General features: G+C 32.9%; 7 protein-coding genes across 21 annotated transcripts; 3 read left to right on the top strand and 4 right to left on the bottom strand.

Annotated features, from left to right (window-relative positions):
• The first annotated feature begins 44918 nt into the window (after positions 1–44918).
• Pex2 (peroxin 2) lies at positions 44919–81655 on the top strand. 5 transcript variants are annotated; one of them, XM_070315545.1, is made up of 3 exons: positions 44919–45223; positions 46033–46964; positions 73266–73375. In XM_070315545.1, exon 2 carries the CDS (start codon positions 46050–46052, stop codon positions 46953–46955), a length of 906 nt encoding a protein of 301 aa, XP_070171646.1. In that variant the 5' UTR covers positions 44919–45223; positions 46033–46049; the 3' UTR covers positions 46956–46964; positions 73266–73375. The 5 variants fall into 5 exon arrangements, with proteins under 5 accessions (XP_070171646.1, XP_070171647.1, XP_070171645.1 ...); XM_070315546.1 differs by lacking the exon at positions 73266–73375 and adding an exon at positions 65438–65455; XM_070315544.1 differs by lacking the exon at positions 73266–73375 and adding an exon at positions 80555–81655 and having other exon boundaries at positions 44920–45223.
• On the bottom strand, positions 50530–82577 carry Bicc (protein bicaudal C). Of its 4 annotated transcripts, XM_070315523.1 has the most exons (15): positions 82364–82577; positions 80536–80823; positions 78731–78765; positions 67220–67289; positions 61521–61600; positions 58096–58311; positions 57039–57278; positions 56522–56740; positions 55850–56153; positions 55152–55529; positions 54757–54855; positions 54414–54664; positions 53942–54173; positions 53705–53824; positions 50530–53488 (listed from the first exon to the last, which is right to left on the bottom strand). In XM_070315523.1, exons 2-15 carry the CDS (start codon positions 80759–80761, stop codon positions 53376–53378), a joined length of 2583 nt encoding a protein of 860 aa, XP_070171624.1. In that variant the 5' UTR covers positions 80762–80823; positions 82364–82577; the 3' UTR covers positions 50530–53375. The 4 variants fall into 4 exon arrangements, with proteins under 4 accessions (XP_070171624.1, XP_070171625.1, XP_070171627.1 ...); XM_070315524.1 differs by lacking the exon at positions 53705–53824 and having other exon boundaries at positions 82364–82576; XM_070315526.1 differs by lacking the exons at positions 78731–78765; positions 80536–80823; positions 82364–82577 and adding exons at positions 68961–69143; positions 69245–69757.
• A 2975-nt stretch (positions 82578–85552) lies between these two features.
• Positions 85553–93607, top strand: Mettl14 (methyltransferase like 14). 2 transcript variants are annotated; one of them, XM_070315535.1, is made up of 7 exons: positions 85553–85809; positions 85919–86053; positions 86171–86347; positions 86431–86748; positions 87072–87454; positions 87657–87880; positions 91410–93607. In XM_070315535.1, the coding sequence occupies exons 2-7, from the start codon at positions 85997–85999 to the stop codon at positions 91547–91549; spliced, it is 1299 nt and encodes a 432-aa protein (XP_070171636.1). In that variant the 5' UTR covers positions 85553–85809; positions 85919–85996; the 3' UTR covers positions 91550–93607. The 2 variants fall into 2 exon arrangements, with proteins under 2 accessions (XP_070171636.1, XP_070171637.1); XM_070315536.1 differs by lacking the exon at positions 91410–93607 and adding an exon at positions 88441–88460 and having other exon boundaries at positions 85555–86053.
• On the bottom strand, positions 88374–107606 carry Pten (phosphatase and tensin-like protein). Of its 6 annotated transcripts, XM_070315533.1 has the most exons (10): positions 105785–107605; positions 105408–105615; positions 105108–105237; positions 104743–105021; positions 104512–104657; positions 104130–104290; positions 103768–104049; positions 103346–103523; positions 92210–92228; positions 88374–91674 (listed from the first exon to the last, which is right to left on the bottom strand). In XM_070315533.1, exons 1-10 carry the CDS (start codon positions 105959–105961, stop codon positions 91641–91643), a joined length of 1614 nt encoding a protein of 537 aa, XP_070171634.1. In that variant the 5' UTR covers positions 105962–107605; the 3' UTR covers positions 88374–91640. The 6 variants fall into 6 exon arrangements, with proteins under 6 accessions (XP_070171634.1, XP_070171635.1, XP_070171633.1 ...); XM_070315534.1 differs by lacking the exon at positions 92210–92228 and having other exon boundaries at positions 105785–107604; XM_070315532.1 differs by lacking the exons at positions 88374–91674; positions 92210–92228 and adding an exon at positions 95256–97345 and having other exon boundaries at positions 105785–107604.
• A 2522-nt stretch (positions 107607–110128) lies between these two features.
• Positions 110129–112416, bottom strand: LOC138944678 (outer mitochondrial transmembrane helix translocase). Of its 2 annotated transcripts, none has more exons than XM_070315549.1 (7): positions 112281–112416; positions 111816–111991; positions 111456–111698; positions 111186–111387; positions 110735–110931; positions 110422–110594; positions 110129–110295 (listed from the first exon to the last, which is right to left on the bottom strand). In XM_070315549.1, exons 2-7 carry the CDS (start codon positions 111969–111971, stop codon positions 110130–110132), a joined length of 1137 nt encoding a protein of 378 aa, XP_070171650.1. In that variant the 5' UTR covers positions 111972–111991; positions 112281–112416; the 3' UTR covers position 110129. The 2 variants fall into 2 exon arrangements, with proteins under 2 accessions (XP_070171650.1, XP_070171648.1); XM_070315547.1 differs by having other exon boundaries at positions 112277–112416.
• Positions 112417–122501: 10085 nt separating this feature from the next.
• On the bottom strand, positions 122502–125435 carry LOC138944680 (UPAR/Ly6 domain-containing protein crok). Its single transcript, XM_070315552.1, is given in 4 exon segments — positions 122502–124029; positions 124466–124651; positions 125275–125377; positions 125379–125435. Coding segments are annotated over 4 exon segments (564 nt in total). The 3' UTR covers positions 122502–123811.
• A 5567-nt stretch (positions 125436–131002) lies between these two features.
• LOC138941413 (uncharacterized) lies at positions 131003–137425 on the top strand. Its single transcript, XM_070311068.1, has 9 exons — positions 131003–131132; positions 134987–135015; positions 135093–135245; positions 135430–135637; positions 135751–136256; positions 136368–136545; positions 136633–136860; positions 136969–137198; positions 137273–137425. Exons 1-9 carry the CDS (start codon positions 131003–131005, stop codon positions 137423–137425), a joined length of 1815 nt encoding a protein of 604 aa, XP_070167169.1.
• Positions 137426–144179: the final 6754 nt, after the last annotated feature.

Consider the following 144179-nt stretch of genomic DNA (forward strand, 5'->3'; position numbering starts at 1 on the left):
GAAAAAAGGGCGAGCAGCAGCTTCTCGAAATTCGGCAGAGGAGAGCGACGACGAGGAACTTCCGTCATAAATCAAACGACCCTCCTGCGAATTTCGCGGGGTTGGCCCTTTTCTCTCGGCTCTCGGAGAGCGAGAGGAAAAAGACGAGAAAAAGAGAGAAAGAACGTTTCTTGCTTTTTCCCAGGCGCCCAAATCGGAGCACTACGAGCTTGCGAGGATGGATCGATAAAGGACCACACTCGACATTGCCCGAATTCCGTAAATATCGCGTTTTCAGGCGCGAAATTCAGAGTCAATTAAACGGAACACCCGGTACGTAACACGACCGTGTCGAGCGGCGCGAAGATGAATGTTCGCCCAGATAAAAGAATTCCATCATAAATTTTTGCGCGATCAAAATTTGCGCGCGAATACGATATATGATATATATCGCGTAAAGGCGAAAATATTTCACAATTAGAAGTTATAGCTCTCGAGAATCGTGCATTAATGAAAAAAACTGACTTCTCACCTATACCTTTAAAAAACAATTCAAAATTCTAAAATCAATCAAATCGTAATATAAACATACATCGCAGGATGTAGATTACGGTTGTGACGTGTAAACAAATGTGTTTAAATTACGGATGCAAAATGAAATTTCGCGAGAGCATCCACGATAACGTCATGATCATGAAAATTTATGTATCCCGCGTGGAAGAAATGTTCGTGAAGCGCGTTGTGTGCGAGCTATTGCTGAAACCATAATTTAATTGAGACGTAAGGCAAACCAAAAACGATAGGGAAAATATATTGATCATGGTAGCAACAATAGCGTCAAGCCGTAAAACTCGATTCTACCAGCGATCCGGCACGCATCTAACTATCGTCCGTATTAATAGCCATACAACACACTCACGTACACGCAACAAACACACATTTCGAGGGCAACGTTCAACCATGAAAATATCTTAATACCGATCTGCCGAGTGTTCGCAGAGAATGAGGAAAATTAATGTAATAATATAGGGCAACGGTGCGAGAGATCGACCCTAGGTCGTTTATGTCCCCATCGCACGTGATCCTGCGCCGAGAACCGGGCTATTCAACCGTGCCTTTATGGCTTCAGGGAGCCCTGACCATTCGAATTGTGTTCCGGGGCGCCCTGCTATATTAACTAATTTGGAGATATATTACGCTTGCTTTTACGCGTATGCGAAAAATATATAGATATAATATATGTATCTATTTATAGCAATATTCTTTGTTAAAGAAAAATTAAAAAAGAACAAATCATGTTTTTTTTTTCTTTCTTTCTTTCTTTATAAAATGGGCGATAATTTTATAAATGCTATAATGATACTATATGAAAATAATGATATCAGATATTATTGATATCACAGATATAGACCAAGCTTAAAAACTCTTTATAAAGGCTTTTCTTTTAATTGTAAAAAATTTATAGTTCATTATTTATCGATTGTTCGTATCGCATAAACAAAAAAAAAAATTATTACAATTATAATCTGATAATTCTGGATTATTTTACATACACACAATACCGTTATATAAATCTAATTAAATATTTATCGTAAAAAATTCGCTATTTATCGCTTTTCTTCTATTATTTAGACAAATAAAAAAGATCACGCGATTTCTGTGACATCTGTAAATTTGAAATATTTATCTCCGTTTTATCGAAGTCTCGCCAATGAATAAATCATCCACTTATCTCGCAATTTTCGCGCGAACAGCGCCGTTAGGCATCATTAAATTACCTCGTTAACCTCTGTCACTATGAAAACGCTCTCTGTATAAAGCGCGTTACGCGATCTCAAGAATTAATCTCAGATTAAACGTAACCTCGGAACCTCGCCCGCGTCTGCCTGACAAGAGATACGCTACTCGGACGTTGGCTGTTGGCGAAAGTGAGAGAGAAAGAGAGAGAGAGAGAGAGAGAGAGAGAGAGAGAGAGAGAGAGAGAGAGAGAGCTCTTATAACCCGCTTTCGTTGTGGAACTAACGTCGCGCAAGGGTAGTTTCCACATTGATATTATTAACTCCCTTGCGCGATGGATAAGTCGAAACGATTCTCCCTTCGCGCGTATAATTTTCTCGTCACGTGTACCGACTTTAGAGATTGTTGACTGAATGTTGGAGAGGCTCAGATTACTGCGGATTTGTCAAATTACATTAGACGAGCGACGTACGATTTAGTTATCTTTCTGAGCTACATAGAAAAAGTAGATATGTGAAACGTAATTTAAAATTAATCTAGATTATAGACTGTGTGTTTGTTAGAGATAATTACATGTTAGCTTATTATTCTTGATTACTCTATGTAATAATTCTTTTTGTATTAAACAAAAATGAAATAATACATTAATAGTTTAATTTGAATGACGCGCGCGATAAATTAATTGACAAAGTCCCTAAAATTTTTTTAATTTAGAAAGAGGATTGTACAACCATCTCGATATTTTCATTAAAAAGAAATCGATTGCAGTTCCGTTAAAAAAGAGAATTTTCCATAATAGATACATCTATATTTAGAGAGAAAGGATATATTATAAAAATTATTTTTATCTTCTATATATTACTATATATTTTATGTAATATAAATTAATAAGAAATTATATACATATATGTATATATATAGAAAAGATTAGAAAGATGAAAATCTCAGCGTGAAAAAACGCATTACAAAGAACCAACAATGGTGTTTACATTGAAAAACTCGGAGGCGCGAGAGATAAAATGCTCGCTGTAGCCAAAACAATTATATTTTTGCGCTCGATGGGCGTCATTTAATTAAGCAAATGGGCCGATATACTTCTGCGACGGTGTTACTCAAAGTGTTATCTCTAGAAATTAATTAACCGTTGTTTCTCGGTCTTCTAATCGGCGCAGCGCGAACGAATACGCGACGTTGTTTCAAGTGAACAAATTTTCTTTATGAGAAGAAAAAGCCATGCGGCGAATCGGCGTTTTAATCGGTTATTCCAACAAGAGACTAAAATTTTCATCTCGCGGCTCTCGAAACTAAATTAATGGCTGGATCGATACGTCTCGATTAGTGCGCTTATAATACCGACCACAAAATTCCCAGCCGCTAATGCAAATTTATCTCATCGGTTATGATGTGTTTTATTCATCAGCCATCTTGAAAATTATTGAATATTGATTAATGTCTCTTTTCGCGATAACTTTTACTTTTTTAAATTATCTATATTTTCCTGGAGAAAGAAGATTCCAAACTATCAATTGCAAATAATCAATAATAGCAAATATTAAAGATATCAAGAATAAAAATTGTTGATTTGCAAAATCGTATACTGCACTAAAAATATTCAAATATCTATAAAATATTTCAATATCTGATAATTGTAATTTTTCTGGCAATATTAATTTTTCTTGAAGAAAACGATACAGAATTTTTTTTACGATACATTTTAAGATAATTTAAAACCATATGATTTTCTCATTTTTTCAATATCTTCTTTTATACTTATTAAGAGGAAGAAATAATTTGTATACATATATTATCAATTTAGATAATCTTAAATATATTTAACATTTATATATTTAAATATATAATTTAAATAATATATTTAAATAATATATTTATATATTTAAATATATCAATAATTTAAATATATCATATCATATTTAAATATATCATATATTTAAATAATATATTTATGTATTTAAATATATCAAGGAGTTCATTAAAGATTAATTGATTAGCCTTAATCAATGTCGAGACATAACCGAAGCTTCGAAATCTCCCGTGAAACCGAAAGTGACGCGGAATAATATACTTGAAAGCAAACGTGTCATCTGGATGTGCGCGCATAATTCTCGATCGTGTTACGTAGCTAATCCTTAACTACGCATATCCACGCTCGTAGCAGCGAAAATTACGCCTAATTAGGCGCGAGTTATTGCAGGACGCTATATGTGCGTGATTTAATATTACTGTACAAACGCGCCGTGATATTAATCAACGTACGGTGGAATGCGATACGCCCTCGATATAAATTGCAAATACCCTTCTCATCTTTCGCGCCTTCCGTTCTATTGCATGTGTGTTGCTTAATATCGATAAATTTTTAGAAAATCAATCCTAGATTACATTCTTTTATCGTACTTTTTTATACAATATTATACGCGATTTATTAATTAAATTTGTTTCGACGTAACAAGATTCTACGAATATCCTATGACTCTCACGTAAATATGTGTGATTGTGTCCATTTAAATCTGTGTGATATAATATATATGTGATAAGTTTATTTTTGAAAAATTAACTCTAAACGCTATACAGGGCTTATTCGTTAGTAAGCGCATTTTTTTCTCGCGAGATGACGATATCTTTGTTAATATTATATATCTCTGTGTAATCTGTGTATTTTTGATCTCTTTTTTTCAACGCATTTAATTGAAATTATATTCCCTTATTAAAAATTTGAACACGGCAAATGTGGCTCTGCACGCATTCACATCATTTAAATTAATATACAAAGAGCATATATAATATACAGATTCTCTTACAGACATCTCTTTAAAAAGGATTCGCGTATAATCTCTTAAGCTTCTTCAGATTTTGCTTTTTGATTGTCGCTCGAGATACGAGGGGAGAATTTCAATCGCTCGCCATGAAATATTCTCGCTTACTCGGAATATCGCGCGGTCTACCTAACCGATTACCAGAGCGCGAACTAGGAAGCGGTTAGGATTGGTCAGAGCGCGGTCGGCGGATTATTAAATTTAATATGGCCAATTACTCGAAAAGAGCGACGAGAGCTAATAGCTGCGGACGATGGAGCCGCGGTCCTTAAGGCCCGCCGAAGAAATGGCGGCTCGGCGACACAGAGGGTGGCGTGGTCCCTAATGACGCCGTTAAATCAAACGGTCGTGCCATTATTAACTGCGGACAGATCTAACGGCGGACGAGCGCGAGAAATGCCAGCTCGAGTGGTAGCCGAGAATAAGCGCTCTCGCGTCGGTTAGGCTGGCAGTTGCGAAATTATTCGGATGCCACGAGAAGGTGGCCGGCTTTTGCTCAGACACTGTGCAAAGATATGCGAAATTTCGCGAAGGCATTCGTAATTGCTGCAGACGATGGACATAGCAATTGAAACATAGTGCAAGAAACTGGCGACTTCTTTATATGTCAGTGTATACATCTCACAATCAATATATTATTTCTGTGTAAAATTAACAAATAGTCGTAATAAAGTTGAGATATTAATTTCTTTGATAATATTAGAGATAATATTATATTTGAGAATATTTTACTTACAGACCCATATTCGCGTTTTTTTTTTTTTTTTTTTTTACGTTTATTTAGTAAATAAAATAAATTCAAGATTGAGCTATATTTCAGGAGCGATTATCGTAAGAAATATTTTAATATTAAAATAATTTTTCTATATGAATAATTTTTCTTTGTTTTACTACTTCAGTCCGTATCACCGTGCATTCGTAATCACTCAAAGCAATTAAATAGTACAATTAGTTAATATGTCTTTTAATGTTTTGAATCGTTTATCGTGTTTTTTGAAAGTGTATTAGTGTAATAACAAATAAACAATCGCAACTTTAATATTAATTTTCTGCCAATAACTCCGAGACTAGAGCAGAAAATTAACAATTAATTAGCATTCAATAGTGTCATTAATCTCAAATTAATTTTCCTAGTATCGAGATATAAACAAATTAATAAAGTGTCAAATCAATGACATATTATATCGAAATTATAAAGCGTGTTCATCCCTTCCGACCGTGAACTCCGGACAAGCGAGATCCGACCGTTCCCAGACATCCCTTCCTCCCGCCAGGCACCCTCAATGGCGCCAAGAGCGCCGCTGACATTTCGTTCATGTGACATTTCGTCGAAAGGAAGGGCTGGAGCGTTGACAAACTTTTGAGATGTACACAATCGAAGGAAAAAATCGCAATGCAACCGAGGGAGGGAAAATAAGAAAAAAATATATAATATTTTAGTTTTAGATATCATTAGATAAATGAAAAAATTACAAAGATCTTGATATAATATATGAATTTGATTGGTGTAAAAATATCTCGAGAAACCCCTATTAAAAATTCTGTCTGTATTAGCGTTTCTTTCATAATTAGTCGATATTGGTACTAAATATTGCCTTTCCTTGTGTTTAAAATTTATCTTGTTATTTTAAACAATCCTTCGAAGTTTTTAGACAAACTTTAGTGATTCGACATAAAAATATCCAATTACATAAGAGAAGTTCGAAGGATGTTGGAAAATCGCCGCTTTAGAAGTAGTTTTCATTTCTATACATTTCAACTCAAGGAGGCTTCCTATAATGTTACGCAAGTAGGAGAAAGAAAAAGATAGAGAAAAAGCGTGGGTTTAGACTTGCTTTCAAAGTAAACACATTAACGATCGCTTTTTTTCGCGTACACGTGGGGTGTCCGGAAAGTCGCACATTTTCTTTCAAAACGCGCCTAATTAAAAAGAATAGCTATACTATTACTTTCACGTAAAAGCATCGACGATTGCGAGGTTGGAGTCGTATTTATAGACAGCTTTCTCAGGAAACAAGGATTCCTTATTTCAAGTCTTTTGTATATAACAGAGATAAGAAATTCTCTCACTGTTCAAACAACTATAAATATGAACTTCATTTAACGCTACAAGTGCATATTTGTCTGAGAACTTTGAGAAGGAAAATATGGTGGATTTTAAATAAGATTTCGAGAGAAACGTCGGCGAGCTAAATCTCGGATCGAAATGGATCAGTCGGCGTTTCTCGTACGACAAGGCGTATACGTTATATTACCGCGTGTGCACACGTTACATACTGATGTCGGAATGCCGGGAATGCGACTAACAACCCAAGCTGGTGCACTCCCTGGTCAAGTAATTACCTGCATTACGCCTCGTGAAATGGCAGAAACTGCTCGTTACCGAGAATCGCTAATAACTCACGTTGATTAGATTCCAAATATGTGCGGAGAGTATATTAAGTATATTACCCGATATACTTGAGATTAAAGCTTATCTTTGCTCGATGATCTTTCTTCCGAGCCGCTTCGAATTAGCAGATATTGCAGATATTAAGCCGTTACATCCCGTTACACATTAATAAATTAATTAATCAAATTAATTAATCAAAGATCAGAAACTTCCATTTTAGTTTTCAAAAGTTATGAATTTAAAAAGATTCTTGCAAAGATACACATTTATATGGAAATGCATCGCAAAAACTATTTTAAAAATTATTAATTGAAAAATTTCACAATAATTTAAGCTGTTTTCCTTCTTCCTAAAAATCGGACAAATATACATAGTGTAAAAGTAATATTCTCAAACTTTCCAGTTCATCTACAAATATACAAGTTCGATTTTTTCAACCTCAAACATTAATTTTCTCTCTTAAAAAGGCAAATTTTAAATCGTTATAGTATTGAATGTATCAATGACGTATTACAACATAATGTTATTAGAGATTACTAATACTTCAGTGTTACCCGTGTACAGATATTCGTTGTCCAGTATTAATCGCCTTCTCATCAATAAAACGAGTAATCTCATCTCTCGATTCGCACGGCTTTCATTGCCGAGATATTGGATTCATCGGCTCGGCACGCGAATCTTTTACTCGCGCGGCCGGCGGTTAGATTCTGGTTAGATTCTAGAATTGTTTATACGCCTTTACGATCAAATACGTAAACTCCGCGTAAACCGCTGCCAAAAGAGCGTGGTTACTACGCGCGTGCGTTCTTTCGCATCGATACGCTTTTGCATTAGTAGGTATATTTACCGCACGGACGTATTCCCGAGAGAGCCGACTTCGTTCGAGAACACGATGAAATTACACTCTTTATTTACGTATCTGCATTTTCAGGCAGTTCCATCTCTTTGTAACCGAACGTGAGTTTTCACGCGTGCCACTGTTCATTCAACGTGACAAGAATCGTACAAATTTAAAACTCAAAACAAAAAAAAAATATATAAACAATATGTAAAGAATAAAAGTAAAAAAATGAGGATAGTCTTTAATATGTTAGTAATGGATTCTTTAATTGATAATATTACTGCTTTTTAGATTAAAATGTATTTCGTGTTTGTATATCTGTCGATTATTAAGTCTAGTTTGGCGCATGCACAATTATTTTATTTAATTCTGTATATTAATTATTTACATTAATTTAAAATGTCTGTTAATTATTATATTTAAATTCATCATTATAACATTTATTATTATTAAATTTGAAAAGTAATCAATTATTGCGTACATAATTTACAAATAAATGCAGAATAATAGCGCAATAAATTTCTAATTATAAATATATTTTTATCTTTTACGATCGTTTAATATCATTGGCAAAAAACGATCTTCCTTGAACTTTCTCAATATATTGGTAATCGAAAAAATTTGACATTCTAAAACTAAAAGTGATTGGAATAAATCGACAAATTTCGGTCGCGTCAATCAATTATTGTAAATATCTATTATTAGAAAAAATAAACGGAGGATTCCTCGAATTTCGAAGTGCTTGTTTACGTAGATTTATTCTCACTGCATATTTAAGTCTTTACATACATACATACAGAGAAATAGAATTAAATAAAATTGTAAGATATATATTTTTCTATTATTACTATAAAAAGAGATATACTAAAAGAGATATAATAAAAGATATAATAAAATATTCAGAAAGGGATAAAACAAATACTATATATCTAAAAACATACATGGAAAGTTGTCAAAGAGTTTGAACGCTTCACGTCATTTTGTTTGCAACGTGTCATATATATTCTTCGCGAATAATAAAAAAAAAATAATAATAATAATAAAAATAAAAATCCTCTCTCCACAATTTTTACATTCGAATTCAGCGCAAGATATGCGATTCGATTCAATATTGTCCACGTGAAAACTCCAATTTGCGCGAAATTCCCTTATACAATTCATCGACACAATCGCAAATAATTGTAGTTTAATATAAAACAATTAAATTAAAACTCTCCATAAAACATCGTTTAAAAAAAATCCAAACACTAAAGAAATATGAATCAGAATTCTCACAATGCAGCGACCGAAAATCGCATATAGTAGAGAGAGACGACGAGCCATCTTACCTCGTAAATATCGATCCCGCGTCGACTTCTCGCGGGGGGGGGCGGATAGGACGGGGTGGCGGCACGAGTTGGCAGGGGTTGCAGGACGGTCGGAGCACGGGCGGGCAAGGCAGGTACAAAGTTCGCCGTTCGCGGCGAACTTGGTCCACGGCGCAGTAGTAGAGGACTTGCACTCGTCGGGCCGCGCGCGAGGAAGAAACGGACGGACGCGGACTCTGGCAGCTGACGCGAAAAAGAGAACGAGATAGCGCGCGATATAATAAAAGAGAGAAATATCTTTAGAGGAATATCAGCGCGAGTGTCTCTCCTTGAATATATACTCGCTATGTCTCTCACTCATTTGAATACACACACACACATATATATATATATATATATGTATAATTTATCATCCGCAGCGTTACGCGAGTCTTACCGCATCGGATATCAATCACTGCGCCGCCACTTTAATCTATACACACTATGCACATTCCGTACGTGAGCGAATTTAGCCGTATCGAGGGATTGAGATTACGATGTAATCTTTAACGCTGATTTTTGACCGTACGAAATAATCTCACAGTGTCATAGAATTACGTATATCTTTTTGTGCTAATTCACATCCGGTGATCTCTACCGTCGTGTAAAATATTCCGCGAGAACTCGAGGACTAGTTCCGAATGAAATTCGCGTCGAGTGTTTCGTGACGAAGGTCGCCGTGTCGAAGTAGCGCGCGAAAAATCTGGTCGTTCCGGCGAGATACATACCACGTGGTCCGAGAACTCGCTCGCTTTACGTTTGTTCTCTACCGTACAATACGCGAAATACTCCCTCCGTTCTCCCGGAATCGCGATTAGAGGACGGATATATATATCTGCGATCGCCAGCCAAAGGCGCGCAGTAAGGGTAAGAAAGGACGAGTATGAACTTGTCGAGAGTCGATTCTTTACACGACGGAGAGAACGGCACGACGTTCGCGTAGACTCGTGCAAGACTGAACGGATCAGGGGAATCAGAGCGTCAGAGTCAGAGGTAAGATTGGCGCGTGCGCTTACGCTGCCGGCTTCTTCCCCCTCTCTTTGCCACTCCTACGCGGGCGACGGCTCGACGCAACTCCGATCGCCACCCCACCACTGCTACCACCACTACTAGCTTTACCACCACTATTACCACCACCACCACCACCACTACCACCATCACCATCATCACTAGCAGCAGCATCCGTCCAACTGTCTCTTCCACGAGAAAACTAACCTCGGAAACAAGCCGCGATATCTTTCGGAGCGCGTTAACTCCGTTTTCCGCGATTTCCACTTCCGCATTGAGACATTTAAACCTGGATTTCGTCTCGCATTTCTATCACACGATCATGCTTTCTCTGGACAATTGCTGTAATCTATCTCTTATCGTTTACACATACATATAACTGAAAACTCTCTGGAGTATAAATCATATATAATATATATATACACACACATAATACGCGCGCGCACATAAAAAAATCACTATTAAAAAAACATTGTTTTTATTTATATCGATATATGGCTAATACATTTCATTAGCCAAATTATCCTCAATATTTCTTTCGTTTCATGAAAAATAAAATTCATAAATTTCTTCTTTTTATTTTTGACAAAAACTTGCATTTCGTTGTTTTTACTACGTGAATTATTTCCCAATGCGTTTGTTTTCCTTTGTATTTCTCTATTTTTTTGTGGCAAACAAGATATATGTTATCCTAGATACTGTATACATTTGATAACGAATGAGTACTCGATATTCCTGTTATTCGTCGTCGTCGATGGCGCACGAATGGAAAATGACAATAGAATGCGGTCGCGTCAGATCGCTAAAAATAAACACGCGTCGCGTTATCACACACTGCGTCGCATCGTCCGATACAGTTCCCGATAGTCGCATTCCTGCCGAATTATAGCTTGATCAAAATATCACGGAGACATCGATACGTATGTAACGCGACACAAAACGACAACACGCGTCGGCGCTTTTATTTGTTTATCTCATCGACGCACGCTACACATATCGACCGATCCCTCGTTAATATTTACGTATCCATTAGCGAAGAATAAAAATCAATTTTCGGATCTTTCAATACGGCCTTATCGAATTTGCCGAAAAATTTTGCGGAGAAATTACGTGCACATGCGTTTTTCCGTGCATCACGGCGAAGCACGTGTTTTGCGTCGTAATACAGGATGATCGAGGAGTGCCGGAAAATTTCTATGATAGATTCTCCTCGGCAAACTTAGTCAATTTGTAGAAAAATATTTAATTAATTAATTACATTAATATTATTAAGACGTACGGAATTTTCATAATTAATCATTCGTCATTAATTCAATAAGAAATTTATTCGGGTTGAATCGGTGTAAATCGGTTTGAATTGGTTGAATGTGCTACTCATTCTTGAGAAACTGAACCATGTGAAAAGTTTGATTGGTAAATTTTAAATATTTATATGCTTAAAACAGAAGAGAGTCCCTAATATGTGCAAGAGAGTATTTCTTGTCAAATACTTATGTAAAGCGATTTCTCTTTTTTGTATACAGACAGTACATACACATACACAATGTACATACACATACACAAAGAAACAGAAACGTTTTATTTTTTCTAGAACTTTGTAATAAATTCTCAAAGCAAAATAAATTTTATTTGTAATAAATTTTCAAACTTAAACCCCGTAATCTCCTTTCAAAAACCATTTTCAAAAAAATGTATATATATATATATATATTTTCGAAATCATAAAATAATAGAATAAAATCAGATATATTAAAGAATATATAAATAAAGTTTTCTCAATCTTTCTGAATCCTTGAAGAAGGAAAATGAGAAAAGCTCAATTTTTTTTTCAAAAATTTGTACTTGCATTATATATATATATATATATATATATATATATATCCATCTCTGTTTCTCTCTAATATTTAAAATATATAAAATTAAAAGTTCCATTATTAATAGTTCCAATTTTTTTTTTTAAGTAGCAAAGCAAAACTCGATTTTAAATTTATATCTTAAAATCTGTTAAATATTTTCCAATATTATTGGAACAACGTATATATTCGATGTAACACAGATGCCCTACGTATTACAATTTTCGCACGATCACTAGATACGACATATGCGAGACTCCGATTGCAACATGATAAAAATAACGATTTGAATATGTTTCCCCTTTCTCTCGTTTCTTTCGACAGGTCGTTCCCTTTGTCGGCGCGTTGCAAGTCCGGCGTTTGATTTTTCCATCCCTTTCACGCTCGGCAGTTCTCGCACATGCAAATAAAACAAATATATAATATTTGCAGCCTGCCGTGCCGCCACGAGCCATGTGTTTCGCTTGATTTATATCGGCATCCGGAAAATATTTTTCTATAGTAATCTTTGTTTTGGTTCTACTAAAAAGGATATTATATAGAGAATTCGTCACTATATATTTAATAATTATATATTCAGCAGTTTCTTGAAAAACTTTAGAAAACTCTCGTGAAAATATAATCAAGATGATGAAATGTAAGCAAATCATGATGCAGTTCTATTTTAAAATCTTATTTTCTTCAATGTACGATATATGAATTTTTTTCTTTTTCATATTTAAAGCAAAAATTAATTATAAAATTAAGAATGTCTCTATAAAGAACATTTAATGAGAAAAGTATCAACAAAGGTGTCTTTTATTTTGACAACCCGTAAGTTGCCAGAAGGCCACCAGGCTTACACGTGCAATTCTCGTGTGTAAATTGGAGCGTGTTCTACATCTGCACAATCGATTGCCGCAACTCGTTGCACGTGCGATTTGCACTTTACATCAACTATACACGACGGCAATATACCTCGCGGCTTACAAATGCATGGCTGCCAGCATGCCTTTCCGCTTAGACGAAAATTTTATTCGAGAATGACACGAATCAAAATTCAACTCCAAACTACTCTTTTGCGAACATACGTTCTTGATATACCAATCTTTTCTCCAGTTACTCTCCAATTGTATATACATATATTTCAGACTTGAATTACATCATAAGAATATTTACACATAATTTAGACTATAATTAAATATTTTAAGAGGTCAAAAAACATTATACAATATATATATTTGCGGAGTTCAAATATATACTCTAGTTTAAAATTAAATATTCTGTTTATGTAACTAAATATTTTTAAAAGCATTGAGAAAAGGACTTCGATCGCGTCATAATTTTGGATCACGGTGAGATTAAACGCTCGCTGAATCTATCGATCGTCTGCTAACGCTTGTTAATAATTTCCGCGCGACCGTATTTTCAGAAGCGGATTTTCAACGAAGCGGCAAATGAAGAACCAAGATCGACACGGGCGACGAGCTTGTAAGACGACCGGTTTAGCCGAGAGGAAAAAGTATCGACCCAGAAAATCGACTCGAGGTTTAACGGTGTAGCCTCGTAATCGGTTTACTCGAGATCTGTCGCAATGTTACGATATATGCTTTACTATACACACGTGTTCGCATCGTGCGCAAACGCACGTAATACGAAATACGTGATATGAAATCGCGAATTCGACGATGATTCAGTTATTTTACTAACTACGCTTTGATTAGATAGAGTTTATGATTAAAAATATAAATTAAAAAAAAATTATATATCTTTAAAAAAAAAGGGGCTTCTTTTAAATGATATAGTAAAAAGTATAAGAAAAGTATATGCAGAAATAAGAGTCACGCTGAATTATAAATTAAATTAGTTAAATTTATTTAAAAAATGGCTTTATTTACATTTAGAATTATGTAATTAATTCTTATCCTTTTAATCACAACTTTTATTTAAATTGCACGAATTCTGACAATACGAGTAAGCAATATTCCCGATATACGTCAATCGAATTTTATAATACTTCGTTGATATTATCAATTTTTTTTGCGGCCTGTCTAAAAACCTTTTCAAAAAGCAGTTCTTTAAGCATAAGTTTCATGCACACACACACACACACACACACACACACATTTGCTCGCGAGACGTAAACGCAGGATTGCCGAGTCGCCGGTATGTTAATCTCGCTGCTCTTAATCTTAGCGAGATGCGAAATCCCCGGGTGGCGTAAATTAATTGAAGTTAATTAAGCGCAGGGAGCAGAGAACTGCGATGCGTTTCGCAGAGATCATCTTAGAAAAGCCGTTGTCACTTTTGAACTCGCCGACGACAAGAGCACGGGCTTTTCCAACGAGAAAATGTCGATTTTCCGCGACGGACAAAAAAGAGAGGAGAAAAAGAAAAAGAAAATTAATCTCTAAGACCTAAGATATTTCGTCCCACTCTTTGTCCGTGTAGTTAATCCGTGCGCGTACTGACAGGCGAAACTTCCCTGCAACGACGTCGTGGAGATATCTCCGACGAATCAGAAACGCAATTTCGGTTATCGTCCTTCACGGAAATTCCTTCGCGTTCACGAACGGATGCGAACTTTATGAAATTTCCTCGTTGGAAAAGCGATGATGCTTATACAGAATTATAGCTTCCAGCTCGCTCAAGCAAGTATAAAAGTAAATAACCGATCGATACCTCTTTACTTGAAATTCGAACAAAAGAAAATATTGTACATATTGCATATATTATCTTGTTATTAAATAAAGATTTAATAAATATCCTCCTTGCATTCATCCTTTAATTCTTATGAATTTCTTGGAGCATGTAATACAATAAAAACAGTTATTGAGCAAATTTCAGTGCATAATTTATATTTACTTTGTAATTATTTATCTATTACAGACGTATATATTATTATATATATATACATACATATATATGTATATACGCTAAAAATACATTCTACTTGAAAGTCAATTTACTAAGATCATTTAATCATCTCGACACAATTAAAAACAGTTTAAAATAATCATACTTACTAAATGTCGAGAGTATGACAAGAGTTCATAATTTAAGTTGTTATTAGCTACCGTATTTTTTTACTTAGCTTTTATGCTTTCTCTTTTCTCTTCTATATTATTTTTTTTACATTGTGTATATATTTTCAGGTTTTATTTTTACATATATTGTTAGTTTTTTATTATATATTGTTCTTTTGTTCTATTATTATTTTTTTTGTCTACTCTCTCTTTCTTTCTCTCTATCTATCTATCGATTTCAATATCTATATAATTGGTAATAATAAAAAAGTAGAAGCTATTATAAGAATAGAGAAATGTGGGCATACGCAACAAAGATTCTCTATAATTGTCAAAACACAGAAAAAGTAAATAGATTTGCGAGAACGGCGCGATCACGTATACAATAATATATAATACGTGCATGTATACGTGCTTACATTAACTACCTCTAAGCTATATCACTGGCACAAGTTTATGGGAACTCGTTTATAACACCATAGCGAATCATCAGACATGAAGCATCATGGCTGATCGCGCTTGAGCACTGAGAATTCTTACGAGCTTCGTAAAATATATAAACATAAAACAACAAGATTCGCTTAAGCGTATCTCGCTCTGTTTCTTTCTTTCCAAATTTTACGATCTACAAAAATATATTCCCGAGAAATTTAACATTCCGATTCTTCAGTATTTTATAGCTGTATATTGTTCATCTCTGCGTGCAGTAAAAAAGCTCAATTATTCACACTAAATAATATTTGTATAATTTATTTTTTAATGTATTTTAGAAAGAAAGATTTGTTAAGTGACATCTCATTAAAATAGTTTAAGTAATATGCATTTTATCACATTTTCATAAATCACACTAAAGCCTAATTTGTTTATCAAGCAAATTGCATTTTAAATCTCTGAAATTAATTGTTAAATTGTAAATTACAGCTTGATAAAGTGTGAATGAAATGTTGTTTTATCAAACTAGTAACATTCACGATACAACGGCGGAAATATCAACGCGAGGAATGAAAACGAGACGTCAGGAGAGAGGACATTCCATCGCATGGCCACCTTCCTGCTCCTAAAATAACTCCTTTGAACCTCGCTTCCACCCTTTCCAACCCAAGTAGCTATACCGCGTGCCCGGAGATGGTAATGGTGGTGCCGATGATAGTGGCAGTGGAGCGACCCGTGCACAATTATAATTGAGTTAGATATTATAAAAGCCCTCGAACGAGGTCGAGAATCCCAGCTGCGCGAGGAACCAATTACACGTTCTACGACCAGGGCTCGTAGAATTTACGGGATTAACGCCGATTGGAAACTCTACCGTGCGCGATACATCACCACGTTTCGCATACTTTGATTCGCGAATTTTTAATGTCCTCGATTCAAAAGCGATACCAATATCGAAAAATATCTAAATTTAAAAAAAGATAGTATTATCGTCAAATATGTAATTTTTAGCACTACTTTATATTCTCTTTTATATTCTCACACACAATACATGTTGCTTTTACTTTATAATTAGTAATTAATTGATTGAGTAAATTTAATTGATTTAATTCATTGAGAACAGTTTCAATAATTTATGTACTATTTAAATTTATATCTATAAAAAATATTTATTATAAATATAAAACTTTATGCGATAAATTTTTTCCAAACTTTATTAAAACTTATATAATTTAAATATATATATATATATAATTTATAATATATATAAATATAACTTTAAATTTTATAGATATAAAAAATATATATATATATATAATTAAAAGTAGTTTAAATATAATTCATAAAGTATCAATAATAATATTTAATAACATTTATAAAATTCATAATAATGTAACAAAAAAATGATACAAAATGTTATCCCTATTGTAAAATATAATTCTCTAAACGCTCGTTGATGTAAAGGGATTTTTTGAAGGCGATAGCGATCATTGCCGACGTTCCGCGCTGTTAAAAGATTATGTCTAATCGGAGGTTCCGTGTCGTTGGACAAGCGAATTAACGAGACACGCGTACACTCGGGCCCATGAGAAACGCCTACAAACCGTTCTCACGATCATGTTAGACCGCACGAGATTTCCTACTTTAACGAAAGAAAACGCTTCTCTGCTCCACCCACCTTGTTATATTCCATACTCAGCCGTGTGTCTCACGGGTAAATACGGAATGGGATATGCGGTGAGAGATTAGAATTCAGATTCTTGAAATCCTACATCGAGAAAAGAAGATATCAACTTTAAAAAACTGCTAAAGGGATCTAAGATCTTTTCTTAGAAAAATTATTAGAAAAATATGTTAATAATGTTAAATAATATTAAATAATAATATATAATATATCCCTAAAAAAAGATATAAAAAAATAGCCATTACTTTACTCTCTACTAAAAAAAATTTCGTTTTCATATCTTTTTACATAATAATATTAATTTTTAATTTTATATATGTACTAATTTTAGATTTTATAAATAAAAAAGCACTAAAATTATACAAGGATAATCACTCTTTCGTTTTTCCTGTTTTTGTTATTTTTCTAGAAATGTGTCAAATCATAAAGTCATAATATGACTAGGAATATCTTCATCGATTGTCTATCGCGTGCAACATCTGCTTTAATTCTTTAAACGTAGCGCCGGCAACGACTTCGCGCTTCGCTGAGCGTGCGTCAGGGATGTGACGTCAAATCGCGCGCGCGTGTGCGTGCGCGCGCGTGTGTGTGTATGTGTATTCAACGTAAAGTGAGTCTAAAGAGAGAGAGAGAGAGAGATAGAGAATCAAAACTGATCGGCGAGAAATGCCGTTGGCAGAACAGCGACATGATTCGTACAACTGACAAGTGTGAGCATACAAACGAGATTACGAGGACAATAGACTTTTCGGGCAGCTAAAGAAATTCTTTTCGAATGCATGGTTGTTTTTATCAAAGTTCCTTTACAGTACAAGTGGCCATTTTGATGCCCATCCAGTAAAAATTGTAAAGGACGATACGAAATATCTTTTATACGAAATCCATTTGTATGAATAACTCAATGTATATTCTCCAGTCATATATATATACATATATATAACACAACAATTTTTTAGAAAAATCTTTTACCGAGATTTGATTACGAAATCGTTTAATAAAGTTTAATGGATTTTTTTAGGCTGAGAATAAGATTTGTGTAAGAATTTCGATTTTCTGAAATTTAATGCATATATATACATCAAAATCCCTTTAAATTAGTATCTTTAGCAAATTGTCCCTCATCTGCCAAATTAACAGATTAGACGTTCGTTACGGCGGGAATTACATTTGACAGTCATGACGTATAGCTTACCTTTCTAAGCTTGCGATTGGCGTGAATGAAATATTCAAAATCCGTCATAGCAATCTGTACTACAATATCAGAAATAAAGTTATTATTGTTACATTTTATGTAACATCGGAGTCACAATGCGTAATTAGAAAAATTTGAATAATTGCATTGGTAAAACATTCAGATAGAAAAAAACAAAAGATAGTTTCAAAATAATTTTTTATATAGAGTATATCACATCAGAGTAACAGATAAATAATTGCAAATAACTACGTTTGAACAAATATAATGGCTGTAATATGTTTATGTTGAATTTTAAATATTTATTGATACATTAAAATAAATCATAGATAATTGTTTTCTATTTTTTAAATTTAATAAACACATCTTTCTAATAGCATTTCTCTTGAAAACAAACCAATATTTCTTGTTAAAGACAAATTTGTCAAGAGAATCCTATGCATTTGTTACGGCCGACAGGTAGTTTCGCAAGTAATCCGATCAGCAGCAAAGCTGCGGCCGGATGGACATAAAGTGTCCCAAATTAGTGAAATTTCAATTATACCAGAAGCGACTATTACGTTAATCGGTTCCCAATCGTTTTCCCAATCAAATACTCGCAGGAAACATTGGGAAACTCAGATCAAACGAATTAGACATTAGACTATCATAGATTTTCGTACACGTGCGTAGAGACTTATGAAAATTCCATATACGTATTTTCCTATATATTGCGAAGTGTACAAATCATTTATAAATTATACTTATCCAACTTAACGACTACATTAAATCATAATTTATATAAATAAAATTTGTATATCATTTTTGCCAATTTTTTTCTAATTTTTAAAGATTAAATTAAATTTTTATTTAAATTTTACTTTCCATTATTAAATTCGATGACAGGTATAGTTATATCGTTAAACGATGTTCCTAGAATTAAAATAAAAGCAGCGATCAATGTCGACTCATTTTGGAAAATTGTCTCGAACCACTGAAGATTAATACACACGCAATTATTTCAATTGCTCGTAAATATGAAATTGAATTTCACACTGTTGTTATTACCAATTGTGTCGCGACTCTCGCTCGTTTTTCGGTATAGAGAACGAGTATCGCGATTACACGGACCACCTGTCGGTTAATGTCGGCGACATTGACACACTCGGGTATGACGGTGGCAAGCTACTGTTTATTATTGTCTGGTATATTGCGGCTAACGATCCCTATCGCGTCGACATGCGTCAACCGTGAGATGTGGCGGGTGCCACGGGAGATTCCTTACGCAGGGTTCTCTTCTCTCCTCCACCTTCCTCCCTCCCTCCTACCCCGCCTTCCCTGTCTGTCGGACTACGCTTTGGCATTCTCCCTCTTGATAGTCCTTGGGGAACTACCAATTTGACCGGTCTACATCACGGTAAGCGAGTTCTCGCTCGCAGAGGGCGCATATCCCCGAAATTTAACGGTAGATCTACGCGTCTGGCGAAAACGATCCTGTCGGACATCGCTATCATGGATGATCCTTGGCCCGTATTAAACCCTTCAAGCTACGTGATATCAATCGAGGAGATTGGATGTCGCATGATCCCCGTATAAAAGCGTGGCATTCGAAGAAATAATGTAACGACATTTTGTTTTGCGTTAATTATAATCCATTTATAATACATTATTATTATAATAAGATTTTATTATTACAATATTATCATTATAATTTTAATATAATAAAATAATTTAAAATATTTTCCTACAGAATGTACGGCATGTAAAACTGATCTATCAAAAAAATATAGCTTTTTGAGCTTACTATTTTCATGTAGCAAAATTTAAGAAGCGAATTGAATAAAAATAATAAATTCAAAATAATATTTAAAGAATAAAATATCTTATTAAATTTGAAATATCGCAGTAGACTTATTAAGATATTATTTTAAAGCACAAAATATTTAGCATATTCAGCATTTGATTCTCGATGTTAATTAACAGCTGTGAAAACTATTTTTAAAAACATAATATACGGATATCATGAAAGCATGTTTATGGGCCCGGGCCCGAATATCTTGTAATACAGAGAATCCAGACTAGAAATTCAAGCATAGAGTCGAATCATTGAATGTTGACGATCAGAAGCTTACCAAGTTATACGGAGCGCGGCAAAACTCGGTCCTCTCGATCGAGCTTTCGATTACGTATCTTTTCATGTGTTCTTTCCCGATTTTGCCGGGGATTTAAATATTTTCTCATCTTCAAGACTAGATTCCAAGCCGATATATTTGGCTCGTCTTTTCATCAAGAGAGAAACTCACATAGTACTATCGATCAAAAAAAAGATCAATTCTCCTATGCGATTTATAAAAAATTATACATATTACGAAAGATATGTAAAGAGTAATAATAATTTTATATATTATTCTAATTACATATATATATATAATAAAATAATAATTTAAAAAATTTAGTATGTTGTGTTTTCAAGAAATCAAATGCGCTATTAGCGTAAGCTGATCTCTCTGCCGAATGATAATTCGCGAGACTCACGTGTGTGAAGTTTGCATCTCAAGTGTTAGCATCTCACAAATAAATTTCATATTAATTAGCATCCAGCATAGTTCCATAGTTCTTGATAGGTTTTAACAATAGTTCCGTCTAATTTACTATTAAAATCGTATTTTTAAGAAATGAGATGCTAACTTCCGGTAACATCTGATAGCATCTCATCGTATTTCGAATATTTGATCATGGGGGAGTAGGATTCCGTGGAGTTTTACAGCCTAGACACATTCTGTCAATAGTTCTGACGATTAAATTCTGTAGAAAGTAATTTATCGTCACAAAACCCATCTAATCCGCGCTACTGGCACCTTACTTTCAAAAATCGGAAGTTTTATTAACAGTTCTATTTGCATCCCGAAGAGTTCTATCGATAAGTATTAAGGCCCGAAGCTGTAAAACCAAAAATGAAAAAGTTCTGGCCACTTTTAGTCGTACGCTCTTAAAAAATATCTAAGTCCCGAGGGGGATGATATTTTTTTCTAATTTTCGAAGTTCCAATGGTAGTTCTATTTGCATCCCGAAGAGTTCTATCGATAAGTATTAAGGCCCGAAGCTGTAAAACCAAAAATGAACAAGTTCTGGCCACTTGGGCCCGGTGCTAAATTTTTTAAGAGCGTATAACTAAAAGTGGCCAGAACTTTTTTATTTTTGGTTTTACAGCTTCGGGCCTTAATACTTATCGATAGAACTCTTCGGGATGCAAATAGAACTATCATTGGAACTTCGAAAATTAGAAAAAAATATCAACCCCTCGGGTCTTAGATATTTTTTAAGAGCGTATAACTAAAAGTGGCCAGAACTTTTTCATTTTTGGTTTTACAGCTTCGGGCCTTAATACTTATCGATAGAACTCTTCGGGATGCAAATAGAACTACCATTGGAACTTCGAAAATTAGAAAAAAATATCATCCCCCTCGGGACTTAGATATTTTTTAAGAGCGTACGACTAAAAGTGGCCAGAACTTTTTCATTTTTGGTTTTACAGCTTCGGGCCTTAATACTTATCGATAGAACTCTTCGGGATGCAAATAGAACTACCATTGGAACTTCGAAAATTAGAAAAAAATATCAACCCCTCGGGTCTTAGATATTTTTTAAGAGCGTATAACTAAAAGTGGCCAGAACTTGTTCATTTTTGGTTTTACAGCTTCGGGCCTTAATACTTATCGATAGAACTCTTCGGGATGCAAATAGAACTACCATTGGAACTTCGAAAATTAGAAAAAAATATTATCCCCCTCGGGACTTAGATATTTTTTAAGAGCGTACGACTAAAAGTGGCCAGAACTTTTTCATTTTTGGTTTTACAGCTTCGGGCCTTAATACTTATCGATAGAACTCTTCGGGATGCAAATAGAACTGTTAATAAAACTTCCGATTTTTGAAAGTAAGGTGCCAGTAGCGCGGATTAGATGGGTTTTGTGACGATAAATTACTTTCTACAGAATTTAATCGTCAGAACTATTGACAGAATGTGTCTAGGCTGTAAAACTCCACGGAATCCTACTCCCCCATGATCAAATATTCGAAATACGATGAGATGCTATCAGATGTTACCGGAAGTTAGCATCTCATTTCTTAAAAATACGATTTTAATAGTAAATTAGACGGAACTATTGTTAAAACCTATCAAGAACTATGGAACTATGCTGGATGCTAGTTAATATGAAGTTTATTTGTGAGATGCTAACACTTGAGATGCAAACTTCACACACGTGCGAGACTCATGATGTATTTGATGTTTCCTTTATATATCGGCCAGATTTACCAATTAGGTATTGTCCATCGCTCACGATTACGAAAACTGCGTAGGATTTGCCCTAGGCAATTTGTATCGAGTTTCACGCCCGTAAATGCTCACGTAATTGCGCGTCCATTTCCAACGCATGGAAGTCGTTATCTTGTTAATAATAGTCACTAGTTATCGTTAATACATTTATCCGCGATCACGCGAGTGGCCCTCAATGGTTCTGCTACCTCCTAAAATCCTTTTCATCCATTTCCATCCCTGAAGGAAATTCATCCATGACAGAAAACATTTACTTTGCAATTATTATCATTATAATAAAAGTAAATCATGAAATATTATTTATATAGTAGTAGATTCTTTCATTTTATTAAGAATATTTATTCCAATATTTTCTATGTCAAAATTAAAATCAATAAAAAAATATAGCTAAATAGAATAATTAAATATTTCATCCATTAATTTTAAATTTTCAAATCACATTCAAATTATTAAGTTATTATAATCTCATTCCTTTTATATATCTTGAAACAGACTTTATTTATCTTTGCGCAGTGATAAGTGTAACGAATTTGCCTGATTAGCGGTTTGTTCCGGCCGCGTTTTCTCAACAAGAATTATGATCCATCATCGCGAGATTTTATTATTAATTCACGTTCATCTTGCGGTATACCGCGGCGACAATTAATTGCAAACGAGTGCACGCGAGAGGGTATCGTCGGCCGAGTGGCTCTTCCGGACTGCGTTCTTCGTTGACGAGGGGATGTTTATTAATTAATGAAGCACGCGCAATGTGCACGACTTGAATCGCGAACGATATTCTTCCGCTGGGAAGACGCGTTTGTGCACGAAGGGGTTCGAACGATGTTCCCGCTTTATGAAAGCTGAACGGAATACTAATGGAGGAAGAACTAACAATAAGTAAAATAGTATTTTAAAACTGGATACGATTGATTATTGGAAGAGCAAAAATATATTGTAATTGTTGAATCTTGAAATGAATAACCGTAAACATAGAAATTTATCAAATCTAGTGGATATGGAAAATAAATTCGATAATATAAACATTAAACATAAACACAAAACTTTTAATTACATATTCAACAATTTTCGTTATAATTAATATTCCAAAATTAAAAGAACTAAAATAATCCAATTAAAATTAAATAAGGAATAAATAAATTTTTGTTAACCTTATCTAGTTTTAATTTTTGTTAAAAGACTTCGTTAAAGGCATTTAACCGCTGCTGATATTTCGAGAAAGAATACTATCAATATATTGAAACAAATAATGTATCTCAGTCTATTCTGTATATAGTATGTTTCGGAACATTTCCTGAAACTACAGTTTCAAATTAAGAAAAATGATTATTGTTCCGAAATAAACAATAACAGTTTTTTTAATAGCAAGCAATTGAAAGCTAAAGGCTTTCAGAGCGCGAATTGAATTTTAAAAACGTTGGTAATAAAATCAAAAACTAAATTTATATACATATATACTTCCAGGATCTTAACATATACTTTTTCTTGTTGACTACAACAACACAAGTGCGCGCTCTTATTTATGAACGTTTTCCAATTTTTTTAACTTTTCTTCCTTAACTTTAACTTTTTCTTTCACAAATTTTCAAACTGTCAAAATTCTAATGATTTGACAGTTGCAAATAACACGAATGTAGCGAGTCGCAGCGCACAAGCGAGACAGCCAATCAGCGGAAAAGAGGCAATAATACTTGCGAGAATCGACTTAACGTGCCTTTTTTTAGAAAGGGATACTAAGAAATAGATATGTAATATTAAAATCTAAAAAGATGCTTATCTTCAGCATAAAAAATAACGAATATTTTTCTCAGATGATATTCTCTTTGTTACATACCGAACGCACGTAGAAATTTTTACGGACGACAATCTGACAAATATCGTGCAGCTGAAGATGACGCTCGTGCGCGCGCGTTTACGAGGACAAAAAATTCGACGGAACAAAAGCGGAAGAGAGACATGCGCGGGGATCGAACAAACATAGAGAGAAGGAAAAGCAGAAAAGAAAGAGGATTGTACGGAGAAGGTTGGGAAGGAGAGTGAACGAACAACGGGCAGAGCTGGATAGCTGAAGAGGACGAGGACGAAGGGTAAGCAACGAGATCGATAAAGCAAGATGGCGACGCGCATTGCCGCAGAGTACCGCAGCATGGCTTTCAACCGCCGGATCATCCTCGGCGTGTAGCTTTCACGTATACACGCACACAAGTATCATTAAATGGATACAGCATCGTAATCGCGATACCAGAATCATACCTCCTCCCGCTGTGTACTCGCAATATCGCGTGAACACGCGTATCTACTCGAAAAGTCCTCAGTTTCTGTCATGTGACCTGCTAAATCGAAAAACTCGCTTGACATTGAAAGAAGACAATTATGTGAGCCGACTTGACGTATCAGTGATCAAAGATATTCATGATCGCATATTGGATTCTTTGTTTTTCGTTTTTACTTGATTCTGATCAGATACATAGATAATAAAAGTCAGTTGAAATAAGCTAAAAATAATAAATAGAAACCTTGCAAATCATGATTTAATCAGAAATATTAAATCTTAATACCTGCAACAAAATTTTCTTATAAAAGAAAAAATTGTTATGTACAATTGTATAAAATTTTTTAATTGTATTGTTGATCAGAATTGTACAATTCATCATGTTTAGTATTAATTTTAATAAATGACTATTTTATTGTAATATATTCTAATAAGCAATCGTTTCGATAAATCAATAAATTTCAATTTTAATAAATATTGACGTCCAACGTGTGTGTTTTAGTAAAGCTTACTAGTGCGTGTTTTTAATTTTGATAAACAAAATATTTTACCTCTTATAAAATAATAAATTGTATTTTTTACATAAATCAACGTTCAGCGCATCTCTATTTTAAGCAACCAAAGATTCCAAATTAAATTTCTTGCACGAATTCGATCTGACCGGATAGTAAAGACTGATTGCAACAATTCATTCGGCGTGCATTGCCGCATATTTTACAACATCTCCTTCCACGCCAAGCTCCATGAATCGCGATTGTGCGATCGAGACGAGACACGGTTCGCCAAGGGCGAAGCCCTCGTGGACTGAGAGCCGCGCGCATGCACCGGATGTACGTTGCCACTCGTGGAAAATTGAAACGCTGATACGAATCGCGCGAGATAATTCCGTCTTCCTCCTCCCATCCCTTTGCACCTGCCATTCACCGAATGCACTCCGCGAATGTACTTGCAGACAGCTTCGATCCGCACGCTCGACTGCTTCCGCGCTCGTGAGAAAAATTCCCGACACTTCGCCAGATGCGACTTCATGTTTTTGCTCGAAGCGACAAAGAGAGAGAGAGAGAGAGAGAGAGAAATTATAGAGATGATAGATAGCGAAATGAACCGCGAGATTGTTGGATACCCAATCCTTTAGCGGTTATATATTTCGATAAAATACGAACAGAATACATTGTTGTGTATTTTCGATTGTAGAAATTATTAAGAATGCATTTCTAGAAATATAAAAATTGAACATGTAATAAAATATGCATTACTAATCAACGATGAGAATCAAAATATTTAATACTTTTTGATGTTTCATGGTGGTATGAACCACGGCGATATGATCGAGTCATCATCATTGCCGTGAACAACGGTGATGATGACTCGATACAAAGCCTGATTAGAATGACATGTCATTACAAAGTCGATAAAAGTGGACGCGTACCGAGCACAATGGGATTCACAATGGGTGAATGCCGTTCAATGGATATTTTTTCACGCCTTTCTTCCTCCCACGCATTCATTTCTTTGTAATTCCTCCTATTATTTTACTATTTCAATTTCCGCTCTTTCGTATTCATCTTCTCTGCGCTGTTCTTTTTCAACAAACAATCTTGAAAGAAGAGGCAACGACGACGACGAAAATCGTCGCTATCGATTCTTATCACCTTTGATTTCATCATGTCGCAAACCAAGCGTGTTTCCCTCAGGAACACCCTCGAGAGAGAGAGAGTGAGCCGATTCTCGTCGATGTCGTGCGAGCGAAGTCATTACAAGACTTCGGAGTTCATGAGACTCCGAAGTGATGCGGCTCCAGAGGGTATTTACGAGCGATAGCTGTTCCGGAAGTGCTCGGACCGTTTATAAAGTCCCATCAAATCCTCCGGAAAGAAAGATCCATCCGACCGGCAGTGTCAATCATACCCGCGGAGTCGCGAGAACGTATCCACGATTCAGCATGTGTCCGTGCAACTTCCACGACGAGAGATACAATTCGAGATACAATTTCTCGAGCTATCAAGATGTAAGGGAATTTTATATGGTAGATCGCTATTTTACAAATTTTGATCGCGCGCGCGTCTGTAAGAGCTCTAGATAAGTGTATCATCATCACGGTTGAATGTACGAGGTTCGAAAATAAAACGAACTTTTTATATCTCTTTGTTGCAATTTATAAAATACTCACATTAAGGATAGAACTTTGAATATTTATAATATACGCGCGTTTTTTTTTTTCATTCTACTCTTTTAATAAAAATGTTAACAAGTTGAAAAGCAGACTAAAAACTTTCTGTCACTTATATTTTCGTAACAAATAAAAAAAAACCGCAAAGTTATGAAAAGTCATTAAAAGGATAATAAACTAAAAACAAGCTTTCCCCCGTACTTTTTGAAACTTTCCAAAACAAGTGTGTTAGGGTCAGATTTGCCCCTAGTAGTTACTTAATATTCCCCAACTTTCCTCCACTGCAATCCCACCATTTGTCTACGTTATCGCGTCAGGCACTTCGTCTTCCTGGGAGATGGCTACGAGTCATCAATAATACGACACCGTAAGCGAACGAAATGTTCAATATAAAGGGAGATAACATGTTGCGATGAAAGCAGATCAAACATTGCATCGCAAAGCAAAGGGCGAACAAGCGAGGCGTATTGGGACCGTGTAAATCGCAAGTAAACACGTTTCCTCACATCATACAGGCTGTTCAAGATATTTTATATATATATAATGTGTAAGGCAAGTAAAATAAGAGTAGATGTGCAGAAAGATGGAGAGAGAGAAAAAAACTCGATTTCAATAGAGTCACGCGCGTGTACAAATAGGGTCGTTCTGTAAAACACAAGCTTTACTATATGAATGCCCACTTTCACATTTTTGCCTTTATTCCATCGATCCCATTCATCAACACTCTCTTGATTCACGTTCAAGAACCAGGATATGCAAACGAACTCTAGTGTTAGTTATTTACAGCAAAGTGTTAATTTTCTTTTTCTATATATATAATAGAATAACTGAGTCATTAGTGATATTATAATATTGTATAAATAAAACAAACATTAATCATAGATCTCTGACATTGAATGTCATTTAAATTCGACGTAAAAATGCAAACGATTAAACGCAGTTAAATTATTGAATGTGGCATTGCTTTTAAGAGAAGCAGTATAAAATACGATAAATTTGTGGAAAATTATTCACGCAAAATTCCTACATTATAATAACATTTTAAAGTTGCAGCGTATAGTCATCGCTTAATTTCTGTGTCAAAAATTATTTTTTCGAATCTAAATCTTATACAACTGGTAATTTTGATTTTGATAATAAATTCTTTAATTGAGTTTTCTAATTTAATTTCTTAATTCAAAAAAGATGTTTTCTTGATAAAAATATCAAAATTATTATTACTTCAATAAATATATAATATTTTGTAACAAAATTGTTCGGTCTCTAAAATTGAATTGTCGAAAAACTCTTCCTTTTTTGAGCCACTCTATAGCTCAAAAACTATTGATATTTTTCTATGAACTTCAGATTCGCTAAGAGTGTAATTAACATTAAACTCACGAATCGTGAAGTATTCATTATTATCATTATACGAGACGTACTCTGTCACGAAAACAGCTATCGTTTCAGGGGTTAAAATTGGTCCGATCAATGGTGAAATAGGTCCGAGAATAGACCGTGCGATTGGCTGAACGTACCGCGAGGAGCAAAAGAGACCGTTCATTCGAGCGGAAGTGCCGGGGGTTTTTCGCGAGGTGATGTGCCCCGGCGTTTCGAACAACGCCAGTGACAATATGCAGAGCGCGAGGAGGAGCGTGTGGGTCGACACGCGAAGGTCGCGGAGCCCGAAAATCCATAACCATTCCCATTACGGTCGGCACGGGTTTGCGCTTGCGCGAGAACTCTTCTTCTCGGCCCTGAAGAAACGCAGCAGGCTAATGGCCCATCCGCGCGTCGCGCTGCATTTTTCAACAATTAGAGAAGACATGATTTTGTGCGATTTTTATGAATATAAGAGATGTTTTTATTCAATAAATTATGTATAAATCTTTTTGATAATAATTAAAAATTAATAAAATTGGAGATCTAAATTTATAATAATACGAGAATATTTTAATCGTTCAAGAATTGGCACCAGCCCGATTTTCAGATAAAAATGTAAGATGAATAAAGATAATTGTTGTATTTTCAGTTTATCATTCTTCGATAATAAATATATAATTATAATATTATTATTAGAAAATGTATCGCACAATAAAAATTAAATGTTAAAAAATTTGATGTTGTTAAAGTATAATTATAAAAATAAAATAAGGATAATATTTGTAATATACAATCGTAATTATCTTCATTACAATCGTAATTATCTTCACAATAATTCTGATATAATCTTTTACTTTAAAATATTTTTTCAAATAAAGAGTTCTTTTGATAATTATTAATAAATAAAGATATTATTTACAATTACGCGATTTTCAATTACGAACGTTACCAATAGAATTAATTGAAGTAATTATAATATTGCAGTACAAAATGATCATATTTTCTGAATATTATATTTTTCATTAAATAATCAGATAGCTATTAAATTAATAATAATTAATAATCATTAATAATTTCTAATTATTCTGATTAATACCGATAATCTTCCGATATAACCTATGCATTTTTCAGTAATTAAACAGTACAAAACGTGTTGAAAAAAAGAATTATAATAGAACTTCTTTTTGATAAAAAGCAAGAACGATAAAAAAATAAATGTCGCTGTCGCTGATTCAATCAATGCGATTGTGTTAGCTAATTAGGAACGGCCGTGTGTGATAAAAGCCAAGTCCACTTAAAAAAAAAAAAAAAAAAGACGGAAAATGGGATATAAAAGAGGAGTAATCCAATTTAAAGGTAGATGAACACGTTGTTTCATGGAACTTCGAAGCATCTTTCGCTTTTTATTCGCGAGCGCTTGATTAGTTCTATTAATTAAGAAGCGAATAGAGATGCCTCGATCTCGTGAAATGATTCCATTAATTAATTAGTTCAATGTACGAAACTAATCCATTATACGAATTTTATAATCGCAATTATCGATCGTCGAAAAAAAATGCTTCAGCCGAGATACAATAATATAGAATTATCTTGTAAAAAATTAACAATTAATTAATTTTTATTCCTATTATTATATATATATATAATTCGCGTGAGTTTGTAAATATATGTTATTGTCGGTTCAGAAATTAAAAAAAAATTTGGCAAATTAAGAGCGTTAAGCCCTATGTATTTTCTTCCAGAGACAAAATAATTAATTGTACAATAAGAAATTTATACAAATAAATATAAAAAATTTGAAAAAATTAGAAAAGATCGCGCAACATCGATTTTGGTATTTTGAAAGCTTTTTCTTCAAAAAGCGTACGCTCGCGCGATAACGATCAATGACGTCAGGATGCATGTACCGTGGTTCATTACAGGGATGTAAGCCTGCGTTTTAATTACAAGCTCAATGAGGACGTCCGAAGTGTCGGCGCAAGATGTTGCGCGCGTCACTTTTAATAATCCCTGTCAATCAACAATTACTCGCAAAATGATAACGTCACTTCGGAGCATCATTCAATAATAATCCATTCGCTGATATATTCGAAATTAGCCTTTGCATTAATCGATAACTGTTATAAAGTAGGAAAAATATATCAACATTTGACAACCGTCCAGAATTTTAATTGATTTTTTTTTTTTACTTACTTCACTATTGTAAAAAATGTTTCGTGATATATCAAATAAATTTCCATTTTTCGAATATATCAAAACTACATATTCATGTGTCTATTAATTTTATTTTTTTATTGTTATTCGCAATTCAATTTTCCAATCAAATTCAAATGTTATCGTTCCTAATGTAATCTTACGACATAATTGCCTTGATACAATTACTAGAAACAAATTTCTGAGCGCGCGATAAGCATGATAAAGAGGACTCACCAATTCACGATGCTACGAAGGATTCCATATTTCTCTTCCTTGATCCCTGCAACAGAGATTCAGACATCAATCATAGAACTTAACGAGAAACACACTCGAAACACAAACGAATGAACGCTAAAATCAAATAATTACAACAGATCTAAAGGGAGAAGACAAAAGCTCGTTCTTTTTTATTCTGAATTGTGATCTGAGAATCGTGATCTAACGAGAGGACGAATGAGGAAAAGGTCTAATAAGGATTATTCGCGGATCTAAAGGGCACACCCATTTCGAGAACAACTCAACCTTTTCATAGTGCCAAATCTATTGTATGTATTTTCAAATCTAACGATAACACGGAGGGATGAAAACATCTTTTTCTATCTCAAAAGATATACGTGAAAATATCTTTCATTTATCATACATAAAAAATTTTTATAGAGAAAAAATATTTTTCTTTTACATATTAATCTTTGTTTTAAAATTTTTAAATTAACATTAACAAATTGACATTTTTATGAAGTAAAATTCAATGTAAATTCAGAATAGGGTCACAGATATTTAATAATTCGATGACAATTTCGTTATGGTTCTAACTTTACAAAATCTTTAAAAAAGGGAGAAAGGGATCTACAAATTCATAATCATATTTTTCATTCAGCTGGCAATTTGATTGATCCTGAGTTTTATTTCCATCAAATAAAAAGATCGTGAATTTCGAAATAAAAATCAAACAATCAATTTTTACGCTAAATGTGAGACTTGCAAAAATCCTTTTTCGCCCTACATGGCTTTTGTAAATCCGCGGTGACGCGGTTGTTTCCGCGGGACGCGATTTTCCCGCGAATTTCCGATTCCACGAACGAACGAACGACTCCATCGGGAGAAGCGGAGTGGTCCCAAAGAGCCCTTCTCTTCGTCCTACAGTCGTTCGTGCCCCTCGACCGTTCACGATGCACCGTCTAATTGAAAGGGACGTAGAGGGATGCGCGGGAACGAGGATGGAGGCGCGAACGCGCGAGGAATGCCGAGGTCCTACTGAAAGGACGAGAGGCACCGAATAAAAAGGGAGTATCTCTCGACGAAACTCGAGCATATATCGTGCAAATTGAGTTCGACGCTGCTCGTATTCTTTTTCTCCCTCGTATCACCGTTTCCCTTGTTTCATGTATGATCAATTATGAAAATCGAACAAATACATTTGTTCAACGGTTTTCAGCAATAAAATGATAAAAGTAGTGATAAAAATTATCTCTATTACGTTAATAAGAGACGGCGACTTTTTCGCTAGCTGATTAAGCAGCATAATTATCGATAGCAACGCTTTCGCTAAATTTTAAATAGATTTTGTTTGTACAAAGAAGCTATTAAAAATAACCATTAAAAAATAATTTTAAAACGATTACTTTCGTCGTATTATAATTGTAAGAAAAATTTAGAAAAATCAATTTTAAACGTAGCTATTATCTTTACTAAAATTTTCATAAATGTATATTGATATAAGACTAATGGAAAAATAAATAAAAAAAGAATTTGTTCCATTTTACTTGCGTAAAACATTGTTTGAAAATGTTATTACTTAAAATTCATATTTTTCTATAAAAAATAAAGTTCGACCATCTATTCTGGCATAGCACGTAAATTAATCGCACAGACAACGCCAACGTTTTGATAAGACGGCGCAGAGGTAATTAATCGCAAGCTGCGGCGAGAAGGCGAATTCGCACGCTTGCTAATTGCCATTAGAATCTTATGTGTGATAGAGATAACAAATCGATCGATAGTTTCTCGAATTCCAATCTTCGCCGTGTGTTATCAAAAATATATGTAGATAAATTACGTGACGTAATCCACTTCTTAATCAAAAAGTAACAAATAAACAATTCTAAGATCCACCATAAATGTTTTCAATATCCCTGAGAGACATATACGTATACTCAAATATTTCTCATATATTACAAACGGAATACCATTAACTTCTCTGTATTAAATATCTATAGTATTACATTAAATGATTAATTATATTTTTATGATAATTATTAAAATGTTTGCAATATAATTACATATATATTTTCATATATTATTTCGATATTAAAAATTTAAGAAAAACATCAGAATTATTATTATAACTTCTCCGATACTTCTTGGTCACAATAATCGTATGCAATTTCGGAACCGGTATCGTATCCATGATAAAATAAGCGCTGAACATGAAACGGGACGGAAGCGCGTAGAATGCAACAAATCCTGTAAAATCCCAGAATTGCGATTACTCGCTGGGAAAGCTCGGCGGGATGATAGGAGCAAAGGGGCGAAAGATATTTAAATATGGATAAAGTGAGTCTGTGAGTTCAACCCTTTCGTGGTCGGGGGAGGCGGATTCGTAAATAGAGTGTGGTCCCGTGAAAGATGGATATTCAACATACATTTTAAAAATACGCTTTGAGAAATCCGAAGAAACGCGAGATAAAAAAATATTCTTATGGATTAGATATTAGATATTTATGATAGAGATATTGGATTCTCTCTGAAAGTAAATGTCAAGAATTTAAATAGTTGTCGTACAAATCGCTTCAATAACGATCTAAAGAAAATCTTATTTTCCAGTTCATTTCCAATTAATCTCGCTTTAACCAAATTTAATTGAACCATTAATATTTCAACTTAAAAAAGTTAATTAAAGAATTTAAATAATTCAAAATTAAAAGATTATGAAAAAAATCCAGACGTCATCGAATATTTTCCTAAGAGGAAAAGAATATTTTCACCAAATATATCTTGAGAAAATTATGGTAGTAGATTCGAGATATTTCAGTAATGTTTTCGAACGCAATTCTAAGATCATCAAATAACCAACAAAATAAAGAACACGTTTTTTCGAAATATTATCAGCCATTTTCCATCGAAATCTAAGTTTATTCCACATAACGCAATGTTTCTCTACTTTTATAATTTGAAATACATACATCGTAAAATTATTGTATAAAGAAATTTTAATAAATTATTTTTTTTAATATCAATAAAAAATTTAATTTTTGAAATAAGTAAAAATATTTTGTATTTTATAATAATCTATATTATTAACAAATATATTAATTTGTAATAATTAATAACGTATATACATTAATATTAAGAGACAGAATGTGAAAGAAATCTTGTTTAAGAAATATCAATCTAAGGATTTTTAATTTTCCACATTCTTTGATTAAACGCGCGGCGCGACGCGACTCGTTCGTTTCTTGTTTTACGATTGTTTCGACTTCGAGAAGATGATTTAGTCGCGTCCGACGCCTCGAGATTTTAATAAAAATGGCACGCGAGAATCTTATCTCCCTTGTTTTGAGAGAGTCGTCGCGTCGCCATCATTTTAATCCACTTCGTGAAGAAGAATAGTAGTCAAGTAAGAGTATAATAAATAACAAGGAAGACGACGAAAAAAAGAAAAATTTGTTTTCTTCCGGTACAACATGCAAAAAAAAATCCAGAAATGCAGCCAGACATAATAAAGATAATAAAAACAACATAATAAGAATGCACACAGACACATAAAGTGAAGGAGACACATAAAGTGGAAGAAGAAACAAAAGAATGACTTAAAAAATTATAAGGGCATATATATTATAATTATAATATAAACGTAACGTAGGTATAAAGATATCTAGTTTGCTTGAGTCTTGAACATTTTTTTCACACTTTTAAAATGTTTCAAAATATTTAAAATTTTATATATGCGTTTCAAGTTTTGTTAATCATTCATTTTTACGATTCTTAGCCATTCGTGTCGATAATAAATATTATTCAGGCATAAAATAAATATATGCAGATAAATAATATTTCATATTTTTTTTATAATTTATAATTATATTTAAAATTATATTTAATCAAGTATGCATAAATAATATTTTTAATATGATAATTCTCATGCATTAAGACTACACCAAACGTTGAACAACGCGCCTTGTTCAAGATTCACAGAAAGAACCAGAAAAGATTCTAATGAAATGGCGTAAAAGATCTTGCGAAGGAAACGGCAGAGAAGTTCCATCGAGTTACTTTACCACGAAACTCAAAAGCACGTATAAAGTTCGGCTCGACATAACATCTCACCGTTTTTGCACAGTTCAAGCCTTCGCATTCGCCTACCAAACAAATCGCCAGCTAATATTCGCTAACAGAAAAGTTACAACAAAGTTCAACAAAGTTAGAAGATTTCATTATTTTGAATAGCCTTTAGCGCTTATATAATTTTCAAAATAAAATATAAGATGCAACTCCTTTTCGTGCATTATGTATTTTGCACGATGTTTAAAAGACATTCAACTTTTATTTTTTAATAATTAAGAACAATAAAATAGGCATTAGGAGCTAGCCTAGAGCTCGAACAAATTTATTAAACAATAAATAATACAATTGTCGCGTCTATTGTATTATTTATTTCTTAATAAATTTGTTTGCGATTTAAGCGCTGGCTCTTAATGCCTATTTTATTGTTCTCAATTATTAATATCTTGTTTTTTTTTTTTTTAATCAAATTAATAAAGATATAAAAAAATAATTAAATTTGATTTTATATAAATGTTATCTAAATTGTAAATCTGATTTTGTTTGCTGAAATAAAAACTGTTTTCAATCTCTCAAGAACAATTAAATTAAAAAAAAATCATCAATTTTGAAAATGAATGATAACATTCTATATATACTATTTTTTTATTTATTAACGATCTCGCGTATAAATATTATATAATCTTCGAAGAATTATTTTCCATTTTTCAATTAACTCCCTTTCAAGCTTCAAAGATTATCAACAACGTAAATCCGACAATTGTCCCAAATCTGTTCTGAACCCATGACCATGATACAGTCGTCTATAGTATCGCCTATGATAGGCCTGCAACAATCGCCATGACAAGTTTCTCTCTCTTTCTCTGCAATGTCTATGGCAATATAAAATTGACCTGCCAACCACCAGTAATGCAACGCGCCTATCGCTGCCGTCTTCTGACTTTTTTCTATGCTCGCCGACTTATCTGCGACCACGTGCCAACCCCTGTTTATCCAATCTTTGACAGATCATACTCTTGGGACCATCTCGTCGGGACTATCCGTTGTTTTATGCCCCCTTTTTTCTCCCGTAACGACATACTCATATTATACATCTACCTCTATTCAAATGGAATTATGAAATGCTCTCGTGTGTATTGCAAAACGAGAATATATATATATTTTAACTTTAATAAACAAAAAGTTTTATTTTATATAACAGTTTTCAAATCTCTCAATATTGTATGGAATTAATTGAAATTAAAATCGATTCGGAATTTCGTAAACATCTGGTTTATACAAGACGTCGTGATAGTTTAGGAAGCAGTAAAGGACTTGGCTTCTAACCGTCTTTAGAACGCAATCGCAGATCTTCAGGCTGATGTCGTTTCGGCTTGACATCGTTCGAATACTACCGACAAATTCACCTCCCAAGGAAGGCTTTGATTTAAAGCAGCAGGACTGAAAATCAATATATAGAGCGACAAACTCGAGAAATGCAATTGAACAATCACTTAATCGATGCGGTTAAGCTGACAATTATTTAGATATTATTTAGGTATTTTGTTGGATGTTCCGAAAATCGCTTAGTACTTTAAAAATTTTTCACGAGTGAGACCTAAGAACATTATGCGTGAATTTAATGTTTCAGTTTCTCCTGAGGAATTTTCTTTAACAGCCAGAATTATAAAACTATTAAAAATAAAATAAAATTTCTTAATTATTTATGAGCTTCCACGAAAGAATACGTCAATTTCATTCACGCGATAGAGCTTTACAAACAAATATTGATTCACGAGCTTACTTAATCTACCGAATGTTCGAACAAAATTAACCGTATCGATCGCAACGTTAAATACGAAAAGCATACATGCAAATGAGGCAGAGGAGACAATTACTCGATCTCGGTAATTAATCCCATCTATCCTATACATGAAATCAGGGTTTCTCCAAGTAAGACGGCGTATATCAAGAAAGATTCTACACGTTGCGATCTCGTCGAATGACAAAGATTTTTATCGAAAGAATAGAAAGAAGTGAAAAATAGGAAGACAAGGAGAGAAAAGTGAAAGCTGTGAGAGCAAGAAAAAAGCCGCGAAATCTCTCGGAGGCAGCAAGCATAAAATTTTTATAGAAGCTTCCGCTTCGTTCGTGGAAGGAATCTTTAAGTAGCAACGCGCGAAGATGTCCGCGAGGCGCGCAAATTTAATAGGCGAAACCTGACGGAAGATGTCCTGGACCGCGAGGATAAAACCAGACGAAAGCGAAGAACAGGTTAGAGAAAGATGAGGGAGTGCACCCTTGGGAGAAATTTATAAGCCAAGGAGGCATAAGCTACCGAGCGTAAGGCGGAGAGAAGCGGCGTCACGTTCCCGCGTTCGCTCAGCTCTCGTTTTCTTCGCCCTTCGTTATCCGCCGCGAAATTTACAGAAATAGATTCGCTGTCGATGGCGGTCACGACCGCGACATTGGATTACCGCGACAAGCGATGTACAATATATCGCGATGTATACGCATTTAAAAAGTTTGTGGAATAAAAGAACCCTCGCGCGCGCGCCGGATAATAATATCAATGTAAAATGACACATGCTGAATTTGATATTATCAACATGATAATGGCATGCGAAAGAATATTCAAATTTCTCTCTCAAAATTACTTATATTTCATACCATAAATGTTTTGATAATGTGCTAATTAACGTAATGAATAACTTCATCGGATATTAATGCGTGTATAAAATCATGTAAAAAATATATATTAAATGAATTTTAATGCGCATTATTTCTTATATATTATATTATATAATAAATTATTGATAAAAGTTAGAAGAAAGAAAGAGATTAATCTCTCTTAGGTTCATTTTTATTTATATACATGTGTGTGTATATTATAGCATAGATTTTATAAAAATTATTATACAATACTATGCAATATGTTAATTAATTATATTTCTTTCTTTCTCTAATTCTCTACTATACTTTTCTTTGAATAATCCACCATTGTTCATTTAAAATACTGGTGCCATTTGTGAGAAATAAATTGCTAATAGCTAATATTAATGGTTTTTTTTTCCTGTTTTATTGTGCGCTTTTAATTTTTCATAATTGAACAATTAACTACGCGTCTATTTCAATTTCTAGTATAAATTCGAAAATATTTTACTTTTATATTTTTAATTTCTACTTATAATATAAAAAAAAAAGTATGTGTGTATCGTTGATAAAATGTTGAATATAAGCCAATGTAATCCGAGAAGAAGATTTAGGAAATTGCATAAGATGCAATGTCTAAAAAGCAATCCAGCAATTCGGCATTATCAAACCATTTATATAGTTGTATGTAAAACGTGTATAAAAATGTAGAGATAAATGCATAAAAAAACTCTCTCTCTCTCTCTCTCTCTCTCTCTCTCTCTCTCTCTCTCTCTCTCTCTCTCTCTCTCTCTCTCTCTCTCTCTCTCTCTCTCTCTCTCTCTCTCTCTCTCTTTCAGCAAATAAAATTGCGCGCGATAAAAGCATAAATTAATTACACGTCGCGAATGCGAGATAACAATGGCGTGTAATAAGGTAGTCGAGCGTCAATTAATTGGCAGAGTTATTGATGATTTCAGACTTGTCATCATTATCCTTCCGTTCAATCTTTATATTTTTTTCATATCAAATATTAAAATACAAAACACAAAAATACAGATAACAATAAATATAGAAAACATAATATATAAAAAAAAAAAAAAAAAAATGTTTTGAGTAAATCATCTTCTGCGAAGATGCTTTCGATCAATATTATACATCCATCACAAAGTCTTAAAAATTCCTGAAGACTTTACAGTCAAGCACAAACAACTCGTTGGCAAAACCAGATTATAATAAATAAAAATTATCGAAAGGGTTAAAGTATCGACGTGCGTGATCATTCAGGCGGTAACGTTCCCTTCGTCATTTCTACATCGAATGCCATCGACGACGGTGAAGATGAAGAAAACGCAGATACGAGGAGGGGAAAAAGACAGAGATAGAGAGGATTTGGTAGGGGATGGCGGCGTCGAGGGACGAGCAGGTGGGGTAGTCGGGGGTGGCGAGGGGTTTAAACGGCGGATGACGTCGGTCGGTCGGGGGGGCTGCAAAGAGGGACCAGGGGGAAATCGCGCTCGTGGTGGCGATCAATACTTCGCCACCACGCCTCGACTTTGCCATCACCTATCTCTCGCGTTGCGTTATGAGAGAGCAAAACTTGACTCTCTCTCTCTCTCTCTCTCCCTACGTCACGAGCCAGAAGGTAAAATCCTCAGATCGGAGAACGCCGATCACCTTGGACTTCGACGGATCCGAGCTTTAACCCCTTCCCTTTGTAAGAATCGCCCATTTCAATAAAGAATAAATACACGATCATAAAAAAATGTATCATCTACACTCTTTGTATCATTTTATTACGTTGTAAGAATTAATAAATTTTAATCTAGTGACTAGAAAGAGAGAAAGAGAGTGAGAGAGAGAAGAGAGACAAAGAAGTAAAAAGAGAGTAGAAATTTAGAAAAATGTTATTCATGAACAAAGTTTTTTAATAGTGCTATATTTAATTATATTAAAATAATGCTTTTAAATCAAAGTTCTCTCTTTTAATCATTTTAAATAATTTCGACTTTTATTTCTGCGAAAAAATTGCTCTGTACCAAGAAGAAAAAAATATATAGATTGTTATAATTTCTCCGTGTATTTAATATGTCATTTGATTGAAATCTGATGTGTCTGAATGATATGCAAGAATGAATTAATTCAGCGAAGATAATCTATCTCAAATACGCTGTATTTAGTTTCATTCATTTTTCTCACTTTTACATGAGTTATTTGCATAATATTATTTATTTAATATATGTACAAATTATAAAAATGAGACTCGATCTATACTTTATTATCAGTACGTCTCTTCTAAAATTCATATTTATTTAAAAGTAAACCAGGGTATTCAATATAAAAGAATTAAAGACAAAAAATTGAATACAGAAAAATAAGAATTTGTTCTTTGCAAAAAATCGCGTTTAAAATCCGCATTGATTATTAGATTCATAAATAAAGATATATGACACACGATTCACATATATAAGATAGAAAAATTTTCCAGCGCAAGGGGGATGGGATCTCTCCGATGTAAAGGGAACGGCTTATTTGCCAAGCATTTCTTCGATGAACGAATGCCCGTGGCCTCCTCCTTGAATGGGGTTATGATATGGGGAGGGAAACGCGGAAAGCACGAGATGGCAGCACGTTGCAACCGGACAAAATTTTTGGTACACTCTTTCAAATCTACGCCTATTTCCATCCCCCCAAAAATACAAAATATAAAACTATTACGATATGAATCGCAAAATAATTATAATTAAAGTCCCACATATAAATTTAATTCAAGAGTAGATCATTATATTTATCTCAACATCTTATAAAATAGTGTTATGTTAATTCGTAATCTACTTCACTCGATTTTTTAAATAAATAATAAGCATATAGATTCGAAGTGCGAGATTCGATCGTGCGTATATGTATATCAACGATCGAGCTTTATATTTTTACTATTTATTACGATACCGATCATTAAATAAATGAAGACAGCCTCAAAGCGAATAAAGCGTGAAATCGCGCGATCCGCGAGTGAATAGTGGCGAATAATCGATTAGCGGTACGTGTGAGGTAAAACACGCGTTATCGTGGCGATAAACACGACGAGTAAACTACTAACGAGCACGACTAACGATCGTTCGATCGTTGCTGAATCATTCCTTGTTTCGCAGAAATGAACGACACGCGGCGCGTTTATTATCGCCAAACATGATTTTAATAAAATGGCGATATCGCTTGTGTGCGGATTTCCTACGTTAGCGTGCTGTTACCACGATAATGAGAATTCCGCGTGCACCTTCACGACTTTAACTATGATCTTATAACAATTAGTATAAATTCGATATTTTTTATTGCCAATTATAAAATGACTGAGATCCTTATGTACGAATAAATTTTGTCAAAGGAGCTTTAAAATATACATTAATTCGTTTAAAAATAAAATTTAACTTTCCATAAATCTATTATTAAAATGAAATTATTAATTGAAACAATTTTCATTCTACTTATTGTTAACTCGATCTACGGCTAGACATAACATCGCGTACATATTTTCCAACTTTTCTATTTGTCCCCCTTTTGATTCAGGAACAGATATTCACTTAAAACTTTTGAATTTTTTTATTAAGAACGTTTATTAAATAAAGTTTCAATTGTATTAACAGATTGCGAGATTGGGACGAGTTGGGACGTTTTCGCACTCCGTGATTAATTCTAATTTCATTGCACGCAAGTGCAATTATATATATAATGCATCATATTTCAAGCGTATTGAAATCGGAATAATTGAAACAAAAGCATACGCTCGTATATTTTATTAATTTTTTCTTTATCACTGTTGCCTCATATGCGGGTATGATGAGCGAGTAGTAGAGATCGATACCGCGATTCGCTCGGACATACACGACCGAATAAATTATTCCTTCGTCAAATAAAGCAAAGCTTGTGCCATCTATAAAATTATTCCACGATTTCTCCGCTCAGAATATCTACGTAATTTATTCGTGAACTTTGTCTTGTGTAAACTAAATCAATTATATATGCAGAAAACAAATATATACAATATGAATATTGTATTTAATGTCTTATCATATTACACATGCAATAGAATGTATAATTAACTGTGATATAATTAAATTTTCTTTAGTAATAAAATATTTTTATATTACAGATCAAATGTTATAATTAATTTCATTTATACGTGACCGAAAATTGTTATCTTATCTATTCATATTCCAAAAATTCACAATATACCTATTTCCACTTTTAATACCAAAAAATATTAAATTAAAAATTATTAAATATTAAATATATACTTTCTTATTATTAAGCACATATCTTACAAAAGATCTATAACGTGAAAAAAAAGAAAAAAAATTTCTTTTCATATTTTTCCAATTATTAAAATCTCAGAAGTGTGCGTCGTATATTTCGAGCAAGAATCTTCCATGCAAAATATATTTAGGAAATATCGATTTTTCAGATGGACGAAACTCAACGTATATAGAACACATACCTATAACAAAGGAACACCGATAATTATCGTCAGGCCGTATATTCCCCATATTTCCCCGAATATATAGAATACCACTTTCACATAAATAGAAGCCTCGATTATAAAACATCGCGGTCTGATTTATCGGCAATATCGACGAGCCGTCGACCTATAGCGTAAGCTGCAGCAGCTAACGATAATATCGAGTACGCGTACGATGAATTCGATATATATACGATATACACGTCGACGTACATCCGTCGTTTCGACGCGACGGATTTAGGCGCGCCGATAAATAACGCCGACAGGTGTGCGAGCCCGTCGAAAAGCTCGCTCGCTCGCTCGCTCGTTGGCGCGAATGAGCCTTCCACGTCGGCGGCCACGGACCGTAAATTAAGGTCAGAGCCAAGAGCGATGTAAGCGACAAACCGCGAGAGAGAGAGGGGGGGGGAGGAAGAAAGAGAGAGAGAGAGAGAAGAAGAAGAAAGAGAAAAGAGAAACGCAACAGATATGCAAATCACGTACACGCTCGGCTGTTTACGTCTGTCGATCTGCTGTCAAAGCAACAGGCCGGCGAAATAACGTGGCCATTCGGTAGCATGAGTAATGTTAGACAAACCTATCTTGCGAGTAAACTACGGTTTAATGGAATTTTAATCTCTTAACTGCGCGCAGCTCCCTATAGAAAACCACTTCACGCGTTTCGTTCTTTGACATAAATTGATCTAACTTAATAACATATGGCGTTAAAAATAGCCAGGTGCCAGCCAGAACCTACGATTTTAAAAATCATTTACCGGATGGTGTCGATTAGCAGATAATTCCGTGCACAGTTGAACGTATTCGCGCTCTGTAATGTCGCAGGTAAGGAATTAAATCGTGGTTATTATTGAAAATTGTAAATAATTGTATGAAATTGTAAAAGCGAGAGAAAATACAAAACATCTTCTCTGTATAAATTATAAAAAATAATTTGTCAAATCAATAATCATATCTGTTATTATTAACTAATTAAATATTAATTTAATTATTTCAGATTTTTTTTTTTTTTTTCTTACACTTATCTCTTATTAATAATGATGTATGAAATTGTAAAAACTAAAAGAAAATAACAACATTTTTTGTATAAATTATGAAAAATAATCTCTTTACTAATTTGTCAAATCAATGATATGTATCTCTACGAGAAAAATAATGTACAATGTATCTCAGCATCGCTATAAAAAAAAAAAAAAAGTATAAAATCACACAAGCAATAAATGTGTGTTTACATAATTTTTTTTTATACTGTACATTACGCAGCAATACGGGCGCGCGTTAAATGTGATCATATTGCAGCTTCCCTTTAATATTTTACATTTATGTGCTTTATATATATATATATATAATCCACTTTTAATTTTTGTTTTGCATTCTCTGATTAAGAGCATTTATTCCGGCATTACTGCAGATATTTCTCTCGTTAGAATAAAAAATACATTGAAAAATGAGGATATAAAGTTTTCCTTTTTAACGAAAATAATAATAGTAATTTTCTCTCTTTATAGCGATATAACAGCAAATTATAATCATGATGATAATAATAACGCTCCGAAATTATGTAACAACATTATGACACCGTATCATGTTGTGATAATAACGATGATGATAATAATAACAAATGATTGCAATAATAATAATATAGTAATACTAATGATAGTAACGTTAGTTATTCCTCTATATATATTCCGAGATTCATGATCTAAATTCTCCTGCAAAACATATTTCCACGTAACGATCACGAGCGACATGATATTCGAGAAACCGAGCGGCAGCGACAAACAAGTGGTCGGACCCGGAGGGTAACGTGCACCGCGGCATATGTTTCAAGACGATACGATCGTTATACGCATTATTTTTCAACACAGCGTTTATTACTCGTTCGAGCTTCCCTTTAATCTTGCGCGATCAAAATTTATTCCGAATCGTTATTTCGAGGGCTTCGCTCTTTATTCGTTGGGAATCACATGCTCTATCCGAAGGCTCCTTCGAAATGTTCCTGAGTCTGTTCCCGTTAAAAAAAGAAATAGAAAGCATTCGCGCCATAAAAAGTGCATGTGATTTGGCGTTTCGGGATCGAAGGATCGAGTACGCGTAAAATCATGCAGACGAAAACAGGCGACGATGAACCGGCGACGAGAAAGACGATGACTCTCTCTCGCGGTGACCGAATTGGAGGTTAACCTGTCACTCGATGGCAGATCGATTTTACGACGCGTAAGAAGGGGGGGGGGGGGGGGAGGCGGACGGGGGAGAGTCCCAGACCACCGTTCGTCGCATGATTGCGAGGAAGCACGATATTATGTAATTTTTGGCACTCACTTTGTTCATCAGCCGTGCGGACGTGCCCGTAACTCGGTGCGATAGTCTCGATGCAGATCTCCTCTTGTTTGTTCGCATAAGCGAGGATATTGGAGATGGATTATACAAAGAGAGAAAGAAAGAGAGAGAGAGAAAGAGAGGACGTGTCCGGGAGAAGCGACGAGGTCACACACTGTGGCAACCACCGATACGATTCACGTATTGTACACTTCGCGTTTCGCGAATCGCGCGAGATAAGAAAATAAAAGAGAAAGAGAGAGAGAGAAAAAGAGAAAGAGAAAAATGTCAAACTTTATCACGAGTATAGCATGATGCGTGACGGACTGCGTACGACAACGACGACGGGAGAGAGAGAGGAATAACAACGAGAATGACGACGACACGGTTACACGTTACACTCGCGCGACACCACCGACACCGACACTCGATAACGATGACGTCATACCACCGGCGGCAACATGGAGCCTGCCGCCGACAAACGCGCGACAACGTGATACGATACGAACACCACGACGTAACCACAACGGACGATATACACGCCGCGTTCGGATCGTTCACTCGTACTCGGCCGCAGCCGTGTTGTGCGCCGTTTATAACCTCAAAATGTTTAGCGTCCGTATAGTCGAGAATGTAACAGCGGACGCGCCCCGTGCGCAACGGCGACGAGACACGAACCCGAACTGAGACGAAAGCCGAAAGCCCAGCCGAGCAGCGCCGAACCGACCCGAACGCGTCGCCGCTCGCCGCCGTTCGTCGCGCGATTTCATTGGTCGAACGCTCTCCCCACTAGCGGCTCGTGTTTCTTCGGCTGCTCTCGTCTCTCGTCATAGATCACACGAAGAAAAGTAGTAGTCATTCCAACGAGCGATGCGAACGTGAAACGTAAGTGCGCGATCTGACACTCCGATAGTTGTAATATATCATAACCTCTTTGTTCGTTTACGAATTATACATCAATTCATTTTGCTCAAACGCGCGAAACAACGATCATTTCAGTATCGTAAACTAATCGGAACGGACATAATTTTGCGCGAACGTTCAATTATGCCTAACTTCACGTGAGTCAATTTTCGAAAAGGACCTTCTTGTATCGCCACACTCACAGTCTTCGGAATCTTCGACGATTTTCGTATTTTCGACTGCTTGATTCGTTTGATTCATTTCTCATCGACGTGAAGAGGAATTATAGACATCTTGTGCAACTGGGAATGGGAAATGATAAGCAATAATTTAGATGGCGTCAACGTTCCGCGAGTAACAAAGTAACTTTGTTTTCGAATCGGAATATATATGTGTTGTACAAAATCTCGGTATGATTTATATTTATAGTCATTCATATATATATATATATATAATATTAAATAAAAATAATAGATTGATAGAATTTAGTAACATCAAAACAGAAATCCTTGAATATAAATATTAAATATCTTTGGATGTAAATATTGTGAAAAAGTATTCTATTAAAATTCGCTCGAAATTAGAAAATTAAAAATCGGCGGTTCAGAGTATATATTTGATTTTATAAAAAATCGATTCTAAATGAATCGAAAGGAGAGAGAGAATTTATGAGGCTTTTATATATACATTCTGAAAAAGAACTTTCATATCTATTAAATGAAACTCCCACAACTATTCCTTAAATCTTATACCGCATTATATATTATTAAATAAAACAAATTTATTTTCAGAATTAAATCAAATCAAAATGACGCCATCGCTTTACGTCTCTCGAATAAATCAGATCGATGCCGCTCAATTAGACACGGAGATTTATAAAGTATTAAAGAATCAAACTAAAGAAATCGCGAGATACAGCGCGCCTGGCAAGATCGACAAATGGCAAGCAGAAGTAGACGTTCTCTTGAAATTTCTCATCTGGAAATTCTCGCTGCAACGAGGATCTTCCACATTCGGTCAGCAACTCCTTAATTTACAATACACTAACATCAATCAGAAGAAAGCTGTACTTTATTTAATTCTAAGCGTTCTACCTCAATATCTAAAAGACAAGTTCGCTAATGAAAATTTTTCGGATCGTGGCGTGCTCGCTCAATGTCTAAAACCGTTCGTCGATTGGACATCGAACACTGTCAGTCTCCTGGAGCTTATCAATCTGCTCTACTTTCTTCATCGAGGAATACAACCGCGTGTGATAGAGTTTCTGCTAAATCTGTCGAGTCAGTCGATAACGACGCATCGACCAAGAACAATCGGCTACTCGTACATGACGAGGGAACTGCTGTGGCACGGTCTGATGGAGCTCTTCACCATTGGCATACCCATGATCAACTTCCATTATTTGAAGCACGCGGTAATCAGACTCTGGCGGCAAACGGAACTGCAGGTGAGACGATCGTTCCCGGTAATGGACGCCGCGACCAAATGCGCCTATTGCGAAGAGAATCCGATCTTGCCATCGCATGCCGGTTGCACACACGTCTTCTGTTACTACTGTTTGCAAGCGCACTTTACTGCGATGAATATGTTCCATTGTCCCAGCTGCGATATTGAGCTCCACGCCGAAGATATGAAGAGATACACAATCGCGAGTGCACCGTCGAGTGACGACGAAGAGTCGGACGATAGTTTTGAGAGAGTGGACAATGGATAACGTGCGAACGTATGTATACTTTTAATTTTATCCATAATAAAAGTGAATCGATGATCGCGGAGTGACGTGATGGTGACGGATATAAATTGTGATTCTATTATTCTTAATCTACAAACTGTGACTTTATCAAAATATTATCATTAAAATAAATTAAAATAATTTATTATTACGTGAGAGGCGGGTGGGGGAAGGAGGTTATTGAATTAAACGAGTTTTGCAGGAGAAGATTCGTCGCAAAGTATGGCGATTAGAATAAGTACAAACGATTTTATTATCTTAATATCAGAATTAACTATAAATTCTGGAAAAAATAAAACATAAAAAAAAACGAAAAAAATTCACCTCTCTCTTTAATCATCGATTTATCACAAAACACGGCAAAGGGCTATGTCTGATATTAATATTTTTGATTAAAAATAGCAACATACAAAATCTTCTTTATTTTTCATTTTAATACAACGAATCCTGATTTTTTTCGACATTTTTCTTCTTTTTTCCGAAACAAATAATAATAATAATGGATCGGTGTATATACTCTCTTGGTTCTTATCAAAAATTATATTAGATTATTACATAAAAATTTTATGCTGCGCTGTATATTATAAAACGCTATTATAAACGCTTCTTCTGCCGCCGCGCAAGTCGATGAACCGATCATTTACATGCGATAATGATACGTTCATCGATTAATTTAATATTTAGCTGCTGTACCTGCGCTCGATGGGCGGGTACGTCCCCGGATTTATTACATGAGAAACGACATTATAAGCACTAGAGCACAGAAAAAGGAAAACGCGAAACACATACACATAAATTAACACTCCATTCGCCTCTCCTACACGACGTTACATATATCACTCGAGTTAAACTCGTATCATCTTCTTTTGGAATGTGTGATTTATAATACAATTATATATATAACGCGAATTTCTTCCTTTTGCGGGAAATCTCTTCTCGCAATGATATCTAATTTGTGCCTGTTGAAAATATCCGCGTCTACATTTGCGCTAGTCTACTTTACTCTAATACTAATCTTACATCGCGACGGAATTTGCCCGAAAAATAATTAAGCACTAAAATATGACACGTATAAATTACAAAATTTTATTTTTCTGCTTTCTATAACGCATATTCCTTTTTTTCAATATCGTAATTTATTTATAATAATGTCTTCCCCCCGTCTTTCTCTCTCTTCTCCTTAAAATAAAAAAGCTTCAACTTGGAAATATAATTTCTCTCAAAGTTTCGCTATTATTTTGTTTGCATATTCTATTTCGGGCGAACTCCTTAATTGATCTCCACATTCCTTATATAAGCAAATCGAAGAGTTTGCGATTTTGTGTTGGTCTTGCTAGGCAAAAAACACAACAGAATTCTCGATGTTTGGAGTATGAAAGAGAACGTAATAGTGCGAGACATTCATTTTATCGATATATGAGAATGATCATGGCGCTATTATATAGCTGTTGAATTAAAATAATGTGACGTCTGAGGAGAGAGATCGGCGTTTGACATTATACATTTCAAAGCACACTCGAGTTCCACAATTTTCCAAACTTTTGTCCTTCAGATATATTCATAAGATAATATGATGCATTATGAGTAAAAATAAAGATTGAAATCAGTCATCTGTTTAGACTCGGGAAAATTTATCTTAAAATTATGAAAATTTAATCAAAATTATACAATTGATTGGAACAAAGATGTAATTCCAATAAATTGATTTAATTGATTTAATTCCAGCAATATATCTGGAATATAAATATCAATCAAATTAGATTTTATTTTAATTTTATTTTCACAATTTTGAAAGAGATCAATTTTCACAAATTTTTAAAAAGAATTTTTAAATCAAACTATTAAACTCTGTGATCGAAGGCTAATCAATCTTCGAACTATATAAGCAATCGCAAATCTGCCGAGAAATCATTGCTCAACGATATGACTGTGTGAACTTGAAATCCTCCCGAAATTCTCAGAGAAAGTCTATAATTTTTTTTTTTTTTTTTTTTTATCCGTACATATATATTATATCATTTTTCATGGATGTTTAGAAACCAAGAAAATGAAAGTCATTGGAAACATTGAAAACTAGAGTGAATTACGTCTATAATTCATAAGCTTCACTTTAATGACCAAGTTATTTCTAAAAAACCTTGCAAATTATGAACTTAATTCATTTCTAGCTTCGAACGACTCGTATAAACCAATTAAATTGTATATATATATAAAGTTCTCGATAAGTTAGGTAGGAAAGAATGAGTCCACAATTTGTTATGATGAAACAGTATTAATAATTTGTAATATTTTCTCTACCCCGTTCTCGACGCAAAAACATGAAAAAATATATATATACTCACGATATACGCTACATAGAGAGATAAACGATTCGAGAAAAATTTACAGCGCATTTCTCAAAAACGCAACGGAATTGAGGTCGCGTAATTTCGCGAGCGAGGTCGATCGCAATTAATTATACGCGTTAACATTCTGAATTGATGTTGCTCGTTTTTGAGAGAGAAAGAGAAGTCTGTCATGTTATTTGCTGAGGATGCAAAATGTGTCAGGTGAGTAGGGACGAAAAAAGAATAGTGGAGAAATTGTGGTTATACAGGTTTTTGAAAACGTTTAGACGTGTGTGTTTGTCTTCTCTCTTCCCGACGTAACTGATTCTCATTAATCGAAATGCTTGAGCGCTTGTTTATAATCGTTTTTCTCTTTTTGTTTTTCCTCGCACGCGCATTCCCTTCTTTTCTTTTAATACTATTTTCCGCGATTATATACTTATATATATTACCCGTATATGCTAGATCTTGAACATGATCAGTATACATTTACATAGGAACATTGACGGCTTTCTCTTCAGGACTAAGGAAAGAAACCGATTGCTGGTCGGCAAAGGGATTGTCTCGTATATACAGATACGTTACACGTTATATACAGATTTACCACGAGTTCTATACTTTCGCGAAAAGAGTAACAAGTGTCGGGAAAATGCTAGAATTTTGAAAAATATGATTTTCTCGACATTCTTCTTTTGCTTTGAAATTTCTGCCTCTGCGATATATTAAAAAAAAAAAATAAACTGATTTAATTTTGATCACGTCTTATCACAACTTGGGAAGATTATTTTTCTTTCAAGTTCTTGAAACTCGAAACATCCTACGTAAGTGACGTTGTGCAGACTTTCGAACGAGAACTTTTTAAGCTCGCTTGCGCTGCTTCGTTGATTCATGATTATGTGCATACGCGTACATTTTATCCGCAGCGACAGAAAATATATCACACGATTCTCGTTCGATCGCGCATTTCATGCTTACAAGATGTCATCTCTCTCTCATGGCAATTATCATTTTGACGAGATACCCTTTACCGACACAAAACAACGATCGGTATCGCAACTTGTTGCTGCCGCAAAAATATTGTCTTGTCGCCTGCGAAGGCGAAAACTATACATTAAAACATAGAGCAGCGTAATTACAAATGCAATTGGATGAAGGTGATATACATATACATATATATATATATATATATATATATATATATATATATATATACATATATATGTAGCACTTAGACAACTAACAATAAAAATTCAATGAATTATCAATCTCTCAAAGAGATGATTCAAAAATATTTCAAATTTTTCGAATGCTCCTTAGAGGTCTATTAAATATATTTTCAACTTTTATATTCTTAATTAAGATTGAATTAATGGTCGTTAGTGGTGAAATATCTAACACGAATTAAATCCTTTAAAAATTACGCTGTCACTAATATAATAACTGTAGTATCCTGAAGATATATCAATAATCGAAGTAACTTTGCATATCGGAAAAATTTAAAATAAAGATTTCAAATTTATAGCAAAACAGAATTTAATTTTTTAAGAAACAACTTTTTTCTATTAATATTAGAAATCTTTTATTATAAAGTAATTAACTAGTAATACGAGACTTTGTAGATATTAAAGATAAGATTTATAAGTTATTTTTCTAGGCATAGTATACCTGTCAAAATCATCATTATTATTTTACATATTATTTTATCTATGCATCATTATTATCATATTTGTGCGCTGTTTATATTAGAATGTAATATACCACCTTCATCATCTTGCAATTGTTATTGTACAGTCCTCGTAACGATCGGATTGTACGATCGTACCGGAGGAAATCATCCTTATTATCGTTGCCATTACAAAAACAAAAAAAAAAAAAAAAAAGAAAACGGGAAAAGGACAATAGAACCGGACAGTCTAATATTATATCACACGTATTGCGCGAATAATTCCTATTAACTTATTCTTTTTAATGTTCCGATCTAACTCGCAAGCGCACAAATAATTTACGCTTAAAAAGATTTCGCAAAAGACTTAGTCAAGAACTCTTCGCAGTAAAATCGTTCGTTAGGCATGTTCAATCGGATCGATCGTGCGATCCTGCCTTCTCTATTCCGACTTTTCGGCTCAAAGATTTCACGAAAGAAGCTGGCGATTTTCCCCTCCTCTACAAAACAAGTAATAAAAATCATACTTTTTTTTGTTCGATTTAGAGTATCAGCTCAATGTGGATAATGTTATGTTGAAAAATGCGCGTGACACACTTAAGAACTTATTTACCTAACGCTTTCATTCCTTTGTTCAAAAAAAAAAATAAAAAAAATAACAAAAATAACGCTTAAAAAGTTGAATAAATTATACCGAAAACAAGATATATCTTATGTCTATAAAACGATCATTTTGCGAAATCGACTGCAATCGACAGAGCTTTTTGCGTGCGAGGATAATCGGAAAAAATCTAAACTTGGCAATCGTTTTTAAATTTTATATAAACCATAATACGCACATATGTTTTGTGTAAATATTATTGTTGTTATTACATTTTATGTCATAGAAATATCATAAAAAAATTACAGAGAGTGTTTTGCATTTCTTGATATCATTAAATTATGTTAATTTGTAAATTTTATATATTTTATATATATTTTTATATATTATATATAGTTTTTATGTGTATTATATATGTAGGATTTTTCCATTTTTTACTGTAATTTTGGTATCGTTCTCTTAACTCTGCCAAGTTTAGAACTAGTTTAACAACAAAAGTTTTTTAATTAACGCAACGATTGTCGTCGCGAATTGAATACTTAGCTATTGACATTTTTTTTCAATTAGCTCCTCGAAAAATATCGTTTGTGGTACGCGGAGAGTAATTCGCGGAATATTTTTCGCTATGTAGAATTTATTTTATACTATTCTATTTTCAATACACGCGTTACACGAAAAGTTCTTGCGGTTTATTGTTTGACATGCGTCCAGCGTCTTTCGCGAAATAATTAATAAATATTTTGTAACTTATATATATATATATACTTGCTTCGTGTAAAACTCGAAATCGCGCAACCGCATGCGGAATCTGTGTTATGAATCGCATTTAATTATTGTGCAATGTCGAATCGTTGATCAGTACTGATCGGTTGTTTAATTAATTTCGACATTTATTAAATCAAACATTTTGGCCAACTTACGGTCGCACATTCGAGCTTAGTCTGAATTAAAGATAATATGAATTTTTGCTAGGACGAAAATTCGCTGAACACACGCGGGACATCCCTCGCCCATCGCATTTCATTCTAAATTTCTGATAACTCTGATAATATATTTTCTAATTTTTTTAAATTTCAATTTAGAAACACATTTATACCTATTTCACATTTCACATTTCACATACTCATATACATGCATTCACTCGCATTTACTGATCATCCGTTCATCAAGCGAACCATCACATTGATATAACAACGAGTGAGCGCGCGCTTCGTTTCGCGAATTTTATAATATAAGCGTAATTTATCTGATGACTTTTTTGTCAGCGATTGGCATGCTTGTTTAGAAACGTTAATTGAATTGCGGAATCGACATAAGATTCAAAAAATATTTCGATTTATATCAGCAAGATGAAGCAATAACGACGCGTCCATCGTGGCTGGATAAATATGTAATAAACGGAGACAGCGAAAATATTAACGACTATCCTAGATCCTAAGGCACCTTTGGGCGCGCGCCGAGAACAGCGAAAAAAAAATGAAGAAAAAAAAAAGACTACAATCCCGGCCACAAAAATAACTTTCTTCTTTTTAATTCTTTTACCGATACTTAAGTAATTTCAAATCAATCAACATGCAAACCGTTCGGCTATCCATCTCGCGTTTGTCTATTCCCGCGGTACAAATAACCAAATAATAGTCCTTTTGGTTTCCGTGAATCTTTTTAATTCGCATTCGTTCCGCTCGAACAAATGGTACTCGCAATTACGCGCGCGCGTGCGATTGGAATTGTTAAGTACTTATTTTTTAGCGTAATTTTGGCCGACACACCACGCGGCGTCTCGTTTGGAACGAATAGCGATCAGTATTCTTTTACCATTTGGTGTCCAGATTGCATTTGTCTGTCGATGCCGACAACGTGGACGCTTTCCGTTCGGCGCCGGGCGCGGCGCTTCCAGAAAACGGACTCGCTCGTTTATTCATATCTGAGAAACGAGAACGCAATTATTATTAACAAAAAAAAAATTATAATTCCAATTGTTTTTTGGCTGTGAAAATAACTTCCTGTTTTTTTTTGGTTTTTTTTTTATATGAATGACTTTACATCGTTGCATGCAAATTATTTGACTTTCTATCCCCCAGTAGAATAAAATAAAATAAAAAAAGAGAGAGAAAGTGAACTGTCCATATATGCAACATACCAGATATTAATAGCAATATTTTGCGTCTCGCACCCCAAGCGGTAATCCCGATTTCGCAGAGATCCTTCTCTGTCAGAGAATGAAACGTAGACATGTCCACCTCGTGAGATGTGAATAGGCCTGACGTATGAAAAAAAAAGCCGTTTCGATTTTTTCATACAAAAGCAAGAAGCAATGCAAGCAAAGCAATAGGAGCATTCGATAAGCGATGTATGATTGTAACTCGTCAATACTCACGTATATACTTCTCCAAACCGATGCTCGTTAGCATACTAGCCAAATCATTAAAACGATGCGACGATGTAATTTTGTTCAAATGAGAGGTCGGTGTGTGATCTATATAATTTGATGCCATCCCTATCTGTCCAACGCGATCTTTGCTCGAGATAATATTACCGAAATCCATCTCGGTATTGAACACCGGCGTGGTCGGTTCTTTCCACAAGTCTGAAGGATGTGACGTCAGCTCCTGTAAAAAATTCTGACATCATCATCTCAACACGATTATTGGCTAATAAATATTTCAATATTCGATTCGTCTCGCCAATAAATTATTAAAAGCTCTATTAATTATTTAAAAAAAAGTAGCGTTTTATAAACGATTTTTTAATATCGAAAAAATATCTATATGAATCCTAATAGATTTAGACTTTTATAAATCTTTATTATTGATTTAATTGCTTAAAACATCAAGGAGTCTTGTGGTTACCTTGCTTAAGTCACTCATAGTTAAGGGCGGAATACTCTGGCTGAGGCCATAACCAGACCACGCGGACGTCGGTACGCGAAAATCGTTGTTACTCGACTTGTTTTGCACGGCCTTTGTGGCTAATAGCTTCTTCTGTTCATAATCGAAAGGCGTGAGATGTTGCTGCGCAGCTATCTCGAGTGATTTTTTTTCGCAACCAGGTGCACGTCGATCGGTGACCGGTAATTCTGATAACATGCTGGATAAATCCGCTAGAAAAACAATAGAAATTTATTATTATTCCCATAAAGAGAGATTGTTGCTAAGCACTAGAGATTGTGTTTTCTCAAAATATTTAACTTACATAAGTTAGGAGTATCCGTAGGATTGACTGGTGAAACGTTACGAGGACTGATAGCAGGACTAGATAGAGAGCTAGAGACGCTGCTTAGTGAAGAGTAAGCTGAAAACGAATTCATAAATCGGGTAAAAATCAATTTCAATTACGACGTGTATCGTAATATCGACCTTTATGACAAAAATAATATCAGAATCATAAATTTCTTTTTCAGTATTGAATTCTTTTAGTATTAAATTACATAACAATGTTGTAAAGAATTGTCATAAAAATACTTTCCAGGAAAATACGCGTTTATGTGATGTAACAATCAAAAGGTGAAGAATTTATTGAATATTCGTGAAAAAATTGAAATTTGTAGAAATGTAGAACGTAGAATAAATCGAGGACTGATTACTTACCACTGCTACCTTCTTTGCTATCCGTTAAATTAGCGTTGAAACCGTGAATATTAGAAAAGTTGCTCGATATGCCGTTAGAGTGATAACCGATACCGGAAGGTATCATATGATTCGATAATCCATGGGGGCCATGGGAAGTTCCCATTAAATTGTTATGCAACATGTTATGCTGCGTCGACAGCAAGTTTAAATGAGGATAGGGAGAATACGCACAGATGGGAGGAATATAATGTGTAGGAAGATTCCAGTGCGACGGTAATCCTATGGAATTCGGCGAGTGTGAAATCGGTGACATACAATACGACGGATTCTGTGTGTTTATATTCAACATACTTGAAAAGCTATCTGTCACACCACTCATTAGATTGTTGTTGACGCCTAATTACAAAAAAAAGAAAGAATTAAGATAATGATATTGATAATTCTCTTTTTAAATTCTTTTTTAATTTACAATTCATTCGAGATACGAATACAATTCATTTTCGTCAAACCACGACTATTATACGGAAACATACACAATTATAGAGACAAAACAATTTTGCTCTGAAATGAATTTACTGAAGAACTTATTGAAATTTTTATTGAATTGAACTGTATACTTTGGGACACATCTAAAAATCTATGTTACTCGGATAGAACATTTTTATTATCTGTTGTCACTATTCTAATTTTGAATGATTTTAACAAAGGATACTTACCAATATCATTATTATTATTGCTTTGGAAAACACTGCCAGCGTTCGGAATGTGATACATAGACGGTATCTCGGCATGAACTCTAGGCTCGTCCAATCTCAACAATTGTTTTCGCGCTTCATAAATATTACTGGCGTTTCTCTCGATTCCCTTGATAATCACGGAAAGTGTGCTTTGTTTCGGTTTATGCCGAACATTAATAAACACATCCAAGGATTGCATTAGTTGGGAGATCTTCTCAGTATCCACGGTAGCGGATATAGAATCCTCCGGCAGATCAAACATGAGTACTAACGGTAACGATCCCTATAAAAATACGTTGTTATATCATTTTTTTTTAATTATTCGCAGAGAGAACCGAAACCGTAAAGATATAATATTACGTAACATATATAAACAATTATTTCGGAATTAAGCGTCAAAAAATGTATACTATTACTTATTTGGAAGTCAATAATTATTACGAAATCTAAGAAAAAATAATTTAAAATTATAATATAGAATGGAAAATAAAATTTAAAATTAAAAATTACAAATGGAAAAAATGACATTTAATAAAACTCTTTATTATGAAAAAAATAAACTTGCTTATATACAATTTTAATACCGAGAAAAAAGAAAATGTAAAAGTTGAAATTAATTATGGAATCTCGGATGTAAATTTATTTGCTTACCACTAACTGTTGTCGAGCCAAATAAACATTATGTATACCGCCAGTGATCGTGACATTGCTTTTCTTGAGGCTGGGTATATTCGGATCGCCGGCATCGGGAAACATAATTTGCGTGGCGGTACGCTGCATTATTATCTTCAGATTGCTGCTCTGTTTCCCTAGTACGATGCTATGATGTTGAGGTGAAATCTCCATCGACATTTGTACTTGGATTTGACTCTAGGAAAAATGAGATTTTTTGAAAATGTAACAAGAGAAAATATTTACAAATTTTTTCATATCAATTTATCGCAAAAGAAAAGAAGAATAAAAATTAATGAAGATAAATCGACGTAAATAGATTAGAAAATATTTAAAGAGAGCTAAATATAAAACAATGATTATACAAGGCGCTTTCATGCTTTTGTAGAAAATCGAAAAAATCCCAAGAATTTAATTTTTTCAATTTTAAGATTTGATTCTTTCAAGTTCTTAAGAGATAACGAATCGGAATCTTTCAATTATTCTTGCTACTTACAGCCAGATTTTTGCACATATAACGGATTAGCAGATTCGTTGCCTCCTTGACTTGGGAAACCTCCCATTCGCATCCCTTGACGACCACTAGGGTGGCGTGTAACTTCGGTCTGGTACGAAACATCACTTGCACATTGTACTTCTCCTGTATCTTTATGACGTAGGGTGAAGTGCAGTCCGGCATACTTTGCGACGCGTCCATTATAGGCAATTCGAATGAAAAGATCAGAGGTGTCAGATTCTAAAATACGAAAACGGGAATATACGAATGGATGTTTACAATATTACGAACGATCTTTCTTAAGGTGGGTGTACGTTAAAAGAACGAACAAGCAGCGAATGTAAATCTTCGTTGTTAAAATTCACATCTATGTTCACATTTGGCAAACAAGAGCGTGTTATTCATTAAGATGATTTATAATTCGCAGCGAAATTCGAGATGGAATTCTACTTATAATTTTAGACGTCCTGTAATAGAACAAAACATGTAAAACGAAATACATACATACAACGAAATGTACAAATTACGTATCGGAATGCATATATATATTAGATATACGGCACATAAAATTATAAATAAAATTCTATTTTGAATTTTGTTGCGATTGCAGATAGTTTAAAGTGGATTTTACAGAATATTGACTCGTTCGTTCGTTAACGCTGTTCGTTTGTTAGTCATTCCTAACCCACCTTTATAGAAGACTTTTTTCCAAAAATCCTCTATTTTTTATCCATGAGATTTATTTTTTATTACATAACACACAATATAATACTCAACGTAACATTAAATGTCTTGGTATTTAACACACACAAACACACGCCTGAAATAAAAGTTCTCAATTAACGTAACGTATAATTAACTGAGAAATAAGATTCTCTCCGATTTTAATACATCAAAACATTCAATTTTCAATCGCATATAGGAGAATATAAATTTTGCGGATTTTCAAAAAAGTAACTCTTCTATATTTATCAAAATTGCAATCGATATTCATACAAAGTGTATACTTTCTGTAACACATCCTAGACATATATACGTCATAAATAAAGAAACTCACCCTAACACGTGCACGGGCGCGTTCGACACTCTCCATTTCACCAGCGATAGAGACTTGATTGCTCTTGTCCTGGTGATTGCTGCGGTTACTGTCTGGGAAATGGATGTGGCAGCCGGTTTCCTCCATCACTCGCTTAATTGTCAGACCACCCTTGCCGATGATGTGCGAATGATCGGTGTAACTAACATCCAGTTTCATGGTCACTCTGTTACTTTGCTGAAAGCAAATTTGTAAGATTGACCGTCTGTTTTCAAATTGACATGCAACATATTTTTATATTATTAATTCTATATCTCTATCATCAACTGTAGTCTGTTTGATTCCGCTAGTTCGATTGATCATTAAATATTCTTGGGGTCCTGCTCTTGCTTTGACGAAAAATAAAAATTACCGGCGCTGCAAGAACCGTGATTTAGAATTTATTATTATTAATAAATATTGAAAATTAAAAGATCGTATCACCTCAATGACAATAATTTCTGATCAAATTGTCAATGAAAGCGATATAGTAGATAAAATTTTCGATGATAAATTTATATCGGTGGTTAATATGTTTTTGCGTGTGATGAAGAGTTGAAGTGAAATGAATTCTATTAATAATAACTGGTCGACGAAATCTTTGCGGAGAAAAGAGAACGTTACTATTTTTCCGCAAAATAAATTGTTATCGATAGAAAGTACGTGTTCTTCGGTAGCATCCTTCTACGTTGTACTTATTTATCCGACCATTTATATGCGCATTATGTTTCGTATCTTCGCCAATTTCGAGATCGTTGACTCTGCATGCGTGAGCCCCTCGAAGCATATCATGTGCCGGAGATATGCCGCGAAAAGACCCGAGTACGTGCGATTTTAAATATCACGTGGCCGAGCATTACATAAAGTCACGCGATTACATCGCGCGATCCGCTGTCGTGCAATTTCCGAAACTTCTTCCTGACTCTATAATGCTTCTTCTGCGAAAGACCAGAAATGACCAGAATATCTCAAAATATCCGATATTTGCGATGATAAAATTATAATACACAAGAATTTTTTTTTTTTTTTTTTTTTTACGATTGGATATCAATAACCAATCAACACTCTCTTTACGAAAAAATAATAAGATGACGTTAACAAATCCGATGAAAATTTACAGCTTTTTCATTTGACGAAATTTTGTCAAAATTTAAATATAATTTACACAAGTCTCTTAAATTCAAAGATAAGTTATAAATGTTGTAAAAACATTTTTGCACAAACAACGGGATATATTAATTAATTAGATATTTGATCTGCTTTGGTTAAAATTTAATAAGACCATATAACGTTCTTGTCTATGCTCTGTCATTTTACATATGACATTTCGTATATTCAGCATAATTTCGAAAATGTAATCAGACGATGCGATTGCCGAACTCAGGACGTCGGCATCCTACATCAGCTCAAAAAGACATTGGATGTGCACGCACGTGTTCGGGCTCTATAAATAACAGCGTGCTATTTACGCGCCATTCGCGATCCGTAATTAGCGCTATGTATATAATGTCACTATCTCACTGTTTTTGCATGCTTGACACGCGCAAAGCTTGGCGTCTATTTTAAAATACATAGAACCGCGTGTGCGATGCAAGAGAAAAGCGGATCAAGCGAATCACGGAGAAAGAGGATGATTCTCGTGCCCGAAAACCGACCGTGGAATTTTATTTTTGTTTCTCAGCAGAAGGTTATATGTGTTCCTGCCAACCACATCTTTCTTCGCGCTGTTTCGGTCTCTGTATATTCGCGTCTCTGGAACGCGCGCGCATGTCGGAATGCACGTTAACAGGAATGCAAAGTAACAGGAATTGATCGGTATGGCCGGCAAAAAAACGACAAGTCCAGCGATTTAACGGTAACAGAACGACGTCTCGTCGCATCGCTTCGTAGTTCTTTAAACTGAAGGGAATACGTGTGTATATGGTACAGACGACAAGCAGTAATCCAAGTCGCTCTTTTCGCAGAACTTTAGAAAATAAATTTAAAAATTGCGAAATTTAATTTTGCTTAAAATTGCCTTCTAAATCTAATATTAATGTAAATCATAAATTGTCTACCCTACAATTTAAATTCGAATGTAATCTTTTTCATTTCAAGATTCTCATTTTCTCGAGTTCTTAAAAAAGTGAGCGCGTTAAATATCTAATCAAGATACTTACGCTCTCCTGTTGTTTTGCAATAATCTTTAGCCTCTCTCGCTCTCTTTCTCTCTGACGCACGCCTAAACATTCAACGATTCGCTTTCTCGCCTGAAAATTCGTGACCGCGAACGACGCATAAATAGAAAACATTCTTCCTGCATGATCATGCAGGAAGGTAGACGGGAAGGACGAGAGTTCCTTCCTTTTCGCTCTACCGCCCATCACTCCCTATTTTTCTTACTTGCGACACGCGTCTGATAATTAAGCAGAAACGTGCATAAAAAAATATGCAGAAAAAAGTAAAAAAGGCGATCACAAACCGAAGAAGCTGGTTTGAAAGTCTAACGACCCGACGCGCCGAAAACCTGTCGAGTTAAACATCGACAGCTACTGATTTCACTCGCGATCAGATGAATAAAGATTTAAAGATTAATTAATTATTATTATTATTCTTATTTACACGCATTAAACGCGAAGATCTATAAAAAACTTGTCTGTTTTTGCCATCTTTCATCGGCATCTTTTTTGACAGATATAAATATATATCCTTATATTCGTAAGACTTGTATAAGTTACACAACGCTTATTAGATAATTTTTCTGATTCGCTATCTTAAATATTTTCTGCTTTATGAGTAACATTCTGATTAAACTACATTAGGATCATTCCGAATATTCGACATATAGTTGTGTAAAAATTATCTTATCTATCTTTTCAATTTTCCAAATTTTCCGCAATTTAAAATCGTACTTTAACTCTCTCGAAAACGTATCATAAAATCGAATTGAATGTATTCATTTTTGCCACTTTTGTGGATATAATACAATTGAATACAATCGAAGTAAAAAAAAAAAATTGAAAAGAAAGAAACATATGTCCCGTCTCTTATGACGTGTAATTGCGTACGAAACGTCGTATTCCCGTATCGCGAGACAAAAGATTACACCAGTTGAAGCAATTGTTACGCTGGAAATGATAAGGAAAGATTTCAAAATCGTTTGATATTTGCAGTTTCAATATTCGAGAAATTTCCTTTGTACACTGACATATTTTTTCAAAGGATTTCTATTACGCATAAAATAAAATTGTCAACACTATCATTCAGTCACGTTACGCGTTTTGATTACTGATATGCATATCAATAACATTATGCATAGATAATAAATCTATTATAATATATTCATATTAAATATTTTATCGATATATATATATATATATATATATATATATATATAATATGTATATATATCGAGGGATATGACTTACCCGTGTGTCCAAAAGTTCCATTATTTTTTCCTTTGCTGCTCGTACGTCATCTACTCGACCTGCGACTTTTATATGCGGATCTGCGAAAAAAAGACAGAAGGTTGAATCGCAATGATGGTCGCGTGGAAGTATTGTATAAGAGTGATGACATATCACGCCTTTATTACACCAAATAATCAATTATAATTATCCTCGTTAATTACACGTTAAATTCTATTCCGTCACTGTAAAAATAGATGATAAATAAAAAATAATAACTCTTTCACGTAATAAATGTATTCCCGACTCTCTTAAAATGTAAGGCAAATTCTTAAAAAGGTATTTTTATATTCTCACGTATTTTTTTTTATCTATGTTTTTCAGATTAATTATATAAGAGAAAAGAGAAGGATATCTCTCGAATAATTTTAATCTTTTGAAAAATTCAAATCATCGGTAAAGATTTCATCGACGATGTTTTCACCAATATTGTTTCATCGATAGCGAGTTTAACCGACAATATGTTATCATCGATATATATATATATATATATATATATATATATATATATATATATATATATATATATACATATATATTTATCGACTTGTGTGTACCATCGGAAATGTTTAGTTTGTAACGAGTTGAAAAATTTTTTCTCAGGACGTGCGAAATCATTCCCTCGTAAAGATGACGAACTTATTACTTGCCTGATTAGATGTACAGTTATGACGTCATATAACGCTAATGTAGATTCAATAAAAATATCGATAACATATTGTTGTTGACATACAAAAATCGATGAACGTTTATGTTGATGAATTTATGTCAATGGGTACGCATATCGTTGGTCAAATTTGGTGTTGGCGAAATTATATTGGCGAGATATATCTTTTTTCATTAATGCAAATGTAAAACTCCGAAAAGTTATAATGCGTAGAGCCACGAAAATAATAAGACGTCACTAGAGAGAACGACAGAAGATCTTTTGAAGTCACTTTTAGTATTCGCGAAGCGCAGGCGCGCTTCTTCCTGAATGCAAGGCCTTCGACTAACGTGTTCCAAAGTCGAGTATGATGATGCGTCATGCTCGCTGCATAATAATCGTGCGTACACGTTTCGCTATTCGTTTCTTATCTCTCATGTATACTACTTAATAATTTATCTATTTATGGTGATTGAAAATTAGATATATTAATTTTTAAACATTAATAAGCAATAAATTTTAACCATATTTAGAAATGCTTGATTATTAATAAAAAAAAAAAAAAGAAAAAAGAAAAAAGAAAGAAAGAAATCGAGTTTTCCCTAGTAATTATGCAGTTACCTAACACTAAACATTAAAAAATTTTCATGAATGATGAAATATTAATTTTAAGTTAATATTAAGATTTATTCTAATAAAAGTTGGATTGAATGTTTAATTATTAAATTATCATTGTTGTTTTTTCTGTTGAAATTTTCTAAAATTGGTAATTTATTGTGAAGTTTCGGTCAAAATATATTCGTTACGGAAAATCTCTCTGGTAAAGAAGCAAAAATACATTGTAGAAACTTTGCAATCAAAATAATGATATCATATGGTCTCATTAGTATTTTTACGTTATAAAATTTGCTTTTAATCTTGCGTTCTCTCTCTCTCTCTCTCTCTCTCTCTCACTTGAATAATAATTATATAAGAGATATCAGGCGGAAAACAACACGATATATATCCCACACTGCTGTCTTGAAAATCGCAACGCGATTCATTCTCTTCAATCATAAACGCTTTGATGGCTCTCGAAAATGCCACGTAAGCGCGATCATCTATCAGCTCTCACAACTATTCAGATTATTTTTAGAATCGACGCGACGGATTCTTCGGCGCGAAACTTTAAGGCCTGACCTGACCTCTTTAGCTGTCGTGCATACAAGGTCGATGAGTCCTGTTTGCACAAAGCGATAAGGAATTGTTATAATAACAAGAGCGAGGCAGGTGCAGGAGGCTCGTCTGATAATTCGAATGATACAACGTGCATCTTAAATAGAACATGTATCACTATATATTTTGATAAATTTCCGGAAGAGAAAACTGCATACGAAATTTGTACGGAGAAAAAACAATGATAATGTTGAAACATACAAAGAGAAATTATGATAACAAGCAAATGAAAGTAAATTATAATAATTATTTAACAATACATTATTTGTGTCTGAGATTCAATAAGAACCATGTTTTATATAAAACAACAATAATGTATGATAAAATAATGTATGATTTACAAAAATGGATATTAATTATTGAGCCATTTAATAATGATGCTTTTGGACGAGAAAAAAAATTGCGTATTTATAAGAAAAAATATTTTTCTAAATTCGTTCCAGCATATGTCTCTTTATATTATCAATTTGTTTTATTGGCTATTTAGCGTGCAGATTTCCACACACACACACATACACACACACACACATAAGAATCATCCATACTCTACAAACTTAAAATGAATTTAATTGAGCGGAATAAAGCAATTCCCCCCGCGATATTTCCCCTTACCGATAATCTTATAAAATAAAATTACCCAATCTCGGTCGAGAATGAAACTAATCAATGTGATGAAACAGTAATAATATGGAGTCACGCGATATCTGGTTTTGGAGTCTTTTGAGATACTTTGTAAACAAGAAAAACATGCATTCCTCGATATCTATGAACTAACAATAAGAACAATTGCGACATAGCATATTCAAATAAAAAATTCGCTATTTATTTTATAATAATCATAATCTCTCCGATTTCGAAATAAACGTAAGCTTCTTATCTCTTTCCTTTTTTGTTATTGTTGGTTTTAAATTTTCAGAACGTGTAAATTACGAAGATATAAAATTTATCAAATAATTTAGTAGCTAAATTGCGTTTTTCTAATTAAAAGTTTACTCAGATATGTAATTTCCATTTTTGCTTCACTTTTCTATTAATTTTATTATGAACCATATTCGTTTGTTCCGCGAATTAGAATAATATTTATTATAAGTCCTAAAGCTCTAGATATAGTTTTATCGCCCGAAAACAATGTGGCTTACGTGACTCGAGACACATACGCGAGGAAAATTAGAGCGGTTGCATGATAATGATTGACGCTTGATTCAATCGTAGACAATTATTCAGCTAGTTTGACTCGACTGGAGTTTTGTTGATCTTGCTATGGAAAATATACGATGGCTGTTTCGAGAGCGGGTCGAATCGCGAGAAGATATCCTATCGCGGTACGGGCGAGATAACTCGATAATACATCTATTAACCTTGAGTACGTATGTTGTGAATCAATTTGACCCAATCGTTGCCTGAAATGTAAAATCTACTTGTTGATAAAATCACGAGACTGTACATTAAATTAATATGTAGAGTTTATGAGAAATATTAAATTTTTTTTATAATTAAAAATTAATTATTTTATTAAACTGGATTTATATACGCATGGTTACAATCAAATCTTTAAAAACCTTTTGATTTCTGGATTATATATCGTATTAATTATATCATTTGTTAACATTTTATTTTGGAAAACTGAAAAAGAAAATTTATTTTAACTTATTGTTGGATGAAATTTTTTTTTATGTTATTGAAGTGATGGTAATCTCAATTTTATTTCATATACAATATAAAATTTATGCAAGCATGAATACATGCATAAAAAAATATCAAATAATCAATAGATCCGAGTAACATTTCTGTAAATTCTGTTTGCGAAGTTTAACGACACAGATTCCTGCCGGTCATCGACGTTTCCGCAATTACGTTCGAGAATTTATTAGAATGATCATAATAAAACTTGTGAATGACTCATTAATAATCCGCATCATACATTTACATATATATATGGAATATTTCTTGCGTTCTGATAATCTGAAATCATGACGAACAACAAGATATGCGAGTTTATTTATACTAAATTACATAGGTTGCCACACGTGGATTCGTAAAAGAAAGAAGAAGCAAACGAGAAAGAACGATAGAGGGGAAGGAGAGAGATGCAACAGCTGTTTAGATCACGAAGGATGAATCACGGAAAAATTTCCACGAAGTCCGATCGAACGTTGGTTTAAATTTAAGCGAACGGTGGGATCGATTCACGTAATTTATTTGCCAAGAGATAAATCAAATAATATCTCATAATTGATCTGAAACAGATTCGGACAACTGACTAATCAATCGTAGCAGGAGATCTGTTTGAAATCCTCGAATATTTATCGCATCCTTTTGCAATCAAAGACGGAAATCGTCGTTTCCTTATATGAAAACTTTTAGTTTGGTGATCCTTTTCGCAATTATTTTTAATGAGTTGTTACAAGTCAACAGGTTGTTAAATGATTCATGACTAAAATAATATTACGGAAACATATTTACGGCTCTCTCTTTTGTTTAACTATCTTCTTTTCTCTTATGAATCTATTAAAATTTTAAAACTGAATTTTTTAGTAAAATGAAAAAAAAAAAGAATTAAAGCAAAAATTTCTATCAAAAATCCAGTTTTTATTTTGGCTTTAATTAAATAAAATTAATTTAAAGATTTTCTGCAAATGGTGCAAATTGTTTCGGCAATATATGATTACACAGAACATCGATGACAGAACTTTAAATAGCGATCGTAAAGCAAAGTGCGCAACTCAGCTGACATAGAGGCACGACACCCATTCGATTGACGTAATCCGCGAATAATGACGCGAATAATGTTCGACTATGAATCCGAATGTAATAAATTCGGCGAAGGGCGTAAAAGATGATTTTTGCATTTCCTATTAGTTTTTCAAGGACGAGTGACACGTCGGGAATCTTAATATCGTATCACCTTCGAGTTTCTGATATTTCCGCTAGTGTGTGTGTAGTTTCTCTTTATCTTCATTGCCACGTGGAAAATGCAATTATCCTTCGAATTCATGAATACTTTTAGACAAATTTCGTACGAATTTCAGAAAAGAAACATTAGTTTTTTTAAACCAGATTGCCCCTTCGAAGATTATTATTCTTCACAACTTTTTATGACTTGCTATTAATGACTTTAACAATAATCTGATTATTAAATTTGAAACTATAGAACGCTTAAAATTTCTATTAAAAGTTCCTTAATATTAAATAAAAAACAATACATCATTGTTCGATTATACATATTTTATGCATGTGTTTCCACTTATTGATGTCGTATGATGATGACGATGTTGTTGTTGTGTTAAATTAAATTGAAATGAATCAGTCATTTTAAAAAAGACATTGCTCTCGAGTTCTTATTAATCAGAGAAAACGTGAAAAAGATATTTGCTGATATTAAGGCAATGATATTCCATTACTACACATACACACACATACACATATGATCGTATGATTACTGCAATTAGACTAATAATTAATTGTAAGAGATAGTAACATCTTCTTTACATACACAAATTCATATAAAGTAAGTAATGTAAATGAAGATCTTACTTTTCGGCTATTAATGTAATTAGAGTAATTATGAATATAGAAGAGAGAAAGCCACACTATAAACTGCCGTCTAAAAGTTACAATATTTTTGAAGTAATTGCTGACCGCATTTTGTATATATACAATACATAAAACAATAATGTTATACGATAAAAAACTATTGTAAATATATTTTTAACGGATTCTTTTCTAATATGTATAATCGATAAATGATGCATTGATTGCACTGGATTTTATCAGATCACGTGTTTGATAATTCTCATACCTTTCTTCGATTTTGCTCCGATCTTCAGTCGTGATGGCCACGTAATGAGGGTACTCGTTCTTTCCATAACCTACAGCAACATGAAATTGATTATATAATTAATATTATCTACTAAATGATCTCTTTTAGTGCTAAGCAAATGCGTGCTCATGTGTACGCTAACTTAATCTAATTAAAAAATTCTGGAAAATTCAGAGTATTTTCAGTTGTTTTTTTTTCCTTTTTATAGATAAATTTTAAAATTGTTTTAATTTTTTAATTTAATAGACGAATGATGGATTACATATCCTTTATCTCTTCTAATAACTTTTTAATTTTTTTATAATGTTGAAATAATGAAAATGATGATAATTCATCATTTAAAAAGCACTTATCAACTTTTTGTATTATTTCCTTTTCTCTGTGTAACTTTCACGAGTATTCCATCTTTTTTATATGTAGCTTCTAGTCATCAAAAAAATTACACATTAAATAACGGTTTTATATATGAAAAAGAATAATATTACTTATATGAACTTTCGAGATTTTTTTATTTTTTTTATTATATATATATCTTAATCCTAAATAAATAGATTTATTTGTAACTGCGAGAGTTTTTCGTCGTGGATAAATATTATCGGATAGTCTCCATACAGCTACAAAATATAGAAACTAGTATATTCTTTAATTAATCGACTGATGTTAAAAATTGTTTAAAAGGTCTAAGCAAATTTAAATTATAAATCTTAGAAGTATTTAAACTCGCGGATCATATGATGAAATAATTTTTCTTATCTGTCAATTTCAATCTTCATCTTTATTTCGATCGAATCTCATGCAAAACTTATAATTACTATAATATTTAATATTTTATTTTTTCAAAGATTATAAAATAAATTATGATAAGCAATCAAATTTTTATTTAAAAAAAAATTTCTAGAATTGTCAAAGATTCCGTTGTATTGCTAAAAATACATTTGTTCTGCATATAATTACTATCTTTAGACAAGTCTTCATCTGCTTAAATTATTAAGCTCTGACATCTTCTTCTAAGTTTAGACAAAAGATAACTATATTTTTAGACACGAATGTGTGCATATATATATATATATATATATATATATATATATATATATATATATATATATATATATATGCGCGCATGCGCATTTGTTTGTAACTTTTAGATTCAAAGAAAACTCGAATCAGTCACTAATGGAAAAGCAGTTTGGCCTATTGCACAATACAAAAGTACAGGCAATAGAAACAGGAAATAGAAATTATCCACCAATAGGAGCAGGAAATAGATATTATTCCCTATTCCTATTGGTGGATAATTTCTATTCCCTATTCCTATTGCCTGTTCCTTTGCATTGTGCAATAGGCTTTACATTTACAACTATAAATCTCTAAACACAAAACCATAGAAATTAAAATCGTGAATTATTCGACACACTGTTCTGTAACTCTATATAAAATCAGACCAAAACTGATTGAAATTTAGAATTAATATTTGTGAAATAATATTATTAACTTTCCAAATCCATACATAGATATATTTATAAATCATATTTAGTTTTACAAATAAAGTTGCTCAATTTACAATATGAGATACTGTGCATTATTTCCGATATAAGAAGAATAAAGCTGAAAATTGCGCGAATGAGCATGTTGCTAAACACGAACTGTAATTTGTAATCCTCAACTGTCGACTATGAACTACATTTTAACATTTACTTCGTTTCTATAAATAAATCTTTACCACGGTCATTTTTGTCTTGGCAAGTCGATGGTAGTAGATGACTTATTGAAGCCTTTTCAAAGAATCGTTGTAAAAGTAGAAAGATGCAGGCGGAATTTGGTTGTTAGGGTCGTAAAAGAAAGCGACCACGTTTGGCATCAATTATTGTTAAGCCTTAAAAAGGGAAAACGGCGTTTTTGATTTCTAAATAAAGAGAAGAATAGATCACTGATAACAATAACTTGGTCATTTGCAGTAGGCACTGAGATGCTGTTAATCACGAGTGAATTGAGACATAAATTTACTTTCGCTCTAGTCAACGTTAAACAAAATGGAAAATCTTGGAAAGTCACGTAGTTGTCAATCCTATTGAAGTTCCACCTCACGATGAATAGATAATTCTCTCTGCGAGTTTGTCGACCTCACAGTGTCGATTTCGACGACGTGAGGAAAAAGAACAATTTCCAGTCGGAGGCCCTTATCGAAGAGAGGCCATCGATTGATTTTCAATTCTGATCGTGATTATATCAATCGCGACTTCCAGTAGTGTATCACTGTACTCCACTTAGCTGTCACTCGATGCACTTGAATCACTTTCTAAACGTCACGATAAATAAATCTGTCATGTGAAGTAGTCCCTTTATCTCTCCCTCTCTCGAACTTGTTTACAATTGATTTGAGATTGCACGAATATTTGAAGTTTTTGAAAAAAATAACAAAATTTGAAGGATTTCAAGATTACCACGAGATCACCGATGCGAAAGCGAACTGACTGACTGACTAACGCGAGATAATATAATGGTTCGTCTGGTCGACTCCGTCTCCCACTATTTCATGATTTACCCCTCCCTCAGTCACGACTTCACTTGATTCTTCACTCCACATCGCTTACTCTCTTGTGGTCATTGTGATCCTGCCCTCCCTTCTCTTTCCATCAGATCTTCCCTTCCCCCTCTCTTCCTCTACCTTTCTGTGTGTGAATCCACGTATTGCATTGAAGATACTGTTGTTCGTTTGACTTTAAAGGACGTATACTTTCGCATCTACGTTACTTTACATAGTAATAATCTAATAGACATGGTTACAAAGTTTTTAATCGTTTCGACCTATTGTAAGTTTTTGAATTTTCGTCTTCTTACTTTTAAGATTTATATTTTAATTACTAGAAATTTTTTCTTATTTATTTCATCATACGTTCGTCAAACGATTAGTAATGAATCATTAACTTAAACTTAGCGTTAAACCATTATAGACCAAAATATTACAATACTTTTTGTGTTTTGATAAATTTTTTGTCGCTTAAAAAATTGTAAGAACGGATTGTTTTTTTAAAAATTCATCCAGGAAGACTAATTGCAATATTTTTCATTACGAACATGTAAATTTATATAAGCACATTAACATAGTAAACATGTGTGTGGTGTCGACTGAAAACACATAAATTCTGTGGAATAACATAGTGAATCATATACCGATCGTGTCATTGGTTGAGACGCTCGTATATTATACGTGTGTTTATATCAATTGGTACGCGATAACTTTTAAAATTTATTGCGTGGAAATATTGTTCATTTTCAATTTCTTTTGCTTTACATTATTAAATTTACACATTATTTAAACTTAAAAACATCGAATAATAAAATAAAAATCGATTTTTTTTTTTTTTTTTTTTTTTTTTTTTTTTGTAGAAAAATCTAAATAAAGATATAGTTAAATGGCGTACACAAGATAATGTAGTATTTATAATATTGCAAATAACGGAACAGAAAAACTTTATAGATTCATACATATATTTCGTATAAACATAAAATATCAAAATTGCAACAATTAGATATTATGACTATTTTCTCCGTGTCTTTTTTGTGAACCGGTTAAAGTGAAAAATAGAAATAAAAGTAAAAGTAGAATGTAAAAATTAAACGAGCATTCAATCTTGACATATTTGGTATTTTGAGAAAAAGGACGGTAAGCTTTAGATATGAGTATTACCCGTTTGTGAGATAAAGCATTGATTTATGAAAATGCCAATGCTCTATCCTCTACAAATACCTATATATCCTTCTAGAAGAAAGATAATGACAAAAGTTCGGTTCTTTTATCAAAAGAGAAACATGTCTTTTTAAAATATCTTTTCTAAAACTTTCTATTTTAGAGATAAAAAATTTTATATTGTGAAAACAGGAAAGATAATACCTAGCAGATATAAGTTTTGAACCAACAGGGATAGCGTAGAGTACTGCAAAATTTATTATTTGTTCTACAAATAATACGTTATTTAAAAATATATCATACACAAATTCACAATCATATCTACGCGTACGATGCAGCAATAGCAGTTCAAAAATCAACTTACGAATCTTTTTATAAATCAGGTAAATTCGAAAACAGGATATACATCTGCATGCAATAAAATCGTACTATCTATATAAATAATCGTGAAAAATGACCGGGAGAAAAAGTAGCAAAGATCTTGTAGTTGGATCAAAATTCAAATAACTTTTTTGTTCGTATATAATTTTCATGCCATAAATCTTTCACGAAATATCTAAATTCTAAATAATATAAAAACATTACTTTTTTATTTTCTCGCTTTCTTTGTTTATTTGCTATAATAATAAATTGATTATCATCTCATCATCAAAACAACAACGGTTTGACTAAAGCAGTAAATTCTTTTTCTTTATATCTATATAAATTTCAATAGTAAAGTAGTTATATTTTATTAACATATAAATATCGCTTTGATATAAGAAAATCTTCCATATTTATTATCTCTCATATTTTTTAATCGAAAAATTTTTCTTTTATTCTGAGTAAAAGTATAAAAATACCATTTAATCGCATGTGTATTGATTGCACAATAAAGAATGAAAGAAAATTGACAAAGACATTTAAAATATTCTCATTCTTTAAATAACTTTCACTTTGAATGAAAGAGATCCGTAAAATATTTTGAATTTTTATTTTAAATAATGTTTAAAATGTTTTCCCGAGTCATTATTTTTGCCTGATAAATTACCTCACGTACTCTGTCAATTGTATTTCATTTTTATGGCTACACTTTCTCATTCCTCAGTGTCTAGACCCTGGATCAATCTAGAAAATCTGGAATTCTTAAGGATTTCGTTTTTAAAAAATCAGGAAATTCTTATAGAATTTTATTCGAATTTAAGGAATTTTTTCAAAAATTCTCTCTTTGATTATTTTGTTCTTATAATACGAGCATCAGCAATCTGATTAGCAAATGATTGTGAATTATATGTTTCAAATATATTAAATATATTTACTTTTCTTTTTGATTATATGTTCATTGTCATAGCAAAAAATACTGAATACAGAATACTGAGTATACATTTTTTATTGTAATTCTTATAATTAATGATAGAAAATGAAAATATTATGCAAATGAAAAATGTTTCTCTTACAAAAGTCATTTAATTCTTTTCAGTACATTTTTAAATTTAATATTTAAAACTGAAGTGTTTATTTTATCTTTATATGAGTGAAAAGCGTTAAAAAATACACACCGAAAAAACTTATTTCAAAAAATTTCATCTAAAAATTCTCTAATTTTATCTAGAATTTTGAACAAATTACCTGAAAAATCATAGAATTCCCAGGAAATTTTTTTATAAGCATTGGATAGACACACTCTGCACTTCAAACAATTTCATCATAATATAAAAATTAAAACTCTATAAATAAATATCTCTCCTTAAGTCTATTTTTATTTATTTGTTTTGATTTTATGGGGGCTTCTCCGTTATTTTTAAAACTCTATATTACATAAAAATTCGAAACTCTATATTTCCACGTTTTTTGTCACTCTCGAAATTAAATATGAAAACTATAAGAATGTTACGTTAAATATTTTAAAAATTTAATCTTTATTTAAACGAAAATTAATAATATAGTAGTAATAATAATATGGTAGAAATGCAATCCCTGACATCATATAGAATAAGATTGTTCCGTTGTGACTTATGTTAAATTAAAGTTAAATCTTGGAAAAAAATATAACTTTGTTTTGATATAAGATTATATCAATGCTAAATTGATTGATAATTTTATCGGTATCTTGAAGTTTTAATTTTTATATTTTTTCATTTTTATTGTTATTTGTGATATGATTTATATTTATAAATACTTCACAAAATATCTTTTTTTGAACATCGGAAGGCGTAATTTTGTTTTAAAAATATGTAGACATTATTTGTTTGATCCTGTCATCTACATTGCTACGGTTACGTTATGGTGCGTTTTATTCTCAAAATAAAATAACGAAGATTGAAATTAAGCGTGTAGTAGTATATATCTTTCTTCCAGTAAAGTTACGGAGACTATGCAAAAAACGAAATTATTGACGACAGACGGCATACGGGACTCTATCTTCAGCTTGCATAAGTTACTGATTAAAGAATAAATATGTACGAGGGACGAACCGATATAAAAATATTCTTTATAATCGCATATGTATCGATTGCACAATAAAGTTGATAAATGAAAGAAAATTGTTTTCATTCGTTAATGAATATTTGGTGATAGTCTTAATTACGTAAATTTATGTAGTGTTGAACGATTCTAGAAAATGAAAATGTAGATTCACAGAATTTTATTTTCTTAAATTTTTCACCTGACTTTGCAATTTCTTTAACGTACTGATCGATGCAAACTAAATTCATTTGAGATTTACTTGATATATATTCGCAATAAACAATTTGAAGAAAAGTTGCTGATTTTACTTAAAGATTTAATCTATTAGTGATATGCGGTCAGAGTATTTATAATACGTTACTGCTGCATAAAATGTTGACTTATTTTATGATTGACCGCATTTCAAAAACACACGTAAAAGATTATCACAAATTTTCATTGACTTAATCACTAAAAAAAAAAAAAATAGATTAAAGTATACATATATATTTCTTTGTGCAATAGATATCTTGTTTTAAAACAAGATAATATTTGTTGTTTTTAAATATATACGTATTAACGGAAATTATACTGAAAAAAATTTAAAAATTTAAATTTTTTTTGTTTTTATATTAAATATAGAATTGTACAATAGTTTGTGTGTACAAAGATGATCTCTCAATGTATTGATAAATAATCAAAATCTTGATAAATTAGTTTCCGGCCTAAAATATTCGGAGTGCTTTCAGGCTACGCGTCGATTTGTTATCGCACATTGTTATCACCGTGTATATTGCGGCCGATTGCGCATATGATTTCAGCGAATTGCAAATTTAAGTCGACGAATCAATATCGAAAGGCTGCTCGATTGAAGATTATGAATTATGTAATATTCCGTGTAAACGTATGTTTGTGCACATGTATATTAGATTGAACTTTACGAAAACGTAGATAAAAAAAAGTGACCTCTATTAAGCTAGCAGGACCAAATCAGCAGAATCAAATTGGACCTATCAGATTATTTAGTACCCATTTTGTACTAATTTGTACCAATAATAATAATTTTGTACCTCGTGCCATTTTCAAAAAAACCGTGGCGCTGCTACCATCAAATTAAGCTAACAGGACCAAACTAAAACAAAACGAAAAAATAAAAATAAGACCAGAAATTGAAAGGGCTGAATTTGTACTAATTTGTACCACCCAAATAAACTCAATATATTTAGCCCTTATGCTTAAAATAACCCTCAATTGAATTTAGCCCTATTAAACTCAAGAGTAAAGTACTCTTTCCAATCAGCAGAATCAATCGCTACTTATACACTGGACGCGGCATAATTTGTACCGCCAAACTGTGAAGTTTCAAATTTTGTACCTCCGCCGTTCCTTCGAAAACTACCCCCGACCCCTCTCAGTGTCAAGAGTAAAGTACCTTTCGCCACGAGCAGAATCAATCGCTACTTATACACTGGATGCGACATAATTTGTACCGCCAAAATGTGAGATTTCAAATTTTCAAAGGTACTTTACTCTTGAGACTGAGAGGGGTCGGGGGTAGTTTTCGAAGGAACGGCAGGGATACAAAATTTGGAACTTCACATTTTGGCGGTACAAATTATGCCGCGTCCAGTGTATAAGTAGCGATTGATTCTGCTGATTGGAAAGAGTACTTTACTCTTGAGCTTAATAGGGCTAAATTCAATTGGGGGTTGTTTTAAGCATAAGGGCTAAATATATTGAGTTTATTTGGGTGGTAGAAATTAGTACAAATTCAGACCTTTCAATTTCTGGTCTTATTTTTATTTTTTCGTTTTGTTTTAGTTTGGTCCTGCTAGCTTAATTTGATGGTAGCAGCGCCACGGTTTTTTTGAAAATGGCACGAGGTACAAAATTATTATTATTGGTACAAATTAGTACAAAATGGGTACTAAATAATCTGATAGGTCCAGTTTGATTCTGCTGATTTGGTCCTGCTAGCTTAATAGAGGTAAAAAAGTGCGGGTATGCACGTTTAAATTATTATTCAATTGATAAAACGAACGAATATCGAGCTGATAAACAAATCGCGAGTTATAGCATCGATGTGCATTGATTAAATATATTTCGCGAATTTTATGGAGAGGAATATGCAGAATATTTGAATTTTTTGCGCGTTTGTTTTTATCTATAGTAATCGTTGGCATTTTTCTTAATCATTATATATTTGAGACAGATTTTAAATAAAAATTGACATCAACGAATGAATTAATTTAAAAAAATTTCGGCGATTATATATATATACTATTCGTGAATACTTAAAAGTTTCGAGCTGTTTGCAGCATGTCACAAAATTAATACGCCTACCTTAGCTTACCGGAGAGGCAATATGTACACAGGCATTAATTAGTGAAAATCAGACTAACAGGATGTAATATTCTCGCTTATTGTTATCGACAGCCAGCAGCGGGATCAATGATTACACTGTATCATTATAATTAACGTACGTATTGTCATAAAAAAAGAGATAGGAAACAACGTAATCATCACATTTGAAATGCCTTATTCTATATAACGCTTATTCAGAAAAATCTTCACATATATCGGCGATAATATCGGCTACGTTGGCATATATAGCGATATGTAATTACTTAAAAGCGGAGGAATGGAACGGCGGGAAGAACGCGGTGCCGTTAAAGCCGCTCTATAAATAATCGTCCCATGTATTTCCAGTCCCTTTACGCAACTTGCAGCGACGATAAGGATAAGCGCGAACATTGCCTTCATTTCTTCAACGCGTGCGATCTTCCCGTAAAATTTTAGCTCCTTTCTTATCCGATTTTTTGACAATACGCTGAAATTTCTCATCTGCTGAATAATTTTATTGAGTAAATATATCTTCCTTTTTGATAATTAATATTAAAAAAGGTAATTCAGAAGGATTATTTGTATATAAATTATTAAATTCAATCGTAAAATTTAAAATAGAAATGAAAATATAATATCAATATTATATAATTAAGTGAGGCTTAAAATCATAAGAATTATGCGATATATTTATTATAATTATGATTAAATTTTTATATATCATTGATGTGTAAATCTAACAATTTCGTCAAAATTATTCCATCTTGCAACTTCGACGAACACTCTTCTCTCATAGTTAATTTGAGTTTAATTAGATAAAAATGTATTATTCAACCGTCGAGACACTTCCTGTTAGTGCGATTACGCGATTCCTCAATCATACCTCTCATTTATGCGAGAATCAAGCGCGATTCGTCAATCGGTTATCTTTATCGATTTATCGGATGAATGAGAAAGACAAGGAGAGTAGACGGAGAAAGTATTGTCGTCCGATCCGTAAACTTCCTCCTGCAGGCTCATTTCGCTATAATCGTAATTTCGAGTTACGTTATCACACACGACGAAGAGGAAGACGAAGGAGAGAACGAGTTCCTTTGCGCGCTCACTCAAATTTCTCCACGTCGTAATCCAGATTTTTTTCATGCGTTTTCATCGCGCTCGGGAAATTAATTGCTACTGATTCTTCCGCAAAAAGAGTTATTTCATTTCGACGGTCATTTTAATGTTTTGATTTGGATAACAAATGTCTTACAATTAGTAGTCGTCAATTTTGATTTAAGAAACTTGATTTGTATTCCTCTAATCCTTTGGCATAAATATATACATAGGATTTGTAACTTCTTATATTTTATATTTCTTATATTTCTATTGTATTTATAAAACTTTTTCCCCTTGCAATTTATCGCCATAATTTTCTCCTCTTCTACTATTAAGATATAATCATAAAAAAAATTAGACACATGCAAAAGATCAAATGAAGAAAAAAAAACAAAAAACGAATTATTAATTAAAGCAAATTTTATAATCATAAGATACGACTCTGTGCAAAAAATTGCATTCGATGATTGGGTTATCGAAATATCCAAAATGAAAAAGTTTGTGTATTGCTGCTATCAGCGAAGGAATCGTGAGCAATCGCGGTTCGTACGACGTAACGCAAGTTATCGCGAGTTGCGACGCATGAGGTGAGGATATGTAAAAATAGCCTCTTTCACTTTCGCATAATCGCAAGGTCAGTGCGACGCTGCCTCGATGAGGAGACAGTTTGCCTGCGTCGATATAACTTTAAGCGCGATTAGCGAAATCAGCCGAGAGTTAATCATGATAATTTCTTTAACCCTTTTGTGTCATATCAACACACCACGAGGCAAAGTTTTTTTTCCATTGTGAAAAGGGAGAAACTTAATTTCGTTGTCTGATGGCCGTCACGAAATCCGACTTCGTGTCGGAAGTAATTCTTACGTGGCAATTAAATGAAGAATCACTTATCATAGTCGTACGTTTCTACATTTACTTCCTACAGAGTGAAAGTTACAGAAATTATATATATTATTTGTAATCCCTTCAGTGTATCCATATAATTTAAATATAATAATGAGACAGTTTCTTTTTTTTTTTTTTTAAACCGAGTAACGCGCCGACGATTTACTATAGTAATTAAAGTAAAGCGAGTGAAAAATAAGATATAATGCAAAAAATAGATAATTGCTTGAATCATATTATTCAATATTTCTCATAAATTCGACATGGATTTGTGCGTTATAAAAATAATTTTTTTTTTTTTTTTTGATAGATTTATTTTATAATTAATTTATTATATAACTTTATTATATAATTATTTTTTTTTTCTTTTTAATTTATCTTTATTTGTTTTAAAAACATATTTATTAAGCACCATTATGCATTTTGATAAAATAAAATCCATACAATTAAATTCGCATGGATGACAAGAAACTTTAATCGATTTGATATCAAGAAAAATCTTTTGTAGCCGAAGAGAAAGGAGTTGCATCATCTACTATCACGATTTGTCTTACGTGTCGCTTGTCAGCAGTAGATGGATAGAAAGTTCTCACTAATCGATCAATAAAATTTTCGCAATAAAATCTTTTCATGCGGAAGATTAAGCAAGCAAATATCAAAATCAATAAAATGTCAGTTCATCTGTGATATTTCTCTTGACGCGTGTAAATGTTATTATTGAACATACAATAATGATAACATTATTAATCTTCATTATATCTTTCTCTCTCTCCTTTTTTTTTTTAATCAAAAAATGTTGCTAATCGCAAAAGTTGGAGACGAGTCAGGAATTTGAACAATTAAACCTGAGAAATATATATATATATATATATATATATATATAGAGAGAGAGAGAGAGAGAGAGAGAGAGAGAGAGAGAGAGAGAAGAAAGAAAGAGAAAGAGGGAGAATTCTATGAAATATATTAATTTTAGAAATTGATTTACCACATGCTCTTGAACACACACAGAAACACTTCGCGTCTAAAAAGATTGAAACGAAAAAAGAACTTACACTATGGAAGAAAGAATCCGCCGGTTTGACATCACCTGCAAATTTAAAGATAAAATTAAAATATAAAATGACCTTTCAAAAGCTTGAAAATGTATGTGTGTGTGTGTGTAATTTTTCTTTATCTTTATTTATATCCATTTTATTATATTTTCATGTAAAAAATTGTAGCCTAAAAAATTCGCTAAATAATTTAGATAATCGCATATATTCCCGTTTCATGCTTTAATATAAAATTATGAAAATTGCTCGAAGTTTGCGTATTCGATAAGCAAAATAGATTTACATGCCGTTAAATGGCGATCGAATGATATTATAAGGCACAAAAACAGAGACTTGACAGATGCCATGTAATCCCGTTTACAAACAAACTGTCTATTTAAATCGTGATTCTAGGTATATTTCGCATATGCAAATAGCGGCAATAAAACGAACGATCAGAAGAAACCACTACCATCCTTCTTGGAATAATCTAAGGCAAATTGATTGAAAGTTGATATTCTAATAAAAATCAACACTATTATGATAAAAAGAGCATGTTGCGATTTAAAATAAAAGCTCTCAAAATTTGGCATGAAAATCGATGTATAAAAAGCATAGTTGGAAAAACGTTCTACTTTTCCGAATTACTTTTAGGCCTTTGTATTGATTAGATAATAATAAGTATAAAAGCAGTGATCTTGCAAATTTAAATTTTAGTTTTTATCGAATTAATTGCTTATCGAATAAAATAGACGATAAAATTATTAACAGAAAAATGCTTAAAGATTTTCTCAATATTCTTGAGATTGTGATATTTTTATTGTTTGATTGGTCGGAAAATTTTTCGCTTTCGCCTGCGCAAAAAGGTGACGAAAAGGAATCGAGTTCGACGGGAAAGCGAAAGTAGACACCGCGCACGCGGAGAGTCGTTCCCGCTTCTCGAGTGTTATGGACACTACAGAAGCAATAAAGCAATAAAGGATACTGGAGTGTCTAATGTATTATCGAGAACGAGGAAAGGTTAAGCGTGAAATACATAACGGCAAAGTTATTGTCGGGAGCGTGGCTCGTGCGGTGTGTGTGATTTAACGCTGAATACGGTAGCGATAATGCGAGGCCGAGATTAAATCCTCATATTAGAAAAATTTAAAGTCGTAATAAAAATAATGGGTACTAAAATAAATTAGAGTATATATGCATGCGACGAATTTATTAATTTTAAATTTGTTCTAAAGAATAATATCATATATTTATCTTCGTAATTCACCGAGATATTTAATGGGCGCGATTGAAAAAAACAAGTCGTTCTACTCGACTTAGAGTGTGATGCCGGACTATTTTTTTAATATATCTCTACTTTCTTTGATAATCCCCTCTTCGCCCTCGGTTTCCCCACGCCTTCTCTCGTAATCTGATATAATATTCGTGGTCAGGAGAAAGTACGATAGTCATCGGACGTTATATACTCAACGCCACGATAAATAGATTCGATTGATCCTCAGTATATTCTCTATAACGTATTTAAGTCAATCAAATTCTTTACGACGATCTATTCAACTAAATCTGCTTTCTATCAATGTCATATGCTATTTCATGTAATCGTACAATCGATTTATCTTTTTTCTTAGGGAATATAATTTATATACTTCAAGGTCTACACTTTAGGACTTTTAATTTATATTTATAATTTAATTCTTTTTACATATAGCTAAAAGACTCGCTGCTAAGACCGGATAATTTTGTGTACCATCGTCCTATAAAATATCGGCGCAATCCGCATTCAGCGAAATAATTTAATTTAGAGCAGCACCCACGCCGCTACTCACCGAGAAGCATCTGTTCCAGCTTGCGACGGTCCACCCGGAAGCGTTCCTGGTGCAAGTCCTCGTCGCCGATGCCCAGCATAGTCGCGAGATCGCGGAGATCCTCGCGGCTTTCGAAGCCGGACTTGCCGGACACGCTGGTGGTCGCGGTGCCCTCCGATGTCTCCGACATCGTCTCCGCTGCCCGTCGTTGTTCGCCGTTATTCACCACCATCTCGTCAGGTCTCATCCTGCCGTTGGACGAGCGACGCGTTCGTCGCGACCTCCGCTTACCTCACCCACGTCGCGACGCTGCCAACATAGCAATGATGCTCGAAATAGAATCTAAATGTTGCACATTTCATTCGTTCTGTATCCGTTTGAAAGAATTGAACCGATCGGCAGCGGTACTGTCGCCAAATTGACGGTATTCTACGCAAAGGAATATCTTGGTCGAGCGCCATATATACACACAAACACCCATACATACATCACGTATCAATTAAATTATGTTTTCGTTAATATTACGCGGGATCGATATCATTTGCGGAAGGCGGAGATTACGAATTTTCGTTCTACAGTTGCGAATCTATCATCGACGCGCGCGCGTTCGAATTTGTTTGAACGTCGTTCTTGGGATGGAAACGCGATTTTCCATTATCCGCGAAAAGATGCGATCGCGTTATTGTCCATGCCCACGTGCACGCCACGATAATTTAATCAGAATCACACGGATGACGATAATCAGAATCACGTAAACCGTCTCTTCGGCGCATAAGTTACGCGGATAATTTCTCATGGTGTCTATAATAGCTCGTCATATATTTGCCGAGTAAAAGTTCTATTCGGAGAAAGCGAACTGAATTACGCTATTATTTATAAACTTTTTGTTCGCTTATAAAATTCAACATTTTCTTTCGCATGCAGCAAATTCGCCGAAATTCCTTCATTATTCCGAGCAAAACCAACGCTTTGTTTGCTTCTGCATGGTTCATAATCTATGAAAAAAAAGGTAAACATCACGTATAGGCAATACCAATCGCGACGAGTCACGTTAGACGTAATTTTATACTCTACAGAAAGGCATAAATTAATCTGATGGGTTCGATGATCATTAAACGAACTATGATATCTAAATAAATCCCCATGATTATAAGATATATTATATTTAATTATTAAATATATTAAATTTATAAATATAATATTTAAATAATATCTTAATACGTGACACAAAGTGTTATTGCTATTATATTGTTATTTTTCTCGAATTCGAATGTTGAAAACATCGACAGAGCTCGAAAAATTATTACTTCCTCTTCGGTTCTTCCCGGCGATCTTAAACTCCGGGAAGAAATGAGAAGAAAATATTGTTTTCTTTTATCCGTCGAAAATATATATCATGCTCCTAATTAAAAATGCCCACCAATTATAGAAGATATTTCATTTTTAACGCCTAGATACTTGAATATTCTTTATTTTCGTATAATTTCAAAATATATATGGATATCGTTAACGTTGTATTGTTAAGTACGAACTAACGGTATCAGGTCAAACGTACAAACTGTGGGAAATATTGCGATTAGAAAGAATAACATCACGTCACTGAACTGTCGATTTGAAATACAGGAGTAGCTACATCTTAACAAACAAAACACCTAGCGACAGACATAAGTATACTTCAAAAAAGTTCATCTGAGAACTGAGTGTAAGAGCGTGCGATTTCTCTCGTTGTAGAAAATAACTAAATGTAGATATCTAGGTAGACACGAAAAGGGTGTATTTGGGTATGTACTTGATGGGAAGAAAAAGGCACTTCGCACATCTCACTGTCGCCCAGGAATCCCAAACTGACCTGCGCGACAACGATGATATTGTTGTCTATCGAGTTATCGGGACGGGTGGTGTGGTGTCGCGGGGCCTGGTCCTGGTCCCACCGATGGGTCTCTGTCTCTTCGTCCCGGGTCTGGTCCTCGTCCTCGTCGCTGCTGCCGTCCAACTCGATCGGCGGCAGCGCTGTAACCGGCCTGTGTAATCGGCACGAGTGAGCGAGCGAGCGAGCGAGCGAACGATGGCGGCGCGGTGTGCGCTGTAAACAAAGTAATGGCAGTGGTAAAAGGGGAGTTACCTGGGTCGCGGGGTGCAAGGGGGCCCGGCAATTCTTCGCTTCTTGGAATCCGGGCCGAATTTCGGGGTAAGTACCCGGCCGCGGGGCGGCGACCAATCGCGACGCAAATACCCAACGATTCACCCGGTTTTTATCATCGTGCCATCTCTCCGATCAGGAGGTCTCCTCGCATCGAACGCGCTACCGAACGCGTATAGGTGTATAATATATGTATGTGTATGTATATATATATATATATATATATATATATATATATATATATATGTATGTATATATATATACACACATTATGTATAGCCGAGACCTTCATCGGAGAACGCCGGCAAAAAATTGTTTTCCTAGCCACGTGTCGGCGAACAGGGTGTATTACACGTCCGACGTGCCGAATTCATTTTCGAATGATTTCGCGCTTATGATGACGAAAGTCAGGAGCGGAATCGCGGAGGAAGTCTAAGGGCGCGTGTAGCCGCGCTCCTTACGTTAGATGAAATTTTTCAGATTGACAGTCTGTCGATCGTTTGAACGTGACGTATGTGTACGAAGTAAGAGATTGACGACAAAGATTTTTCATAGATATATAGGAAATAATCTTCGGTGATAAGAAAGTAAGTCGTGTATTTTCGTATTGAAAATATATACAGATTTATATATATATATATATATATATATATATATATATATATAAATTCTTTAAACAAAAGAAAATAATTCATTCCTCTTTCATAGAAATATTCAACGTTCGTGAAATATCCTTTCTCCCTTCGTGATTAATTCTAAACTTTAGTATAGAATTTTATTCGCGACAATCCCGTACACACACGATTATAACATATAATTATAATTTTAAGGAAACGAGGTAATTAAATTTTTTTTTGTTAACTGTTACAATCTAATCGGTGCTACGAATACTTCGAATTATTTAATTGATTAATCAGGCTGAAAGGGGCGAAGATTTTTTTCTCCTAACTGATTTTCGATGCCTTCGTAATTAACTAACTGTAAAAAAACTAACTGTAAATCTAGTGCTACGATTATTCATACATTAATATAATTTCTGTATAAGATTTTTAAAAAATTAATTTTTTTTTATATAGAAATATGCATATAGCCTGGATTTTTGATCTTATTTAATCTTCAATCGTAAAATCTTTTTAATATTAACGAAATAAAATTACACAGAGAAAATGTTCGAGCCTATATATATCAGAAATATGTATCTTTGCATTTACCTTTCTGACGTAATCCATGCGCACTGATCGGTGCCGGTGGAAGAGCGGAATAGCCACGTGTACCGATCACGCGTCAATTTGAAAGCCGACTGACGTTCACCCACGCGAGAACGGAAAGTCAGCTGTACCGTACGCTGCACTCGCGACGACGACGTCAGTGGACCCTCCCTCGTTTTCCTAGCAAACGTCGTCCTGTCGCCGCTAGTTTCTTCGCCCGATTGCATCTCGCTCTTCCATCGAGCGCTGGTAAATCCCTTCTCTCGAATGCTCTCGTTTCTTTTTCTGATACACGTCGTTGGTTTCTTGACTTTTTTTTTTATCTTCCTCTTCCTCGATGAATATCTGTCTTTATTAGGAGACATCCGCTCGATGTATCACTCTTTCTTCGCACATAGCTGAGAAATATAGAAGATTCTCTTTCCAATTTCTTTATTTAATCGTGTATATATATTCTTACCAATTACACGCTGATAGTTCCTCTTTGTGGATTTCTTCGTTTGACATTTCCTACATCTGACTTTGCATCTTCCTTTTCATTGAACTGTCAGTTCCATCTGATCTTACCTCTTTTTTTACTGCTCGTTTTCTTCTGCATTTCCTCCATCTGGTCGAATCTTTCTCTGACTAAACGCGATGCATTTTTGTAGCGAAGAATCAAGAAGGTGCGTTTGCTTCACAAGTATTTATCAAACCACGTGTCATACAACGTAATATATATATATATATATATATATATATATATATATATATATATATATATATATATATATATAACATACGTGATACCTGTTGCAAACTTATTATAAGCAACGCGTAAAAAAAATTGTTTCCTAAAAATTAATTTCGTCGACTAAAAGTAGAAATGATGTGTGTCTGTGAACAGGAAGAGAGTATGATAAGTATTCTGTTTTTTGTTTCAATAATTCGCAACTCGTGGATTTAATAATCTGACACAATGTAATGGAGAAATAACAATCAAGTTGGTTGATGAGGTTGCTAGAGTATTTGCCTATTTAATTACGAATTGAATATTGATGGACAGAATAAATAAATTTGTAGAGGATGATATAAATAGATATAAATACAACAATTCTTTTTTACACGACAGTTTTTCCTCAAGTCAGATAGTAGATAGATTTATAAAGAGACAATTCTGTAATATTTAATTCTTTTTCATTATACTATATATATGCAATAAGAAATAGACCAAAAAATAAAACAAAAAAAAAGTATATAATTCGAAGAAAATTTAAACCGATACTTGTTTTTTTTTCTCTTATTTTTCTTATCTTGTATATTTACACATATATATACACAGTATATCAAATTTTTTATGTACACAGATTTTTTTATTATAAATTTTAAATATCAATTTTTCTACAACACAAGAAGACATTAGAAAGATCTACAATTTTCAGGATTATTTTATATTGAAAATTCAGAATACTATATTTTATTCTTGGTATTCAGCATCTTTTTCTCTCTCATACTGACCGATCATATCGAAGATATAAACCGTTAGTAGATTTCTTTGATTTTTATAAATCACTCCATATTTTTTTATCCTAATTTGCATAATCTTAGGTATTCTCTGTAATCTATATATGTAGAGATAATTATATTCACATCTCATGACATAACATTGATGCGACGTGGTAAATGCAGCAATCGTCATTACCGATACAACTAATCGTCGACGGAACCTCGTTTGTTCCAACTGACGTTTTGACGATTTCAATGATATCAGCTGATACATGTCGGCATCCGATAAGAGGTTAAATAGTGCACCACAGACATTGACAATTCCTCAAGATTTTTGTGAAAATTGAAATAAAACATTGAACAAATGGAAACAGGGAGAAAAAAGCCATTGTGTTCTACAAAGAACAAATAAAAGGAATATATCAGAGATGAAGTTTCCTTCTGGTTAAACAAAATTGCATTGTATGTGTAAATAATAATCGAAGTCGCAATAGTCTTTTCGTGAGAAGAACGAATTACGTTTTGCACGTTCATCCAGTTTTCAAGTTATTTTTTTTCTTTTTTGCACGAGATTAATTCTGAGCAAAACGAATCGGAATCTATCGAATATGTTTATATTTATGACGTATTGCAAATGAGGATGTAAAAGATGCTGCAAGCTCGTTGGGAACGTTCTCAAAAACGCAAGAAACTCTTAGCCCAAACGGTGAGAACTTGCTTTGGAAAAGTAGCGATAGTTGGTTGCATTTTTAGGTTACATTCATTACAAAGCAGATGATGTATCCTGTTGTATCTGTTTTTTTTTTTTTTTTTTCGTTTGCAGCTGGGAGTTTCGAGCGTGGACGAATTGCGACAAATTTTGGGAACAGATGTGGAGGATACACAAAAAAAGAGAGGCAGATTGTCTAATGATAAATCCGACAATACAATCAAGGATGTGAAAGATGACGCTGCTCCAACAGATGAGATTGTATACAAGGATTCTTCGACATTCTTAAAAGTATTTACCCTTATTAATAAATTGTGTGCGAATATTTATTGCTAAAATATTTTACATTTAAAACCCGACTTGTATATTTAAAGGGAACACAATCGTCAAATCCACACAATGATTACTGTCAACACTTTATCGATACTGGCCAACGGCCACAAAACTTTATCAGGGATGTGGGTCTGGCAGATAGATTCGAGGAATATCCAAAGCTGCGCGAACTGATCAAACTGAAGGATGATCTAATCGCGGAAACCGCGACTCCGCCAATGTATCTAAAAACAGACCTGCTGTCGTATAACTTGAAAGAGCTCAATTGTAAATTTGATGTCATTCTTATAGAGCCACCTCTGGAAGAATATCAAAGAACATGCGGTGCGACTAATGTGCAGCTTTGGAATTGGGACCAAGTTAGTCTTACACAATCACATTATATTTTCTTAATCATACGCACTTTTCATTCAAAATATTTTTTTTTACGATATAATTAAAAATATAATTTTGAAAAATATATGTTTTCGATTTTTCTGATATTTAAAGCGAAAAATAATACAGTAATAAATAATTTCACTCACAATAATAAACAGATCATAGATGCTAAAAATATTTCAGTTTCAGACTATCTGTAATTTCAGTTCTCCATTTTAAGTTTAGTCGTATAGAAAGATAAATAATTTTTTATCATTAAAATCAATAATTTTCTCATTCGCTTTATTCCCGTTTGTCCGTGCAGATAATGGAGCTCGATATTGGTGAGGTGGCCGCCAACCGGAGTTTTGTATTTCTTTGGTGCGGTAGCAGCGATGGTCTGGACATGGGACGATTTTGCCTGCGTAAGTGGGGTTTCCGGCGTTGCGAGGATATCTGCTGGATCCGTACAAACATCAATAATCCGGGACACAGCAAAAATTTGGACAGCAAAGCGGTGCTGCAAAGGACGAAGGAGCATTGCCTGATGGGTATTAAGGGTACGGTACGACGATCCACTGACGGTGATTTTATTCACGCAAATGTCGACATCGATCTCATCATATCGGAGGAGCCCGACTACGGATCCATTGAAAAACCTGTAGAGATCTTTCATATCATCGAACACTTTTGTCTCGGCCGAAGAAGGTACGCAAATATATGATATTATATGTAAACATATGATAGAGAGTAATTGTCTACAAAGTACATTAAACCTCAGAATTCACATCTCTCTTATATAAATTAGAAATTCATTATTGTTATTTAACCTTTCAAAAACTTTGAATCCTTTTCCTCTTTTATACTTTTCTGTTTTCATGAAAAATATCGCGTCTGTCGTTCTGTTCAGGTTACACCTCTTCGGTCGCGATAGTACCATCAGACCCGGTTGGCTAACCGTTGGTCCAGAACTGACAAACACAAACTTTAATGCGGACCTTTATCAAAGCTATTTCGTCAATGGACAGATCACCACGGGTTGCACCGAGAGGATAGAGGCGCTTAGACCAAAATCGCCACCCCCTAAAGGAAAAGTATCCGGTCGAGGTAGAGGAGGTTTTAACCGTGGCAGAGGTAGAGGGAGATAAATTAATAATTTCAGAATCCTGCATTATATGTCTTTCGGACATTATTATAATAGATGGAAAAAACACAAAAATAATTACGAAGACATGTCTCTCGTAAAATATTTTCCAAATACCTTAACTTGACTTAAATTTAGAATCAATCTCTGTTCATGACGAAGAATTCAAAATAATTATTTGTTTAATTACAGATATCATATATAATATTTCGTTAACTTTTCGCACCTAGAATAAGATTTTTCTAAAATTTCGTTAAATTATTTTTGTGTTGCATATTTACTTTTAAAATATATGATCGTAAATAAATATATCATTCAATTTCTTAATTTCCAACATTAATTTGCTTTTTTTAACAATGTAAATAAAATTACATCAAAAATTACCTTAAAGTTTATCTTAAAACTTAAATTCCAAAGAGAAATTAAATTTATATTTCTCAAAGAATCAATCGTTTAAAAATAATCCAAATTATGAAACGCTAGTATTATAAATATCTGCAGAATCTTTTATCAGAAAAGATACAAACTTTTCATGTTGCATGAGGAGCAGGATGAAAAAAAAAAATGAAGGTAAGACATGTTTTAATATCAAACTTATTGTTATTGCAAGGTACATATTGTAAAGAATTTGAATGCATTATTACACGTAACTTAACTATCTGCAGATAGTAGATGGTATTGCCTCTCTATCTTTAAACCTTTAACCGTTAATATACATTAGATTGCCAGAATCGCAGTTAAAAAGAGATTGTTAAAATAAAACGCTAAATAAACAGATCGCGTAAGATCTAAATTCGACAAATTTTCGAGTAAATTGTATTTAACTATGCGTCAGATCGTAGAGAAACATAAACAAATGTACATATAAAAAATAAAACAGATATATTTCGTTGTTGCATCATAGAAGCAAAGAAAAAATCGTAAAGTATCTTACGAGTAATATAAATTAGTTAATTAAATAATAGCGATCGTCCTCGAGAGAATAAAGAAACGCGCATATTCCCGCGTCACTCATTCGAATATACGAGTTACAAAAGTAGAAATATTGTAGAAAAAGAAAGAAATCGAATATTGTTATGACATTCGTAATTATTATGGCATGTTTTCAAATTCTTCTTTTTTTTCATATATATTCAAATTATTACATTTATTTAAAATTCGTTTATAAAAATCTTCGGATAAAATTAATGCTTTCCATTAATTGGACGATTGTCGTTACCACGTGCGTATGTTCGATGAGAAAATCAATACGATAATTATAGATAAATCAATTTTCTAGAAATAACTTCAGACTATTTTTTCACGTAAATAAATCTGTCCTTCGTTAAGATTCCTTAAATGTGTCATTCAATGACATTGTTCAAAAGATTAACGCCGTGCTCTTTCGGAGACACAAAAGTAATTAATTTTCTATTTCTGAGATCAAGTCACACATTTTGTACTCTATAGGTTGAGTCGTTAATTTATAATATATACCATAAATATAGAGTTCTTAAGATTAAGATCAGCAAAGAAAAAAAAAAAAAAAAAAAAAAAACGCAGCTTACAAAATAGTTTTATTGGTCCCAGTAAAGCTTCCGGTGCGAATGAAATGAATCTATATGAAAAGGCAAAGTTCCTTGTTCTCTATTCCTTTCAAATGCATTTTTGCGTAGACACATATATAATAACAATCATATGTATATATATATATGTATGTGTGTATGTGTGTGTGTGTGCGCGCGCGCGCTTTGTTTCTACTTTGTAAAAAGCAAATTATTGATGAGGTCACAAAAATGTATCTAGACGTGTCGGGGATAGGATGTACTCTCGTTAACAACCAACTTAAACTTCTATTGCGAAAAATATATGCGTGATATAGTTTTATTCTACTACAGCAAAAAAATATTCTTTTTTTTCCTCTTTTCGATTAATTACTAAATGTATAGAAATAAATCAAACGCGACATTTATTTATTTATTGCTACCATCTTATCGTAACCGATCGAACGTAAAAATCATCTATTGTAATTTCAACTATAAAATGAATCTTACGTATCTATTCTCTCGTAATGTGTTTTTCAACGCATACAACGCTATATTTCTATCTTTCTCGTTGTTAATCCTCCTAAATAATGGCATAATAATATAAAAAACAAAGATTGGAATAGAGTATTAAAAACCCTGATACAATATGGTCATAAATAAAAAATACATAAAAAATCCAATTAATAATAATAATAATAATAATATATAACAAAATTCTTTTTTCGCAGAAACAATTGTATTTCGATGCTAAACACCAATTGCGTAAATTAACAATCAGTCATCGTATTTTCTTTTTTCTTATCACTTCAATGCGATTAAATTAAGAACAGATGATCACTATAGACAATTATTGTACAAATGAATCGTAGTATTTACTTTTATTAAACAATTGTTATTAAGGGTGGGGACTTTTTACTTTATCTATAAGAAAAGATGGAAATATTATACAAATTTGACGACGAATTTCGTTGATAACAAAAAAATAGATAAACTTAAAATAATAATAATATCAGCGCGTGAATCATCGAAATGAATCGTCCATTACGTCGAAGAGACTCTAAAAGAAAAAAAAAACGCGTACGTATATTATACGAATAAAACACGTCGAAGAAAAAGTAAATAAATAAATTATTCGCGCAAAACGCAAATATCGTTATCGTTGCCCCCTTGGAGAACAAATAAATAGGAAAAATGAAAAAGATAAACTCGATTGATATCTCATTTATGCGGATTATTTCGCTATGCGGGATTGATAGCGCGTCAATTTTACTCTTTTCAACAAAATTAATGAAAATCACTGTTTATCAGTGCAATATATTAATTTTGTTTAAAAGACTAAGTTTGGTATACTTTATTCTCGCGACTCTCGCTCGACAATAAGACGTGTTTGCCGCGCGAGACTGAAAGGAAAATATTGTTGAATATTCGTTTTTATAAAAAGATTTCTAGCTAATACTAATATAGATAGCTTTTCCACAGAAGAAACCAAGCGCCTTTCCGTGTAAAAAAAAAGAAATGAAATAAGCTTTCAAAGTTTTCCCTTTAAAACTCTCTATACAATATAAAATTTTTTAAGACGATTTCTATATAATTTCTACAATTTTGATAAATATTATATATTGACAAAACCACGATACAGAATTAATGCAAAAAATAAATCTACCTCTTCAAAAAATTAATCTACTTACTGCAGCGAGATCACTGGGCTTCAAGTTCGACTTCAATTCGAGCGAATAATACTTGCGGCTTGAATAATATTAATTTATAAATATATCTCTGTCTTCGTATATACAAAAATTTATTTATTTAATCGCTATTTAATAGATCATTATATAAATCTTTCTAAGAGTGGAATTAGTTAAGACCGGCGCTTTATTTCTTTTATACAAAAGCCGTATACTGATCGCGCACAACGCGGTGATACACGCGTACGATGACAATATGTTAAATTAATTAATTAATTCTAATGATAACGGAATTCTTTTTCATGAAGCATCAGTGTGTGAGTACCAAGAAGAATTTTGCGGAGGCGAGGAATATGCGGGCAGGGTGTATATGCATGCGTGGTGTGGCAGGCACGGGATGGCGATGGTGGTTGTTTCATCTATTCGCACACGACAATCGACTCAGTAATCAAGCGGTGCGAGGTTTCAGCGGTCAGAGGTTGATCGTCACTGTGAAGAAGTGTTTAGCCCCGCGATCGGCCCCGCCATCATCATCTCAGTCAAGTCTCAACAGTCACAAATATGTCGATTCCCCTGCAAGCAGACCTATCGTCAGTCGTGAAAAGAGGCGTGAATGTCGAGAAAAGATAACACAAATTTCTGGGCCAACCAACAATCACAAAGGTTTGGGCAAGGGGTTGGAATAACACAGAAACTAATGCCACTTATGAAGAAGCGAGGACAAGCTTAAAAAAAAATACAAGGATTTTTGTACACGCACAGTTATGTCGAGGATAAAAAAAATCAAGCTTACACGTCGTGTATCTCTCTAGTTTCTCTTCAGATTTCAACACAAACTTCTCATATAAATTGCAATAATAGCCTCACTAATAAGGATTATTGATTTATGTTTTTGATTTGTGTTTTAAATATTGTATATGAAAACGGCTAAGAATTAGGATTATTCTATTCTTGACAGAGTATCCTGACTACAAAAAGAGAAAGTGCGTTGAATTCGAGAAAAATTACATACAACAAAATAAATAAATAAATAAATAAATAAATCTCATTATAAATACTTGCACAAAACATGAAGTTTCTATGGGAGCTTTTTTACTCTTGAACTTACCCTGATAAATGCAACGAACCTGATTGCGAGAAAAAAATATAGCAAAATTAGACACATGTGTGTGTTCATAATGATTGTTGAATCTTAAATATGAAAGTTCGAAAAATACTTTAGAACTGATTATACACAATTATTTTATTCGCAATAATAATAAGAGGTTTAATCATATGTCTTTATTACATTCATTGCAGTGTTCGATCCGACAACTAATAGATATTAGTGTCAAAGCTTGCGATAGCAACGGGGTTGTTAAGGCAGCGATATTACAGATATTATATCGAACATGTTTTGTCGGATAAAGAACAGGCTTATATAAACGCAGACAAATATCCGTAAATATGATAAAATATATCTCTAAGTTGCTCGCTTTAATCTCTTCATAAATTCTGGAAATGATCAACGGTAAATTTGCAGCTTTTGTATTACAATTATTATTTCATAATATACAATCTACTTATAACGGAGAAAATAAATCGGAGGAGAAATGCGGCTCGTTCGGAAGAACATCAGGGATATTCTTACACAAACTGCATCGTGTAACATTTATTTGTCAGTGATTAACACACACACACACACACACACAGAGAGAGAGAGAGAGAGAGAGAGAGAGGGTGTTTCCTAAGTGATGTCGAAAACTTCAGGAAGTGATCCCTTTTCAAAAAAAGTTCCTATGAACATTAAAGATATGCCAAAAAACTTTTATTTTTTTTAACTTTGAAAGGCCATAACTCTACACGGAAGCATTTCCGGATCCATGTTCATAGGAACGTTTTTCTTTACAATCGTCCAAGGAATCACTTCATGGAATTTTCGACATCGCTTAAGAAACATCCTATATATACATACGTATACATACACGCACGCACACGCACACGCACACACACACGCACACACATATATTCATAATTTTATGACAAAATCTTACATCGACAAGCGCGATATAAAAAATTGGCGAAGTAAATTATTATCAAATTGTTCCGCTCATTCTAAATCGATCTCTAATCAATATCGTTTTGTTCTAAATGAGAAATGGCAGATAATTCGCGCGTAAACGTTAATTAATATTCGTATGTAATATAATATGAGATCTTTTACACACACACACACACACGCGCGCGCGCGCATCGAGAGATATGGCATACATATCTGTATTCAATTTAACAATAAGGAGAAAGTACAAAAATACGATTATCGCGTAAATGTAAAACGGTCGGGTAGACTCGTTTGTGTAACGAAATATACAAGAAGAATTTTGTCCGTCGCGTTTATGAAGTCTGACACAAGATGATCCAGAAAGTCTGGGATTAAGAAAAAAGAAAATAAATAAATTCTCAGTAAAAAGTTGTCGTTTTTATTCGAATGTAAACATGCGAAAAGTTATGCTTTATAAAGAGTAAATGATGTGGGACATAAATAATATTAAGAATATTTACGATACATATATTTTTATGTATAATATTTTTATATTGTATTATACACGATACTGAAAAAGATTAGAGTCTGACAAATTGAAAACTTAGATAATGTGATTTTATTTTTTAATTATTAAAACGTAAAATTTATCTTGATAAATTTTAATTAAACCGTTGTTTTAATATATTAGAAATTGCGGTAAAAAGTTTTTTTCCGAATAAATTTATTTTTTAGCAAAAAGTAGCTTTAAATTTTCTCAAAAATACATTCTATTATATCGCTCTTTTTCTGGACCACCCGAAATAAGCGTCCTAATGTAGGTCAGGGACAAACTATGATATTGTAAAGTTTTACGCGCAAGAACAGATAGGAATAATAGCAACTAATCGTTATCAGTGCGATTCCGTATAAAATTCATATATATACTATTCAAAATCGGCTTTAAATCGCCCACTATTAAAAAATAAAATTTTCATGCAACTTTTATCTCACAGCTGACATATGCATATAGATCATCAAGGAAAAATTTGGTATTTCCCTCGCTTATCACGAGTTCGCTCTTTAGATCCACTTAAATAATAATCGCTGGGTATACAAGCATATATAGTAAAGTAATCAAAATATCCGTCTTCCTCGACATCTTCCTCGGAATCTCATCGCGTAATGATATTTATTTATACATTTTATTAATCGAAAAAGTCTATCATTTTATCGAGCGTTTATCGATTACGTTCGCGGACGAATGATCTAGTTCTCAGAGATTAAGAACTTGGGAACGTAAATTGCGAATATGTATGTGTGTGTGTGTGTGTGCGCGCGCACACACACATATATCTGTGGACAGATAATTATATATAAAAGATATATATATATATATATATATATATATATATATATATATCCATCTCTCCCATAGTTTCAATTATCTGCAGTTTATTGAAGTCAGCATTCGCAAAGATAGGTGCAATGATATTTTTTCTGAAATATGATTCTTGTAGAATGTATATACTCCAAACTATACATATTATTAGAGTGCTTTATTAATGCAACACATGACAACGCAACGGGTAAAGGTGGTAACAGAAAAAAAAGTTCAGGATGTATCGAGTCGATATAAACACGTATAAACTTTTTACTTGCAAAAGGACCATGACGATGGAGAAGATCCTTGCGCGCGCGAAGTATCTACATATTTTTTAAGCATTTCGTATGCTGAAATAGTGCTAAATATTAAATGGTAAGAGTAAATACTTTTTTGTACATTTTCACACACGGTTCTCGTATTGTAAGTTTATGTCGAAAAGATATCCCAACGAGAGATGAAAAATTTAAGAATCGAGAGCACCTCCAAAATCTATATAATAATGTGTCTTTTTGTACGAAATTATATCTGCAATTATTTTGAAATATTAAATGTGTGTATTAGGATGTCTTGAAAATATCGCAATTCCTTTTAACTACAAAATTCCCTCTTGACAAACTTAGAATTGTTCTTTTTAATATAAATTTAAACATAAAATACTATATATATATATATATATATATATATATATATATATATATATATATATATAATTATTAATATCGAAAATATAAAGAATCATGACAAATCAATTTTTAAATCAGTTCCTCAATTAATTTAAAAAAAATTGACTTAATAATTCGTTTTTTTTTTTTTTTTATTTAATAATGTAATCTACTAATTTGACTATTTACTTAAAATTTGACATTTAATCGCTATTTATAATGTTTATGACATCTTTATTGACAAAAATTTTTGAGTCCAAGTTCGAAAGATCTAAAAAGAAATGCAATAAATCTGAAACATCCTGTAATTTAATAAAAATCGAAGAAAAGCGTCTCGATTTCTTAAACTCGTATCGCCAGTTTATATTGAGTTATATCAGCATAAAAAATCCCCTGCGAATTGTTGCCAGTGTACGAACCGTGAGAGAGACTCGCAAGAATACGATGAGAATCGGTTCTTTCAACGAAGAAATCGATGGCGGTTGTTTCATACAATATTCTCTCTAGACGTTATTATTATTGACTTACGACATTTATTCTTATGAAAATATTCGTTTTTTACAGCATTATTTTCTTTTTTTTGTTTTGCGGCCTATGTTCATATAAATATGCACTTTCGCTACGCTATATATATTTATATGGATCGTTCATTTGTTTTCGATTGTTTCTTCTACCTAACAGACACAATGTTTCTATATTTGTCGTCGCGTTTTGAAGTTTGGCTGTATACGTTCTTTTCCTTTTTTAATTACTTAAAAAAAAAAAAAAAAAGTTTGCAAACAAAAAAAGTGAAATGTCATAATTTCATACTCGTGTATTGTTTTATAAAATATTAAACGCTTGGAAATCCTTTCTCTCGCTTCACACATTCGATAAGTAGTATACAATATAGGACAGCATCATGTGAAATATTCTTTGAATTCTCGAAGAAATTCAGGTAAACTTTTCTCATTGCATTCAGATAAATTACATTACAGATATACGTCCGTCACGAACTCAATTTTATTATAGAATTTATAAGAGCTCACTCATGACGTAAAATGTACATTTCAGCTATATATGTATATATAAAACTGCATTTATAGAAATGTTGACAATTTATTAAACTTCATGCATAGACAATTTTCGGTATATCGAATCAGTATTACGAAATATCGTTGGATTAAATCTTTTTATAGGCTATACATATATCAATTAAGTTTGGCTGCATCACATTTTTGATAGAAACTTATATTTAAATTATTCAGGAAAAAGATTACCGTGAAAAATTAATTAATTGAAAAAATTAATTAATTGAAATTAATGAGAGAATATGCTAACGTTTCGTAATTTTATGACGATATTCTTCAATAATTTTTTTTTTCCATTTAAGAATATCAAACATAAATCGAAACGTTTATGACACTTGATCAAATACAACAAAAATTATCTATGTGCCCAATTGTCATGTGAGTGAAAAAAAGTAATGTGCCATGCAGAATTGAGTGAGCTCAACACGATATCCACTTAAATATTATCATTATAGAGGAAAACGAAAGAGTTTAAGTATAGTGTGCATAATATAAATAGTGTTAGGAAACCTGTGAATATACATTAATTTTGATTAGAGTCTTATGGATAATGAATACCTTCATCTCAATCATTCATCTTTCAAACTCACTTTCTCTCTTACTTTTTTTCCCTCTTTTTTTTTCTTCTTCGTCTCCCATAACATTCATTCACAATCACTCGCAAACTTAATCTCTACATTTTTCTGTTCACATGTGTAAATTATGTAAAATTATCATCAACATAGATCATCACGGTGGATCGTAATGGCAAGAAAGCGATTAAGTTTCTATATCTTTTTTTTATTTTTTTTTGTTTATATAGAAAAAAATCACATTGGCTTTTTCTTTCTCCTAGCGTAAATAAGATATTAACTCAAGTACAAAAGTTTAAACCGTAAACTTGAATGCGTAGAACATACATGGTTCTTTCGACGCAATGATGAATGTTTCGTGCAGCGCACTGCACAATGTTTTTTGTGTATATATATATATATGCATGTATTTGTATATGTGTGTGTCTGGAAACTTATTAAATGTCAATGAAGTCGAAGGATGATTAGGAGTGATTGGCGATGGGCTCACAAAAGATCTATCATCCCTCCATCCGATAGAAGACGGTACCGGCCGACACGCTGGTCCAAGTCCACTAAGGATGAACAGATACAGAGAGACACAATCGGTCAGTCAGTGATGAAACAATGGCTTATTTCGATGATTGTTTTATAAGTAAAGAACGACGATCAATGGCAAAGTATTTCTTTCATTCTCATCTAATTCTGATTTTCCCCCGCTCAGATTGAAAATTACGCACGCGTGACTCATATATTAGGTTTTATATTTATATGATTAAAAGTTATGCGATATTTATATATAAAATATGTTTCCATTTTCGGGGGGCATTAGGAAATTGAGTTTATTCCTTGAATTACTTGCGAAAAATCACATTCGTAACTCCTACCCCTCACCTTGAGAAACATTATTATTCTACGAAAGTCGAGAACGACATGATGCTGATAATATGTGACAAAAATTAATGATAGCGAATTGTGAAAATATATATTCTGACGGCATGCAGTGAACATATAATACAGAGAGATAACGATGCATCAAACGGACATGAGTGCAATATTGAACTGTAAATTATTTTCTGTTTTACGAAATATCATTTGTACAAAGTGATTGTGTTCTAGTAACTCAAATGTGACATGTGAATATAATGTGAAAATAATGTAATATGAAAATAAATGAGTGTATCAAAAGAAAGAGCAATGAAGGAAGACTGCCTCGATTTTCATATTAATTATAAAAAGAAATTATTTTTTAGAGAAAAGAGAGAGATTTATTTGCGAATACATTATTTAATATTTATCAATTTAAATTTTACTGTTCAGTTTTTTTTTTTTCAATTAGAGATTGATATAAATATATATATATCAGAAATAAAAAATATGAAACTTCTTTAAATTATAATCTTTGAAAAATAAAGATTTTGTATGTATATGTGTGTGTGTATGTACAAGCACAAGGAATTAAGAATCGAGCGTTCTCCGACTGTATTTTTTCAGCATTGCGAGTTGGATCAGCATGTAATATTTCTACATGAAAAAACGGATGTAATAGATAAAATGCACACTCAGTGCAATAGATAAAATGCAAGTTTTTACTACTCTTTAGAAATTGATCTATATTCAAACATGAATTACTTTGATTCTCCCAACACACATCAAGAATTATCGAGACATTGAATCTAGTTGCCATTATGGATGTCTATAAATGCAATATAATATCTTCGGAAAAAAAGAGTGGGTGAGAATATAAAGAAAAGACATTGTCCGGAGATAGGATTGAAAAAAGTAACATGTATGTTTCTCTACAGAAATAGACGCTTCAAATAGAAAATGTTACAAAATGTATAGTATCATGTACTCGTATATTATATACATATACATATACATATACATATACATACATATATATATATATATATATATATATATATATATATATATATATATAATCTTATTCTCTTAGAAATATCAAATTACAGAAATATATTCGTAACATATAGTATTACATTGAAAAAACGTTAACATCTCAATTATGCTAACAATAAGTAATAAGTAATATGTATAAGTAATAAATCGTAAAGAACGTTCTCGCGAAATATAGTGATTGGAAAATCGCGACAGTGTGTAACAGCAATAGTGCGCTCTATGATATATTAAATGACACATTGATAGTACTAATAATAAAATAATAATAATAATAATAATAATAATAATAATAATAATAATAATAATAATAATAATAATATAACAACGACATATATATATATATATATATATATATATATATATATATGGCTAATAATGATAAGTATACGAGTAGTATCACAAAATAATTATTATACATTTAAAACAAACGTTTTGTTTACAGATCTTACTCATGTCTCAAATATTATCTTCAAATATATAGATTGCGGTTACATAATTATTTACATGCAACATGAGAGATAAGGAAAAATTTTAAAATAAAAAAAAGAGGAAGAAAGAGATGGGAAAAACGTGACAGAGCTTCGATATCCGTTTGTTCGATCGAAATAACGTCGAAAAAATGAAATTGAATTATTTCTTCCTAAAGAAACGGAGAAAAAATACATTCGACGTCCATGCTTTCCAAAAAATCCAGTACAAATCTCAATGCTACGATCACAGAAGTATTGAGACAATTTAAAGAGGGACTCATCACACACGGTGTTTCGAGTTTCTAAGTAATTCCTGTAATTCATGTTCCAGATCTAGCGCGAAACAACTTTTATCTACAAAGTTTTCGACAAATTTAGGATCAATTTTTCCTTAATCAAAATTATGAGAAAGATGTCATTATTTATCGCATACAAGTTTTCAATTTTTAATATTATTATATAAATATCTTTGCTGGCCCCTAAAATACAAATTTGCATTAAAATCTACTTAAAAATAAATAACAAATAAGGCATTTTATTATGTATTTGTATTTGTGAAGTTTGGTTTCCAAAAGGATCTCCATTTTTATTAAAGAAAAATTGATGCTGCATTATTCGAAGAAACCGTGGATAAAATCTTGGACCACTAAGACTGGCACATCTTATACACTCTACAGAGTCTACGGAATCAATCTCTCGAAATTACCAGAATACATATATATTTACAAATCGTGCGATAAACACTTAATTCTAGCTTCGGGAGATACAGTTCAACGAGAATTTTAATTGAAATTATACTTCGCGAATTCCTGGCTGTTTGAAAAACTAATTCGCCCATTTATCACGATTGCAAATGTTCTTTTATTATAAAATCCATAAAACGTAACGTTTTACAGACGAGTATTTCGTTTTTATTTAAACTAAAAAATTAGTTTTATACATATAATATTTTATCAATAAATTTGATTATTTATTATATACACAAAGAGAAAATAATACAGAACGTTCAAAATACAGAACGTATATAAAACGTGTTGCACTTTTAAATCGTCAGTAATAATAGCTTCATTACTAATAAAATCATGGAAAAGACGTTCAAAATCTCATCGTTCTTTTTTTTTTATCTTTGACTTATGTGACAAAGTATCATTAAAGTCTGATTCGTCGTTGCGAGAAGTAAAACACATGCTTACTTTATCGTATCACGAGTCTAGTCTTGTATAAAAAGAAAAGATTGCCCGACAATGTAATACTAATAATGCTATCGCGCATTAAATCAAACAATTATTAATATGTATATCTATAATAATTTCACGTAATCGAAATGCGAAAGAAAAATTGTAGATCTCGATAGTCAATTAGGTAATAACTAACACGTTCGACCCCGAAGCCAGTATATATGTACGTGTGTGTGTTTATTACTCAATCACATATATCTATTATATATATATAATTTATGTGTGTTTCCTTATATTACAAATATATTCGCTACGTAACGATAGTCACATACGTATCTAAATCTAAGGTATCGCGTAATTCTCTTTATGTATACATTAAAAAGCAAGAGATAAACGATAGAAAGACAATCGGGGTTTTAAATCTATACTCAGATATTTTCTTCTTCTTTTTTCTTGGCAAGTCTGAGTCTCGTTTTATATCCGAGTTATTATTAATTTATTACACACAAAAATCGTTATCTAATATAACCAACAACATCCGCGGTTTATTAATCCCGTACAAGATATATAAAAGCTGATTTCTACATATTTGTACTTCCTCGTTGTTGATAAACGATAAATAAAAAGCTTTTCTTGCGCCTATACCTGAATCTATTAAAAAATCCAGGATCACATTCCGGTAAAATAGCAGTTTTAATACCGCTTCTTAAAACTATATTTTACCATCATTCTTATCGTTTTTTCAATTCCTGAATGGCGAATAAATTGTTCAAGAGTGATATTATGATTTCTTTTTACTTTGATAGAACACAAATCTCTCAGAATATATAAAACCGTGCGCTTTTACATCAATCAAATGTAATACATTTGTAGATCCTTTTATAAACTCAAACATCTATCAAATGTCTATATGTACGCTATATGTATACATATCACGTAGTTATGAATAAACTGGTCGACGACCAATGTTATTCTTATGAAATAAAGTGCTACGATGCGAATGAAATGTGCCCGAAAAAACGCGAGCTCGAAATTATATCGTTTGTTTAAAAAAAGATAATTTTAGATATTGCACAGCCTAATAATTGCGTATAATCTGTGTTCTTCTGCTTGTCTTCTTTTACATATTGATGCGATTCGTAATTTCCGGAAAGCTTAACGTAAACCAGCTATTGTTCTCTATGCAATTCGTTTCTAGCGTTCACATAATAATTTTTTCACAGCGGGCTTATTTACGAAAAAGAAATATGAATAAAATCTATAGTTTTATTTGTGTGAACAGATAACACCGATGAATTAAGTTCATTAAATATTACGCTGATACTTCCGCTCTTATTAAAAAAAGCAAGTATAAAAAAAAAGATAAAAAGGAAAAAAAAATTTTCACGCGATCTCGATGATTATGATCAATGCAAAATATCGTATATTGCTTCGCGATTTTGTGAGTTAAAAATAGATAAAATTATATTGTTTTTACTTTTCGATAAAAACACGTTATCGTTCTCTGTCGTTCTCTATCGTAGACTCCAATACTGCGCGTTCTGCGATATCACTAGCTTATCCAAAGTTTTGTCGGAACATGAAAATTGATTGTATGCAAGCATGTATAAATGTATACGATTTCAGTAAAAATATATGAATTGTTAAAAATTATTTTTCTTTGAATATCATAAATTTTACAAATAACTATATTTTAAATCGCAGAATTAAATTTTATCAGAATTTAATGTGTGACTTTATATCATTTTTTTATAGTTCTCAAGATAATATTAATTTTACAGTAATTTATTTTTTATTTTAAACAAAAAAAAGATGGAAAAAATTTGATGGACTTCTGGTATAAAAATTTTTTTTATTAAATTATCTCTGTCAGTATTTGAATTACAAATTACGTTGATACTGATTTACTTTGAATGCACTTATAATATTTGTATCCTATATGTTTTTAAAAGTTGCTTCAAAAATCTATTCACTGTACTCTAATGCCCATTCTATTTGTAATCCCTTACAAAGCGCATGAAAAACATAATACGTATCATATAACTGAATCAAAAATATGCATCCTTCTGTGTAGGGTGCGTTAGAACTTCATTAGAAATAACGAGAGCCAGATTGCTATTATATACAAATTATTAAATCCCAAAAATGTATGTCTCTTACCATTATTAAAATCACATTACAATTAATTCGCTGCTACTTATCGATTTCTACATTATCAAATTCTACATCAATCAGCAAACTATTCAATTTACTAACTAATTTACTCTTAGTGCACACACATTAACGATATTAACTACTTCATTATCGAGCATTACGCGAACAATCGATTAACAGTTAATAATATGCTAGTCGGTAAGACACAAATCGTCAATACAAAAAAATGAAGTTTATGGTCCCACGACATAATAACGAAAAAGTAAAAAAGGGGGAGAGAAAGAGAAAGAGAAAGAGAGAGAGAGAGAGAGAGAGAGAGAGAGAGAGAGAGAGAGAAAGAGAAAGAGAAGAAAAAAGAATGAAAAACGAAATAACCGTATGAGGGAAGAGCAGCGTAACAAACGATAATTACTGCGAAAACTTCTCTCCGATCCTAATCATCACTTTATGTACGCCATCTAACGCGCGTAACACGATTTTACGAAGAGAAAAGAAGAATGAAAAACCCGCACGTCACGATTCCGCGAAAATACAAAATGTCCGCGTCGCGACACCGCGAGGACATGAAACATCGGAGACTGTATTCTTAAGTACCGAGAACGTTTATGAAACTATTACGTGTCGAGAACGGCCGAGCGTGCGAACGGAGCGGAAGAACGCTTCGCGCTCGCCCCGGCGACGTTCTGCCTGTTACTGCTCCTACTTTTGTCACCACGTGATAGCAGACCTTTGGCGGTCTCCTTGAAACTAACACACGGGCGAAGACCGCTAACATGTGTACGGCTACCGCTGTGTGTAATAGAATGATGGTGTTGATGGTGGTTTACCACCAGGGATGCAGAAGACTCACCGGATTCCCAACCGTCCTCGTCACCAGTAGTGTCGCACTCACTGCTATCCGCCTCGCTCGACTCGCTCGGCGTCTCCTGCCCGCCCATTCCTAGCTGCATGCCGTCAACGCTTCTGTTCGTCGTTGCTGGCACAGCCGGTGATGTACTCCCACCCACGCAATGCATAAACAGACTTACCTGCAATTAAAAAAGAATAATCAGAAAATAATTTGCATTCTACTTTGCGTCCGGGCTGTAAAATTACGCGTGCAATTATTAAAATTCTATCTACCACGAAGTATTGAAGTAGACTGTAATACGTTTCGATATTTTAATTCTAATAATTATAATTGATATGATGTTAAAACGTTGAATATTTGAGACTAAGATTATTATAAGACAACCGACATACATATATTATCATTACGCGAATGCAACTCACTTTAAAATCTTCACTGTATAATTTGTGATTTGTATCCTTGTGTGCTTTGTCTAACTCAGACTTGCCTATCCGTAAAACGAGAGTAGGCGGCATAGAACCGAGGCTCGCCAACGAGCCCGTTCTGGATTTCACGTGCGACATAACCATCGGACATTCCATAGCTGTACCATCGCAGCTCAATGCCCTCGTCGCTCTTTCAACAAGTAACTCGCCATTGTCAAACTCGGAATTTATTTTTTCCCGGACAAAAAATGTGTTGAACCAGAAATGAAACATTTTTTCCTGAAGAACGTAATGAAAAAAAAAATGCCTTATTTATCTACCGTATCAAAAAAAGAATGATAAAGCATAAGTATATGTACCTTCGGTTTCATTTTTGGTCTGTTGAAGAATTCCACTCGTATATCACCCGTCAAAGCTATACTGTGTTGTAACGAGATACATATAGAAGGCGTACCTTTTCGAACCTCGTAAATACCCGAAAATATTCTTTTGTTTGATTCCGAGATTATATAACGCAGACCTAATAACATAAAGCGCATTTTCCAAAATATGATAAGAGCAATCACATTAAATCTGTTATAGTAATGTACTAATTGAGATGCAAAGAAAAATATTAAGTAATTAAAGAGAAAGCAAGTTAAAGACTTGTTTTACTTTATATAAATAAAAATTAATAATCAAAATAAAAGAAATCGATTGTCAACAAAAATCTATCGTAAAACTTTTATGCAAATTATTTACATGCTTGACCGCCATTGAAAATAGGGATTGGATCCAGCTGTATTTTGCGCAATATTAATGTCACTGGTTGATAATTGAGACCCTCTCTAACAATGGTGGCATAATAATCCACGTATCTTATTTGCGACGGTATAGTTACGCCTTTCCTGCATTACAATAAAATCGAATAAATGAAAGAATTGGCCCGTGGAGACACGCGCCAAATGTTCGAATACTTAATGTTATATTTACTTGTCGTGAGTGCGTATATTTCCATAAAAATTAAGGGCATCGGCGGCATTAAGAAACTGTTTGCTATGGAGTAGATAGCAGGACACCATTACGCCTGTTCGACCTTTGCCCGCCTTACAATGAACTACAGCTACGTTGTCTTTGTGTTTAGATAACCACGAATGCACGTCCTCGCAAAAAGGCTTGATCTGTTCCAGCTTTGGTGGATTATGATCATCAAATGCGTAAATGGCTACCCTTTGCTTGAACTTATTGCAATCGTATGATCTTTCGGAACACCTAAAACATTATTATGTTATGCTAAGACTTTTGTTGCAAAAGGAATGTCTTAATGATATTGATAGTTTTCCAAACAAAAAACTTACAAATTATAAATCTTGTAGTGGTCTTTATGTTTGGACTCCAGTAGTTTAACAACATCATCAATATGATTTCTGTACACCCCCTCCAGCTTTTCAGCTGGGAAACCCATTGCTATTAAATTATCTTTTATATCTAAATCAAAATATTTATTAAGGAATCTATTCAGCATCAATTGATTTATCAATTATATTTGTTTATTTCTTCAATATTTAGCTTATTTAGAATAGAAATGCTTAGTGTTCTATGTTGAATTATTTCTTGTTTGAATATATATCCGAGATAATCGAGCAATAAAAGGATACATGTGAGATCAAGATTAAAACCATCTTCTATGAAACGTTTACGATGTTTGCTGACAAGCCCTTTTATGGGGTTGGTCATCTTTATGTTGCTGATAGTATTGGCCATACTGTGTCTTAACTCTGCTGTCTCAATCTCGATCGAACTACCCTCTGCCACCTCTTCGGGAATTTCTTCTTCTGTTTTTTGATTCTTAAAGGTCCTTTTAACCTATTGTCAAAGTAACAAATAAAACAATTTCATATAGTTATATAAATTCGATTACAATTTATTGTAATATAATATGCATCTCTCTCTCTCTCTCTCTCTCTCTCTCTCTATATATATATATATATATATATATATATATATATATATATAAAATATAAATTAAGCTCACCTGAGGCCTGTGAGCTTGTAAGGCGTCACATGAGCCCAGTTCTGGTCCTCTTTGTTCTTCCAGACAAACATGGAGAGGGGTTACTGATGCCGAGATGTGTTCAGAAATTTTACTGTTCAACCTGCCACTGGTTGGTCTCCTGCAGGAAAAGCATATACCCATCAATTCCCAGAACATGTGTTTTTTTACATAGGCATTTTTTTTTTCATCGAGTGTGTCCTATGTCTCCATCGTGAAGCTTGATAGTGGCTCTTGACAAAACACAAATCATTTCATGATAAAATGTCATCACCATTACCAATCTGATACAATTGGCAGAGTACATAACAGTGAAATTATGTAGACATCAGTAGTGCGATCTTTGAGGAGACACCGTTCTCACAGCTGTGGCAGTAGGCAATGCAAAACACCAAAAAGTGCACACACCATACACTATTTACCACAGGTTCCGTAACTGCACAACTATTATCAAAAGCATTGGTCTCTAAATTGCTGCATTGTCCATCGCAAAACTTCTTATTTCTAGTTCAACAAACAAACATTCCTGTTCTGAAAATCACAGAGATCACAGTCGTCATCAGTTCGCCAAGTAATGACAACGAGGAAGAAAGAGTCTAATGGCAAAAAAGAGGATGAGAGTTTTATTTTACCTGGGGGACTAAAAGAGACTCTTCAACGAGAGCGCAGGGGAAAATGATCATACGGTAGCACCGAATGCACATTCGGGTGTCCGTTAAGAGCACCAGTTATTATCACGCGCGTTCACGAATACTCGAGTCGCGAGAAGGATGGCAGTTCACAATCAGCATCACCTGGTAGGCGCGACGTCGAAGAAGCGAGTCTCGCGCGACTCGCGGCTCCGTCTCGGTCTGTCGCGTTCGCGATTGATGAACGCCGTCGAAGATCGTACTCGGATCGATTCGGACGCGTCGTCTCCTCGGTACGTCCGCTGTGCCGCTTGTCGAGGGAACGCGTATCGGACAACGGGATCCCGCGATGACGAGGGAGACGAGACACGGGACGATAACGAGACGAACCGAGAGAAGAGAGTTTTAGGTTAAGCGTGCTCGCACTCTCTACATAAGAGCAAGAGAGGTAGAGAGAGAGAGCAGCGGCCCTCTCGCTCTCTCTCGCGCGCTCGCGAGCGACACAACGGCGGCAGCGGCGATGCCGCGTTCGTTTCTCGCGATCGACGACCGGACGGCGAACAACGAAGGATGCCGCATAGCATGTGACGTCCCCGATCTCGTGCACCGTCTCACACGAACCCTCGTCGCGGATGAAAGGTGGATGCCGAGGGTACAAGATCGAGCGCGACGATTCGAAGCAGAGCGACTGACAATGCTCGTCTGGTTACACACAACACTCGCGCATACGCACACGTACACATACACTCTCTTTTTCTTTCCTTCTCTCCGTACGGACGGATGGGCGACGATCGTCGCCGTCGTTCTGCCGTGTGTTACCCGGCGACTGTTTCGCGGCGGAGAACGGCTATGTATATTACCGGCACCTCGCTTCGCGACAACGACGGCACATAATACGCTCGACACGCGTCGTTAACGTTAACGCCATGACAGTGTGTGTGTATGTGTCTTTTTCCGCTTTCTCACCTCTCGGCCCCCGCGGGCGACCACGATACGTTCTCCGTTCCGTTTCGGGACGCACGCACGCACGCACGCACGCACGCAAGCAGGCAGGCAAGCAGGCACGCACGCTCGACGCTCGCTCGAGTCGCCGCCGCCGCGACGCGTTTCCTTGTCTAGCGCGCGTGCTCCAATCGCGAGAGAACCGCGGTCTTTGGTTCGCGGGATCGGGCTATCGGGGAGGTGGAGACGCACAAGAGAGAAGCCTGAGCCGAACGGCGTCGCTCGTGTGCCCTCGGTTCTTCTTGGTTCCCCTGCTGCTGCGCGAACGCGTATTTGCAGCGCGGGTCCATTCTCTTTATCCACACATTCTGTGCTTTCTCGCGCGAGCAAAGATGCAAGAATTAATATTGAAATAATTTCGTTGAATTTTGACATTTCGATACCCCAAAAATACAAAAATACGCGAAATAAATCTTTATATCTTCCTAAGATCTCTCGATGGAGAGAGGAATCTTCCATATTTCATTCGAGATATTTAATCTCAAAATAATCAGAAAGCGAGATATCCTTTGCGATTTATAGAGAAGCAGATTGTGATACGATTCTATATATTTGAAGAGAGAGATAATTAGAAATCATAATGTTCTCTGCATCTATTTCAATTTATCAGATTGCAATCTCTTCTGTTTTCTAAATAAGATACTGACATACATATTAACATAGTATGTATATAAAATATATATATTTGCATTTATCTTGAAACAAAATTTCCACTACAAATGGTCTTTCTCTAAATGATACCCAGATAATTGCTTTCTTTTCAAGATACACTATCGTCCTTTTATCTTTTTTCTTTTTTTTACCTAAATCTAGGAGTCTTATTTTTTTCAAAGTACAGTAAATCATATTGTTCTTCCCGTCTTTTTTTTTCGAGCCACGTCTTCTCTTGTTCTCTCAAATTTGTTTCACAACACGCACAATTAAGCAAATGGAAATCACTGTTCTTCTCTCGTGATCCGATCGTAGGTGGACATTTTTCACTGGACCACTACTTCTTTTTCTCTATATATAATTTTTTCTCTCGCCCTAGTATAGTACAGAGATCATCACGCAATTCTTCGTAAAAAAATAGGTTTTAGATGTTCTCTTCCATTCTTCCTCGTATTCTCCTATGATCTGACTTCAAAATTTTTTTATTTTCTAAGGGTCTTGGAGGAAAAGTGACATGTTAGGGTTGAAAAGATTTAGGGCACTGCGACGAAGGAGTTGAACAGAATTTCGGAAGAAAAGTATTAAAATTTACTTTCATATGGCTTTTTTTATAAAATTTAATTATTTCTTAATGTAATATATTCTTTTCTCGTATTTAATTTATGATAATTTTGAAAGATTTTCACTAAAATATTTCTACTTCAAATTTATGTTGTAAAAACAACATAGAAATTAAATAAGAAAATTATTAAAAGAAAATATTTTTATTTACTTTATAATATCTCTAATTGCTTATATATATATATATATTGTAGTCTTCCTTTTTGTAGTATTTCTTTATAAAATCTTCTTTCTAAAACAGATAATTTGTATTCTATATTGAAGTATGGTACTAATGGTTATTGGGCTAAGACTAAGAAGATATTTATACTTAGTAACATGTATAATACATTAATATATATGTATTGTATTTTTTCTTTGTAAAGCTAAGGTAATTAAATATTAAACATAAATAATATATAATTTAAATTTAATATCGATACTCTTTCGAAAAAATGATATTTTTTTTACATAATATTTTACAATTCCAGTTTTTAAAGAACAGCGTGACTTAAAAATAATTTAATTTCTTACGTAATAAAGTGCATAGAAATGCATATTGCGTGTGTGCTATTTAGAAGATTGTATAATAATATGTAATGTATACATATATAATAAAATGTGAAAAAGCGCAAAATATATGCAAAAATATATTACAGAAGGAAGATACACAGTTATGCAGTTTCACAAGAATTAAATTTAGATAACCAATAAAAAGATACACAATTGTACTGCTCTTAACAATTAACGACAGAAATTTATGGCGTCTCTCGCTATTTTTATACAACTTAATACTATTATACATTTCATCACATGTGTAATTGATTTTGGACATGTATGTTTACTGAAAGCTATGCATATATTTAATCATATTTATATTAACATTTTTTAATTATATGATAAAAAAGGAAATTATATTTATGATTTGTATTTTAGAATTATTATTTAATTAAAAAATTATTGAATTATTATTAGGTATTGTAATTTTTGAACATATTAAAGCGTATCTAACATATCTGTATCACAACAAAGGAATCTTTTAACACAAAAAGGATTCAATAAAATAAATTAAAATTTTGAAATAAGTGAATTGAGTGAAATACTTTTGTCATATACTGTCACTATACATGTTTATATCAATCTGATATTGAGAGAAATTTCATTTCATCTCATTATAAAATTTCTTTCTGTAATGTCTTTTTTATTGTGAAATTATAAACACTTTATCAAGATTCTATTAGCACTATTTTAATCTCCTAATAAATTGCTTCCATAAAAATTTTTCAATGTTTGCGACATGAAAACCACTCTTCTGATAGTATTGAAGAGTACAATTCCGTGATGAAAGAAGATTTCACTTTCATCGTTGTCGTAATGTCTATACAACACATGAATGACTTGAGGAAACAGTCATAGACGAACTAACAAAAAGTGAATTTCTTACTTCAATCTAATTCCAGCTGCCGCGCGCTGAGCGTACCCGTGTGCAGTTTTGACGTTCTCATCTTCCTGAATGACTTGAGCAAGTCTTCCATCGTGATAGGCCGCACAGTATCATGAAACTCTTCATCATATTCCTCGTCTTCACTGTCCTTGTACTTATTTACATCCCTATAAATTAAACAACATAAATTGATGTAATATCTCTTCGGCTTTTAGATTTTGCAATTCTAGAATATTCATTAGTTTCATTGGTAAATTCAATTTTCTTTCTACGAATAATTTTGAGATACATACTGCGAATTTAAGTAATCTCTAATACGATAGATGGATGCGTTACGACAAAGTTCTTGCAAATCTGATCCGGAAAAGCCTTCTGTGTGTTTTGCTAATGTTGTGATTTCAACATTATCCGCAATTGGCTCGTTTTTCAGAATCAATTGCAGGATTTTTAATCGTTGTTCCTCACTCTAAAACAGATAAGTGCGAGCTGTGTTCCATAATCAATATAATACATAAGTATATAGATATAGACAGATATTTTTTACAGTGACTAGTATCTTACTACTAAAAATATACAAAAATTTAATATTATATAAAATATCTTTACCGGCAAACCAACATGGAAAGTAGCTGGCATACGCCGCAAAATAGCCTTATCTAAATCCTGTGGTCTATTAGTGGCTCCCATTATAATCACAGTACAATCAGGATCGGTTATCAAGCCATCCCATAGTGACATAAATTGGGCCTTCATCATCGCGGTAGCTTCATGATCTTGTGAATTGCGTGCTCTCAAAAATGAATCTATTAAAATTAAATATATATTAAAACAAAAAGTGTTTTATCTATTATAAAGCGCTTATTATATTAAATATATTGTATATATATTAATAATATTTGTAATGTGACAAATTATATTATTGAATTACAAATAAAGATTCACTTCAAACAAAGAATGGAGAAAACGAAGTTTTCTATGACAAAATTCAAGATTTCTGAGATATAAAAGATGCAACACTTCTGATTTTATCAGTTACTATTTCTTTCTTGCAATGTACCTATTTCATCAATGAAGATAATGCAAGGTTGTAATTTCACAGCCAATGAAAACACGGCGGCGGCCAGCTTTTGACTTTCTCCGTACCATTTATCAGTCAGGATGCTCACATCGAGATTTATAAAGCGTGTTTTCACCTCCCGGGCGGTAGCTTTGGCAATCATGGTTTTGCCACAACCTGGCGGACCATACAACAATACTCCCTGGAAGTGACAAGCACGATGCACATCTAAATTATCAACTTTCCTTGGAAGATAAGCACGATTAGTACCTTGGGCGCTTGAGTCAGCTGTGAGTCTTCAAACAGTTCCTTCCTCTGTATAGGTAATATGACTGTCTCATTGAGCTCTTGAATAACACTGTCAAGACCAGCAATGTTATTCCAAGATATTTTGATATCATTTGGATCCACCAAATGATTGGCTATTATCATCTCGTAATCTGTCAACTGATCCATATCAAAAGATCGCGCATATCTGTCGCTCTCTGCTAGCTTACGTAACTGCTCCCGAGCCTGTAATAATCAGTTACATATATATTGCAAGCAATTGGAAATTAAAATTAAAATTTTGCTTGCAGATTGAACACAATTGGAAATTTTTTCGGGAGGACGATAAAGACGATCACGGACCTTCTTTTTGGCCCTTTGCTTAGTACTCCTGGTGGGATCAAGTTGACTGATGAGCCACCTCACGCTGAAGAAGCCGATCGCTGCGACGCATGTCAATCTCGCTACGAGCATTATCATATCCTGCCGGGTAAGGCCTGCGCTTGCAGCCATGTTCATCGTTCACCGGGATATCCCGTCTGCAAAGTTCAACAAAACATTGCGTTAAAACATTCAATATATCCAATACATGCGGAAAGTAATGAATGCTCAATAGTTATAGAAACGTCGAGTAATGATTGAAAAATTGGATGCAATGACAGCATAATTAGCTTTATATAGTTATTGACAAAAATTAAACAAAATCCGTATAACTTGAAGAAAGAAACGGTAAAACTGTAGTCATTCAAAATGTTCTTGTTTTTACCTCTTCTAGGAGAAAGTTAAAAGATTTTGGATAGTTTATGTATTAATAACGTACAGACCTACTTGTCTTTAATTGGTAACGCGTCGAATACTGCTTCCCGCTTCTCGCCCGCGTAACTCCTGTCGAAAAATCGACAACCTAACCTCTCCGGGATTCGCGATTTCACGGAACGACGACGAAAGTCGAAAGTGGATTTTGTAGGTTAGAATAAGATGCGAGGAGAGAGAAAAGATCATGCGCGGCGAATCTGAACGAGATTTTCAGCTGCGCGCTGAAATATATTATATTCAATATATTTCAAGTTGAAATGCTCATGTAGAGGAAAGGCAAACAATTACGAGAAAAAACGCAATACAAAAACAGAATAGAAATAACAATAAGCCGATAATATACTTAATGCAAGTGATAAATCACGTTGCACACACACACACAAGCGACAATATTTCTTTCTCCTACAAATCATATAATATAAGTACAATATATGTCATATTTTTCGCACATGTTTGGAGACATTGCAGATAAAAAAGGGGGAAAATATAAAAATTTTGCAGGCGATTTACAATTGTGGATAAGAGCAATAGACTCGAGACATCATCAAAATTACTAATTTAATTTCTTTTATTGTTAGACACGCTGTGTGTACAGAATAATCATACATGTAGAAAATCAATGTCACATGGATTTACGACACACGTTAAATGATATTTTTTTTTTTGTGACTGATAATATTGAATGTCATACATATAAATATAACGTGTTTTTATACGTTTCCGCTGATTCGTGAGTGATCAACTGAAGCTATAACTGTGCTGACGAACAATTGTCAATACTCATAACTTTGTGAAAACTTCGAATAATTTGGTAAAGATAAATGCAATTAGTTAAATTTAAATCGTAAATATTAATAAGGATATATCTTATATGTAAAAATTGTCCTATTGTAAAATATACAATACACAAATATCATTTATCGGTTAGTGTTTCAAATATCGTTTGATATCAAAAAAATCTTTTACATTTTTGTTTATATAGATTTATTTTGTCCTGATCACTATATTAACGGACAATTACAATGGAAAAACAAGTAAGTTAAACATTATCTTTTTTAATACGTGCTTTTGTTTTAAAAATGCATACCATTAGAACATTAGAAAACGCATATATTTCTTAAGAAATATTTAATTCAATATATCTTGCTATTTGACAATAAGAGCTCGCGACATGGCACACATTGATTCTTTTTGTCTTTTATCAAATAATTGCGTCATGGAATTATTTATATCATTAAATGAGAGATTAAGTATATTTCTTAAGTAGAAAGAAATTTTGTAATAATTTGTCAAAGATATAAAAATTTACGGATGAATCGGATTATGTGTGAGTTCCCTTATACTTATATTTATAATTTACTTTAATATTTACTTCTTGTTTTCTTACTTGGTGTTTTTCTTTTGCGTACATGTTATGCAATATATTATAGTATTTAAAAAAGATAAATATAGTGATCAGTTTCGCGAGATAGAGAGAAATAATATACTAATTTATAATAATTATAAAGCTAAATAGAATTAAATAAAAATTGAAATACATAATTAAATTTGTCATTTACAGGATTCTTCTATAAAAGAATTAAAGAACATTTCTAAAGTCTTTATAAAAAAAAAGGAGACATCTGTATTACCTATACCTATACCTTTATATAAGAAGAGTTATTGCCGAACACAGTATACATTGCGTACGATCGAGTATAATTGGGAAATTCTTCACTTCTTTAAAATTTATAAATTTATGAAAATATTTACTTCTACATCGTTTCCAAAAAATGAACGATATCAGATTCATATAGAAATTGTCAAATTGAACTCTCCATCAAAGAACGAACTACTAAGAATTTATATAACAACTGAAGAAGAATTTGCAGGTTCTTATGAGATTGTCTTTATTGATCTAAAGAAAACAGCGTTACTTGTATCGTCGGACGTAATGTATATATCGAAGAAGATGTTATTATATGAAAAGGAACTGGGGCTAATTATTAAGGACTCAGATAGAGATACACTTGAACTAAATTTTAGATTCGACATATTTTATTCTTTTTCAAATACAGTTATACATGTAAATCCGCCACCATCATCCGCAGTAAAAGACTCGAAAACTGAAAAATCAATCCATGACAACGATTCGAAGTTTGATAGTAAAGAATCGCTTGAATTTATTATAGATGGCGAACATTACAGTATATCCAAAAATCTATTATGCGCTGCCAACAGTAGTTATTTTAAACACTTATGTAATACAAAAGAAGACATAACAGATGAATTAATAATAAAGGATAGGCCAAAAGCTTTTCAAGAAATGTTATCATTTATCGTAATTAATTCAACAAAGCAATTAGATTTATGCTTGGAACAATGGGTACGTAAGCGTGATATGATCAAAGATTTATTAATAGTATCTAACAAATATGATGTACAAAATCTTAAAACTATATGCGAAGAAATTCTGCTACAGAATATTACATTTGAAAATGCTTTGGAACTTATAGAACTTGCGTTTTTAAATGATGCAAAATGCTTAGAACAATATGTAGCAAGTTTTATTAAATTTTATATAGAAAAATTTTTACATTTGGAAACATTTCTATCTTTACCACAAGAACAAATAGACAAGATACTTGAAGCGATTGAGAAAGTTGATTCTAATTGTATACATTATGTATAATTATTTGCATCCGTTAATACAGTATTTAAGCTCATATCGCAATCAACAGCGCGCATTAGATACAAATAACCATATAACAAAAATTTATTTTTTATATATTTATTCATATTATAAACAATTAATAAGATTTTGCATTGTATATGTGTTGTAAATGTATATATTTATTTTATAAATCTATTTATTTAGCAATGATGTCATAACAAAAACATTATAAATTTCAATTTTAATACGCAAAAGTTTACATGTATGAAAGTGATAGGTTAAATTTTAAATATGTATAAAACTTATATTTTTTTCATATGTACTAAAATTTTTTGTTAAATATAATTTAATTTATCATTTTAAAGCATTTAATTTAATTTTTATTTATTAGGAATAAGCACATAAGCATCCAACTTCCCGATTATCTGTAGATGAAGGAAAATATCTCGCAGCGATTGCAAAACTAATTATAAACATTTAAGCAAAATTTAATAACTGCCATCTCAATAGCCAAATCTGACAAAAATAGAAGTCCCGTCTTTTCGGCTATATTATTTTTTTATACTTTTAGTTGTTAATATAAAATGGAATTTTCTGCTAATATTCGAACATATAAAACGTAAACAGTTTGAAAGTAGGGATTAAGATAGAAGGTGAAAAGTATGATTCAACAGAGCAAATGTATTGTCAAACAGTAACATTATCTGGATCAAACTCTGGGTTAGCGCAAGTCGGTTCTAAATAGAATATTCATATTACTGCGGGAGAAGTTATAGATGTTTTCGTTTTAGAAGAGCATGTTACAATATATAAATATAAAAAATCCAGACAAATAAAAGACTTTCTCGAGACAGATAAAGAAGTGAGATTTCTAAATGCAATCTGATAAAAAGAAACACATCGGACATTCATGTTTGTATAAATGTATATTATTTCAGTAACACTAACATCTCGACATTATCCGCAGTTCATATACATAAACAGAAATAAAGGAAACTGGCAATTATTTTCAAATACATATATATTATATCTGTATATGCATTGCAACATCATCATTTCTCGAATATATTATCGAAAGCTAATAAAATAAACTTTCAAATATTAGTTCAATTAGCCGAGATATATAATAACGAAAGACACGAAGCAAGCACAATGGAAGAACAAAACGTAAGTTAAACATTTTTTTCTTCTCTCTTTAAACGTATTAAAACGTTAGAAAGCACTCAAAACTTTCAATTGTTACATCACATAAAATACTACTACCTACTAGCTACTTTTGTAGATCTATCCTCTAACTCGGTTCATTTTTGCAGTTTTAAACAATAATTTATTTTTCTTGAAGAAGATATATTAAATATGTTAATCATGCAATGACATATTTAATATAAAATAAAATTTTATGTTGGTACTTTAAAAAGAAACAGCGAACAATTCCAAAATAGAAAATAACACGATGCGTGAAAGGTAATAGAGATATAATTCAAAAAAAGTAAATTTATTCTAAAAGAAAATAATAACACCGTCGTCGATAAGGTGTGCTCTTGAATCAACCAGTTAATCCTAAACAAAATATACAGCTCAGTATTATATGAAAAGCTGTAAGAGAGTCAGAATTTTTCCTTTTCGAAGAGAATATCAAATATTATATGTATAAATTGACTGATCTATTAACTTGCAGATAAATGAAAAGGTAATAATTTTATAATAATATATATATAAACATAATCATATTTCTAAATGCGATTTGATAAAAAGAAAGATATCACTACATTAATATTTATATATGAATTATTTTAGATATATCTCATTACTGCTCGGCTTATATCGCTTGATAATAGAAAACAAAAGAAATTAATGATCTTTTTCATATACAGATTATTCCAAATATTATTATTCGGCAGTGTTCGAATATTATTGTAGCATTGAAAAATAAATCTTGAAACTTGCATTCCAGATCGGTATAATGCAGAACAAACAAGAAATTAAGGAAGAACAAGTAAGTTTAACATTTCCTTCTCTGATATTTTTATTTTCTTGAGCGCTCCGCATTAAAATCGGAATGCATTAGAAAGCGCGCAGAATTGAAAATAAATTCAAATATTTGTAATATAAATTGAAATCTATGAATAAAATTTAATACATTTTACTATTTAACAAAGAGAATTCATGATATGCCGCCTACAATTTTTTTTTCTTTTTTTCGCAAGCATAAGGCGGCTGAACAATTAATCGTAAATGATTTATTGTTAGTTTATCTTAGCGGTCGTGTAACATTATTTTATTCAAAAAAAATATGTTAGGATTATTTGTAAAACATGTACATAAATTGATTATATCCAGAATTCTTCCGGCACTGATAGCGAAAGCTGTTTAGAAAAGGAGCAGGCAGAAACTCTATTATCTTCGTATCATAAGAGTTATTGTCAACTTCAATACGAGGCGAATACAATTGACTATGTCTGGAAACTCAATCGCTGCTCAAAACTTTTAAAATTTTTAGAACCAATATTGTCTATGCCATTCCCAGAAACAGCTCAATATATAATTAAAATGGAAATATCTATCGTACCCGAATGGTGGACAAGTTTAGTAAAATTTTATATAATTACTGAAGTATCATTTAATGGTATATGTGATGTATTTATAATTAATATGCATGACAAGAGACTTGTTAATTCGACTTGGGGGTTTATATCAAATATGACATTATTATATGAAACTACAGTAAAGAAGTTGTGTAATGACCTACATAAAGACACGCTTACGATAAACTTTACGTTCGAGATTTTTCACAGCTATTTAACCGATACTGTACATATCAAGACACTACCATTATCTAGATCTAGACTATCATCAACAGACTCGAAGTCACAAGATTCAACTCTTGATGACGCTCCCGATGGTACAATCACGTTTGTATTAAACGGAGAATATTACGACGTATCCAAAAAGTTATTACACAATACTAAATGTGTTGAGTATTTCTGTAGTACATATAAAAAAAATATAGCAAATGATTTAATAACAATAAATGATGACGATATGAAAGATATTTTTAAGATTATGTTTTTTTATATCAGAACCGGTTTAATATCGAAACAACTTGATTATCATACGAGTAAAACATTGTTACAAGTAGCTGACAGATGCGATTTACAAAATCTTAAATTAACATGTGAAGAATATTTGATACGTACAATTACAATCGATACTGCTATTGAACTTGTGCAATTTGCGTTCTTAAATAATGTAAAAAATTTAGAAAAACATGCGACAAGTTTTATTAAATTCTATATACAGGAAATTATATATAATGAAGAATTACAATCTCTACCGCAAGAATATTTAGATAAAATAATTAAATCAACCGCGAAAATTGAAACATTGAAAATTGAAACATTTGGAACATCTGAAACGATTAAAATATCTGAACATGTAATGTAATCATAATTATTATAGTTTTTTTTTTTTTAAACATTTGAATATGTAGTATAATCATAATTATAGGTTTTTTTTTTCTTTTTTTTCCCATGACAAATACAGGCAAATTTATAAAGAAAAGTAAATTTCAGTAAAGTAAATTTCAATAAAAAATTAAAAAATTCTATGTTAAGTGAATATTATATTTTTGTATATTTACATATTGTACTTGGCAATACTATATGTAATACAAACATTTCCAAACTTTTTTTAGATAATTCTATACACTTATATAAATTCTCTTATATTAATACTTATATTAAGTATTCTATTATAATTATAATGAAATAAAATTGTTCCTCTTTTTTTTCTCACCTCTCTCTTTCTTTTTCTCTCTCTCTCTCTCTCTCTCTCTCTCTCTAAAATCTAAAACGTGTGAATTGTAAATCGAATAACGAGTTAAAAACTGTATACAGTTTAGTTAAACTCTTGAGATTTTTATATTTTGCTAATTTTCGTTTCTTCTTATAAGATAGCAGAATGGCAGATGGGTTATGCAGAAAGTTAAGAGATAGCCAAGATTATGCATTTTCCGCCCTTCCGGTGACTAATTAAGCACGCTATAATGTAATAACTATTAAAATGTAGCCACCGAGTCACTCTGATGTGGAAAATGAAACGCCCGACCCGGAAAATCGCTTATATATTGCCTTTTCACAATTTTAACGGCCTTATTTGGATTTCTAATGATATTAATGTGTAAGAAAGGATAACCTTTTTATGTAAAGACGATGTTTTCCGTAATTTTCGTAAGAGCTTTGTCATAAAATTCTATTATATATATATATATATATATATATATATATATATATAAATGTTCTAATAAATTGCATCTCTTAGATGAGATTTATGGTTGGAAATATCGCGTAACATTATTTTAAATAGCTTCTAAATTAATCCAAGATTGGCATGAAATAATATTTTATTCTGCAAACTAAAGCTCTGTCATAATCTCTTAAATGATTTCAGATTTGTATTTTAATACTCTTCACTGCAGAAAATATCACTTTACAAATATATAAGGCAAGCATCAAGCGTATCATTACCGTGTTTCGATAGTAATAAAGAGCTTTAAGGATTTCCATCATGCACAATAAAAAGACGAGTGATTGTTATATCAGTATTATTTCAATCTTGGATAACATTGATCCTATATATCTCACTGTTCTAGACATAACTTTAGAAAGACGTAACTTTTTATTACATCTGCTAAACTGCATATCTCTTGTTTCTATAGTCACAATTTTGCTTTGACAAGACAAAACCAAATTTTCATTTCAATTCAATAGTAAAAATTTTAATTCAATGTCACAATATAATGTATGTAATATAATATGTCACATATAATCACAATTATATAGAAATTTAAATATTATAATTAATTCGATAATTATGTCAATTTAAATAAATAAATAGATTGTATGTTTAAATTTGAGCATTTTCGAAATCTTAATCTGAAGTTAATTTCCTTTTAAGAAACTTTCAAAATTCCATTTAATTACATTCTCATTTGTTCAGCACATTAAATCTTATATCAACGATTAAAGTAAAATTTTATAGCAGTTTAAAGGAAAATAAGTAATAACTCAAAAGTAAGAAATATTCCTCTTCAGAATAATTTAAAAAAAAAAAAAAAAAGATCAAATTTAATTTGACAAACAATTTCTGCAATTATTAACTGTTTTGTTTATTTTAGAGATATATTTAGAGACTATTGTAAGCATTTAAATTTCTAAACTATTTCTTTAAATCATTCTGTGAACACACATATATATTCTGTTATATTAATTGATATAAAATAAAATTATTCTACATTCAAGACGTAAAAAATAAATTGTACGTCGTATAATATATAACTTAATTAAGCTCTTCTTTGAATCACACTTATCCTCATTTCTTTTATAAAATGGCGACCGCATTATGAAAATAGGAAATGCCATTAGAGAGGTGAGCAGCATCATGCACTTTCTGCCCTTGCGGCGGCTAATTAAGTACGCTGTGATGTAATAACAGCCAGAACGCGGGCGTTGAGCTACTCTACGCGGGAAAATAAAGCATCCGGTCGAGAAAATTGCTAATATACCCTTCTCCCTAAAATCTTAATGCCATCTTAATGTCATGATCCTTTGCATCCTTAATGAGATCGATAAATGAAGATTTGAGAGAAGACGGTATATTTTGTATGCTTTGTAAGATTATCTCCGTGAAATTGTGTCAGACGATTTGATAAATTACATTTTTTAATGGCTCGCGCCTTTAAAAACCATAATAATTTTATTTATAATTAATTTAATTCATAAATATCTTATTATAATGATTGTTCTTCCCTTTAATCAATAATTTTCTTTAACGTTTTCTGTATCGTAAGAACTCTATTTGCATTCCTAAAAGTGTATTTGCAAAATGATTCTTAAGCGATTTTTTCCCTTAACACCTTGACATTTTTTTCAATAAAATTTTTTATCTCATTTATCGTAAATCAAGAAATCAAATATATTTGCGTATAGTTGCGAGACATCTAGTAAAATTTCAGTTCATCTCGAAAATACATTTATCTTTTTCCGGTTTACCTGCGGAAACCTTTCGATGTTATATCGCGGGAAGGATCGTGGGATGTGATAAGACCTTTCCAAAGTATTATCAGCCATCGCTGTCGCTGCCGCTGTAACGCTCGGATCGCGACGACCTTAATTATCACACGGCGTTTCGAGTAACGAGGGTTGGCACGTGGTGACGTAATGTACGAGAAGGGCCTAAATAGCCGAAACCATTGTTGTACGTACAACGCGCACGTCGGATCTGTTAAGGCATTAATAGTCTCGTGTGACGTAATTAACTCGCGGTCGACGAATTTCCGGCATTACGGCGTGACGTACGCTTATGAGGGTGTCCTCATGGATTTGGGCATGATACCAGAAGCGAGTCTGCGACAGCAGCCAGTCTGAGGGCTCAAGTGTGCATCGGGCAATCTGTTAGCCGCAAAAGTCCGGATCGGAGGACCGTCATTTAGGAATTTCGCACAATGCGCGTTTAACGCGCGTGTCAGTGACGTGTGATGAATGAGATGCGCAATGTATAGGGTGTCCTCGATGTATCTCGTTCGAATATCACGTAAAAAGCTTTATTTAGATACTGCAAATACCACTGTTTTCAACGGAAAACAATTTTATCTCTTTGCCTTTATATTAAATGTTTTTGACAAGCAAATTTTCATTTAAGAAATTAAATACAGTTGTTCTTTAATGGAAGACTATAACTGATAAACATCTACGTTTTAATTTGTACTTATCAAATTTATTAATTTAGCTTTATTGCTATAGAATAGAAAAATGTTTTTCAAAAACATATTATTCCTATATATTATGTAAATAATTTTCTTATTTCTGTATATAAATTCTTAAATAATCTCTAGATTTTTAAAGAGAAATATGCTTATAAAGTCGTTAATTTTGCGGCCATAAATCGAGTAAAATAAAAGTGTACAAGAATAAGGATGAGATTAGCAGGTATCATAAATCCAGATAAGAAAGGATAGTGTAATCTAGTCGTGGCGCTAAACGCGGCTGAAATAACGTAAGTTGCACTTAAGCAGGCGTAAACAGCCAGCAAATGAGAATTTCGCGCAGATGCGATCAGCAACGCTACGGAAAACATTAATCTCCCGGCTTGCGAGGTGCGTTTTCTCTCCAGAGCCGTCGCAAAAAGTCAGTCAAGTCGAGAGACAAAAGTAGCTTTCATTTTCGCCACGTTTTTCCACTCCGTTAATGTTACCGTGGGACGTGCGCGAGCATGTCTAATGGCTTCTTAAAGATTCACATTCAAATAAAAAAACTGCAAAAAAATTAGGAAAAAAAAAATTGTCAAGCTTAAAGCGATCAGTCGCGAAATATTCAGTGGTTGGGAAAAATATAGAAAGATAATATATCAATTTTGTATTAATTAAATGTATATGTTTGATTCGAAGCGTTGGTGCTCGTATATTCTTAGCTTCTTTCTTTCTTCCTCCTTCTCTTTTTCGTTCTCTCTATTTTCGATTTTCACGTAATAAAAGTTTCATTTGATTAAAATGCATGTTTACGTGTTATATTTACGTACATTTTTTTATTAATATATAATAATAAAGAAGTATAAAATTGAATTATATAATAAATCTGTTTTGTTTTAGTTACACAATAGACGCGTTTTCACATAGAAAAATATAAAACTTCAAAATTTTAAAGATTGTATGACAAATATAGATATAATTCAGAGGATTTAGGGTAACAACGTGCTAAGTACCATAAAATAATTATATGAGATTCTTAATTTATGATGCGGATTTCTCTAATAAATTAATTAAACTACAGTAAAAAATTGTAATGATCTGTTTTAAGATCGTAATTAACAAAATGGTGAACTATTTAATAATGTAACTATTTAACAAAGATAGTATTCTATAATGATCATGTGTAAAATACATACGATTTAACTCGTCGTTACTCTAAATTCGACATTTTAATCGACGTATTATTCTAAATAGACTAAAAACAATTGAACACTACTTTTTCGTAAAAAGGCACTTTTGAATACTTAAATTTTCGACGAGAATAGATATATTATTGCATTAAAACGATGAAATAAGAAAATTAACAGTTTATCTTATGCAGATTATTTTTTATATTACTCTTTTGTACTAATTTTACATGAAATTTTTTCTCGGAGCGCAATAATAAATAGATCTATTATCTTCGCTGAATTAACTTTTACTTAGCTATCTGTAGTCAAATATAATTAGTCATCTTAACTCAATTACGTTATAAATGAATCACATCTCATAGCATTTCTTAACAATGCCAAATATGGACGGATATATCACTTAAACTATATACATGAACAAGAATGCGAGATCTATTAATATATGGACAGATATATTATTTAAAGTATCTACAAGCTAACTCTCTTTTATCAAACTGATTGTGGGATTGAAAATAACAATATGTTTTTTGGTAATATCAGAGTCGATTTTTTATCCAACGATAAAATTTGATTATCTATATCAAAAATTGCATATTAAATATTGAAAATTTTAGAAAGTAAAAAACTTATGATTTAAAAAAATATATATAATATATACAATTTTTCCCTTTTTTAATTATTTGAAAATGCACTTTAAAGAGAAGTTTAATGAAGAGAGAAACGAGAAATATTGTAATAATGGCTTCTATAATTAAATTTCGTTAAGAAGAAACCAATTCTAAAATCCTTCGAGAATATATCTCCGCTATCATTTTCCAGCTCATTTTAATTAAATAATTTAAACTTCTCTCTTCTTATGACAAAGATTTCATAAACGATTTCTTTTTAATCGTTAATATTTTTCTTATTTGCGTCTTCATTTTTTGAAGACTTGAGGTAACCCTAGAAACTTCTCTCACTTAAAATAAAATAGCGTAACGACAGCGCTGCTTGCCATGAGAAGCAACGTGGTGAAGGATACCGGACCGGATGCTGCATTGCATGCGTCCTCGGAGCAATAACATTCCTGCCAGTAAACACCGTTCTCGCGAACACCCCAGTTACAAACCCCTGTGACTCCGGTACTGGCGACGGAGGCGCATCGTCGGATCACTTGTCGCCACCTACCGTCCCCTTAAACATTGCCGATTAATTAATTAATTAATTAATTAACATATTATCAAGCACGTATTTATGGTGCAATTATTCGCAGATTTGGGTGCTGAAAAAGCGTGAAAATAATCTTCAACAGTCACAATAAGTTCAAAGATCTTTAAATTTCCCATAATTCTAGCGTGGAGAATTAAATCGGAAGCTGTGCCAGGCTTTCTGGATCTGGAATTTTTGTGAAAATGTACTATATTCGATTTTTCGATTTATACTGCTCGACGGAAGGTAATCAAAATTATGCTCGCAATCGTATTACATATCTAAGAAGCTGCAGTTGGCATTTTGTTATTTAATTCTGTACATCAGAAAAACCCCCTTTACGTACGTTGCAGTTTCTGTCTATATTATCTCATTTTCTTATATTGCTAAATATCTCACTTTTGTAAATAAATGTACTTACAGATGAAACCACGTGGGCTCTGCTCGGTGTACTTAACGCAAAATGTACCGGGCATGTGCGATTCCTCGCTGTTGCATTCGATAGGCACATTTCTCTCTTTGTCGAAATTCGCGTAGGCCCCACAAAGGTCCTCGCCCTTCGCATCCATATCAGAGCTGCATTGATAACAGCGTATCGCCTCAGTACCTACGCAATAGTGTTAATCATGTACTTTAACATCAATTAGCAATGCTAAAGTATATTGAAGCAAACTCCAGTAACTAATATAAAAATTAGTAATTCACAGTAAATTATAATCGCATCTTCAAATCAAAGTATTATATTTAGTTAGTATAATTGAAGTGATTGATGAGAACCTCAATTTCTAACCTAGAAAAATTATTAATGAACGAAAAATATGTTCATATTTCTTTTCACGTTTTTAATCATTTCCTTATGTCTTTCATTTTCATTAAAAGAAAATCTTTTTATTATTTATTTTGTTTCTGCTCTTAATAATAATTGAAATAAATGCATTCCCGTTCAAGTATATACTATATTTATTTAGTTTTTCCATCACGTATTATTAATTATATTTTACATTCTGCTAAAAATCCATTTATTCTCAGGCATATCGTATTAAATAGCATTAATATAATGAAAGAACTATCAAACGTGAAACAACTCTCACGCCCATCCGCAAACAATCAAGGATGAACCATAAGGTTCGTTTCCAAGATGGCCGTGGATGCGCTTTTGTGTATCAAAACGCTATTAAGACCTGTCTATCTTTATATTTATTCTCGAGATTCTCATGTGGAAAATCTCACCTGTCGTGGCAAACACCAGCAACACGCAACACAACACACTCACGATGTTGTTCCGCATCATCGTTACGTCGCTCTTCAGGATTTTCCTTTCGGAGCAAGCTACTACGCGTGTTCTTCCGCACGACATAGAACGCGCACTGCACGTACGCACCTGACGTCATTCATTGGGTGTAACTGTTACGTAGTACGTACGTAGTAAGCCGACGATCCCTTCCCGACCGTTTCCCCCTCTCACCAACGGCGGATCGAGACGCATAAAGTGCCCTGGGTGCAACATAATTTCCACAGATCTCTCTATATAATCCCCCTTTCCAAAGTTTCAAGCTTGATTACCCTGATTAGCTTTTAAGGGGATGTTTAACTTTTAAGGAGATGTTCGACTTTAATTAATGTAAAATTTAATATATCGAATTATCGTTGATTTTCCGCAAACAAAGATTGAGAAACTTCTAACGAAAGATATTTACGAACGATTAAAAAGATTAAAGAATATGGAATATTATATTCAGAAAGCATATCACAACATATAATAGACATTTTTTGGCTAATAATTTTATTTTGAGTATTTTTATTTGTACGTAATATCTCATGGGAAATATTTTACATATATTTGCCGATAATTTAGCAACTATGAAGACAAATATATATTCTATTTATCATATCTATATATTATAAAAAAATTTCTTTTACAATTATTTAAATCAATCAAAATCATTTTTTTCAAAAATTTTCTTTGTATATAAAAATTATGATATGGAAATTTTTTTTCTCTTTCAAACTAGTTGCAATAAAATATATAATTCAGAAAAGACAAACTGACTTCGCAAACTGACCGAGATAAATATATTATGAAGAAATAGCGCGGCTTAGAGAAGAGAGATACTTTATAAAAGATTACAACTAACGAAATCAACGAGCTGACAAACTAGTTTGATGTCGCTATTTGCCAAGTCAAAGTTTTCGAATTAAGATAAGAGAGACAGCTTCGCGATGTCGTAAGAAGTGATACTTAACTCTATTAAAACGGACCGGATATATGGTGAATAAAACAAATATTTAAACTTTTCATCCTGCATGAAAGAATTTTACACACAAGAAAGAATGTGCGTAGTTACAAAGTATTTTGTATAAAATATATCCTGACAGAGAAGCACTTTACATAGTAATATTTTTCCTTTTTGTGTAAAATTATTTAGAAGAAGATGAAGTATGCAAATATCTTTTTTAAACTAAAGTAGACACTGTATTCTCTATTTTTCATTCTTTGATATTACACCTTTGAAGCTAAATTTATGGAATTTATAGAAAATGTGTAATGTGCCATTAATAAATTGTGGTCTATATTATGTTCTAATTATAAATTCAATATTTATAATAAATAATATATATATATATACATATAAATGAATAATTCGCCAAACTTTGTGTAAATATTTTAATTCAATTAGTAATTAAAATATTCGCAAAATTTTGGTATTTTTTAAAAATTAAAAATTTAGTTTCAGAGATTTTATTATTTTTCAGAAACTTCATATTAATGATTTTTATATTTTATAAGCTTATAGAATTTTTTAACATATTAAATTTTTACTGTAATAATTCGCGGCAAATTGATTTTTCCGCTTTCAAGCAAGATTACGTGTCAAACGTATTTCTCAAGTCCCGCTGTATCTTTAATCGTACAAGAAGCTTTAGATCATTTCTTCTCAATCTCGCTACCAATCTGCACCACCCCTATTGCGAAAAGACGCGTTCGGAGCCGCTGATCGAAATTCTCCCGTGATTGGAAGTAAACTCGATCCCATTGCAACCTTGACACCCTCTTTGGCTCCCCGCGCGAAAACAGATAGCCCCGGTAAATTATTCAAAACGTACCCTCTATGATCTATAGAGGCATCCCTAAGCCTGGCACCGGCAATCTATCCTCTCTACTGCCCTCCTCCTCCTCTTCTCCCTTCTTTTTCTCTCATTCCACCGACTGGCCTGTCCGTTCGTACCGCAAAATTCACCTCCTCACCCTTATCTACCGTCTCTTCTACTTCCTCCTTCTGGCTGGCTCTTGCCGGTTCTCCGTCCCCTCATCACCCTGTTTCCTCGGTTTCCTCTCTACGACTTGCCCGTCGCTTCCTCTCATCCGGCACAGCCTCCCCAGGGGAATTCCGACTTTTCTGACAGCCGCCACCGCATTTATCCCATCTAACATCTACGGACGACGAGCTTACAAAGGCGACTCGGAATCCAATAAGTCCGATAACGTGCACAACTTCCGCGAGTGTATACAAGTCGGCCAGTTACACCGATAATCGCCAACGTATTGATTTCGTTAAAATACATTTTGCCGCTATTCGAATCGATTTTGATCGATAGTTACGTGACGCTTTCAAATTTCTAACAAGATTCTAAATATCGATGAAGAAAGGATTTACAATTAAAGCAAGAATTAAGAAATATTAGTATAATATAATATACAATTTTGATATGAATTTTTATCAAAATTATGTGTTACTGTTAAATATGTATATATATAGACAGCAAAATTATATACATATACATGGGTATATACTCTATTCCGTTTTATCTAGCAAAATTCTCTAATTAAATTATTGTTCTTCGCTTCGCGATATACTCCGGAACGGTCGCTATCGCCAAATAAAGCAGAGAAGCGAGACTTGCTTACCTTCCAAAAACTGTTCCATAAATCCAACGATTCGTCGAGCGTGAGAGCGAGACGACAACAAACACATATGAGAGAAAAGAAAAGAGAACAATTGTCGGCATTGAAGCAAGAGCGCTGCCAGATGTCGACCAGGTAAAACTACTCGTTCGCTCGAGGAATGTTGAAAATAACTATCGTATAATAAAGCAAAAAATATACATAGCTATATATACATATATATATATATATATATATATATATATATTTTTGTATTATAAATATTATATATCATAAAACGAGAAAGTACTCTATCATATGTTAATTTAAAACTATAAATAATTTTATAATAATAATATTGTAGAATTAAATACAAGAAAGAACTTCAATAGCAATGTATCACATATTATAATATCGATAAATAACGTTAATATAATTATTAGATATTACTTCTCGTTTACGAGAGATTGGCAATGGATCAATGGCTTCATACTTGATGGGAAGATATTTCTCGGAAGAAGACTCTCATCACTTGGAAAAAGCCATAGAACGTTTTTGCGAAACGGTTATACCGGCGTATGTGTGCAGTGTGGAGAAAATTGGCGAGGAAAGGACGGAGTTCGATAATACTGTGTCATGTGTATTCGCATCACGGATGATTCTGGAGCATCTCCCACGCTTCCCCTCACAGAGTGGAAGGAACACGTGCGTTAACCCCTTTCCCGCGACAAACTGTCGCACATGGCTGCCATTCGCTTGCGTAATCGTCCCGCAAATTCGACCATTTTCACGGATAATATTCTATCGCGCGGTGCATATTGCGATACATGAGTCAGATGCTGAAAAGTGTCGAGGAATCTCTGACTTTTCCTCGCATGTGTGTCTCAACAACTTCGCCGATTTGCTCGAGTATATTCGAGTGTCGTGCCTCTTACCAGAATACAAAGGTAGATAAATGCTACAGTATACGTATACTTCTACAAGATTATCTCTAACTTTAATTACCAATTATACATATAGATAGCAGAAAATTAGATAATAAACCATCAAGTATACAGTTTTCAGATAATTTTCTAAAATACGAAATCATTTCGAGGAAGAGCGCGAAGCGTTACGTAAGTAAATTCAGATAAAAAAATTAAATATACAAAAAATACGCTCATTAAAATTCATAACGCATTTTATGACAAAGATTTTATAAAGTTAAATCTTTGTCAAGAGGAGAATTCTCAGACAAAGTAAAAAATCTATGTACAATTCGCGATTTCGAAGATTTTATCTTGGCGATTTAACACCGCCGTCACGACATGTGTCGGTCCGTCTGCGCAGCATCCGTTTATCCGCGAATATGACGAAATGCGACGCTGCGTTTACGCGAGGGACGCATCGATCCGCGTTGTCGTCAAATACGATTCCATCGGAAAACGATAAAGAGGTACCCTCTGGCCCGCGCTCCTGCCATCGTCCCCGTCCGGAAAGCTGCAAATCGATGGGGTGCGTATTTTATTTAAATTCCCGGAAAAGAGCGACAGAGAGGGAGAGACGGGATGCGACGCAAATTTGCAATTTCAAAATATTCCAACGAGTCTACGAGCGCAAAAGGGAGCGCCGGGAAGGGCGAGAGGGAGGGAGGGAGGGAGGGAGGGGGGGGGTGGAATAGAAGGCCGGGGGAAACGGAGAGGATTTAAATCCCCTCGCGTACTCTCGTCCCGACGCAATTGTTATTTTAATTCGACTTTTTGTCATTAGCCCGCCGCTAATTCGGCCGAACTCGCCGCGCTTCCATAATGCTTCCTTATTGCTGTCCCTTTTTTTCTAGCCGGTTTCTCTCTCTCTCTCTCTCTTTCTCTTTTAGTCGCAGTCTCATTAAAACGATGTCAGATCGACGGCCGAGTGCTCAGACGTCTGAAGTACATACGGCTTCCGCCAGTTCGAGAGCGGAAAAATTACTTCGTGCCTTACCAGATCAAGGTGTTTTCTTCTCATTTTTCGCCCGCCTCGCCGGAAAATGTGCATTTCTCCGATTTGGCAAATTAATTCGTGGCGCAAAAGCAGCTTTTTAGAATCATTATTAAGTATTTTGTACAAACAAGAATTGTTCCTTTCCATGGTATGCGATGTATTTCAATGTATCGATAATATAGTATCTCATTCTTAATTGTAGAAAATATATTGAAGAGATAAGAGTGATACTTAATTAAGAGAGATGCACAATTTGTAATAGCTTTCTACATAATAATAAAATAATTAAAAAGTGAAACATTTAATGAGTGACTGATGATGTTAATAATTATGAGTCATAGAAATTAAAATTGTACTCCAATCAGATGATACTATCTCCACACGATATAGAATATTTTCCATTCTACTATAATTAGGATATATAATAAATAATTATAAAATCGTATCAATTGTTTATATCTGAACTCTCAATTCAATTGTCAAATGATTAAAATCATGATAAAACTTCTAGAATTTTTGCTAAATCCTTAATAATCCCAGTTTTCATAAATTTGTGTTTATAAAAAGACATAATAAAGAAAGAATACAATTGCAGCATTTTCAGTTGTCCATTTATCCTCTAATTTCGAAATTCCAATATATATAATTATGGACCAATAGGCCTCCTTTCTCAATAAGTTTCGAAACGCATGAAAATCGCTATCCCGGGATTTTTTCTTGTTTCGAAACTTATTGAAAGAAAAATCTCGAGATGGGGATTTTCCGTATTTTCCGATTTTCCGTCCGTTCCGAAACTCATCAAAGCTGTTCCGACATTTTTTTGTCCACTTGTCACCTTCGTGCGTGACACCGTTCGAATGCAAATTCGAATAAAGATTGCAAAAAGCTGCGAATCAAAGATCGAAATGCATCGATAGCATCTCAACATATCGTAAATGCGTGCGGAAGAAAGGCGGGTTCACCGCAGAAATGAAGAGAAATAATGCATCCCGTCGACGGACAGACAGCGACGCCGAGGGGCGTCGTGGCGACGGGACGGCGGCGGTTACGTTCCTACAAAAGCAATGACGACGTGCCCCGCGGGCGTGTTGAATATTTCATAGAGTAGCCACCATGAGAACCGCGGTGGTACCCGATCCGTTTCTCTATAAGCACTCGTCGCCACCCTTCGCCCTTAAGCCTGCGGTGCAGTGTGCGAAAAGACACGCTTTTATTACGCCCAAAGGTTGTCCGAGTTCGTCAAGTAGTAACTAGATACATATAATTATATTCAAAAAATTTTGAAGTGAACTTTTTCGTAAGGACGAGATATATTTTATAATTAAAACATAACGCACAAAGAAACGTATCATGCTAATAAAATGTTTTGTTTTTAACAATAGACACTTTTGTTATCATATTATTGCTTGATATAGAATTTACGTTGTTGAGTTAGACGAGGTGATAGCACACAGTTAGGTATGTTATAAATGTAATGTGTGTGCGTTTGCGTGATCATTAGCAGTGATTTTGGTATAGATGCTAGTGACTTTCAGGTAACAGGTATATACAATAGTACACTATACATAGTTGAGGAAACAGGTATATACATGTTGTATATAATACTCCTTCTGTAGTTCTGTAGTCTTATTCCACGTTGGCCGGCACACCGAGTGTGTTTCGAAAAAAATTTTAGTTTCTTGAAGTGGTTTGAACGAGAGTTTCTTGCGCGTGGTCAAAATAACGAGTGTTTTTTTTTTGTTTTGTGAGTTTAAATTTGAAGTTTGTGTTAACTTGGAATATTGAAGAGCATTCAATAAATTGTTTAGATAATATTAGATGATACTAACTACTCAATTTTAAATATTTATTGCAAAAAAAAAAAGCGATTGTAAATACGATTCACGTGGTCATAAATGATTTTAACTGTTGGAGACGACTTTGCATCATCGCGCATATGTGAGTAATCGAATAGATTTTTGTGATAGATTGTTGATGGTAATAGAATATATTTTTCATATGATCAGTCCTTTTCTGAAAATTATTATTAATAATATAAAATTTATAATAAAAATAATTATAAATATTATAAATAATTTATAATTTAAATATCAAGTAAATTAAATTTATTCAAGAAATTATCACTTTTGTATCATGGGCTTTTATATATGCTTCTCACCCATGTGCAACCAATAAAGCACGAGGGCACGCATACGAGGGTAACGCGCGGAGAACGTAGGCGAACGGAACGGTATCGAAGTAGTTGTCGGGGAATTTGCAATTCCCATCGGATATTCGGCCGTTCTAGAATTTTGGAAAATTCCATCGCGAAATCCCCGGCGGGCTGGTTAAATCGCGCCACTTGCGATCGATCATGTAACGAAGTAGATAACTTTCAGCGTTTAAGATGCTATTGCGATATGAATTTAAACGATCCGCGAAATCGATATATTGGCGTTGCGTAACGTGAGATGAAAGGAAGAAGGGATCAAAATCCTCACAAATAAATGGTTCTTTTTCAATAAAACCATCTTAATTTCTTTTATATAAATCGATTCCTTGTAATATTCGGTATAAAAAAGTTATAAGGATAGGATGACAAAAAATTAAATAGTTTACGAGATATTTCATAGTTTATATAAAATTATGTCAAATTAGAGTATAAAATATTTCGTAAACTATTCGACTGTTGGTCATTCTACTCTTGTAACTTTTTACGCTAAATATTATGAGGAATCAATTTATATAAAAGAGTAGGGTTGTTCCATTTAAAAAAATTCAATTGATCCTCAAATCTTTGAAACATTTTCACTTGTAAAAAAATATATTTATTATATAATAACCTTCTTAAAATTGCACAACTTATATATATATATAATAAATTTTCATAAAACAATTTACAGGTTATTCAGGCGGCCTGTTTTATTCTTTGTTTCATCTTATATACAAAATGTATAAGAAAAATTAACCATATAAATAAAAAATATCAAAATCATCAATAAAATAAAATTTATTTTAAACAATACATAAAGAAAAAATATACAAAAATTATAAAAATATATAATATTAAAAATTGTTTTCTTTCCAATTTTTAATATTATATATAATTAAACTTTGAATTGTGCAATTTTGTTAAAAATATCCATTCTATAAAATTAGCTGATAAATATTATTGTTTTATAATTATTTTTTTCGCAATCAATATCTTTAATTATATTCGCGAAAATTATATAATATTAACTAATAAAAAAAAAAAATAAAAAAATAATTATCTCGATAATAACAAAATTCAAATAAGAAATAGATCAAATAAAATCCAGAATAAAGCAGTTGTCATGTTGCAATTAATTTCGTAGCACCATTAAATATTTCTTCATTCTCATTGACTTATTTTTCTCTCTCTCTCTCTCTGATTATATTATTTAAGTTAGTCATATTTTGCTGAGGCGCAAGTTTTAGCCAATCCCGAAATGCAATCTATTTTCCGAAAACGTATTTCCGAATCTAACTTTCGTATGTAATTTTCGAAAGTACAATATAATCCCTATGACGCACACGAAACGAATTTCTTTGAGAGAAAGAGAAAAGACGGAGAAGAAAACTCCCGCAGACGATGTTTCTGTTCGCCGGAACAAAAGCAATGGCAATAGTTGGCCTCAAAATTGTGCCATATTTCAAGAAATGACTCGCACAATACGTTGTATTCTTCTTTTCAGTAGAATTTTTTAAGCTTTGTTATCAGCAATCCTTTTTTGCATGGTACTTTACATTCTCCTCGCGGAACATGTACATCAACGTGGCTAATAAAGCGACAAATAGCGAAAATTGATATATGTCCGGACTCGTACAACCAATCGTGCGACCACTTGACGAAAAGTTTGACAAAATAGTTGCCATAAGTGAGCCTAGGCTAATCAAAGTTATAAGAGCAAACGTTTTTTTTTTTTGCGTAAATAAAAAAGTTATACTTTAGAATAAGTAAATAGACAATCAAGGAATAGTTTAACTAGTGCTTTAAATCATAGAAAATAATATTTATATTTTTATCTTAAAGCTGGTTTTTTCTTCGAAAAACTTATTTTAAAAAATTGATTTATGATTTTATATATTATTGATGTGTGAAATAAATGTAAAACATATTATCGAAATTATTAAAAAAGATTATTTATCGTTTTCATATAAATAATATAACGGACGAAATATCAATTTTATTTAAAGATCTCTATATCACACTTTATTTAATAATGTTTAATAATAGATAAAGACGTCAACATATTTACATATATCATCCTTTCATCATTTATATTCGATTAAAATAACATAATATTCATAAATGTTTTCCTTTAATGATTTATATCATTTCAGTGTGTCGCAATCAAAAAAATTCATTTTCCAAGCGCAATATATTAATCCCATAAACGTGTTCAAAGTTTAAGACGTATCGACATTTCGGACATATCGCCGTCGGAAAAAGGAGAGAAAATTCGATCATCGCAAGCTGTATTCCCGACTACGGAATATCAGATGCATACGAAAACGTAGCATAACTCATTCTGCATTTCGAAGCATGATTTGTTATCCGTTTACGGTATACAATTCGCGCGGGTGTATACGCGAAACAAATTGTCGCTGTCGAAATAGATTTTCCTCAATCAAAGGCCAATCGGTTCTGTTACGTTAAGATGGTACGATCGTCTAGATCGTCTAGATCGATATAATATGTAGATAGATGTCGAAAACGAGATAAAATTTTTATTCCGATACACGTGCCGTTCAAAAAACAGATAACGATCGGGACGAGTGCGTGCCAAATCACCGAATGCAATTATTCAAAATTAATATGAAAATATAAAATTTCGTGATAAGGGAGAATTAAAAGATACGTTGGACGTGACAGTTAAATTCGCTACGTCTCTGCGTTCTCATTCAGTCCTGCCTGAGCAAAATATTTTCAATTTGTGACTCTTCTAAGATCATTATACATCATAATCATAAACAAGTATTGTACCAGTAGAATATAAAACTTATCGTTAGTCGTATGCCTTGTGTATTCTCTTGTGACACGTAACGCTATTGCCCTTGTTTTTCATAATTTTCAATATTATTGCAATAACATAGATAAAGAAATGCTACCTAATCCTAATAAGGTAAAAGATACATACATAATATCAATTTTATAAGATTTATAAATAGGTAAGAGCGTTATTAACAATTATATTTTTAGGAATTCGGGAAACATGCAATCCAGGAAAAAGACGAAGTTCCATTCCAGAGAGTGAACAATACTATCATTGGCAAAAATTGTTCAAGTAATTATATAAATGTTGGAGATTTGATTTTAAGCGCATTTATAAGTAAGCCGAAATTCGTTGGCCAGGTAACATACTTAATAATAAAATATATTTAATAATAAGATTTATTTAACATGATAGTAAACGTGATAGCGACTTAACACATGGATGTAGAAAGGAGGCATTGATTAATTAGAAAGCAAAATTATAATATTCTACCAGAGATGAGATGTATATTTAATACAAATGCAATCAATATATTTTTCGCAGATAGATGCGGAAACGGGAGAAAAAGTTACATACCAACAGATGAAGGAGAACAGCGTGAAGTTAGCATTATGGCTAAAAAAACAAGGCATTAAAGAGAACGACGTAGTAATGATATGTACACGCAATCAAATGCAAGCCTACATGCCGTTTCTAGCATGCATATATCTCAATCTTATTGTGAATCCGTGGGATATCGAGTATTTGGAAGGTATAGTCCGATCTTCCCTCGGAAAAAAAAAATTCGGAAAATAATTTCTTTTTTATCACACATATTTCTATATATGTATCTCTTCTATTTACTCGATAACAAATTCTTTTCAGGGAGTATAAGAATTCTTTATTTTTTATTGGAATTTAATCCAGACGTAATTTTTATTGACGATGAAATTAGTTTACTTTTCAAATGGGCTCTCCTGTTCATGCAATATCGCGATTTACCAGTTTTGTCGAGAATAATAATTCTTGATAAAAAATTACACAATGAATATGACTCTCTCGGCTCAATCTTGAGCAGCGAGTTTGATCAGTTTGATATCGATATGTTTACGTGCGCAAAACATAATGAAAAGAAAAATACGATAGCGATGTTTTCTTCCAACACGGCAAGTTATCCTGGCCAGGCGCTCATTCCTTACGGAGCGTTCCTGGCTCCGTCAAACGACCAAACACCAGTTATGAAATCCGATGACATTGGTCTTTGGTACGAATCTCTAAATTGGACTCATAGTCTGCTGTTGACTATTCGTTGTATACTTTGGTTTGTGACAGCGATCAAGCCATCCACGTTCGACCAAGAAAATTTATGCCAAATAATAGATAAGTATAAGGTAACTTGAAAACATGAGAATCGAGAATAAAAATAAAATATATAACATCCTCCCTTTTTTTACTTAATAAAATAGCATTAAAAAATTTATTTAATCGTGTGTTATCTTCAGGTGACGTGGGTGTTTCTTAAAAGCAATATGTGCAATAAATTATCTAACATCGATATCTTTAACAAATATAAACTCTCTTCCTTGAAACAAGTGCTATTCGGTGATACAGCAATTAGACGCGAAGTTCAGGAAGGTCTTATCAAATCGTTACCGAACACATCTGTTATTCAAGTATACTGTGCGTATACATTTGTTACAATTATTGTGATCAATATTTAATAATATAATATAATATCTGAAATTAACAATCCTTGTGTTATTTCAGGTCTTTCGGAAACAGGTGTAATCGCTTATCAACGACATACCGGTAAGATCGGGTCTAGCGGTTACGTGAGTAATAATGTTCGATTAATGTTTGTTGATTTCAAAACGAGACAACCGGTGGGTCCAAACACGTGTGGCGAAATCTGGTGCCACACTCCAATCACATTGACAGTTCCCGACCTGATAAAAACATTGGAGAGTAAATACGATGCGAAACGTACGAACGAAGGTCCGTTACAGCTCCCTTTAACTGATCTCATAATTATTATTTTTAAAATAGCTTAAAATTCAACAGTTATGCAAACTATTAATGAAAACAATAATGCGTATCTCTTAGGATGGTATTGTACCGGAGATATGGGCTACTTTGACGAAGACGGCGATATTTTTGTCACTGGTAAATTGAAAGATACGATTAAATATAAAGATTGTGATATTTCGCCGACAAAAATCGAAGAAGTATTACAACGTCATCCAGATGTATCCGAAGCTGTCGTGGTTGGTATGAAGGATGAAATCGACGGCCAGATTCCGAAGGCATTTGTTGTAAAAATGCCAGAAGCAAAGGTTTAAAAGCTCTTTGCTTCTCATTAAGTCAAACGAATCTGTTTACGGAAAGTTCATGTCGTTGTCTCTTATAGGTGACGAAAGAAGAACTGTTGGAATTTGTGGAAGATAATATGGACGACGATTATATCCTTGAGGAACTGTGCTTCCTTAAATACAAAATGCCATACCTTCCCAATGGAAGAATCGATCGATTGAGGGTTAAACATATGTTATGTGAAGATTAAGATTAAGATTAAGATTAAGATTAAGATGTGAAGATGAGTAAGCCCTACATTTTATGATTATCAAAAGTCACATATCAATAAGACATATAAAATATTTATTATTTATTACAATAATTTATACGTCATTACATTATATATCTAAACCTCAAATTAAATTTTAAATTCCATTAAATTTTACTTAATTAACCATAATAAAATTAATTAAAAAATGTATAATATTTATTCGCTCTCCAATTCGTAAAGAGCAGTCCCTTTTTTTTATTTGCCAATAAAAATATACTTTTAAAACATCCTATATAATATTAGAATACATAATATCAAAATAATAAATCTCTAATCTGCATTTTAATACATAATTTTGTATGCAAATAAAAAAACTATAGATACAAAAATTATATTTATTATTGAGTTTTATTAGCATATAATATTTTACATCAAATATATCTTTTAGTAATAGTATTGTATAATGATTTATACTGTGATATATTTGATAAAAAGAAAATTTCGTTATATAAATAAAATTATTAAGAAAATATATTATACGTATAAATATATGTACATCAATAAAGAAATATAATATATTCAGCACATATATATATAAAAACATTAAATATAAAAATAATAAATAATAGATATATTATCGACGCATGCTAAATGTAAATAAGATAAAACATGAATATAAGAAAAATGAGAAAAGCAGTATAAAATAATTATTTCTTTTAATATTTCTAATTAGTTCTTTTAATCAACCTTCGTACCTACATCTCTCATCTTATAGAAACGAATGACCTAGGACTTTTATATGAAATATTAGAAATTTCCTTGATGCCAACATGTACTATTAATTTCACAAGTTTGTTAATAAAAAAGCGCAAAGTATATTGAAAAAAGGCTAAATATAAAAATCGAACCTCAGAATACTCATAAAACTCATTCTATATATATATTATATTATTTAATCCATATTCCACAATAACCTTTATAAATTATTTTGATTATTAACTAAACAAATTGTCTTATAATTTTAACGTAATAGAAATGTCAAAGCTGAAAACTGACATATTTTTGCCGAGTTAATGAAATGAAAGAATAATATAGATATAAGTAATAAGAGTAAGATGATTATTAGTATGTGACAATCATGTGGGATTAAAACTGCAGGTAAGAGATGTGTATATCTATTTTAAGATTTATATTGTAAAAATGTATAAACAATAGGAAAGTATTATTAATATTTTTACGTATTTCTTTTTCAGAAATTTCCTGGTTTTTTTTTAGGATTTATTATCATTCGAAATAATAAAAAATATTTTAATAAGTGAAAAAGAGAGATCCATTTGATGAACTGAAACTTGGAATTTTACATTCGTTACTCATTCGTTCAGTCTTCGTATACCATAATAAGTCGACGTCGTTGTCCATGTCGAGTCGATCGGCAAACTTTCTGTATAATACAACTTGTAAAATGTAAAGACAATGCCGTTTAAAGTTTAACGCTCTGTCGTAAGTTTTCGCGAGTGGATTCAACGAGCAAGCTAGCTATTATCCGCCAAGTTTCAGCTCGGTCGGATATGTCTTCCTGCGCATTTACATCCCATGTGCAATTCGTCCGCGTGCATCTAAAAACAACAGTCGGCTTTGCATAGGTTTCAGGGTTGATCGTAGAGAAAGGGAGAAGAAGGAAATGATGGTAACAAAGCCGGACGAGAGCTCTGATGTAAACGCGTGAGTTTCGCGCGAAACAAAGCGAACTTTCACGACCGGTCGGCCGGCCGGACCAGTCATAAATATTCCCGGACAAGATTAAGGCGATAAATTCGCAAACTTTCTCGATCGCCAGTGTTTTAACGGCCGCGACGAGTCTTGAACGGTGTCGAGTGCCACGAATTGCATGCGGCGACTTTTGATCGAAGGCTGCGGCAAAAGTATAGCGATTCTATGTAAAACGCGTAGTCACCCGATGTTATTATAAATTCTGTATTTTAATTCTATGATAAATAGTTTGACATAAATTCAGAGACTTTCGATGAAAAAAAAATCTCATGCAAGATGATTTATCTAGTAACTTTTTAATATTCAAGTTCATAAATATAACAATAATTAGATTTTTTCAGAAAAAAATTAGAATAAGAATAGATAAGATTTTTATTTGCAATCGCTTTTGAATTTTACTAATCTCAGAAACGATTATCAATAGATATTCGATGCTTTAAATAGAAAAAAGATTACTTAGGCAAACTATTATTCATTACAATTTTAATAAAAAAATAATTTATTTTAAATTCGTTAAAATCATTAAAATTAAAAGCAGATAGCGTTAGATCTTGCGTATATCCAAGAATCACTTTCAGCTAACATAAGCACATAGAACACGCATACTAGTTACATTTGTATTTAGATAACACCCTCTTTCTTCCTTCCCTTTCGAGAGCATATCATCGTCACTACTAAAAGAAGAATCTCCATCCCGAGAATATACTTTGTGGATAACAGATTTTGATAATGTTAAAACATGAAAAGGCTTTTCCGAGAACAAGCGAGTAAGATTTCGAGGACACGTGGCGAGGAAAGTAGTTGGTATTTTTCTAAAAGTAAATGTGGTTTCGATCGTTGATTCATACTCTCGAAAAGAATATCTTGACTAAATCGTCGAGAAAGCGCGATTTCCGCGCTTATCGACAGCAAGGCGCAATTCTCACAAGGGATTCAACGATCGGAAGAAGTCTTCGTCCGATCGGCAGCTTGTGCTCTCCCACTGCCTTTACAAAAGGATAAATTGAATGACTTTTATAGATAAAAACAGGCAAAAACTAGTTTCTTTTCGATTTAAAGATGTTTCAAGAATTCTGAGATGCTTTGGAAATATTGTACTTGTAAAACAATAAATAAAATACTATATTTTGTACCAATCAATTATTTTACTCATATATATAATTTAAAAAAATTTGTATAAAATGAAAAATATAATATAAAATTAAAAATAAAACTAATATATTGAGATTAGGCATTAAAATTAACAAAGAAATTAGAAATATGTTATATAATAAAGATAATATATATTTTTTATATAATGAGAGATTGCGTATTGATATAAATAATTAAAACCTCAACCTTTTTAATGTGCAAGAAGTTTTTCATTTTCAATTATTAACAACTTAAAATTTTTTTCCTATTTTAATATCGTAATAAAAAGAAATCTTCGTCAACGAATCTGCTTTCGAAAGTAGTAAACTCCTAAAATCTCCAATAATTTCAGGATATCCTATACATATGTGAAGTTTGGCAGAAATTTATTAGTATTTCGCAATAATTAGTAAGCGGAAGAGCACTTGGGAATATCGATTAGTGACATCGATTTTGATTCGATTAATAATAAATAGCGTAAAAGCCGGAGTGGAAAGAAAGAGTTTCAATCCTGTGATAGCGACAAGTAATGCGTACGAGAATGCAATCGATGATATAATGCGGTACAAGCGAGCTATAGTTTCGTCTGGCCGACTGATAGTCCTCGGAAATGCCGATCCAATTAAGCAGCGCATTGCGTTCATTCATCGCCAATTTCCGCGAGTTAAACTACAGATCACTATACAATAACTCGTGTTTCGCGAGTCATCGTTTCGACGCAATTTGATGCCGTAAATCAACACTTCTCACGAAGAGTATATATCTTCGCAATATTTAAGAAAGTTTGTTCTATAAAAAAAATAAGATAAAATAAAAATTTAAAAATTAAATATATTTTATATATATGTTTGTATATTAAAAACAAATCGCGATCTGTTCGCAACAAAAAATAAAAAAATACTAAATAAAAATAGATACGATAAATGTATATAGTTAATGGATTATGCAAATAAAAGAAGAATAATCAAAATAATTGATCAGATCCTTCCCATTTTCGAGCAAACTTTATCTTATTTAAGAAATCACTTTTGCGTTAGTATATTATCGTTAGCAGAATTTTAAATTAGTTCTTTCATAAAGATATTTAACATCGGCAATAAAAATTTATCGAATAATGTCTCTCCATTAAATTTTCATCAATGGAAAATTTGTTTCATAATTCCTCGTAGATTACAAAATCTTTTAGCCAGGCGAACAGTTGCAGCTCACCCGATATAACGCAACATTATCGTACAAGCGCGTTCGGTATTAATAATTCTTATCTTTTCATCGGATATCGCCTGAGAGAAACTCTATCGAGTTGCAAGGACGACGACGCTCAAGAATATTTTTCGCAGATCTTTCTGTCAAGAATTCCATTCTCTCTCCCTCTCTCTCAAGCTCTCCTTTTTGCAAATATATTCAAGGGTGCAGCGTGACTTGCGGCGCGTGCGATCGGAAGTTACGGAGAAAACAGAGTGAAATATTTAAGACGATGCGCAACGAGAGGAGAAACGCAGATAAAATTTCTCAGAGTTGGAATGCGAGGGTAAGAAGAGGGAAGGCGCGAGAGGGATGCATTGAAAGAGAAGAAAGGGTTATCGGTAGGTCGATAGCGAAGACACAGATAGCCGGAAGGCAAAGAAAAAGAGTTTTTCTTTCTGCTCCCTCCGCACAAGATAGCCTCTTTTTCCTTTGGCGAAACAAGACTGACTCGCACCTCGTTAGAGAATCATTACGCTTACATTACCACTTGCGACCGATAAAACTCGCCATTTTCTTTGTGGCTCTTTCTTCATTTTCTGTCATTCCCGCTATAATTGATATAAACCCTCAGATCTTTACTTTTACAAAATAAGCATATTATAATGAAATAAGTGAAATTATCTTACACGATTTTTAACAATCATATTGCCTGTTAAAATAAAAAACATAAATAAATAGCGTTATTATCTTCTATATCTTAAACTTCATCGTTAAAACTTAAATATACGTGCGTACAACTTTTGAAAATAAGAAATTTATTTGATATACATTTTGAAATTTGTTCCCTGGATGTTTCTGAAATAAAAAAATAATAGCGCAATGTCTGACAGTTGCGCATCTTATTTTTTTCAAAGGATACTCTTTTTCTATTTATGTCACCTTCACATGTTCGACAAGAAAAAAATTTCATCACATTTTTCTCATCGTTATATCTTTTCTCTAAGATTTGCAATTTTCAAGTCTTCTTCTACAATATTTCTTCATTAAACAGTTTGATGTTTCTTTCAAAATTTCCTCACATTTATATTTTGATACGCAATGCAACCTAGATAAATGTATTATCTATATGCTGATTTGTCCGTTTAATCGCTACGACACAATATATGACAGTGATACGTTTGCATTCGCGATGCCGGCGAGTCTCGTCTAATTACGGTCTAGACGAATTTCTCGTTGTATTCAGTGTTTCCCTCTCTCTCTCGGTATATCTCCTGATAGGTAACTTGTTCGTGACGACGGCGAAGAGATATGTATACAACGCATCACGTAATTCCAATTGCGAAAGCAACTGACAAGCTTATTGCTCCAAAGCGCTAAGCTTGAACGAAATATCGCCGCAAAGGAAAGCATATTCAGACTAGCTCTAATTTTCGACTGTGTTATACACACATATACACAATTATACTATTCTTTTAATCTATCAGTATAGAAAAATTATAAATGATTACGTGCATCAACATATCAACGATACAATGAAAATGTACAATTAATAGTGATATTTTTTTTTGAATATAAGAATATATTTAATAAAAAATATATAAAACGATAAACGATTAACCATTTTGTATTATAGTTATTTAGCAATCCAAGCTTATTGTCGAAGAGCATATATTCCTGTCAAAAGTATAAAAAACACTCATACTTAAGTTAAAAAAAAAAATAATTATAAAAATATTACGTTCTTTCATAAGTTTGTGATAAAAAAAAGTTTCTCTTTCAAATAAAATTTTTCCTAAAATAGATAATAAAAAAAAAATATATAAAAGTATTTAAAATTTAGAAATATAAATAGAAATATAATTTAGAAATATAAATTCTCATTTAACGTGTTGGCAAGACGTTATAAGTTGATATTCTTCACGCAACTTCAAACGCCGATATCTTTCGGCAAACATTTCTTTTCATCTTGCACGCCGGCATTTGTGTTCGGGCTCGTTATCGGACGTCCCTCGCAGATTTAACGGCACCGCTCTTGTTCAGTGTAGTGCTCAGTGTCTCTCGTGGTACAGAATATTTTCTCTTTTGCTGGGCCGAGAGAACTTACCGTGGGGAGGATAAGCGAGTAAGTCTTATCAGCTGCGCTGGACAGCGCCACAATGACGGCGTTGGATCGCGCCGCCTCTCCTGATTCACCCCGTCGAAAGATTTACCCGAGTATCAGCCCCGCATTGTGACGGAGTTCTCTCGTTCTCTCTCTCTCTCTCTTTCTCAAGGATTGAGAATTACTCGGTCCCTTCTACTTCTTGGTAGTTTTACTTCTACAGTTTGCTCGCCTAGATCAACAATACGGGATCTACGCCCTATTCAAGAAACAGAAAACCGCCACAAACACCGAACACAACCTTATTTAAGTTACATAAAACATAAAATAAGAACGATTTTAAATAGAAACCACGTTATGCTCGTGGTATGAGAGAATTTCTAAAGAGCCCGAATACACAGAGTGCCATAAGGTGGATCCCATGCCCCATCGCATTCGAGCGCTTTTTTTTAAGTTCGGTTTCTTTACGGACAGCCCTCGTATCTTTATAAATTCATTGTAATATATAGAAATGTGTGGTTAAAAATTAAATATATTTAAAAAATTAGATATAGAAATATACAC

This window comes from Polyergus mexicanus, unplaced genomic scaffold (assembly GCF_030449975.1).
Source record: "Polyergus mexicanus isolate NDT 795.1 unplaced genomic scaffold, iyPolMexi1.0 SCAF_2, whole genome shotgun sequence".
Taxonomy (NCBI): Eukaryota; Metazoa; Arthropoda; class Insecta; order Hymenoptera; family Formicidae; genus Polyergus; species Polyergus mexicanus.

Bases quoted from the DNA above. Each gene is read 5' to 3' on its own strand.
- Bicc (XM_070315523.1), bottom strand. From the start codon at position 80,761: ATGAGACCTGACGAGATGGTGGTGAATAACGGCGAACAACGACGGGCA. The intron at 78,766-80,535 runs GTGAGTAGCGGC...TTAAATTTGCAG, and splicing joins GCTGGAACAGATGCTTCTCG to GTGATGTCAAACCGGCGGAT. The intron at 57,279-58,095 runs GTGAGTTTCTTT...TTCGTATTTTAG, and splicing joins GCGCCCGTGCACGTGTTAGG to AATCTGACACCTCTGATCTT.
- LOC138941413 (XM_070311068.1), top strand. From the start codon at position 131,003: ATGAGAACCGCGGTGGTACCCGATCCGTTTCTCTATAAGCACTCGTCG. The intron at 135,246-135,429 runs GTAACATACTTA...TATTTTTCGCAG, and splicing joins AGCCGAAATTCGTTGGCCAG to ATAGATGCGGAAACGGGAGA. The intron at 136,257-136,367 runs GTAACTTGAAAA...TGTTATCTTCAG, and splicing joins AAATAATAGATAAGTATAAG to GTGACGTGGGTGTTTCTTAA.
- LOC138944678 (XM_070315549.1), bottom strand. From the start codon at position 111,971: ATGAACATGGCTGCAAGCGCAGGCCTTACCCGGCAGGATATGATAATG. The intron at 110,595-110,734 runs GTAAAGATATTT...TATCTGTTTTAG, and splicing joins CTTTCCATGTTGGTTTGCCG to AGTGAGGAACAACGATTAAA. The intron at 110,296-110,421 runs GTATGTATCTCA...TTTAATTTATAG, and splicing joins AGAGATTACTTAAATTCGCA to GGATGTAAATAAGTACAAGG.
- Mettl14 (XM_070315535.1), top strand. From the start codon at position 85,997: ATGCTGCAAGCTCGTTGGGAACGTTCTCAAAAACGCAAGAAACTCTTA. The intron at 86,054-86,170 runs GTGAGAACTTGC...TTTCGTTTGCAG, and splicing joins AGAAACTCTTAGCCCAAACG to CTGGGAGTTTCGAGCGTGGA. The intron at 87,881-91,409 runs GTAGAGGGAGAT...TTTTTCATGAAG, and splicing joins AGGTTTTAACCGTGGCAGAG to CATCAGTGTGTGAGTACCAA.
- Pten (XM_070315531.1), bottom strand. From the start codon at position 105,961: ATGTTCTGGGAATTGATGGGTATATGCTTTTCCTGCAGGAGACCAACC. The intron at 105,238-105,407 runs GTATCCTTTTAT...ATTTTGATTTAG, and splicing joins TTTTAATCTTGATCTCACAT to ATATAAAAGATAATTTAATA. The intron at 105,022-105,107 runs GTAAGTTTTTTG...ATAATGTTTTAG, and splicing joins CACTACAAGATTTATAATTT to GTGTTCCGAAAGATCATACG.
- Pex2 (XM_070315545.1), top strand. From the start codon at position 46,050: ATGACGCCATCGCTTTACGTCTCTCGAATAAATCAGATCGATGCCGCT.